Source organism: Saccopteryx leptura, chromosome 2, assembly GCF_036850995.1.
Source record: "Saccopteryx leptura isolate mSacLep1 chromosome 2, mSacLep1_pri_phased_curated, whole genome shotgun sequence".
Taxonomy (NCBI): domain Eukaryota; kingdom Metazoa; phylum Chordata; class Mammalia; order Chiroptera; family Emballonuridae; genus Saccopteryx; species Saccopteryx leptura.
In genome coordinates this window covers 115,639,772-115,783,950 of record NC_089504.1, presented here as the reverse complement: position 1 = coordinate 115,783,950, position 144,179 = coordinate 115,639,772, and the positions used below count along the sequence as shown (strand labels likewise).

Below are 144,179 nucleotides of genomic sequence, written 5' to 3'. Positions count from 1 at the left end.
AACAATCAACCAGTGAATGTATAAATAAGTGGAACAATGAATTGATGTTTCTCTCTCTCTCAAATCAATTAAAAAAATTAAAAGTTTCAAAATGTTATCTCTGGAATTTAAGATTTCTGATAATGTTATTATTTATTCCTGAAGTTTCCAAGGCTCTAGAATGAGTATATTTTTCTTTTGTAATCATGACAGAAATTAAGATTATTATACAACTGCAGTTGACTCTCGAATAATGCAGGGGTTACTGGTTCCAATTGCCAATGCAGCCAATAATCTGCATATAACTTAAATCGACACTCTGCATACATGGATCTCCAACCACCAGTTGTCCTCTGAATAACATGGTTTTGAAGGGCGCAAGTCAATTGGAAAAAATATTCTGTGTCTGAGTGGACCTGTGCAATTCAAACACTTGTTGCTCAAGAGCCAACTGCAGATTGGTCACTGAAAACTACAAAACATTATTGAAATAAATTGAAAAAGACACAATAAAATAGAAAAATATTCCATGTCTGTGAATTGGAAGAATCAACATAGTTAAATGTCCATATTACCCAAAAAATTTAATGCAATCCCCATCAAAATCCCAATGTCATTTTTCAAAGTAATAGAACAAAAAGTCACCAGATTTGTTTGGAAACATAAAAAACCCCTAATAGCCAAAGCAATCTTGAGGGGAAAAAAATGAAGCTGGTAGTCACACTATCTGATTTCAAATTATACTACAGAGCCACAATAATCAAAACAGCATGGTACTGGCAGAAAAAGAGACATACAGACCAATAGAATAGAATTGAGAGCCCAGAAATAAAACCACATATATATGGACAAATAATCTTAGACAAAGGAGCCAAACACACAATGGAAAAAAGAAAGCCTCTTCAATAAATGGTGCTGGGAAAATTGAAAAGCCACATGCAAAAGAATAAAACTTGACTACAGTTTGTCCTCTTGTACCAAAATTAATTCAAAATGGATCAAAGACCTAAATATAAGACCTGAAACAATAAATTACATAGAAGAAAACAAAGCTACTAAACTCATGGACCTTGACCATAAAGAACAATTTATAAATTTGACCCCGAAGGCAAGGGAAGTAAAGGCAAAAATAAATGAATGGGACTATATCAAATTAAAAAGCATCTTCAGGCCCTGGCCGGTTTGCTCAGTGGTAGAGCATCGGCCTGGCATGCAGGAGTCCCAGGTTCGATTCCCAGCCAGGGCACACAGGAGAAGCGCCCATCTGCTTCTCCACCCCTCCCCCTCTCCTTCCTCTCTGTCTCTCTCTTCCCCTCCCGCAGCCAAGGCTCCATTGGAGCAGAGTTGGTCTGGGCACTGAGGATGGCTCCATGGCCTCTGCCTCAGGCGCTAGAATGGCCCTGGTTGCAACAGAGCCACGCCCCAGATGGGCAGAGCATTGCCCCCTGGTGGGCATGCCAGGTGGATCCTGGTCGGGCGCATGCGGGAGTCTGTCTGACTGCTTCCCTGTTTCCAACTTCAGAAAAAATAAAATAAAAAGCATCTTCACAGCAAATAAAACTGACAACAAAACAAATAGCCAACTAAATGGAAGGTGAGATTTGCAAACAGCTCCAGTAAGAGGTAAATATCCAAAATATATAGAAGAACTCACAAAGCTCAGCAACAAACAAGCAAATAATCCAATTAGAAAATGGGGAGAGGACCCAAACAGATACTTCTCCCACAAGGACATAAAAATGGCCAACAGGCCCTGGCCGGTTGGCTCAGCAGTAGAGTGTCGGCCTGGCATGTGGAAGTCCCGGGTTCAATTCCAGGTCAGGGCACACAGGAGAAGTGCCCATCTGCTTCTCCACCCTCCCTCCTCTTCTCTCTCTCTATCTCTCTCTTCCCCTCACGCAGCCAAGGTTCCATTGGAGCTAAGTTGGCCCAGGTGCTGAGAATGGCTCCATGGCCTCCACCTCAGGCACTGAAGATGGCTCTGGTCACAGCGGAACAACGCCCCAGATGGGCAGAGCATCGCCTCCTCGTGGGCATGCCAAGTGGATCCCGGTCGGGCTCATGCGGGAGTCTGTCTGACTGCCTCTGTGCTTCTAACTTCAGAAAAATACTAAATAAATAAATAAATAAATAAATAAATAAATGCCAACAGATATATGAAAAGATGCTCATCTTCACTAGCTATTTGAGAAATGCAAATCAAGACTACAATGAGATACCACCTCATTCCTGTTAGATTGGCAATTATCAACAAGACAGGTAATAACAAATGTTGGAGAGGCTGTGGAGAAAAATTAATCCTCATTCACTGCTGATGGGAATGCAAATTCATACAACCATTATGGAAGAAAGTGTGCTGGTTCCTCAAAAAGTTAAGAATAGAACCACCATATGACCCAGCAATCCCTCTACTGGGTATTTACCCCCAAAACTCAAAAACATTGTTACATAAAGACACATGCACCCCTATGTTCACTGCAGCATTATTCAAAGTGGCCAAGACATGGAAACAACCAAAGTGTCCTTCAATAGAGGATTAAATAAAGAAGATGTTGTACATATATGCAATGGAATACTACTCAGCCATAAGAAATGATGACATACTGCAATTTACAACAACATGGATGGACCTTGATAACATTATACTGAGTGAAATAAGTAAATAAGAAAAAGCTAAGAACTGTATGATTTCATACATTGGGATATAAAACTGAGACTCATGAACATAGATAAAAGTGTAGTGGCTACCAGGGGGAGGGGGAGGGAGGATGGGGTAGGGGGCAGGGTATAAAGAGGGACAAATATAAAGTGACAGAAAATGATTACACTTTGAATGATAGGTATACAAGATAATCAACAGTTCAAATGCTATAGAAAATTTTACCTGAAACCTATGTACTCTTATTAATCAATGTCACCTTGTTAAATTCAATTTTCTACAAAAAATTTTAAAAAATGAAAGAACAACCCTGTAGATTGGTGCAGAAGGAGGAGAAAATGCAGCAAAACCAACCATCTCTGTTTATCAGGCAAGGGAGAGGGTAGGAGCCACCTGTGACTCATCAAATGGCACCCACTATAGGTTGCCTTGCTGATGACATCCAGTTTTGCTTGGGCTACCAATGTGTTCAGCTCCAGGCAAAAGACTCACTTGCTCAGCCTTTCTGTAGCCAGAGGTGGCCATGTGACATACGTCCAGCCAATGAGACATGAGAAGAATTCTACCCAGGGCTCTGGGAAGCTACATCATCTCTGTTTCTCTTATATTTCTGCCTTAAAAATGCATATGATGGCTGGAGCTAGAACAGCCATCTTTCAACCACCAAGTGAAGATCAAAGAATCACAATATGTAGTGTCAGTCCTGATGTTGAACCCCTGAACCATCACCAGCAAACACCTACCTATGATTTCTTATTATGTGAGAAAAATACCCCTGTTTTTGAGCCATTGTGATTGGGTTTTCTGTTAATTGTAGTCAAATGCATTCCTGATACATTACCATGGAAGAATGTCAAGAGGGTAAAGGGAGACCATGTATGTGAAACTGTTGTGTTTTAAAATACTATCTCATCTCATCTCAGAGATAATGACAACCATTAAAAACATCTAGTGAAAATATCCTAGGGCCCAAAAGGGCCAAGGGACACACCACTGTTCCAATAAGTATGTCCATCCAGTTTAGACAATGTAGCTTGATTTTATGTTTCAAATATTGTCATAAACATAAGACATCTTTATAGCAAGATATCATCTTGTATATAACTAAAATATTGTGCACTTATGGGTTTATTAAACAATGCTCCCATCGAAGACAAAAACTCTCCCTTGCTTTGCATTCTCCTTAGTATTCTGAGATAAACTGACATTTAAAAAAAAGAAAAGGTTTTCTAAATACTAACAAAGAAGGAGCTCAGGCTCCAGTTCAACCTGAACTCATGGGTTCCAGGCCTGAGGTCTCCTGGGCCTGGTCTTATTACACAGCCTCTCTGACCATCACACAGGAGCCTCAGCAGTCACCTTGTTGGGTCCCTTCCCTCCAGCTCCAGAGGGTCTCCATGGGAACGATGTCATCCTATGGCATACTCTTAGGAGATCCCAGCTAAACATCCTGCCATCTTTGTGACCAGGTTCAAGGATAACTGCAACAATTTATATTAATAAAATTAGTTTCCTGATTCTTGTTTCCACTTTATGTAAAAATGGCTAAAGAGGTTATTTTTTTTTTAAGCCAAACTTAAGAGGGATGTTTTAGGATGGCCTGACTTAAAAATATTGGACAAGAGACTTTTCCTGTTGTCCTTGAATTGTGACTAACGCACAAACTAAAACAGAGGCACCGAGAACCTTCACACTTGAAAGGAAGGGGCTCGTGAGTTGGGGCTAACTCCCCCAGCCCCCTCCACAAGGCAAGCAGAGCAGTCCTGGGCCAGCTGGGACCATCCCGCTGCCCCTTCTCCTGTCCCTGTGGTATGAAAGACACAGGGGAAGAAAAGAAGGGTACCCTGGCCGCCAGCCTTTGGGGGAAGGCAAGGCTCACAAAGAGGGGGCAGAGGAGGACCCTCAGCGCCTGAGGCTTCCTGGAAGGAGCTCATAGGTCAGTGAGGTGCAAGAAGCATGGGCAGCTGCTGGGTTGAGGGAAGGGACAGTTTTTCCCAGAGAGAATAACTGTTTGCTGGGTCAGAAAGAGACCTGAGTTTCCCTCAGAGGGTAAGTGCTCAGGGACGGGGTGAGGCTGACCGCCACTCCCAGAACCACACCGCTCCACGGAGACCAGCAAGTCACCAAGGCCCCTAGCGACAGAGCGAGCAAACTGGAGGCAGGTCAGGGACACCTGGCCACTGTCTACATGTGACAGGGCAAGGGGGCAGTGAGTGAGGAGCAGACCCACTGCCTCTCCAGTGCCAGCTCCTCAAGCTGAAGCCGACCTCGTGCTGGATTTTTCTACTCGTTTTCTACCAGCGCCGTGGGGGTTTCGTCTCCCTGCTGCCACCAAGCACCTCCTGTCGCAAACTAGCCAATCCAAGAAACTTCTCTTGGATCTCCCGAGGAGACTTCAGACAGGTGGACACTTCCCAAGGAAACTTTACCAAGTCTTTAGGGGAAACAGAAGAAATAATGACAGAAAAACTTTAATGATGAGTAGATGAAAGTGACTTTTCCGAAAGGAAAGTGTCTGGATCCATGAATCTCAGAGAAAGCAGTGAAGAGCTGGACCTGTTCTGACCTCATGGCCCTCTGGTGCCCGCGCCTGAGGGATCTGGCTCTACCTCACCACCATCCCGCTCTCAGGTCTTTAAAGAATTCCCGATTTGGTTCTCAGAACCTGTGACCATTTCCCTTTTCACACAGCCTGGACCTTGCAGAGGAAAAGCCTTCAGCTCCCAGTTTCACTTTACCACCTACCAGCAGATCCCAAGGCAGTGCAGATTGACACCACAGTAGCCAATGAGCAATGGAGCCCAGCTGCTTGGCCTGCCCACCCCTAAAGGGTTGGGTCTAGGGTCTATGGTGGAACGTTCTGCAAAGCCAGAATGGCCCTCCATAATCCCAAGGTACCATACTAAACATCAACCTGTACTCTCTTACCAAGTCCACCTTTGCCAGTTCTTCCAGAACAGTTTTTCAGAGGGTTGAATATCAGATGAAGTTCAGCTTGTGTTTAGGGATAATGGTATCTAAAAAGAATGCATTTTTAAATTTTTATTTATATATTCATTTAAAGAGGAAGAAAAGGAGAGAGAGAGGGAGGACAGCCAGTGAGAAGCATCAACTCATAATTGTTTCGCTTTAGTTGTTCATCAATTGTTTCTCCTAATTGATTGCTTCTCCTATGTACCTTAATGGGAGGGGCTGTGTGCTCCAGCTGAGCCAGTGACCCTTTGCTCAAGCCAGCAACCGTGGGCTACAAACCAGCAACCTTGGGCTTCAAGCCAGTGACCTTTGTACTTAAGCCAGCGACCTCAGGGTTTCAAACCAGAGACCTCAGCATTCCAGGTCGATGCTGTAGTCACTGCACCACCACCAGTCAGGCAAGAATGCATTTTTTAATACTGGAAGATGATCTAAGACTGATAAAGATCTCAGCAAAGTTTTATTTCTCTTTTAAAACTTTTTTTATTTACTGATTTAAGAGAGAACATCAATCAATTTGTTGTTCCACTTATTTATGCATTCATTGGTTGATCCTCATATATGCCCTGACTGGGGATCAAACCTGCAATCTTGTCATATTGTGAGGACACTAACCAACTGAGCTAGCCGGCTGGGGCACCAAACTTTTATTTCTTATCTCTTATCAACCCTGGAGCTCTCATCATGGTAGAGAACAGCAAATAATTCTGTTCTGCTAACTTGGGTGCTCTGTCACATCTAGGGCCTTGATGTCATAACCAAAGCATAAGCATAAAGAATTACAGAAGGGAACTCTCAAGAGAAAGATGCTAGATAAATTTAGGTTGTTAGTGATTATTTGCTTAATTATTCCAGGCCAGTGTTTTTCGACCTTTTTCATCTCATGTCACATGTAAACTAGCAACTAAAATTCTGCAGCACAAAAAAATAGGTATAATTTTGATTCACTTACATCAGATGGCTATTGTTGTGTTTGGCTGTTGTCTTTTTTTTTATGTGACAAATTAAGGGAAAAGAGGTTAGTGCCCCTGACTAAATAGTCAGATATTGTATGTTTTAAGAACTCTTGCAGCACACTGGTTGAAAAGTGCTGCTCCAGACATTTGCTAGATTGGTGGCAATCTAGCATTACCACCACCATTGGTGGCATTGCTGCATTGGTGACAGGATTGCCTAGGTTCTATTGCCAAGGTTATCACTCACCTGGTCATTGCTGTGAAAGTCTCTCCACACTGTAAAATTCAGACAGGCTTCTGTTTGAATTCTTGCATTTACCAGCTGTGTTTGACCTTGAGCTACCCAGCTTTCTCTCTGAGTCTCAGCTTTCTCATCTGGAACATGGATATCATGATTTAAATGATCAAATGAGCTAATAAGGTTAAGTATTAAAAACTCTTGCATTTTCTTAGTCTAAAATAGGAAACTGCTCCTTGACCCAACAACAACATAATGTTACTTCTCTTCTACTAGGACAATGTTTTCAAATTGTGATCCTGCATCAGAATTTCTTGGATGAGTCCTTAAAATACATATTTGTACTCACTTTTCCAGAGTTATACTCTGGTGGTAAAGATTGGAAATGTGTATTTTTAAGAAGTTCATCAGTTGGTTTTTTTATGCCCACTAAAGATTGAGAACAACTGTCCTTAAGGAAAATTCTCTAAATTCAGTTTTCTTCTCCATGGAATAGTTGTTGGTCCTTTTAACCTGTGAAGAGTAGTAGGTTTCTAAAACACAGGGTATGCCTTCACATAGAATGGCATGAAGTCAATCAAGATGCTCTTCTAGCCCATGCCCATCCTGATATATCATAGCAATCTGAAACAAATTTTGTTTCCACCAGTTTTGTTCATTAGAGACTTGTGCTAATTAGGTCAAGGTCACAGTTTTGACATCCTTGTGATAAAATTTTCTTTAGTTTTATTTCAATGCAATTGGCTATAATCTTAAATATGCCACCAAAGTTTCTTTCTCAATGCAAACCTATCTCCACTGCTGGATAAATGAAAATTCAACCTCTATGCAACAAGTTTCAAGAGCTTTAAGAATGATTCCAGCCTTAGAAATCAAATCTCTATTTCCAAAGAATTATGCACAAAGACACTCATCAAAGCTTTGTTTATAATCTAAAAAATGAAATATTGTGCAGCCATCAAAAAACTTAATTTTCATGAATATATATTAATTTAGAAGAAATGATCAAGATTTATCATTAAATGGTTTAAAAACAGAACACAAAACTATTTTATAGAATTGTTTTGGTTATTTATTTTTGTATTAGAAGCCAGCCTAAAACATAGTGATTTAAAACAAAAATCATTTATTTTGTCTCACCCAGTCTTGGAAAACAAGAATGTAAGTAGGGATTAGCAGGTGGTTCTTTTGTTCCCTGTGTCATCAGATGGGGTCATTTCCTTAATTGTGTTTAGCTGGTGACTGTGCTGAATTAGAAGGTCCAAGAAGGTTTCATTCGCATGTTTGGCACCATGGTGTTCCTCTGAAAAGCTCCTCCCTCTCTCTCTCTCTCTTCCTCTTGACATGTGGCTAGCTTAGACTTCCTTACAGCATTATGGTCTCATGGCATTCAGACTCCTTGCATAATAGCTGGCTTCCAAGAGAGAGCACTCTAAGCATGCAAAAGCAGGAGCTTCATGTCTGTTGAAGCTAAGCCTTGGATGTTATGCAATGTTACCCCAGCCATAAGCTACGGATCAGAACAAGTCACAGGGCCAACCCAGATTCAGTGGGAGAATGTATAGGTTTGTCTTTCAACAGAAGGAATGGCAAAGAATTTGAACCATATTAAACCCACCACAACAGTGTTATCCCAAATTTTAAAATATGCTATATGCATTTTAAAAAAAGACCAGAAGATAGAATAATCCCAGTACCAAATCTCAGAAGGGAAATGAGAGTCAAAATAATCTTACAAAAAACCTATGTAAGTTTTGCAGAGCTATTGTCAGCCTCATCTCCAAACCCAGAACAAACAGTAAGTCTAAATACAGTTGCTCGGGAATAAGCAAGATAAGAAATGGCATAAAAATTGTACAAACATACTACAGGATTGGAAAGGAAGGAAGGAAGGAAGGGAAGAAGGGAGGAAGGAAGGAAGGAAGGAAGGAAGGAAGGAAGGAAGGAAGGAAGGAAGGAAGGGAGGGAGGGAGGGAGAAAAGAAAATAAAAAAGCAAAGTAAAAGCAAAGAAAGAATCATAGCATGCAAAAGATAGACAAAACACCCAGTTTGGAAGAAAATATCACATCACTCCAGGAAAAGAAGGAAATTCTCTGCAAGTGTTTCATACGAAAAAAAACCCTAAAAAGAACATAAGGTCAAATCAAAATAAAAACCCAAAGATGAGATTATAAAGCAATAAAAAAATTTTAAAAAGAAGAGAAATATTGTAGAGCTAAAGAAACAAAGATGCAAAGCTAGATCGTTATAGAAGTAATAAATATGTAAGAGACAGACTAATATATTCTTTTTGGGAGTATTTGTTGGCAAAAAGGCCTGAACTAGTGCCAGTGTGTACAGAGGACCAAGATAAGAATTAAAAGCAATTAGAGAGAAAATAATAGATTTGAAGGAGGGTGAAAGACAACTTAACATAAGATTTTTGGTGTCCCTGAGGTAGAGAAGCCAAGAAATGGAGCTGGAAATATTAAAGACATAATACAAGAATTTTCCCTGAAATGCAAGAAGACTCAAATCTGCAGATTGAAAGACCACACTGGTTCCATGAAGGATTGACAGAGAAACTTTAACACCAAGATATATCTCAATTTATGGAAATTTAACCATTTTTCAGTAATTCCATTTTTCATTCAACCATTTTTCAGTAACCATTTTTCAAATTTTATAATGAAGACATTATAAAATTTGAAATGAATATAACTCAAGTATTAAAAATAGTTAAGCAGTGCTTGACACTTAGTCCTTCCAGATAAAAAATAATCTAGGTATAAAAAACAATTTATCTATAAGAAGAAAAAGTCTAGCTGAACTCAGACTTTCAAGAGCAATATTTAATGCCAGGTAGTAATGAAATAATATTTACAAAGTTCTGAGGAAAAGAAAATGACACCTAAAATTATAACCACCAAGAAGTCATTCAACATAAAGGCCAAAGAACAGAATTTTTCTTACCTAAAAGATCTTAAGAAGATAGTATCAGGATTCCTACTTGGGGTGAGGACAACTATTTGCATACAATCTTTTTTTTTTTTTTTTTTTTTGGATTTTTCTGAAGCTGGAAACGGAGAGAGACAGTCAGACTCCCGCATGCGCCCCACCAGGATCCACCCAGCACGCCCACCAGGGGCGGCGCTCTGCCCACCAGGGGGCGATGCTCTGCCCCTCCGGGGTGTTGCTCTGTTGTGACCAGAGCCACTCTAGCACCTGGGGCAGAGGCCATGGAGTCATCCCCAGCGCCTGGGCCATCTTTGCTCCAATGGAGCCTCGGCTGCGGGAGGGGAAGAGAGAGACAGAGGAAGGAGAGGGGGAGGGGTGGAGAAGCAGATGGGCGCGTCTCCTGTGTGCCCTGGCCGGGAATCGAACTCGGGACTTCTGCACGCCAGGTCAACGCTCTACCACTGAGCCAACTGGCCAGGGCCTGAATACAATTTTATATATTAAAGTATGAATCCAAATAAAAATCCAGGAAAGGAGAAACAGCTGAAAAAATACAGGTGGTAAGCACAGAAACCATTAGATACTGAATGAAAATTAGACAGTGGTAGAAATTATGTGTATAGAACAAAGTTTGCATTGTAAACTTTGACAAGTTTTTGATAAGTTTTGACAATGTAAAATTAATATAAATTAATAAAATTAGGGAGTTGTGAGGAGAGAGAGAAGACCTAACTTATTTTTTATAGCATTTTCCCAGTCTGAACTACCTAATTTAAATCAGTAATTAAAAAGTACATATATAGAAATGATTCTAACCTTTTAATGTTTTTCATATTATTTTCATAACCTATTTTCTTAAATATGGCAGGATTTTCTCAAAATAATACCTTGTTCATATATCACATTTTACTAAAATTCACTAATTATTTTACCAGTTTCATTTGTTTCTTTTTCTTCTGTTAAATCTGAGTAATAAATATCTAATTTAAACATTTTTGCTTAAAAAGTAGATTATATGGTATGATACCATTTCTATAAAAGTAACTCTGCTATTATTTCCACCTGTCCTTCTATTTATAAAAATAAACATAGATATGTTTAGAGTAATGTTTATTTAAGGGTGGATATTTATGAGTGGCGTTTTTTAACTTTTTTTTTAACTCACTTAAATTCTTTTATGCGTAACTTATTTTCACAAAACAAAAATATTATTCAAGAAAGAAAGTTCAGAAGAAAATGCACTAAGTTATTATCCAGTAATTATTTATGTTTGGAGAAACAAATGTTTTTGACCTTTACCTTTTTATAGTTTCCAGAGTTGCTCATGTTTCAGATCTCAATTTAGCCGTTGTCATCTCCTCGTGGTTATTCATTGACCGCTGTGCTTGGATGGGACCCATTGCTACATCTCATGGTCTGTGTTCTACCTCTACTGTAATATTTATTCATTTTAATGTTATATATATAATTGTCTTTCTTCCCTGCTAGACAGTATTTACTTTGAGAGTAAAGGCCATGTCTGTCACCTTTTACTGCTAAAGTATCACACAACAAATCTAGCCAGAAAGTATTTATTAGATAAATATGGGTGCTGAAGTTGGATCACAGAGCAAATGTGACAGCAGCACACAGCACTACTTAGTATTTTCTAAACTGAATCCTCTGGTTTTGCCAAACTTACCAACCATAAGGTACAGGGATATTTTAAAGAGGAAATAACTTTTTTCTTAAGATTTTATTATTATTTTTAAAGCAATCTTAGGTTCACAGAAAAATTGAGAGGATATTAACAAGATTTCTCATATATTTCTTTCCCCTACACATGCATAATCTCTCCTATTATCAATATTCTCTACTGGATTGACACATTGGTTACAATTGATAAACCTACATTGACATATCATAATCACCCAAAGGTATAGTTTACATTAGGATTCACTCTTGGTGTTTTACATTGTACGGGTTTGGACCAATGTATCAGATGACACGTATCCATCATTACAGTATCACACATCTAAATATATCCTGGGCCCCACCTAGTCATCCTTCTCCCCCCACTGCCACCCAATCCCTGGAAACCACAGATTTTTTTTTACATAGTTTTGCCTTTTTAGAATAAAAGAGTTGGAAACACCCAGTATTTAGCTCTTTTAGATTGGCATCTTTCACTTTAAGATTCCTTCATGTCTTTTGTGACTTGATAGCTCATTTATTTTTAACACTGAATAATATCCCATTGTCTAGATCAGTGATTTTCAACCTTTTTTGAGCCGTGGCACATTTTTTACATTTACAAAATCCTGGGGCACACCACCTACCAAAATGACACAAAATGACACTCTGTTAGAATTTATTTAAAGTTTAAATAAATTACATTTATTAAAAAAAAGTTAAATAAAAAAGGATAACCCCCTCATGTATACAGTCCCATGTAACATCCCTCATATATACAGTCCCATGTAACATCCCTCATATATACAGTCCCACGTAACATCCCCTCATATACAGTCCCACTTAACATCCCCTCATATACAGTCCCATGTAACCTCATATATACAGTCCCATGTAACCTCATATATACAGTCCCATGTATCCCCTCATATATACAGTCCTGCTAATAGATACTGGAGTTTTCATCAAGGTTGTGGGTTCAAATCAATTTGGCAAATACTCTCTCTATATAGAGATTGGACAAAATCAATTTTAGAAAATGTTGGGTACTTGTGTAACATCATAAGTCCTCAGAGCATCTCTACTGTCAGATTGAGAAGTTTGCTTTCTAGGTAAGGATTCTGATAAATACTAGAGTTCTCCCTGAGGTTGTGGGTTCAAATCCCATTGTCAGCTGGGTGCTGGGGCCTTGGTTCTGTCTGTTTTGATGGTGTATATAGAAATTTGAGCTCTTTAAGAAGATGACCCTTCAGGAGGCCATATATAATATAGATAACATTGTGATGCATTGTATATCACCCTCTGCAGGGGCCTCTTTTAAAAAGAAAAAGATCAAATATCTATATACTCTATCAGGATAGACATAACCAGCTGAGGCTGAGGCTTCATCTAGTGGTGGCAACATTTACCTCTAGTCCTGACCAGGATTAGAAATCAGGACCATGGGGAGGAGTAGCTGCTTCAACAACTCGCTGCGGCCACACAATGACAAGTGCGCGGCAGCCCGAGGGGGGACCTTCCTGGGTGTGGATGAGAGGCGGCCTACTATTGGTTCATTGCTAGTGGTCAGGATGAATCCTAGAAGGTGATTGGTCAGTGAGCGTTCCCTGTGCCTCCACTCTTCCTGTCGCTGATAGCTGGAGGGATTGTGAGGGGAATGTTTATGTTTGGATGGAGGCGGCTGGCGGAGGGCTGGATAAATAGCCTCGCGGGCCGTATCCGGCACGTGGGCCGTAGTTTGGGGACCCATGTTTAATTTCCCCACGGCACACCTGACCATGTCTCACGGCACACTAGTGTGCCGTGGCACACTGGTTGAAAAACACTGGTCTAGATATAACACAATTTATTTATCCATTCACCTACTGAAGGACATTTTGGTTAGTTCCAACTTTGGGCAATTATAAATAAAGCTGCCATGAACATCCATGTGCAAGTTTTTGTATGTACACAAGTCTTCCTTTGGATAAATATCAAGGAGCATGAATGCTAAATCGTATGGTAAGAATATGTTTAGTTTTCTAAGAAGCATTGTATGCATTGTATATCACCCTCTGTATATCTTTCAAAGTGGCTGTATGTACCATTTTGCATGCCCACCATCCAAGGATGAGAGCAGAGCTCCTGTTGCTCCACATCCTCACCCACCTTTGGTGCTGTCAGTGTTCTGGACGATGGCCATTCTAAGATAAACTCAGTGGTATCATCTTTTCATGTGCTTATTTGCCATCTGTGTACCACTTTTGGTCAAGTGTATGGTTATTTTTTATCAATGTGTTTGTTTCTTATTGATGAGTTTTAAGAGTCCTTTGTATATTTTAGACAACAGTCCTTTATCAGATATTTCATTCTCTTTTTTAAATTGACTTTAGAGAGAAAAAGAGAGAGCCAGAGAGAGAGAGAGAGAGGAAAGACAGAAACATTGATTTGCTATTCCACTTATTTATGCATTCCTTTTCTTATATGTGCCCCGACGGGAAATTGAACCAGCAACCTTAGTGTATCAGGACCACGCTCTAACCAACTGAGCTACCTGGCCAGGGTTAACAGATATTTCTTTTGAAATTTTTTTCTCCTAGTCTGTAACTTGTCCTCTCATTGTGTTGACTTTGTCTTTCTTAGAGCAGGAGTTTTTAATTTTAAGAAGTCCAGCTTCTCAATTATTTCTTTCATGGATCAGGCCTTTGGTATTATATATCTGAAAAGTCATCACCATGCTCAAGGTCATGTTATCCTTTAGGAGTTGTATAGTTTTCTAGAGCAAATAATTTTTTAAATTTAAAGTGCTGTTTCTGATTTCCAGTTTCCCTGATTGGAGAGGACAGTCACACATAAGCCCTATATGGCCTCCCAAAGCCAACATTTCTATAATTAGAACGAATGAAACAAAAGAAGATTGGCAGTAATGTTTATCTAAAAAAATATTTTTGTGTATTCTGAATAACATCAATTTTATATTGAGTTTCTTTCTTTCTATTTCTTTTTGAAAGTGAGAGGAGGGTATATAGTGAGGCAGACTTTTGCATGCACTCCAACCGAGATCTACCCCTCAACCCGTCTGAGGCTGATGTTTCCATTGAGCCACTGGCTGCGGGACAGAAAGAGGGAGAAAAGGGGGGAGGAGTTGCAGGAGAGAAGCAAATGCCTGCTTCTCTTGGTTGCTCTGACTAGGAATCAAACCCAGGATGCCCATAGGCTGGGCTGATGCTCTATCCACTGAGCCAACCAGCCAGAACCTCATTTTAAGTTTCTTAACTAATTAACTTGAAACATTACCCTATGTCTTTTCCTATTACTATCTCTCCATGCTTTAAAAGTGTTCACACTACTTTAATTTCCTCATTCTTTGTTCTGTCCTCAAACCACAGAATCTAGTCTCCAATTCTACTCTCTTGATATGGCTCTTTGCAAAATCATGAATGAAAAATGGCAAGTTCTGGTCTCATAGCTTATGTCTCCTCTCTGCAGCATGTGATATGGTTAATCACAATCTCTGTTTGGAAATCTTGCTTCCCTGACACCCCATGTTCTCATTTTTCTTTCTCCATTCTGAGCATTAAGGACACACTCTGATCCCTTCACACCACCCCTAGGAATGGAATCTCAAATCTGAGTCAAGAACAAAATGGGTTTCTTCTGAGGAGTACACACAGGGGTCCTGATACTGGGGGGCTGGAGCTATTCAGTAGGAGGACAAATAAACTACAGGTGGAGGCAACATGGCTAAGTCACACCGTGCGCTCTTCTCAGCCACTGAGAACCCTTTCATTTCTTCTCTCTCCACCTCCTTGGAAACCCAGAGGGCATCAGGGCAGGACTGGAGGGAGAAGAGATTAGGTCAGGACCCACTGTGCTGCAGCTTTTCAGAAAGGAGCCTTCAATTCTCCCCTTTAAATATCTTATTCGGCCCTGGCCGGTTGGCTCAGTGGTAGAGCGTCGGCCTGGTGTACGGAAGTCCCAGGTTCAATTCCCGGCCAGGGCACACAGGAGAAGCACCCATCTGCTTCTCCACCCCTCCCCTCTCCTTCCTCTCTGTCTCTCTCTTCCCCTCCCACAGACAAGGCTCCATTGGAGCAAAAGATGGCTCAGGCGCTGGGGATGACTCCATGGCCTCTGCCCAGGCGCTAGAGTGGCCATGGTTGCGACAGAGCGATGCCCCAATGGGCAGGGCATCGCCCCCTGGTGCCGGGTGGATCCCGGTCGGGTGCATGCGGGAGTCTGTCTGACTGCCTCCCCGTTTCCAGCTTCAGAAAAATCCAAAATAAATAAATAAATATCTTATTCATTTCCTCCTTTGGAAATCGGAGAAGTGAGACCCACAAGGATCAAGAGAAGGAGAGAAAAGAGGCCAAGAAGTTGCTTTTGTCTGTCTTTAGTCAAGATCTTAAAGTTAGTGAGGCCCTCAGGGGTCACTTACCGCCCAGCACAGCTCCTCAGAACAGAAAGTTCTGGCTCGTTAACAAATGGTAGAGCATCTGCCTATATCTTCTGTCCATCTTCTACCAGGAATCCACTGCAACCAAGGGTATTTAACCAGAAATTCTGTATGGAGGGGTTCCAGCAGAAGTTTGTGCACAATGTTTCTTGATATCTTTTCCTCCACTCTCTTCTGAAATGCCAATCTTTCCCTGATCTCCAGAGCCCTCCTTTGTTAGTCCATATGCTCTCCCTTGGTGATCCATCCTTAAGATCGCTTCAGCCATCACCTGTATGAAACCACATGTATGAACTACCTGAATGAACTACCTCATCTCTCTCCCAAAAGCCACATATACCCTAATATTCCCCAAACCCAGCAAAACCAAACTCATCATCTCTCCAACCAAACCTTTTTCTTTCTGCTGTTCCTTAGTCCCTGGAGGCACTCATCATGGGAATCCTCCCCTCTGATCCTCATGTACAATCAATCATTTATTCTTGTGAGTCCTTTCTAAAGATTTCTCATAACTCTGTCTTTTTCCGAGTCCCAGTTGGCCCTTGCCTTAGTTCAGCCTATTACCTTCTCTTATCTAGAATATTTTGAGATTTTGCTAACTGGTCTCTGTACATATCATCTTTGTTTTAGAGATTGGAGAGAGAAAAGAGGGGGTGGTGAGTAGTGGGAAACATTAACTCATAGCAGTTGCTTCTTTTATGTGCATTGACCCAGTAAACACAGGTTTCGAACTGGCAACCTCAGCATTCCAAGTCGATGCTTTATCCACTGCACCACCACAGGTCAGGCCAGACATATAGTCTTATTCCTCCTCATAGTTACTCACCACACTGCTACCAGAGTGATCATCCTGAAACATGAGTTTAACCATGCTTATTCTCTGCTCAGAATTTACAGGGTGTCCTCATAGGCTGAAGTTCTACCCTACATTCCTTAATAGGTCATACAAGTGCATCTGTAATCCAACGCTGGTTACCTTTTCCTTCTTTGCTTACCAATACTTCACACCTCCTTTGTAGAATATTTCTACTGAAATTCTTACACCTTCCCAAAGGCATCTTGTTCTTTCATGACTCTGTATCTCCACATGGTGATTGCCCCTTTGAAATAACCTCCCTGTGTCACAACTTGGTATGTGGCTAACCCATAATCCTTCAAAACTCTGCTCAGCTGTCAACCATTCTGTGAAGCCCACCTTGACTTCCCCTGGCCAGTCAGAGACTCTACCTACTGGCTACCAGCATCCCATAAGCACAGAGCCTTCATCGCACAAATGACACTCAGTGTCGTTTTCTTTCTAGCAGGTGCCTTTCCTTGTTACCTGTAAATTTCTGAAAGGCAAGAACAGGGTCCCCAAACTTTTTACACAGGGGGCCAGTTTACTGTCCCTCAGACCATTGGAGGGCCGGACTATAAAAAAAAACTATGAACAAATCCCTATGCACACTGAACATATCTTATTTTAAAGTAAAAAAACAAAACGGAAGTAATACTGTACATGAGTGACAGTATTACTGTGCTCCTCTCACTGACCACCAATGAAAGAGGTGCCCCTTCCGGAAGTGCGGCGGCCCGGATAAATGGCCTCAGGGGGCCGCATGTGGCCCGTGGGATGTAGTTTGGGAACCCCTGGGCAAGAACAATGTCTTTTCACCCATTTATCTCTGAATCTAGCACAATGTCTGGTATATATTAGGCACGTAACACACATTCATTGAATAATTGGATATTCGGTTTCTCTCACCTGGAGAAACCTTCATGGAAGTAGCAATGAAAATGTAATATGCACACACTTATTAGAGGCTGTCAGGTACTTTGAAGAAATATTTATATAAGAAATGGGAGGGAATGCTGGGCACCTATCATAGGTCAAGTGTTTGCATATGAGGCAGTTAGTATGATGTATCCCAATTTTACAGACATGTTAACTAAGCTCAGAGATTCCAAGTAATTTGATCAAGATGACAGCCAGTAAGAGGGTAAGTGAACAGAACAGTCTTATCTTCCTGGAGTAGAATGTCTGAAGTCACTGAAGACAGAGAGTAATCTGCCTAGAATGTCACAGCCCCTCACTGTTTCCAAAGCAGTGTCAGGCCCTTTGCCTGCTTGTCCCCACAACCTTGGCAAGAAGATTGGGCTGGAACCATGGTTCCTTCTTGACAGTGAGGAGATTGGAGGATGCTGAGAATGCGTGTCCTAGTCGGTCAGGCTACACCAGCCCTGGATGCAGCTGGGATTTGAACCCAGGTTTCTTGTTTATTTTTTGTTTCCATTACAAGTTCAGCTATTCCATCATATCAAAATAAGTGAAGAATTCATTCTTCCATTTAGCAAAAAGGTATTAAGCACCTAAAACATGCCAGGCATCCGAAATAACAATAACGTTGAAAGTCTCTGGTAAGGAATTCTGATTCTAGCTCCATGTTGGAACTACTTGAAGCTGTGGTAGGAGGTGGGAGTTTGGAAAAGAAACAATAACTACTATAAACACTTGCTGTATATGAAGCAGAGCTACGTGAGCACTGCGCAGGAGATGAAGTTTTATGCGTGGTTTTAGATCCTGTCAACAATCTAATGAGGAAGGTATGATTCTTTTCTCTTTTTTTACAGATAAGGAAACTCAGGTTCCACGAGGTGAGGTAAACTGACAAAATGGTGCCTGACTGGCACAGTGGATAGAGCATCAGCCTGGGACATTCAGGACCCAGGTTTGAAACCCCAAGGTTGCCAGCTTGAGCGTGGATCATTGACATGACCCCATGGTGACTAGCTTGAAGCCCAAGCTTGCTGGCTTGAGCGAGGGGTCACTAGCTTGGCTGGAGCCCCCACCACCATCCCTTCAAGGCACATATGAGAAGACAACTATGAGTTGATACTTTTCATCTCTCTCTGTGTGTCTCTCTCCCTTAAAAAACCACTAATTGACACAATGGCGTACCTGGTATTGGGCACAATTCGGCTTCTGACCCAGACTGTTGCACTCAGGGCCTTCATTCAACCACAGGACTGTGCATACTCTGAGCTATGCTAGAGAAACTTGACTCAGGCCAGGAAAGGGCTGCAGTAGGTCAGAGTACAGGGACCCGCTGGAGGTGTGAGGAGGCTGAGTTCTCACCTCTCCTTCTAGACACTCAGCTCCTCCCAATCAGGCGGCAGAAGCATCCTGTCTGCCCCCCCACCCCCACGTCTCAGCAACCATGACCTCCAGCAGGCTGGGGGGATGCCTGCCTCCGGAAGCCCCAACATCCTGCACTCTGTTGAACCCACAACGTGTCAGGCCGCCTGTTCCAGCTGCAGCACACAGACGGCTTGACCTGACAAGCTGAAACTGAATTACCGGCCCCTCAGCTAGAAATAGCCCTCCGAGAAGTGTGTGGTGGCTACGTGTCCACAGGGAGGGAAGGAGGCAGGGCAGGGGAGCCAAGGAGTCCCAGGATCCTGAGATAACATGGTCCGGATGTGCAGAGGCCCAAACTTGGTGGGCTGGCCTAGGTCACAGGCTCCAAGGAGGTGAGTGGGAACCAGGATGTCTGCTCCCCCGATGTGGGCTGCGTGACAAGCCCCAGGCATCCTGAGAGGGCGGGCTGGGTTCCCACGGGCAGCCTTGAGGCACCAATCAAATCAGGCAGACTGTGTGTGTGTGTGTGTGTTCAAAACGTCTATTGTTCCTTTTTCTTCCCTGGGCAGAATCCAGCTTTGGAAGCATCCCTGCCTTCCTTCTGGTTTTGGTCAAAGGCACAGAGTGAGAATATAGGGGAAGCAGCCTGGCCAAGCCCTGGAGGCAAAGTAACCAAGAGCACTGGACACTGCTCCTTCTTCTCCCACCTACAAAAGAGCAAATATCTTCTCATTGAATCTCTTTCCTCAACACAGAACAGAAACGAGACCCGTCCAAGGTGAAGGAGAGTTTGCCAGAGGCAGCTGCCGGGATCCTGCCTCTGGGTCTGCCCTTCCACTACATGATAGGAGTTCATAAGGGTAAGACCAGGCTGGAGACAAAATGATCGGGCAGCACCTTCACTGTAGTCACTAAGGAGAGTTAACATCCCTGAGGTGAACAATGGAACCATGGGAAGCCAGACCTCCCCATCCCTGGGCCAGTGCTTGTACTAGAGGATGCAAAGAAGAATGTGTTTGCAAAGGCTCATCCAAAGCCCAAATGCCATTTCCAAGTGGCACAGGTGAGGCCTGAGTTAACTGCACAAAGCAGATGAAAAATCGCCCAGCTAGTCTTTTTTTTTTTTTTTTTCTGAAGCTGGAAACGGGGAGAGACAGTCAGACAGACTCCCGCATGCGCCGGACCGGGATCCACCCGGCACGCCCACCAGGGGCAACACTCTGCCCCTCTGGGGCGTCGCTCTGCCACGACCAGAGCCACTCTAGCGCCTGGGGCAGAGGCCAAGGAGCCATCCCCAGCGCCCGGGCCATCTTTGCTCCAATGGAGCCTTGACTGCGGGAGGGGAAGAGAAAGACAGAGAGGAAGGGGGTGGGGTGGGGGTGGAGAAGCAAATGGGCGCTTCTCCTATGTGCCCTGGCCTGGAATCGAACCCGGGTCCCCCGCACGCCAGACCGACGCTCTACCACTGAGTCAACCGGCCAGGGCCCCAGCTAGTCTTGAGGGAAGCTTAGAATCCAGGTGGCCTGATTTCTTTACAATGCATTTAGTCCAGTGAATAAAGGTAGTTGTGATGTGGTGGGAGGGACTCTTGCTGGTGGTCAGAAGCCTGATTCTAATATTAATTTCTGCCACTAACAGAGTGGTGTGACCTTGGCTAAGTCACCTCCGGGCCTCAGTATTCCTTATTGTACAAACAGGCAATAATAAGAATCTCTAAGATTTCCAATATCCAATGGTGAGATTCTGTGTTTCCATGACCCACACAAAGAGGAAAGTGGGGGAGGAAGAGACTCTTTGATCATCCTGGTTGTGGGAAGTTAGTAGGGGAGGAAGGGAAAGAAAAAAATGGGGAAAAGAAATGGATTCAGAATTCACAAGTCTCCCAAGCTCAGAAAACTCTAGATGGGGCTCCGATTCAGCACAAAGAGGAGGTGGGATGGGAGGCAGGCACCAGGTGGGGAAAGCTGGGGCCATCAGCCAGCAAGGGCCATGAAGGGCCTAGGCCGTGAAGTCTGGCCAGCCGGAGAGATGCCTGATTTCATACCAACTTGTCAGAATAACAGTTTGAGAAATGTCCCTCTGCAAATAGACCATTTCTGTGAGGGACAAGTGAGATAACCATTATGAAAATATTTTGAAAAGTTATAATGCCTTGTTCATATAAAGTTAATTTTTTCCCCCTTGGGAGGCAAACAGTGTTGAAGAGAAAGAGAGTCAAAGAGTCCTCTGGAAGTGAGTACATGGGGTTTGGAGAAGGATTACAAGTTGACAAACTTTATACCTACAAATCCTTAATTCCAAAGCTGTGTCCCCCACACAGCCTCCACTCCAAGTGTGAGCTCACTCTCTGCCTCTGCTGCAAGTGAAGCAAACATACCCTGTTCTCATAACCCAAAGTGGACCTTCTGTGGAATTATTCACACGGCCTGGCTCCCCCAGCCTAGGACTTGCTTTGCCGCATCTCCCACAGACTGTAGAGGCGGAGGCCAGGAGGGGGTCCAGTAAGAAGGGTGCTAGCAGGAAACAGCAGGAGTAGAGACTTGGGAGGGAAGGAAAAGGGACTTGAGGCTGCAGCTACAGATCAATGTTTGGACTTCTCTCTGTCCCCTGATCTCAAGCTCTTCTGTAACCTTCAGTCCTTTTGGTTCCCCAGCAGAGACATCTGCAGGTTCTAACCCTTCATTGTCCTGCAGAACAAGTTTCTGGTTATGTCACTGGAAGCAAGATGGCAGGGGCGTATATGACAGAAGCTACTTTTATTTCATTTAGAATGCATAATGAGGGTTTTATTTATATATTGAGATATACTCTTGACAACATCTCTTTGGCTGAGAGTGGCATTATAGTGACCTGTACTAGTAATTATAAAACACATGCCATTATACAGATAATATTAAACACAAGATTAAAGGCATCTGCCTTACTCGAGTCTGTCACTAATCCGGTGTGGACATTACAAGTAGGCAGAGGGAGAAAAGCAAGCCAACCAGCAGAGAATTCGAACACTCCCAGCCACCATCCACAGGTGGGTAACTCCCTGGTGGAAGGTCAACGGTAACAGGTAACAAAGCAAACAGTAGGGGTGAGGGGAGGGACTAAAAGACAAGATAGTGTCCCACCCCCAAAGAAATGCCCAGACTGAAACAGCGGAAAGGAACTTCTGAGACGATTTCATTCAGACATCATACCTCCCTAGTGTACAGCTAGCTGGGGAGAGTTAGGTGCCTAGAGAGGAAGTGAGGTGCTAAGGCTGCGCATTCAGATTTAAAAAGAAATGAGTTGCAATTTTGACAGGGAAGCTAGTGCACAGGACAGGGGTCGGTGGAAGATTCACTTGCGTCTTATTTAAAGGAATGAAGGTGACTAGCTGCGTGCTGTGAAACGTGTCCTGTTTTAGCACATTTCATTTATCTACTCCTGCAGTGCATCGTTCTAGGGAGTGATTAAATTTTCACATCTGCATTGGCAGGGACCATCGCTGAGTTTTGTTCTCATTTTTTAAACAGATTTTTTTTTTAATTTTTAAATTGAATTTTATTGGGGTAACACTGGTTAATATAATTATACAGGTTTCAGGTGCCCAATTCTATGATGCCTCTCTGTACATCGTATTGTGTGTTCATCCCCCTCACCTCTAGTCAAGTCAGACTTTATTTTTTAGAGCAGTTGTAAATTAACAACAATAACAAAAAGAGCAGAAAACGCAGAGTTATCATGTGGCCCCCTCTCCCTACCCTGTACATTGGCCCTACTATCAACAGCTTGTGTGGGTGCGGCGTGCACCATTGGTAACTCAAGTCCATAGTTCACGTCAGGGCTCGGTCTCTGTGCTGTCCATTCTGCGAGTGTAGACAAATGCAGAATGGCATGTGCCCGCCATTACTGTGTCACACAGCAGTTTCCCTGTGCTCCACTGCTTTGCTTTGTGGGCCCACCAAGTGCTCCGCTTTCCTCACTGGGCAGCCCCTAGGCCAGTGGTTCTCAAAGAGTGTGCCAGGGTGCACTGGTGCGCCCTAGACGATTCCCAGGTGTGCCCTATGGTATTCCAGAGAAATATGTGCCTGTTGGGGACCAAAAAACCAGCAGGGTTTTTGGAGTTTAGATTTTGGGGGGACAGAGGTGTGGGGAAATCGCTGTAAGCTGACAGTCGGCCCAACCCCCCACCTCACTTGCCTGATTAGGTTGCAAAAGGCTGTTAAACTGTGGTGCTGGATTGTTTACACTACCCCCCATGTTCCCTGGAAAGACTGGAGGCAAGTTTCTTCCATCCTTTGTTTGGTGTAAAGTTAAGATGATACGTATGGTGGGGGTTTTCTGCACTCAACACAGTTAAAAGTAAAAAAGAGAGGAATTCTTCAATGTATTGATGAGGAAATGAGAGTTTGCCTTTCAAATAGATGCCCAAACATTGAAGAAATCGCTAGGACACATCAGGCTCATGTTTCTCATAGACACAAGAATGGAAAAACTTAACACATTCATGCCGGGACCTGCCGAATTTACTAAATCTTACTAAGAATATATATAAAAGATTTTTTTGTCATTTTTAAATTTTTTAACCCTTCTTTTTTACGAATTCTAAAAAGCATAACTCAAAAATGTAACATAAAAATGTTTTTTTAATGTCAGAATAAATTTAATTTTGTCGTATTTATTTCATTTAATTACCATAAAAGTATGCTTGGACTTTATTTTTTTCTTTAATATTTGACTTAATTATTATAACATATTTCTCAGAAATTTGTAGATAGTGCGCCTATAATTATTTGAAGAATTTTGAAGTGAGCCCAGACTTCAAAAAGTTTGAGAACCACTAGGCAGTGGACCAAGCGCCAGCCGCCACAATGAGGGCACACAGAGCATCGGTCCCACCGGCTCGGCTCCAGGCCCCGTGGTGGGCGGCCTCAGCCCTGGAGTGCGGCTCCGCTGTGGTGCGCCCACCTGTCTCATTCGCACAGGCTGTTTTTGATGAGTCCTGAGGCTTCCTCGCCTCTTTATCTTTCCAGCCGTTCTTCTCTCAGGGTTCTTGCAACAGTTTTGTTTCAGTCAAGGTCCATCAGATTTGCCTCCTAATGTTTTTCAGAATTCTTATACTCAGTATAGCTGTTTGATACTCTAGGGAAACTGTAAACCTTATAAGTAAATGAGCACTCAGTTATGCACAGTTTTACTTAAACACTTGCAAACATTTGCTGTTCTTATAAATAACTTGTATGCTCTGTATTAAGTTAAAAATAGGTGGTGAAGTTTAATGTTACACATTTGAAAACGGGAACTTATTTTCAAAAGGGTTAAGTAACTAGCACTCAGATGCCTGCCCTTCTTATCAACAGTCACTGGGACGTCCCCAGCTGACCCTTGGAGAAGCGCCTCCACACTGGGTGTGCATGGGAACTCCTTTCCGGCCCAGCGCGGGGCTCCCCTTTTCCAGGACATGGGAGAAAGGGCTGCCAGGAAGATGAGTCCTCCCAAAGTCCTTTATTTTGAAAAGGCTACCATGATTAAATAAATAAATAAGTAAATAGGCAGGCTGGACATTCTGTTTTGGGGAGAAGAAATGGGAACATCTCACCTGGAGGAAGGCCGGGAAGTGGAGGAGATGGACCTGCCCGCCTACCCTGCGGGGGCTCACAGGAGACGCGGGTGGGAAAGTACACTGGAGGTGCGCATGGCTGGACACACGTGCAGTATATTCCGCCCAGGAAGCTGTGAGCTCCTTGGAGGTCTGTACGTTTCCAGCATTAAGCTTCTCAAATGATTTTTGATGAAGTACTAGCCACAGAATAGGCATTCTGTGAATAGTTATGTGTTAATTGAGTGAATTCATTACAGCAAGAGAGAATATGGCTGAATATAAGGGAGCGTGTGTTAACTGTCAGGGGACAAGACACAGGGATTTTCAGGAAGGCGGTAGCCCCGCCCCAGACAACTTTACGAAAAGAGAGAACAACCATTTGTTCTGACTCAGACATCCATCAGCCTGAATCCAAGGACTGGGTGGGCTAGATAACGGGCAAAACCGTTACCGAGGCCAGGGAGCCAGCACCATGGAAACGTGGGAACAGGGAGCAGAGGCCACGAGGTCCCACCGGGTGTGGGTGGAACCTTCAGACAGAGTCTCAAAAGGGAAAGGAGAGTGAGCCACCTGGACCACCGCCCCCAGCTCCTGGTTTTTCCTCCTTGACTCCTCGGAACATTTTTCATCATAGCCTAATAGCAGTCAAGACAACGTGATTCTGAAAATTGTTGAGCCTGACCAGGCGGTGGCGCAGTGGATAGAGCATTGGACAGGAATGCGGAGGATCCAGGTTTGAGACCCCAAGGTCGCCAGCTTGAGCGGGGGCTCATCTGGTTTGAACAAAGCTTGAGCAAGGAGTTACTCGGTCTGCTGAAGGCCCACGGTCAAGGCACATATGAGAAAGCAATCAATAAACAACTAAGGTGTGTCGCAATGAAAAACTAATGATTGATGCTTCTCATGTCTCTCTGTTCCTGTCTGTCTGTCCCTATCTATCCCTCTCTCTGACTCTTTCTCTGTTTCTGTAAAAAAAAAAAAAAAAATTGTTGAAAAGTCTTCACAGTAAGAGAATATATGATCTGGGGAGATGGTCCTCCTTCTGAGAGAGCACCCTGAGAGGTCGGTGGCAAAGGGAAAGGACCCGCCTGTGGCAGGCGTGCTGACTCCTGTCGTACCCCATCGTGTTTGGAGCCTTGATTCTCTGAGTGTAAATGAAGAGACTGGACCAGAGGCTTCCACAGCTCCCAGGGCGAATTCCCCTGAGGTCAGAACAGGGACTTGCAGGGCCAGCTGGGGAAGAGCAGGTATGTCCACCTGCCACACCCCAGGCAGCCACTGGGGCACCAGGACAGCAATATCCGCAAACCTCAAACCACTGGCTGGCTCCCCGGGCTCCCTGCTCCCGTCCGGTGTCAGTGTTTCTCAGTTGGCTCCTAAGGTCACACCAGCTCCCAGATCCTCTAACCAGACCTAAGTCAGATTGAGTGCCATCTAGGTACAAAAAACTGGTACCAACTTCCTCTGGGCTCTCCCTTCCTGGCAAGGTTCTTGGAAGCTCCTGAGGAGGTGCCACACCCATCAGGCTCAAGGAAGAGGCAGGTCAGAGGCACAGTGTACTTAGCATTCACTACCAACATTCCCTAGAAAGCTCATTTACATTGATAGCTGCACAGTTAGGCTGGAAATCCCCACAGGGGATGGAAAATAGAGCCGGCCACCAGAAGGAGCCTTGGTCTCAGTACTAATTCTAGTGCGTGGTTGGAACTCAAAGTCTGTTTCTTGATAAGTACTTCAGTGTCATTGCTATCTAGTGGGGGGATTGGACTCTCCCAGGTAGCTCTGGGGGGAAATGCAAGTGGTTGGGCTCGCCCCTACAGATTCAGCCGCCTAAGATTAGTTGGGGGTAGTTATGGTGATTCTAATGGACAGACAGGTTTGGAACCGGCTCCTAGGGTCTTCAGCCAGGAGCTGGAAGTTCTGTTGTTGAGCAAATCCTCCCCATCCCTCACAGTTTTTTCATATCTCAGGTGGGAAGAATTAATCTGAGGTTCTTGTACCTTCTTTACCCTCACCATGTGGGGGATGCTTGTTCACCCCCCCCCCATTCCTCTCAGAAATAACCCTGCTCCCCCGGGCTGCCCTCTACCTTCAGTTCCAGCTGCTAGGCATTCAGGGCTTCGTCTGGAAGTGGAACGAGACAGCACATCAATTCTCTTTCCAAGTTAAAGTGGCAAGGGTGGGGGTCCCCCTCCAAAAACTCCAGGAATGGAACCGATGACCAGGAACTCTTCCCAAGACACCTGCCCTCCCTCCCTGTCGTGCCGTGGTAGGTGCTGGGAGGCGCCCTTCCGTGTCCGTCTGTCCACAAGGTTCCATCTCGTCTCTCATCCCTCCAAGCCCTCTTGGGCTTCAGAGTCCACCCGCTGTGATCTCTCTCTCTTCTGAACCCCCTTAGCATTTGTTATATGTCCTACTAATTTAGCTCTTCTCTCACAGTGCCTTGTATTGAACAAAGCTTGTCTCAGCTCAATTATATTATAATCCCTAGAGGATAAGTTTGTTCTTCTTTTTATTCCTATGACTTTCTCCTTCCTTCTCTCTTGCACTGCCCACTGATTGTGTCACAGGGGCTTCCAGATTCTTTATCATTCATAAGCAGAAGAGGAAATGTAGGGTTATCAACTGGAAAATGTTCCTGAATGGTTTGTATTTCCATTCTGAAAGCTAGCCGTTTCTTCAATTAGCTAAGCTGAGGTGCTATATTTGTGAACGTTGTTGAAAAAGGCCGTCTTATACATAAGCACTTACATGTCTTAAATTTTCTATCTAACCTGGGAAGACACATCCTGCCTCTTAGAGACACATCCTGGGTAAAGGCCTGGGCTTATTAGAGAAAACCTGAATAGTATGTACTAGGTCACATCGCTACTTGCACTTTCTTACCAACCTCCTAGCTCTTGTAGCATTTGCCCCAACATGTTGTGGGGTTTGTGCATCTAGGAAGTGCTTAGGAGGTCTGGAGTCAGACTGCCCAGAGTCCAATCTGACCTGTGTATTAGCTGTGCACCATTGGGCACGTTACTTCATCCGTGTGCATCGGTTTCCCATCTCTTCCTATAACAGTATCTCTTGAGAGGTTTATTATGAAGTTCAAATGAGTTACTACAACTAATGTATTTAGTAAGCTCTCAATAAGTGTTAATTGCTGCCATGATTATTATTGGAGAAGCAGTCTTGAGAATCAGAAGACTTTGCCCTTTCCCTCTCATTTATTTGCTTTGTGACTTTGTACGTATGAACCCCAAGATCTCCATTTCTTCCAGTGGAACATTAAGATGTTGAAAATGCCTAGTGTCTCTATATCACAGAGTTGCAGTGAGATTCGAATGAGCTAATACACATGAAAACGCTTTGTAAACGATAAAAAGTTGTACAAGTGTAGGAAAACAAATGGCCCCTCTTTTCTGCCTGCACTTATGACTGCGCATCCCATTATGCTTCGTGGAATGGTCACTTATCTTCCGCTGCCTCCTCTGCTAGCCCATGAGCTTCTTGAGGCAGGGATCACATTTTTCTCTCTTCTTCAACCACGGCATCTAGCCTGATGCCTGCACATGGGATCTACTCAGCAAATGAAAAATTGGAAAGTAACAGCCTCCTCATGTGTGTGTTTTCCAGTAAGCATTCCAGCAGTTTGCTCCCAGTTGAATTGCACGTGCTAGGACTATCCTCCCATAACACGTGTAGCTTCCCAGAGGGCACACCTGTGAGCAGCATCCAGTCCTAGGAGCCACGCATCCAATAGACACTATTGGATATCCAGGCCTGCCACTCTGCTCCTTGGACCTTCCTGGGCGCTCTGACCAATGCTCAGCCAGCAGTCTTCCAGTCTTCCTGAGGTCTCTCAGTTAGTCTCCATACTATTGGAGAGACCATAATACCAGTTTCGTTGCCCTAGACAGTCCAACCAGGGACACTGAAGAACCAAACTTCAGCATTTCGTGGAGCAGCAGAGACCTTGTTTTCTTTCTTCCCATTTGGAACTCTTCCCAAAATAGCAACCTTGGTTTTGGCATCTGCTCCCTGCTCCCATAGCTCCATGGGGAGGGGGGAGGGGCACCTCAGAGGATGCCATTTGCCTGACGGTGTTCAGCATTATTTCTGTAGCCTTCAAAACACCCACCTGGAGCTGTCCACAGAGAAAGCACTGGACACATTGTTGCCGATTGGAATGAAAAGGATGGAGAAAACCAAAATGAGTAGACTCATTGGGAGATTAATTGCACAGGAATCTGTTGACCGCATGACTGAAGCTGGATTTCTTCAGAACCACTGGCTGCCTTCACATTTCCTGGTGGAAGTGGAGCAGGTCAACAGAGTCATAGATAACTTTTGCCCACACATCATTCATTTTTTTGGAGCGTTGGCTTGAAATTGAGGGGTGTGTGTGTGTGTGTGTGTGTGTGTGTGTGTGTAACTGACACGCCTTCTGAGAGCCTCAGAGGTCTCTGCAAGCTCTTCAAACAAGCTGATTACAACACAGAGGATGTGGACAGTGGAGTCTTTCCTGGTTGATGTCACACGGCTACCCTTTAAAAGGCGAAGAGAAAAAGGAGGAGATGCAGCCTGGGATCCTCACAGCAGACCCCGGCCAGGAAGAAGAGAGGAAGGCCAGCGAAGCAGGCCCTGGAGGCAGGGCAGCAGAGTCAGGTTTCACACTCTGGGCCAGCCATTCAGAGAGCAGGGATGTCAGGGGCCCGCCTGGGGTTCCTGGTCTGCGTCCTGGGCTGTGTAGTCAGAGCCTATCCCAATGCCTCCCCACTGCTCAGCTCCAGCTGGGGCGGCCTGACCCACCTGTACACAGCCACAGCCCGGAACAGCTACCACCTGCAGATCCACAAAGATGGCCACGTGGATGGCACACCCCATCAGACCATCTACAGTAAGTAGGGGCTTCATTCAGGCTGGGCAGAAGGGGACCTCCAGGGACTTGGAGAGACCCTGCACTAGACCAGAGGATTAATCCAGTCTCCTAGCTTCTTGCCCAGGATCCACTTACTGTGTGTATGTGTGTGTGTGTGTGTGTGTGTGTGTGTGTGGGTGGGTGGGTGCGCGCGCACGTGCGCGCAGAGAAAACTTGGGAGAAGATTCTGCTACCTTTCTAAGGAGCGTTTACTAGTTTCTACCAGCATGAATAACTCCTATCTTAACTAAAATCCCTTTCCCCACAATAGCAGCCACTTTCTCTTTATCCCATACAAATCGGCAAAAATGTACAGAAAGAAAGGCAAGGTGGTTGAGAGGACAAAGCCAGATAGGTCAATAGACACTGAAGTTTAGCTCCTGAACTTTGGACTGGGTTAGCAATGGAGGTTGTGAAGAAGATTCCTGTATCCGACCAAGGTTTGGAATAGATGAACTTGGGCTCTTTCCAATTCTGGGCTTCTTGTATCCTGGCTTTATAAAAATTGTCAGGAAAAATGTATTAAAGACAGGTTATCCAGGTATGTTGTCTTGATGGGTCTGACCACGTGCACAAACCTCTCATGCATTCCTCTATCCATTCAAGTATCCATCCAACAGGTGTACTGAGGGCTTCGGAGCTGCCCAGCTTGGTACAGATTGCTGGTTCTTCTCTGTGAAGCTGAAAGGTCCGCTCAGTAACAAATGAGCTAGTTGGGAACTCTTTGGCAAGATGAGACAACTGGAACGTTTTTAAATATTAGGTTTGTGGAAAGTTGGATCACAGGCCACAATAGTCAATCAATTATCTATGACTCATGTACGGGCCCCTTGGTGTACACCTGTATGTGAGACAGTGAGGTGGGAGGAAGCAATTAAAGGAGTAAGAGAGCAATCACAGTTTCTGTTTAATTAAAAAAACCTGTAAGAATAATGACCTGCCCATATCATACTAAATTATTTAGTAATAGTGCTGTGACCTTGCTGTGGTAAAAATCAAAGGTCCTTACCCTGGTAGCAAGATATATATACACATGCAAAGTTCAAACTTCTTCCAGCGCTCAAATGATGGTGATAGGGGTGAAGAGGGAGGAGAAAAGTATTTCCAAATACCAGAAAGGTTTCAGAACTCAAAGGTATAGTAGGATTCAGAAATGAACATCTTGGAAGCCAAGTTTGAGTCTAATGGCAAAAATCTGAAATAAATCTGGATATACTGTACTTGATACAGCCAAAGTGCTCCTCCCTTATCCAATGCGTATTGAACAGAACCTACACTGTGTCTGACATCATGCAAAGCTCTGTGACTGCAAAGAAAGACACAGCCCTTCCAACACTTCCTCTTGTCTCCCAGCTCATTATCAGACTCTTAGGAAACACAATTGTTACAACTCCCATGGAGGGCTCCCCTTGCTTGCACTGCAAGATGATAGCCAATTGAAAATGCATGAGTGAATTATGCTATGTAATTTTGATTTCCATAGGTGGAAAGGGCTTCATAGAACTAGGGAATGCTGATAACATGTGCCTAGATTCATGTAATCCCTTCACTGAAGGGGGACCCCCAAATACATGTCCTTCTCAACACAACATCAAGTAGACCGGGGTGAGCCAACTGTGGTCAGGGAGTGTGCTGGGGTGTGGGCTCAGCCTACAGAGCAGGCAAGGCAACCTGTAGAACTCGTCCTCAACTATCCACTGGGGTCTGGGCCAGAGAAGGCACTGAGCACTATTTGGAATGAATTAAAACGACTAAGAAGCAGGATCGATTGAACTGATTTCAGATTTATTTTTGTTTGCTTTTACAGAAAAGCGATTTTGCTTTGTCAGATATAGACACTAGCTAAGCGTGGTTTCTCTGGGAATCAGCACAGACCTGGGGAAGGGAACTTGGGTCAGGGTGCTGGCAGGCAGATACTTTTCCTAGTTTATACAATCTTTTGTACTATTCAATTTGGTTATCATGTGCATTACCAAAAAAAAATGTATGCACTAAGATAAAAAGTTATCAAAAAGAAAAGAGGAAACATTGGTGCATGTAGATAGGTAGGACAGCTAATTAACAGAGGAGGTAGGTATAATTACCTTCTCAATGAGTAACACTCTTACACTGCTGGGAAGGTGGGGGGTGGTTTCTTCCCTCTTAATTAATTAGACTTCCAGGGAATCTGTCTCATTTGATCCGTGTGCTTTATTAAATTCTTTATTTTATTTTAAGTGAAAGGATGGGAGATAGATAGACAAACTCCTGCATCCACCCCTGACCGGGATCCACCCAGCAACCCCCATCTGGGGCCGATGCTCAAGTCAACTAAGCTATCCTTAGCGCCCGGGGCAAAGCTTGAACAAATCAAGCCACTGACTGCAGGAGGGGAATAAGGAGAGAAGGGGAAGAGGAAGGAGAAGAGAAGCAGATGGTCACATCTTATGTGTGCCCTGACTGGGGATCAAACCCAGGATGTCCACACACTAGGTCAATGCTCTATCCACTGAGCCAACTGGCCAGGGCCAGTAAATTCTTAATTAACAGCTGAGGGCCCAACCCACCTTTGGGTTGTTGGTCATTATGAAACTCTCTGTCTAAAAAATTCTATAACCTCCCTTCGGACTCACGGCACTGATGGCAGGGAGTCTCTCCAATGTCTAGCTGCTGTCCTACTATGAGCAAGGCCGCCTTCCCACTCTCTATTATCCCCACTTTGTGGGAAAGCAGAGGAAAAGATGCTTATTACCCCTAGTTAATGTCATTTCCTAGATTCAGACATTATTTCCTCCATCTTCCTCATTGACACTTTCTTTATTTAAAGCTGAATTATCCTCAGGTCCTTGCATACTTTAAAATCTTATATTTCTTTTGGTGAGCTTGAAGTACTTTACACGTATCATCTGACTTGTCACTTACTGGCAATGAGACTAGAGCAGAGCAGATAATTTTCTCCTTTAATAGCAGAGGTGAGAAGAAGGGGTAATGTAACAATTACCAGCATTTACAGAGTGCCTTTATAGTGGATAAAAATATTATCTCATTATATTCTCAAGACAACCAAATGAGGTAAGTGATTCTACTGCATATGAGATAATAAAGGTTAAAGAAATTCAGTAACTTCCTCAAGGACATGACACATAGGTAGTAAATGATCTAGAGAACACCATGATCCCAAACCTACACTTCTTCCAGGGTCACATGCCACCATCCACTGTCACTGAAAAAAATGTCCACTAAGTCAGCCTGGCTCCAACAGGTTGTGTGGGTCAAGCAACCAATGATTTGTTCCATCCTTCTGCTGAATTCTGCTCTCGAATCTGTACAGTTTGTATAAACATGCCTTCTGAAATTGCAAAGGGAAGAAAAATCTGTTCTGTTACATTTTCTGAATTTTTCCATTGGCTCATAGCAGCTGCTCACTGTTCCTGGGCAGGCTAGTTTCTCCTGAGACCAGCCCCAGAGACCAGTAGCAGGTGCACCCTACCCAGTGACACAGTGGCCCTCAGCATCAGGATGTCGTGATGGCAGGTCGGCAATACTGTACAAGGTCTCTCATCTGCTCAACACTTTCCAGCCATTTTCACAACCGTCATCCCGTTTGATTCTAATTGTAACCCCATAAAGCAGGCAGGGCAGCTGTTATCCTCTTTTCATAACGGAGGAAACTGAGTTTAGAGCAATGACTTGCCCAAGGTTACAGAGTTAGTAAGTGGCCTAACTGAAACCAGAATCCAAGTACCCTCATTCCCAGTTCACGGTTCCGTGTTCCTTTCCTGACCCACTAGCCGCACGGCCACTTGGGCTCCTCATGGGCTGCAGCATGGGGTTTGACACTCGACTTTGTCTTCTGATGCTTGTAATGCTTTCTGTTGGAGGCAAGCTACAGGGTGGTAGGAAGAGGATGCTAGATTCACTGACCTGAGTTTGAATCCTGCCTTTGTTTCTGTACCACTTAAATGGGGATGCTGCTACTATGAATATTCATAATGTTAGCAATACAACAGTTGTTTTGAGAATTTGAAATAGCTAAAGTTCTTAGGGTAGAATCACTCAAAAAAAGAGTTACTCAGTGAATTTTTTCCTAATTGGACTGAAAATTCATCAGGACAGAAACCATTCCTTTCACGTTTCCTATGTTTCTCTCGGGGCTAACCACAAAATTAACCATCTATTTGAGATGCTTAGGCAGACCCAAATATGGAGCAATTTAAATATTACCCTCTGCACCTCCCCTACTTTATCCCACCACCAGAAGCTTCCCTCGAGGCTAACGCTCAGCCAAACTTGGAAACAAATTAACTTTCCTCTGTGGCCTCTTCCTTTCTCTTCTGTCCAGGCTTGGTCCCCCCACTCATTCCCTCTGTCCCACGTCATAGGACTTCAGGTCAGGATCTATTCCCAACTCATGTCTGAGCATTGCTTGCGGCTCTCCTCAGAGGTCTCCTATTGAGCCTACATGGGGTAGGGGACGAGATGGGCTGTAAGTCAACCCACGAGACTCCACCACTTCCCGGGCACACCCTATTTCTAGAAGACAGATTTGAAACTTTACCTGGGTTCTTTCCCAGGGGCCGTGAGGCCAAATGAGGTGCAGGGGAAAATTCTGTGGTAGGCAAATGGAAGTGGCCCCAGAGACTTAAGGAAATAGTTAGGTAATTAAACAGCATTTGGGCATAAGTCTTGCTGAATTGCACTCTTGCCACCAAACAGAAAGCTTTAGCTTTTATTTAACTAGGCATTGGTACTTGTTAAAATTGTAAGCTTCCATGGGGGCAGGTGAGTGGTTCACACTTAAAGCTGCTATCAGTTATTTAAGGTGCAGGTAGTATGAACAGGTTTCAGGCCCTTGTTGGAGACTAGTTTTTGGGAGGGGCATTGAAAGACCATGAGGGACTGCACCTGGAGGAGACATCACCAAGTGAGAAAGACTAGTTTTTGGGAGGGGCATTGAAAGACCATGAGGGACTGCACCTGGAGGAGACATCACCAAAGACAAAGAACAGAATACTCAAGAAGAAATTCCATCCATGCCTGGTATCTATTCAACATGGAAAGATAAGCCCTCCTCCTCTAAGTAACTCCCTCTAGGGGACGCACTAGGCATGTAAACTTAGTTAAAGCAACGTGAATAAAATGTATACTATAACAGAGGTGTAAGCATTGTGCTGAGGGAGCTGAGATGAAAGAGAAATTAATGAAGAGGGAGATTAGGAGAGTTTTCACAGAAATAGTGATATCAGAGTCTGGCCTTGAAGGATGTGTAACTTCAATAAGCAGAGGAAAGGGGAAGATCATTCTAATACAGTTCTTGACACATGATGAATGTTGACTGATGTACCAGTGACATTTGCAGAGCTACTTAGGTGGAGAATCAGGCTCTGTATGCAAGCTGGATCCTTGTAAGACATCTTGGTATAGGTTTTAAAATCAGGGATTTGGCATGGTGTTGGGGCCAACTTGGACTTGGTGAACATGTTAAGGACACTACTCTTTTATGGATTCTTGCTGTATTGGCCAAGAGTTTGCTTAAAGGCTTTAATCACTGTAAAAAAAAAAAAGAAGACTGGATAAAGAAGATGTGGCACATATACACCATGGTATACTATTCAGCCATAAGAAATGATGACATCGGATCACTTAAAACAAAATGGTGGGATCTTGATAACATTATACGGAGTGAAATAAGTATATAAAAAAACAAACCAAGAACTGCAGGATTCCACACACTGGTGGGACATAAAAACGAGACTAAGAGACATGGACAAGAGTATGGTGGTTACGGAGGGTGGGGGGGAGGGAAGGAGGGAGAGGGGGAGGGGGAGGGGGAGAGGCACAAAGAAAACTAGATAGAAGGTGACGGAGGACAATCTGACTTTGGGTGATGGGTATGCAACATAATTGAATGACAAGATAACCTGGACATGTTTTCTTTGAATATATGTACCCTGATTTATTGATGTCACCCCATTAAAATTAATAAAAATTTATTTATTAAAAAAAATCACAAAGGCAGAAGCATTTAGAGACCGTGGCCACTACCACAAACATGAAGTGGCATTAGCCAAGCAAGGAGGAAATAAAGACAGTCCGGGCAGCGACAGAACATGTATGGGGAACAGTGGGAAAATGCCGGGAGTTCAGACTGCTCCATGCAGCAAGGTAACTGAGGGGAGCGAAGATGTAGGGGAATACAGGACTCAGAAGAAATGAGGCCGAACAAGTACAAGGGGAAGGTTATGTGAAATAGTCACCACAATGAAAATCAATGAAGGGAGGATTCACAAAGGTGGGTTTCCAACAGGCGCTCGTCGTGGGAATCGTATGCACAGCAAGGTCTGACCTGAATGATTTTCTCCACAGGTGCCCTGATGATCAGATCAGAGGACACTGGCTTCGTGGTGATTACAGGTGTGATGAGTAGGAGATACCTCTGCATGGACTTTAGAGGCAACATTTTTGGATCAGTGAGTTTCTTTTTGCAAATAATTATCTAATTTCTCTGACAAAACATAAATATTTATAGCTTGAAGATTCCATCTGCAGAATACCCTGATGATTTCTTTTCCCTGAGTGCTTTTTTCAGTCTAAGTAGTACACGTTCCGGTTTATATACCTGGGGTTTGAACACAGGCAGTCTGGTTCTGGAGCCCAGACTTTAGCCTGTAGTCTGAACTGCCTGTTAGTATCCAGTTTTGTGTCTAACACAGCATGTAGCCAGAGGTCTTTCAGTCGTGTAGATTCATGTTGTAGAGCGCATTAGTAAGGGTGAGAAACCACAGGTGTCTTCTTGACTCTGTTACTAGACCTCCTTTTGGGCAAGCCCTCTTCTTTAAATTTTGGTTTCCTCAAATGGAAAAAGTGGGATGGGCCATGTGCTCTGTGAGGCTCCCCCTAATTAAAGATCTCTAATCAATCACCTCTGCCCCAGTTGTGCTGGCTGGTCCTTCAGGTAGATAAGCAAAGGATTTCCCAAACTATAGGTTGCAGGCACACCCCAAAGGACTGTGAGATAGCACGACAGTGGGACTGCTCATCTCAGGAGACTCTCACCACCAGACAGGCCCACTGGAAATTCGTGAGAGCAGTGACTTTCTGTTTTGCTTATTGCTGTGTCCCAGCATCTGTCATGACATCTGACGCACAGCAGATAAATATCTTTTGAAGAAATATAGAAAATTAAATGAATAAATACGTAAGCAAATAGCTGTTGACCACATATAGGCACATACATAGTTTTCATCTGTAAAATATTACTTCATGGAATTTAAGGACTAAATTAAATACAGTAATATATAAAGGTCCTAGCAGGCAGTCAATAAAACCTGGTACTAGTTAGTGGTACAGTGAGGGCTTTGGCATGTGTTGCCAAAGTTCATGCCCCTAAATCCCAAACTACTTTCTCTGATGTGAGTCCCCTCACTTAGGTTTGACCCTACAAACTCCGTCCCACCTCCTTTCTCCAGGTATGGAGGCAGACCCAAAACACCTTTCAGCCAAAGGAGAGTTTAAAACCGTAGAGAGTAGGGAAGACAAGGTTGCATGTAAGTTACACCCCCCTCCAGGAGCCATAGCAGGAGTGCTACAGTTCTGCCCACCCTAGCCCCAGCCAGCCCACCTCCCCGCAGGGCTGCGGGCCTGCACTGGCCACTCCCTGGGCTTGGAAGCTATGTTGAGTGCTTAGAGGACTAGTCAGAATCACATTTCCCCAGCAGACGATAAACACACCCACCCAACAGAACTGTGGGGAGGGATGGTGTTCCTCCCATCACCGACCGGGCACAGGGCCCACACCCCACCCTCGCCTGGCCCCCGCCTGGCCCTCACCTGGCTGGCTTTGTCCTTTCCAGCCTCACTTCAGCCCGGAGAGCTGCAGGTTCCAGCAGCGGACTCTGGAGAACGGCTACGATGTGTACCACTCGCCCCAGCACCGTTTTCTCGTCAGCTTGGGCCGGGCCAAGCGGGCCTTCCTGCCGGGCATGAACCCGCCGCCCTACTCCCAGTTCCTGTCCCGGAGTAACGAGATCCCTCTCTTCCACTTCAACACGCCGCGGCCGCCGCGCCGGCACACGCGCAGCGCCGAGGACGACGAGCCCGAGCCCGACCCGCTGAACGTGCTGAAGCCGCGGCCCCGCATGACCCCCGCCCCGGCCTCCTGCTCGCTGGAGCTCCGGAGCGCTGAGGACAACAGCATGGCTGCCAGTGACCCGCTTGGGGTGCTCAGAGGCAACAGAGTGAACACTCACAATGGGGGACTGCGCGTGGAGAGGTGTCGCCCCTTCCCTAAGTTTACCTAAGAACACCAGGAGACAATCCTTTCCAACCACCTTTCAGAAAAGTCAGCTCCCTTTCAATGCCAAGGGAGGGAGGTGGGTGACGAGCTGCTTCTCCCTATTGCCTGCCCCAGAGAAGCCCGACGGTCTGCCTTGGAGGCCTGAGGAAAGGGAGTTCTACCACCTTCCTCACCCACCCAAACCCCCTTTCTGAATTAAGAAGCCCCGTAGGTAACTCAGAAATTTCCCCTTTACTGAGGAGAGAAGGGATTTTTTCCCTTTTCCTTAAATATGCCTCTCCTCTTAATCAGTTTAGCACCAAAACCCATGCCACGGCTTAGGGAGCTCCCGCTCTGAGGGGGAAGGGAAGAGCCAGCGCCAGCAGCTTCTCCATTGTCTCTTGCATTTATGTTATCTTGGCCCTGTTGGGCTTCGAGTTTGCAACCTTGACCCAGGGCGGTAACAGCTGACCTGGGCAAACTGATGGGAATCCTAATCTCAAGCCTCATCTCCCTGGAGACTAGGGAGAGGAGCTATCCAAGATTCGTGGTCGCTGGTCAGAGCTGATGCTCGGAGAATGGAGGCAGAAATCCAGCTAGAACGCTCAGGCTCCCCACAGCTGGACACCCCGGCCATGCTCTCAGGGCGGCCAGAGCCACAGGGCCCAGAATGACCCTGCTCTGCTCCAGGTGGCCTTGAGACAGTCCTGCCTCTAGCCGAGTCTTTGGCTCTCATGACTTGGGCCCAAGGAAGAGCCTTGGTATTGGCTCCGGAAAATCTAGTCTGCTAGGATTTGTTTTACAAAATGGAAATAAATTCAAACTCTCCTAAGAGGCATTTCATGAAGCCTCTTCTTCTGGGTGGAGTGCTCATCCATTCTGGATGGATTACAAAAATGCCCCAGAGGAGGGAGCCTTGAGACAGAGGCACTGGGCTGGGCTGGGTTCTCTGTAGTCTGGCAAGTTCTTCCCTATGAGTGAAGTGGCCTCAAGGGCTCGGGGAAAAGGAGTCCAATAACTAGGGCGCCACAGTGTGGGACTTCGGAGAAGACCACACCACTGGCTCTTCACTGTGGTCTCTTGACTGCCCTGCAGCGGTAGCTAGGGGGGCTAGGTAAGACACTTCCAGGCTGACAAGTCAGGGTCTTAATCCGCTTGGAAATTCCAGGGTCATTAAACGAAGACAGCTTTCAGGCCCAGGAGCCCCAGTACCACCCCGAGGAAAACCAAACCTCCGAACAGCTGAGGAGCGCCAGCCCCGTGGGACTGCTGCTCAGTCCTTACCCTAGTCTTCCCCGGTGACTTAGGGTCTGCTTGCCACGGGGTCCTTTTCCTACCTCTGCTTAAATGGCTACCCAAAAAGTAGAATATTAACAAGCAAAGTAAGTTTAAACAACAGCTTCTTCCCAGGCACCCCCCCCCCCATTATCACATACCCAATCTTAGAAACATCCATTCTTTTTACTTATAAGGATAATTGGATAACTGTTTTTGCCCAATGGATTCAAGCTGAACTTGAAAGACTAGTTCCTTTTATGAGGGACCAAAACTGTAATACTATATAGCAGCGCATGGAAAATAGTTTCTTCATATAGTTTTCATTTCTTGTTGGAGATACTATACTGTATAAAAGCTATTGGAAGCTCCCTAATACTGTAATTAGATGAAAACTTCCCAAAGGACTTCAGTAGAAAACTGGTTGCAATCTCACCAACCTAATACCATCCACCAGGGGTGTTTCTCTTTGGCAGAGCCAAGGTAGCCCCCACAATTTTCTATGTCTTTTAGCATGTGGCAATATTTATTTATTTATTTGGAAGACTATGCCTATCGCTCTATATTTATAGATATTTATAAAAATGTAACCCTACCTGTTTCCTTTCTTTTGTGTAAAAAAAAAATTATCTCAGCTTCTGTTAGCTTTTCCTCTCTGTGTTACTATATAAGAACATGTCAGAATATGTGAATAAAAGGGATTATGGAGGGAAACATTGGGGAAATCCAGAGAAAGAAAAGTTGTAAAGCAATATCAGCATTAAAAAATAATTTTTATTGAATTTACTGGAGTGATATTGGTTAATAAACTTACGTATGTAGGTTTCAGGTGTACAATCCTATACACCATCCCCTGTATATTGTATTGAGTGTTCACCACCCCAAAGTCAGGTTTCCTTCTCTCACCATTTATCCCCCTTTACCCTCTTCTCCTTCCCCCACTCCCTTTTTCCTCTGGTTTCACCATATTGTTGTCTGTGGCTATAGGTTTCTTGGTCTGTTTTGCTTTGTTTTGCTTAATCCTTTCACCTTTTTCACTGAGCTCCCACCTCTCCTTCCCACTAACAGCTGTCAGTTTTCTATATCTGTGAGTCTGTTTCTATTTTGTTTATTTTGTTCATTAGATTCCCCATATGAGTGAAATCATACAGTACTTGTCTTTCTCTGACTGGCTTATTTCACTTAGCACAATAATCTCCAGGCCCATCCATGCTGTCGCAAAAGATAAGATTTCCTTTTTTTATGTTTGAGTAGTATTCTATTGTGTAAATGTACCACAGCTTTTCTTTTTTTCTTTTTATTTTCTTTTGACAAAGACAGAAAGTCAGAGAGAGGGACAGACAGACAGGTGACCCCTTGCTCAAGCCAGTGACCTTGGGCTCAAGCCAGCAACCTTTGGGCTCAAACCAGCAACCATGGGTCATATCTATGATCCCATGCTTAAGCCAGTGACCCCGCACTCAAGGTAGTGAGCCTGTCCTCAAGCTGGATGAGCCCGCGCTCAAGCCAGTGACCTTGGGCTTTCAAACCTGGGTCTTTCACATTCCAGTCTGATGCTCTATCCACTGTGCCACCACCTGGTCAGGCAATCTAGCTCTTCTTAATGCCTAAGGCAGAGGCCATGGGGCCATCCTCAGCACCCAGGGCCAACTCATTCCAATCCAGCCATGGCTATAGGAGGGGAAGAGAGAGACAGAGAGAGAGAAGTGAGAGGGGTGAGGGGTGGAGAAGCAGATGGTTGCTTCTTCTGTGTGCCCTGACCAGGAATCAAATCCGGGATATCTACACTCCAGGCCAATGCTCTACCACTGAACCAACAGGCCAGGGCCCAAAAAAAAAAAAAAAAAAAAAAAAATGCTTTTTTAAGCTTTTAACACAACACAGTAGGATGAGGATGGGAGAAGGTGAGGTCTGTGTGTGTCTGTGTGTGCATGCACCATGTAATTTATTACATTTTATACATCTGGCTGCTACAAGCTTCACAGACCTAATCATAAGCAGGATTTCCAGTAATTAAGGCCCAATGTGATATCTTGTCTATAGAACTAAAATCCTTGCTGAATAAAGATATTATCTCAGCCATTACACATATTTGCATACTTAATGTTTATACAGAACTCTTGTGCACGTTAAGTAACATATAGCTTCCACTTCCAGCCCTGAAAGAGGAACTGTTACCAGACTTGATGTCCTGCCTAAACAACTATTAAAACAAAATATAAGAGGCAGTGGTTTTCAGGCATGGGGTTTCAAAGGACTAAGACGAGAAGGGAAACTTCCAAGGCTCCATCCCTGCTTTCTGACTTAGAAGCAGGACAGGAAATGGAACCCAGGCAGAGTGGCAATCTCCCTGAGTGGGGAAGGCAGCTGGACTCTGAGGGGCAGGGTAGCTGAGACGGGGGAGCTATGCTAACGACAGAGCATGCACTGCAGGCCTCTGGCAAAGGACTGGGCTGCACATGCAGAGAGAAAGATCCAGCCAGACCTAACAGAGACTGCCTGCTCCAGAACTGGGGTATGAACAGTGAGTGATTCCATAGGCCATCAGATGCTGGGAAACATCAGGAATCTAACTCAGCCAGGACAGAGATTCACTGTATGCATCAGCACTGGACTGAGACCACAGTAAGACTGCATCTTAGAAGGAAAGGCTAAGCCCCTAGAGAAAGAGACACACCCGAAAACTAAATTCAGAACTGAAGTCCTGCTCTCACAGAGAATTATAGGAAGCCTGCCACTAGCTGAGGTGTCTGCCAAAACCAAACTGAATCCCCTTTAAAGGAAGATGCCAGAATTAGGACTCAATACACGGTACCATTCACACTCATGGAAGAAATAAGGAAAATGGCCTGCAGTCAAGAGAAAATACAATCCCTAGACAACAACTGTAAAATAACCCAGATTTGGGAATTATCAGGCAAGAACTATAAAGCAGCTATTTGAACTAAATTTAAGGATTTTAAAGGTAAGTTTGATCATAATGAACAGATTAGGAATCTCAGGAGAGAAAGCAAATAATATAACCAAATAGAAATCTAATTTAAAAATACAATATCTGAGCCCTGGCCAGATAGCTTAGTTGGTTAGAGCATCGTCCTGAAGCACAGAGGTTGCCAGTTCAATCCTAGTCAGGGCACACAGAGGAACAGATCAATGTTCCTCTCTCTCTCTCTCTCTTTCTCTCTCCCTCTCTTCCTTTCTCACTGAAATCAGTAAATAAAAATTTTTAAAAATATAATATCTGAAATGAAAAATGTATTAAATAGGCTAAATAACAGGTTGGAGACAAAAGAAAAATATAGCCATTTAATATTTTAAAAGTTAAAATAAGTTATCTTGAGAGGAAAAAATAAGTTTAAAAAATAATGACCAGAATGTAAGTAAGTGGTCTGTGGAATAATACAAACTGTCCAAAATATGAGTAAGTGGAGTCCCAGAAAGACAGGAGCAGAAAAGCTTTAGGGATAAGAAATTTTGAAGATATAATAGCTGAAATGTTCCTCAAACTGGTGAAAAACTAATGTGCTATTACAAAAATCTGAACAAGGCAAAAGCAAAGTATACAGAAAGAAAACCACACTGAGGTATATCACAGCCAAACTGCTGAAAACCAAAGCTGTTTCAAAAAGACCTAAACCGATGTTTACATCTTGGATTCAGGATTCAGCACTCATGGTAAAGCTTGTGAACCCTTAACTCCTCCCCCACAACAACAGACATCAAGGACTGGGACCTGACCAGAACCTGAACACACCTGAAGAGTCTGTAATCCAGGAAGATCCAGTGCTGAGACCCCTTAAATATTGCCCTGAACCTTGGACCAGGGAGACAAATTTGAGCCTTGCCTGCTGTCTCCTTGCTGGTAGAGCAGCTTTCTTCTTCTCTCAAAAGCCAGTGCCATAGTTTCATCTGCTCAGCGCATCAGGCAGTGGGCCCTCGCTCGGTCACATCATCACAAACAGTGGAAGCCAGAAAACACCGGGATGGCACGTTGAAAAGTCTGAAAGGAAGTAAAACCTACCTACCCAGAATTATATATCCAGCAAAGAGGTGAATGAAAGGAAGATAGACAAAAATGAATGTGAAATAAAAACTGGGAGAACTTGTTGCCAGGCTGAAAGGAAGTTAACACTATATGGAAAAACAATAGGAAAGAAATAAGAGCATCCAAAATAGGAAAAATATGGGTAAATGGAAACAATTATTATACTTACTGTTATACATATAAAACATATATAAATATATATAAATAACACTTTCTTCCTTTGATTTCTTTAAGATTGTTTAAAGCAAAAAGTACAACATTGTACTGTGGGATTAATACTATGTGTAGGTGTCATATACATGGAAAAATTACCAACCAGGAGGGGAAGGGGAATGAAAACAATGTGGTGGTGAGATTATAGCCCCGTATGTGAACGTCACACAATATTAACTCTAGATGGTGACAAGTTAAGGGTATTGAATATTGTCAATCCTTAAGTAACCACCAAAATAATAATGACACAAAGATGTGTGGGCAAAAAGCTAAAAGAAGTATTGAGAATAAATGAAAAATATTCTATTATCTATTATCTCAAAAGAAGGCAGAAAAGGAAGAAAGTAGAATAAATATCAGATGGGACAAATAAAAAATAGGCTAAATCCAAATCATATCAATAATTACATTACATATAAGTAAAACACCACAAATAAAGGCAGGAATTGTCAGATGTGATTAAGTAAAAATGGGCAATTTCATGTTGTCTATAAAAGATGCCCTTGAAAGAAAAGAATAGGAAACTGCTGTATTAAGTTTGATCAGGCTGCAATAACAAAATACCACAGACTGGGCGGCTTAAACAACAAAAATTAATTTTCTCAGAGTTCTGGAAGCCAGAAGTCCAAAACTAAGATGTCAGCAGGTTTTGTTCCTTCTGAGGCCTTTTTCCTTGGCTTGCAGATGGCTGACTTCTCAGTGTCCTCAGTCTTCTTTCTGTGCATGTGTATCCCTGGTATCTCCAAATGTCTTCTTCTTGTAAGGACACCAGTGAGGCTGAATCAGGGGCCACCATATTGGCCTTATTTTAACTTAATTTCCTCTTCAAAGGCCCTATCTCCAAACACAGTCACATTCTGTGTTACTGGGGCCAGGGCTTCAGCTGGGTGCTAGTCCTTCGGTGAGCTTAGGGGAGGGACACAATTCAGTTTATAACAGATATGTACAGTGAGAACAGTAAGCAATTCAGGCTTACTATTTAATATCCTACAAAATATGCTTCAAATTCAGGAACACTGCCATTGGAAAGGGGAAAGTTTTACAATGATAAAAGGGCTGATTCATAAGGAAAACATAAAAATCATGTTTCTAAAAACAGAGCAACAAAACAAATGGAACAAAACTGAAGGGAGAAGCAGATTAAGTGCAAATCTTAGCTGGAAATGTGCACATCCCTCCCTCAGGTGACTGACTGAGCAAGTAGACAGCCAGTAAGGATGTATGAGACAGCTGAGCACCACTAGCTATGAGCTGCATATAATTTACATTTATAGAACACTAAACCCAACAACTACAGAATATACTCTTTTTCCAAGTACATAAAAAATGCCCATCAACATAGACCACATACTGGGCCAGCAAACAAATCTCAATTAACTCAAAAGTTCAAAATCTTACAGAGAAAAATAAAAAAATGAATAAATAAGAAGAGTCCAACTTCTCAGGCAGAAGAATTCCAAAGAATTTATACAGATCTCTGTTCTCAAGGAGGGCAGTACTAATCCTCACTGTACACAGTGACTTCCTTCTAAAGGGCACAGCATGGAAAAGGGGGAAGTATCTTTACAGGGAAAAAATCAGACAGACACTACCTTAGCCAGGTGATTAAGGTCAACATCAAAATCAACATGAATAAATCAAATGAAATAGCCATATTGGTAGTGTGTACACTTGGTGTGATGTGATAAAATACTATGCCTCAGCCCTGGCCCGACCACTGGGTTGGTTAGAGCATCATCCACAAAGCGCAGAGGTTGCCAGTTTGCTTACCCGTCAGGTCATATACAGGAACAGATCTATGTTCCTCTCTCTCTATCCCTTCCTCTCTCGCTAAAATCAATAAATAAACATTAAAAAAAAAATACTCTGCCTCTGTAGTCTTCTTCCCAAAAAACCATAACCCCACTCACTCTGACCATGAAAAAATAAACCCATTAAATTCCAATAGATTGGCATCCTAACCTCAAAACTGCCAGTCATCCATGAAAGAAAAACAGTCTGAGAAACTGTCGTAGCTAAGAAGAGCCTAAGGAGCTACGACAACTAAATGTAATATAGTATGGAATGGAATTGGGCATTGCAGAACAAAAGAAGAACATCAGGTAAAGACTAAGGAAAATTAATAAATTCTGGACTTAGTTAATAATAATGTGTGACTACTGATTCATGAATTGTAACAAGTATGCCATCCTAAGTAAGGTAAGGTGTCAATAATAGAGGAAACTGAGTGCAGGGAATATGGGAACTCTTGGTACTGTCTCCTCAATTTTTTGGTGAACCTAAAAACATTTCTGAAAAGTAAAGTCTGTTAAGAATATATAGAAATACAAGGGACCTGCAACAGCAAAAGAAAACCAAAATAAGGAATCCAAAAGAGACCCACACTTACATAATCAATTGATTTTTGACAAAGGAACCAAAGTAATTCTGGGGGAAAGAAAAGTCTCGTCAACCAATGCTTCTGGAACAACTGGATATCCATGTGAAAAATCACGAACCTCAACCACTTACCTCACACCGTATACAAAAATTAATTCCAGATAGATCAAAGACCTAAATATAAAAGGTAAAATTATAAAGCTTCTAAAAGAAAACATACTATCTTCATAACCAGGGGTCAGCAAAAATGGACTATAGAAAGTAATAACCATAAAACACAATAGTAAATTAGTCTTATGAAAACTAAAAACTTCTCATTAAAAAACTTAATAGAAAAATACTTTATAACAAATACTGTTTATTTGAAAAATGAACTTATGAATATATAAAATATACACAGTCACATATAGATGACAACGGACTTCTCTCTCCAAAATATATAAAGAACTCAAACTCAAAAATAGACAATCTTATAAGAGATTTTACAAAGGAAGCTATACAGCCAATATGTATGTGAAAATATGTATCACATCATAAGTCAACAAGGAAATAAAAAGTTAAAACCATTGTAAGATACTACTACAAACACAACAGAATGGCTAAAATTTAAGACTGATAACATCAAATGTTGGTAAGGATGTGGAGTACCCAGAACTCTCATAGTGTTGGTGAGTATAAACTAGAACAATCATCTTGGAGAAAGGTCTGACAAGTTTCTTGTATACTAAGCATATACCCACACCTACCCTATGACCCAGCAATGGCATTCCTAGATGGTGACCGACAAAAAATGAAAACATAGGTCTACAAAAAGACTTGTTAAAAAGAGAATTCATAGTAGCTTTTTCATAATAGCTCCAAATCAGAAATAGTGTTCATCAATAGAATGAACTATGTATGTTCACAGACTGGAATTCAATGCAGTCATTACAAGGAAGAGACCTAGATTATCAAGAGCACATCTGGCACCCCGACCTTGGTTTCTGAATGCCATTTCCACTAAAAGGTATTGGGGATCTTTGGAGAAAAAGTTGATCCCTGGGGCTGAAACTGGGAAAGAAAAAGACAAGTCTCAGAATCTTGTTATGTCAGAAAGTAAAAGAAGAGTACAGGTACTTAAAGAATAATGGCAATACATCAACGGAATACATGAAGCATCTTGAAAGTGTTCCCACAGGACAAATCTGAGACAACTGAGCATACATAATGATAGAACTGGTTTTAAATCACTGAAGAACCCCCAAGTTCATATGATATAAATAAACAAGCAGGGGAGAAGGGAAATTTTTTCCTTGCTGTGTAATGCCAACTACTGAATAAAGAAACAAAAATAGCTAAAAATAGCGACCAACAGTGGCTAAAAGAGGGGATGAAAACTTAATGAGGAACAAATATATAGTAATTTTAGGGTGAACAGACTTGATAATACATCATGTCCCTTTGGACGAGATGCACCAAGAACACATCCTTTCTGGAGTACTTCAGACAAAAATGCATCATCTGAATAATAAAAAGATAACGTGTGTGTGCGCGTGTGTGCGTGTGTGTGTTTTAAACAAGGTTAAGAAAGACAGAGAAAGGCTCAGGAATGGTTCCAGAAAAGAGAATGAAGAAACATGACAACTGAATGCAGCACATGGTCCTGGATTAGATGCCAGACTGGGGGTAGGGGTGGGGGGTGCAGCCATAAGAAACATCAATGAAATAGCTGACAAGTTTTAAATATTTAAACATTTAAAAATTTTGTCAGCCAGTATCAAGTGTTGACAAAGATCCTCTGGATTAGGTAGTAGTTTGTATCAATATAAAATTGCCTGGTGTTCATATTTATTGTGGCTATATTCAAGAACATCCTTGATCTTAGGAAATACACATTGAAACTGGGGGAGGGGGAGGGGCATGATGTCTCCAACTTATTCTGAAATGTCTCAAGAGGAAAACACATGTACAAGATACATACATACATACACACACACACACACACACACAAATAATAGAGCGAATGACAAAGCAAATGGGGTAAAATGTAAACACGTGGTGAATCAGGAAGAAGGTGTATAGGAGTTCCTTGTATTATTCTTGCAACTCTTCTGTAGGTTTGCTATATCAATACCAAAGGTGACCAAAACACACACACACACACACACACACACATAATTGTAATTATTCTCCACTTAATATGAGTAAACAACAGTTCAGGGATATTAAGAGAATATCTCAGCCATGAAACTACTATGAGACAGGCTTAGGACTTAAATGCAGGCCTCTGAAAATGAACCTTTCTGTGTCACTGCTCAGTTCCATCAGCCATTAATCAATCAATTACCCCCTCGGTTCTTAGCCTAGTGACCAGCACTTCCCCATCCCCTTAGCTCTCTGCCTTCCTCTGCTCCCAGATCCCTTTGTAGAAGTCAAACATGCAAAGCACACTGCCTCCCTCCTCAGAGACTCCGTATTCTTTTCCTGTCTGGCTGCACTTCTCCAGAGGTCAGCAGAGCTCGCTCATGACCTTCGGCACTGTCTCGGTTAACACTTTAGAAAGTGCTCTTGGGCTTGCCCTAACTGAAGCAGTATTTCTCCTTTAGTCCTCATGCCCTAAGCCTCCTTCACCTTTCTCAACAGCACTGACCACACTCTGATGTGTATAGACTTATCTGTCTTCCCTGACAGAACACAGCTTCCACAGAAATGGGGAGTTTAATTTTTGTTTGCTGCTATAGTGACTGTTCTTGTAACAGTGTGTGCCTTGCTCAAAAAATATTTGACAGACTAGATAAAATGAACAATGTACATGATTCCAATGAAATTTCTAACAAGTTTTCTGGGAATTGGCCTGATTTAAAAAAATGTATATGGAAGACTAAAGGTGCACAAATATACTGCTCACAAAAATTAGGGGATAAGTCATAAAATATCCTCTAATTTTTGTGAGCAATGTAGCTTATATGCTATGGAAATTAAAAGGAAGGTACTCACTCTACAAGATGTTGTAAGGTTTACAGTAACTATGATACTGTTATGGGAATACACAGGTCACTGAAACAGAACAAGGTCCACAAACTCCAGCAAATATGGGTGCAGGGTGGGGTGGGGAGTGGTCTGACAGGAGAATCACAAATTGACTGGGCAAGACTCCGAACAGTGGTGTGGGAGTACCTGCTTCACCACAAGGAAAAAAATTTAAAATTGACTTCTGAACTTATACCACACAAAAATAAGTTCTAGATAAAGGTTTAATATTCAAAAAATCCTCTAAAACTGTAAGAAAAAAGAGATCTCTATATGACCTCATGGTAGAGAAGGCTTCAAGACACCAAAACAAACCTAGCAATCCCTAGATGATATATTAGGTTTGACTTTCATCAAAAACAAATGAATAAAGACGAGGTCTATATATATAGTGGAATATTAGCCATGAATAAGAGGGAAATTTTACTATTTGCAACTTGGATGGATTAAGAGGGTATTATGTTAAGTGTGAAATAAGTCAGACAGAGAAAAGATAAATATATGATTTTGCTTATGTGTGACATCTAAAAAATAAAACAAACAAGACAAAATAAACTCCATACAGAGAATAAATTATTGGTCAGTAGATGGGAGAGGGTGAGGAAATGGGTGAAAAAGGTGAAAGGGATTAAGAAGTATAAACTACCAGTTATAAAAACAGTCACAGGATGTAAAGTTCAGCATAGGGGATATAGTCAATATTGTAATAACTATGTATGGTGCCAGGTGGGTACTAGACTTGTCAGGGTGATCACTTCATAAGTTATAGAAATGTCTAACCACTAGACTATACACTTGAAATTATTATATCAACTGTAATTGAAAAATAAATTTAAAAACATTAAAAAGTGCATGATAAATATATATAGAAGGTAAGTAAACTGGAAGGTATTTGCAATGTTACTCCAACAAGTCACTAAAAAAAAAAGCCAAATAGTCCAAGAGATTACCAGGCAAAGAATATATACTGATGCTTTACCAGTGAGGAAGTCCTAATTGTCAATACACAGATGAAAAAAAATGCTCAGAGCCATTAGCAATCACAGAAAAGCTCGTGAAAATAACCTAATATCCTTCCTTCACTCATCAGATTAACAAAATTTTGTCAAGACAGTATCAACTGGCCAGGTGGTGGTGTAGTGGATGGAGAGTCAGACTAGGATGCAGAGGACCCAGGTTCGAGACCCCGAGGTCGCTGGCTCGAGCAAGAGGTTACTCGGTTGGCTGAAGGCCCGCAGTCAAGGCACATATGAGAAAGCAGTGAATGAACAACTAAGGTGACAAAAAACTAATGATTGATGCTTCTCATATTTCTCCATTCCTGTCTGTCTGTCCCTATATATCCCTCTCTCTCTCTCTCTGTAAAACAAAACAAAACCAGTATCAAGTGTTGACAAAGATGTAAAAAATATTCTGGAATTCTACTGCTATATGGCTGAAAAACAGAACAGCCACTCTGAAAATGATTTAGCTCTTGAACTGGAGAGGCATGTGTATTATGACACGGCATGGGAGATGCAAACGACTGTTTCCTGCAGTGTTGCTGCTACAGAAAATGTTGCATATAACTAAATGTCCACTAACAGAGAATACACAAAACATGCCATATTTATTCAGTAAAATACAGTGGTTATAAGTGCATATATGTACACAAATCAATATAGAGCCCCAAGACATAATAAGTGAAAATAAAGGATACAGACAGCTTGAAGATATACATGTGCATTTTTAGAACACCCAAATGCTGTGTCCTTATGATACGAGGTGGAAATGTAAATGGATGAATGCATCCACAGGCTCTGCAGAGTCCAAGAGGGGACGAGAACTGCAAGAACTGGTTGAATAAGAAAGCTGACTTCACCACAATCTGTTATGTCTTTAAAAAGGGGGGATATCACTTCTGGACGATGGGAACGTAGGTATTCATTATTATTTGTCCTTTCCAGTTATCCTGTCAGATTTTGATTTGCAGCGCATCTTCCCTGGTGCTCAACTGCACACTCTCCTCCAATACTGGTAGGAAAACTACTGGTGGAGACACACAGAGATCAGCAAACTGCCAAACTTGACATGTGATTTCAATGATGCTCAAAGTGTAGTTGCTCCAATATAGTTCACTATACATGATTTAAGCCTTGACTAACAAACTTTGGTATTAATTCTTTCATACATTGAGACTCACAGCATCATCAACATGAGAACTGAAAAGCAAACTACATGTAAAAAAAACACTTCCTCCTGTAGATAAGCATTTCTGAGGGCCCACTTAGATGAACAGTATTGTTAACCAAAATCCCTTTCCTCCAGTGCCATCTGGTGGGAAAAAGAGGCAACCTCATCTGTACCTTCCACAAAAAAACCACATTTGCAGTGATCAGAGTATCTTTTTCTTTTTTCAACAAAGCGCCCATTTTATTCTGAGGTTACTGTGCAGTATGCTCGTGACACTTTACTATCTTTAGAAACTCTTTGGCCTAAGGATTAGGTAAGAAAGAATATTATCTATTCCTGCTCAGATCCCTTCCTTAATGTTTTTAAATCAAGTGATGCTTTAAATTCTTCCTCACCAGACCAGTCTGCAATCCTAATCTGCATTCATCCACATTTCAAATCCAACAGTAGATTTCCATATTAAAAATTAGCGTCATTTTGCTTTATATAAACTTACAATGGAAGCATTTTTCATTTAAAGAACTTTTAAAATATACTGGCACTATAAATATGCAGAGGAAATTATAAATACTTCCTTTTTTCAAGCACTGGGTGGAGATAGTACAAAACATACAGTATTTTTTTTTAGCAAGAGCCAATAAAATAAGTCAGATTTTTCAGACATTGAAAAAAAAATCAACATTAAAAAAAATGGAAAAGGAAAAAGAGTAACCAGGTTATTAATCTATTTGCAATATTATGTTCCTTTATCCACTTACAATCCAGAGATAAAACTAAGCAGGGTGGTAAAAATACTCTGGGATATGTGACTACTCAGACAGAAGTTAATTATAAATGGTTCTGGCCCTTGGTTAGAGCATCATTCCAATATGCCAAGGTTGTGGGTTCAATCCCCGGTCAGGGTATATACAAGAATCAACAAGAATCAACCAATGAATGCATAAATAGGTGGAACACGAATCGATTTCTCTTTCTCTCTGTAAAATCAATTTTTAAAAAATCTCTGAGGATGACTGAAACTGGCAGTCCATACAGTGTTTTTAAAAATCAGGAAATTTCTAAAAAAAATATTCTAAATAGTTTTTTATTAGTGTTTTATGTGGCTATGATTCCATTTGAGCTTTAAAACCTGTTGTAATAGACATCTTATTAACTGTTTCCAATTCAGCGAAAGCAGAGGATGAAAAAGTCAAAGGCACTCCTTCCCTCAGAGGCTCAAAACCGTTATAGATTTTGTAGATTTAAATTCAGCAAGTTTCAGTCACTCCATTTAGATGCTCCTCTAAGTTCATACAAACACACTGAACTGTCGCTTTAACTTCCCTTTCCTTCTCAGAGTTGATAATAAAGAGACTAATCCCTGTGTTAGGAATAACTGAGAGCAGTTCAGATTCGCTCAGAGTTGCCGGTAACGAACATTTAAGGTCAGTCAGAAAATAATTGAACAGGCTTCTCATGTAAGCACCATGACTCACAACTAAGACACTGGCCGCTAATTCGGGAGCGCCACTGTCTGAATTAAACTTGGAGCCACTGTTTTTTCCTAAGCGGAACATCTCTGCCAAAGAAGTTTCCAGACCGTTGCTTGGAGTTCCTGAGGAAAGCGCTACTTTCTGAGCTGCTTCCTTCAGGATCAGTTGACAAAGAAATTCAAAGAAGTCTATTCCACGCATCTTCACCTGTAAGAGAAGAAAAGGTGAAGTCATTACAATTCCAAAGCAGAACAAATACAAGGGTGGTGATGCTGTCACAGCTCCAGGGGAAGGGAAGGCCTGCGATTTCGGGGCTTGAATCATTTTTCCCTCCCGGGTGTCTGGCTGTCATTCTCCTTGACCTTCACCACTCGCCTCACTGATCACCACCACCACTGCTGAAGTCACCGCTTCATACCGAAAGAGTTCTCTTAACAGTAACATCTGATAACACATCCTTTAAATCCACTATCAGCTATGACTGCCAACCTAACAGTTAATGATAGAGCTAGGGTAACTTAAAATGGAAAAAAAAGTGTTATCATGCAGTTGTTTTATAAACCAAACAACTTTCAAACTGCTAGGCTAAAATTTAGGAACATTTCATTTACAAAAAAAAGTCATATTTCGGGTACTGGGACACTGGCAGGTTCGACAGTGCCCTCAGGGCTACATACCTGGTCTAAGGTCTCTCCTCCAGGCGGCGTGAACACAGGGCACTCCTGCCCGGCCGCTGTGGCCATCGCCCTCAACTCGCTGAGCGCCCTGCCTTCCGCAACCCCGTACTTCTGCAAGGGTCCACAAGACAAAAGTGCCCCCAGTGAGTTGCAATACAACACTTAAGTACAAGTTTATGACAAATTTAGAACAACCACTCCAGGAAGAAGTGTGGTTTCCTTCTGCTTACCTTATTACTTCTCCTTTGAACTGATAATCTCCACAATGATAATGGATTACTTACATAATAAAATATTGAAAGAGATAAATCATTCTTTATGGTCTGCATCATTGACTCCAGAAGATTCTAGCAACACCATTAGACAGAGTTCAATACTAAAATACTGTATTACTTTTTTATAAGAGTACAGGTGCTGTTACAATCCCCAAGTCCAACTGCCTACATCCTTGATTATATTTGCAGCAACCTCTACTATAAGGAAAAACATTAATTATCACTTGCTTTGTTTTTTCAAGAATGGAAACATCCACCATCCACTGGTTAAATATTCCAAAAACTCCCTCAGGTGATAAGGCCAGAGCCATTGGGGAGAGCAGGGTGACACATGGCTCCCCATACCTGCTGAGACTGCAGTGCGGTGGGGACACAAACTGAGGAATGGGAGTGGGAAGTGCTGTCATGGAGGGAAATAACAGACACAGCCCATGGAGCAGACACATCCAAACTGGACGTGAGGCTCAGAGGGCCAGAGCCTCAGGGCAAGGGGAAGTGGACCAGGTTTGGGGAGCCAGTGTTGTAGGCAGACTGCTGGCAGTTTCAGAAGTTCAGAGAGGAGAGAGCACAGGTTGTGCAGGCAACTCCAAGATCCTTGAGGCACATGACCAGTGGTCTAGAACATGGGCTCCAGAGCCAGATAGCCTAGATTTTCATCTGAACTCTGCCACAAACCAGCTCTGTGACCCTGAGCATGGACTTGATATTTGTGCCTTCACTTCTGTACCTGTAAAATGAGGGCTAAAAAATTAGGTTTTTAAATGTTCACAACTTCAGATTGTTGCAAAGATTAATAAACCTGCAGTGCTTGGAAAAGGGCCAGAATGTGGCAAACGCCACGTAAATGCCTCCTAATGTTCTTTCTAAACTGACCACCAAGCACGAAGAGAGAGGAAGGAGGCAGGTGGAAGCAACAGATCAGAGCCCATAGCACGCCGAGAGCCAACAGGTAAGGTGCCTGGACAACATTGCATCTGAAGATGAAAGAAAAGTAGCAAACTATATTTTATACAGGTGTGTAGCAACCAAATTTCCCAAAGATTACTGTGGCTGGAGTGACTGTTAGATCGGAAAGGGTGTGCAGCGAAAACAGGAATATCTAGGTTGGTGTTGTTCAACTCCCAGTCCATGGACCGACATTAGCCCGCCAAAAGTTTTGTGCTGCTCTGTGAAACAGTTAACCACCTGATGTTATCCGATGACAGGCCCAATGACCTTAGTCCAATTCGCTTATGCTCAGGCTGATGGCCACTTATCAGCCTGTATCATCGATGAAAGTACCATTGAGATTGCCTTAGATCTCTTTGAAACTTGTGGCCTCCCAACAACCTTTTGCACCATGCAGAGCATTTATAAATCATACACAATAGATCAAAAGCATGTGGACAAACTTATATTGTAGTAAATGCACTGTACATGTGGAGTTTGGAAATCAAGCACCAGGTTGTACCACGTTGCACTGCTTTGTGCTATAAGATAAAACTTGACTCGTTGTGTGTTACCGTTTCCTGCTGGTTAGGTCACTGGCCCTCAAGTGTAAAAATGTTGAAAACAACTGATCTAGGAGACAGTGATCTAGGTGACAGATGACAGCTGCAGTAGGATGGCAGTAGTGGGTTTGCTGAGAAATGATTCAGGAACTATTTAGAGGCAGAATGGACAAGATGATGGCAGATGTGCAGTGTGAGACGGTGAAAAGTCAAGAACGAATGGTTTGAACAACTGGGCAAAGCAGGGGCCGGGCAGAGAAAGGAGAGTGCAGCCCACTGAGCTGGAAGTAGCTGTGGGACACTCAAACAGAAATAAACAGTAGGCAGTCCAATACATATGTGTGTGCAGCGCAGGCTAGAGATCTAAGCTAAAAGTACCCATCTGGCAATCATCAGCTCATTAACTGAGGATGAAATTACTCAGGGAGAGTGCATAGAGAGAGAAGAGATGGCCCAGCCTGATGATAAAGAACACTTGCTACTACTACATGATAGGCCCTTTTCGGTGTTCACTCAGACGTTTTTGTTTAACATTTGAGCATTGGTTCTCGGGCACAGAATGAGCCTTTCCAAGCAGCATTTAGGCTGGAGCGTTGAACTACAACAGAAAACACATGCAAGTTATGAAAAGCAATTCTTTCAAGGTGCCCTAGCCATTCTGTTACATTCTGTCTAGATGTGGAAGAAATCACAGGACCAGCAGGGATATTAATGAGCTTAAAAGGTCATAGAGCATACTAAAAAGTCTTCTGGAGACTTGGGAGTCAAATCTCAGACGTGAAATTATTCTACGGCTTTAGCTAAAACTCAGTTTCAGAAGGATTTATTTCTGGTATATAAAATGGGTTATTTATGCTGAAAATCAAGGAGTAGAACTTAGAGGCTGAAGAAGAGAGCTTTTCTATTTCATTTTAAACTCTTCCTGTACTGTTAAATTCTTACAAGTATACCTGGCTTTTATAATTTAAGATGTACATTATATGATTTTAATAATTAAGATACTATCTATGAGAGCACATATATAACAGCAACTGTTACATCAGAGATTCTTAACAAATGTTAGCTGCTTCCATATCCCTAGCAGGAATGCATTTTTAGCCGTGTTACAACCTGAAGTAGTTATGGATAATTTATGGTGAAGTATAATATTAATACATAAGTTACCTACTCTTTCTCGAAGTCTTGAATCATAGATCACTGTCATATCTTGGCAAAATGTGTTCTTCTCCAAAATCCCATGCACAGTCTGGAAAAATCGAAAGAAAACTGTTTCTTTTCCCATAAAAATAATCATTCTAGCCAAAATGTCAAAATAATACATGCTTTCTCAGTGAATAAAAAAGAACTAGAAATAATTTTCCTTTGCAAAAGTTGCTTCTCTTTGTACTACTCATCTTTTGTCTCTTTGTGCCAGATTTCATATTTCTGTCTAACCTAACTTCTAGTTCAGAAGTCAGCAAACTACTGCCTACGGGCCAAATCCAGACCATCACTTGTTTTTGTAAATAAAGTTGAACTAGGAAACAGCCCCCTATGTATCACTTATGGCTGCTTCCACAGTGCAGCAGCAGAGCTGAACAGCTACAACAGAGACCACATGGCCCACAAATCCTAAAACAGTTACTACCTGGCTCTTTAAAGAAAAGGTTCTAGTTCATTAATTCTCTATTCAGGATGTCTAAATTGCTGTTAAATCCATCAAGTCTTAATTTTAGTTTTATTTTCAACTCTAGAATTTGCATTTTATTCTTGTTTATAGTTTCCAGTTCTCTGCTGAAATTCTCAATTTCTTTTACCTGTGCATTAAATTATTATTTTAAAGCCTACGTCTGATAACTCTCACTATCAGATAACACCCATGGCCATTTCTGCTTTTATTATTTTATTTTTTGTTCACATTTCCATTTCATTATATGCCTGGTTATTTTAACTGAAAAGAGAGACAAAACTGTAGGAATTTACAAAACTGTAGGAACTCAGTCAACAACCTGCTTAGTTTTTGAACACCCTCTCCACAAATTATAGACATTATCATTGTTACCATTTTATATTGCCAGTGCTTGTTTATACTGTACTTACCTAAAATTTTACCAATTTCTCTGCTCCTCATTCTTTTCTGAAACTCAGATTTTCCTTCTAGAATTATCTTCCTCCTTCAGTTATCCTTTGAAAGGTCTTTATAGCCTATTTTCTTGAAATGGCCTTATTCACCTATACTCTAAAAAATGTTTTGCTTTATATAAAACTCTAGGTTAACCCTATTGTCTCTCAGCACATTAAAAGAATTGATACTGACAAATTTCCTGTTGGCCTAATATTGGTCTTCAGTAGATGATACTTTTCCTTCTTATTTCTTGTGGAGTTTTTAAATTTTTGTTACGATAAGGATAGATGTGGGTTTTTCTTTATCCTGACTGGGATTTGTTATACCTTCTGGATCCAATAATTTGTTACCTTCCAACAATTCTGTAGAATTATCAGCTTTGTTCCAAGAAATATTTATAAATATTTTTCTTCTGTTTTCTTATAAAAATTTTATAAAGTTAGCTTTTAGATTAGCTTTGTGATTAATCACAAGTTAATTTTTGTGTTGTGTGAGGTGAGTCAAAGTTCACGTTTTCCCACATGGACAGCCCAATGTTTCAGCACCTTTTATAAAGGATTACCCTTTCAATTTCTGAATTACCTTGGCACTTTTGTCAAACCCCAACTGACCAAAAATGCTAAAAAACAAATGACCATATAAGTATGGTTCTATTTTAGGTCCCCTAATTTTTGCTTAAGAGAAAAAGTTATTTTGCTTAAGAGAAAATGTATTTCATCTAATTGTTCAAATAATTTTCACTGGGTACAAATTTGGAAATCTTTTTTACTATTTCTTCAAAAGATTTGTTTTTAATCCTCATGCTCACTTTAACTACCTGTAAATAAAATTGCTTCATACTGTACTATACACATCACCGAGACTCTTCATATTCCTCTTCCAGTTTTTTGTTCTTCTTATAATTTTAGGATATTTTTTATGTCTTCTTGTTCACTGACCTCTTCTACAATGCCTATTGCTATAAAATTTTCATTTTCAGAATACTGTATATTTCATCCCTATTTAAGATAAATTTGGTCCTCATTATAGCTTGAATTTCTCTCATTAGGTTCTTCTAAGGGTTCAGCCTTACTTACTTATTAAGCCCTATGACAACTCTAGTGTATGCTCTATGTATTCAATGAAAGCTCCCCACTGTAGCTAATGGGAACTCAACTTGATTCCCAAACCCTGTGAGCTCCAGGAATTATTCAGCTTTCAGCCCCCAGCTACTGCTCTCTCCTGAAGCTGGGTTGTGCCTGGCTTCAAGCAGTTTCACCCTACGTGTGTGCAGATGAACAGTCCACCAAAGCTTTAAGGGGATCCCTGTATGTATTTCTAGAGTTCTTACTCTGTGCAGCTCTTTGCCAGTGCTCTGCCTCACAAATTTTAGTTATTTAACTTTCCCAAATTATATCTTCTGAGTTCACTGAGACCATTGGGCTCTATCTGGCTTCTACTACCAGAGTCTGGCAACTGCATCAGCAGAAAATCTAGGAGAATCCTAGGGCTCACCCCATTTGTTTCACTTTATTTGGGAATCATAAACTCACACTGCCTGAAGTTCAATATCCGAAAAAAATGGTTCGCACATTCTGTCCTGTTTTAAGTTGTTCGTGGGGGGGGGGCTTAAGTTCCAGCCCTGGGATTATTCCCTCCTAGTTGTCACAAGTCTCCTTCCGTTCAGCTTTTAGAAGTCGCTTTGGTTCTTTTTTAAATTTCTGGAGTTGTTTTTATAGTAATCCATTCCCTAAAGATATTTAAAATATTTTTTTAAATGTCTTTTATTTCCTTATAATAACAGTTTGTTTTTTTAAACTGTATCTAGTAATTCCAACACCTGATGTCTCTGAGTTATATTCTCCTGTCTATTGCTTCTTCAGGCTCTCTCTCTCTCTTGTGACACCTTCTTTGTCTTTTTTAGACATCTCATTAGAATTCTTTCCCCAAGCTACTATAATTTAAAAATTACCAAAATAAAAATAAACATTCTGTTGGGGAGAGGGGAAAATGGGGTAATGTCTGTGTGTGACTTAATTCCTTACAGATTCTGGTAGCAGATTTTTCAAGGTTATAACTGGTGAGACATTCTTGACTCATCACCTTAAACTTTGCCTGTAAACATACCTGCTTTGTCCTAGTGAGATCACTGGAGAAAACATGAGTAAACTTCACATTACTAAGAAATATACCAGCAGCAGCTGCTTGTTTAATTCCAGTTTCTGAAAGAGGCTCATCTACTCCTTGTCCTGTGGTATTGAGAGAAGGAACAATGCCATTCAAAAAAGATATAGAAGGTATGCAAATTAAATCACATGTAAGAGACTATAGAAATATTTCCTTGAGTACTTTTACACGTAATTTTTTAGAGAACTGACAAGTAAAATTATGATAGAATTCTGAAAAAGGCTCAAGTATGCAAATTTTCCCAAAAGAATGTTTGCCTAATTGGAATTAGATGATAGAGAATTCACCTGTCTCAAACTTTCTACTCTTTCACATTTCCCATCCCTCTATTAGCTAGACTTCGTTAATGCTGGCTCTGATCTATGTTCTCAACTCAGGTGTTAATGTTTGGCTGGTTGGTCGGGCATGGCCTAAGAAAGTTATTCCTTCTATCTCCACTGCCCAAATGTTCCATATTGTATTACCCTTTCTCCCTTCTTCCTCCCTTCTCCTTTTTCATTTAAAAAATACTTTGGAACCTCTATTTCCAGATGAAAGGCTGATTATATACTCTGGAGGCTTATCCTACTACAAAAGAACAAAGTATGTGTGTGCGCGTGCGCACGCACTCGTGAGTTGCATTCCTGGGCTCACAGGATATAAGGAAAACCTCCAAGAGACAAAGCAAAGCAACCAAAAAACCCTGAGCTAAACCTGAATGTTAACATGAGAAAATGGGTTGCTGTGATATTAGCACAGCAGGGGGAGGGGTGCAGTGTGAGGCAGCAAGTGGAGAGACCTGGAGAAATGAACCAAATATTCCTAGAAGCCAGGGGTCCTGTAAGGAGGCAGTGTAGTTTCGGGTCAGTGGTAAAATCAAATGCAAATCCTCTTCAGAGGAAATCAGTCTAAATAAAGGTTAGCAGATTTTCGAATTAATAGCAAATAATAGTTTAGTCAAACTTAACACACAAGAAATTAATCCATCATGAATGAAAGTCACTAAAACAATAGATTTAGAACCAACATTAAAATCAGAAAACACAGACTATAAAAAAACATCAAGGCCCTGGCCGGTTGGCTCAGTGGTAGAGCGTCGGCCTGGCGTGCAGAAGTCCCGGGTCGATTCTCGGCCAGGGCACACAGGAGAAGCGCCCATCTGCTTCTCCACCCCTCCCCCTCTCCTTCCTCTCTGTCTCTCTCTTCCCCTCCTGCAGCGAGGCTCCATTGGAGCAAGGATGGCCGCCTCTGCCCCAGGCGCTGGAGTGGCTCTGGTTGCAACAGAGCAACGCCCCGGAGGGGCAAAGCATCGCCCCCTGGTGGGCATGCCGAGTGGATCCCGGTCGGGCGCATGCGGGAGTCTGTCTGACTGTCTCTCCCCGTTTCCAGCTTCAGAAAAATACAAAAAAATACAAAAACAAAACATCAAGATAGAATAAAAAAATAAGCAAATAACACAAACTCATCAAAAACTACCAGAGAGCTATCTAAAAGAACCAAACAGATCTTTTAATAATGAAAATAGAATTGCTGAAAGAGAAAATCATTACCTCAATGGATAGGGGGATCAGTTACAGCAAGGCTTAATAAACTCCAAGACTAGCCTGAAGTCATTACCCCAAATGCAGCGTGGATACAGATGGCACATATGTCTGCTGCACTAGAGACATTCGGGAAGAATGAGAATTCCTAACTTACATCTAATTGGAACTCCAGAAAGAAGAAAAAATGAAGGAGAGCAAATATGAAAAAATAATGGTTGAGAATTTTTCAGAAATTTACAGATAAAAAAAAACAATGTACATCCAGCAAGACAAATATTTTTTAATCCCTCATAGACATATTAAGATAAACTGTAGAATACCAAATCAAAGAGAAAAGTTTAAAAGCAGTTTCAGAGAACGACATATTAACTACAAAACACCACCACTTGGCCTAGAGAGGACTTCTTAAAAGTCAAAAAGCAACAGAATAATAATATCTCCTAAATGCTAAGAGAACTGTCAGTCTAAAAATTATCTAGACTAAAAGGGATTATATAGAATAAAAACAGATTGTCTAGAATTAGAAACAATCGAAACTATCTTTACCATCAACCAATTTGCACTAGAGGAACTTTCAAATAAGATACTTCAGCAATGAAGGTCTGGGATACAAAAGAAATAAGAGGAACTGGTAAATATATATGTAAATCTAAACAAACACTGTCTAAATAACAAATTAAATTTCATTTAATAATAATAATAGCTATGTCCTACAGTTTAAAAGGATAGGACTAAGATACCAAAGTAACAAGTTCTTTGTATTTTTTCAGGAGAGGGGACATTAATCTTATACTTTCTTAGGTATAAATGGTAAATATTTAAATAATACTTTTAACCATTAAAAGAATAGAAATAGTTTATCATTTCAAAGCCAGTAAGAAAGGTAAGGGATTGAATAAGAAAAACAAGGACTTAAGAAGAAAAAGCAAATAAAAAGGCAAACTAGAAAAAGAAGGTAGAACAGAAACACCAAAGGAAGAAGGCCAAGCAGATTAGTAACCAGAGTAAAAGGAAAAAGACTACTCTTGCCAATTAAAAGATAGATTGCATTTCTTTAAAAGAAAAGTCAAAATCAGCTACCTAGTATTTATGAGGTAATAACACTTAAGACATCAGTGCACAGAAAAATTGAAAGGGATGGAAAAATACCTATCAGGCAAGTTCCAACCCCAAAACAGCTGGAGCAGCTATATTACTTAGAAATGCAGGACTCGATGAGAGAAGTCTTAGTAAGGATTGTGAGGATCATAATAAGTAATCAGTGATCCAATTCACAAGGAGTAGATAACAATTTTTAAATTTGAATGTGCCTAATAAAGTAGCCTCTAGCTATATAAAAGCAGAACATACAAAGCACACATTACTCAATTTCAGGTATTAAAAGATAAACTGGCCATCACAGTCAGAAATTTAACATATCTCATTCATAAACTGGTATTTAGGCCATGCAGACAAATTAGTGAACTTATATAATTAGTAAAATCAAGGTTGATCATCTGATATATAACTCCAAACCCAACAATTAGAAAACATAGATTTTTCTCAAGCATACAATGGTAGATTTACAAAAACCAACCATGTTAACAAATTTCAAAGCAGTATTATCAAATATGCCGTGCTGTCAGAACACAAGCAATTCCACTGGATGTCAAGCATAAAAGATGAAAAACAGCAACAACAAAGCAGGCCCAGTCATTGGGAAATATAATAAACAGTTTAAATAAGTAATAGGCCAATGAAGAAATCAGAATAGAAATTTAATATACGTGGTGCTGAATACTTACGGAATGGCTATATCAGAACTGTAGGTATGCAACCAAATAGTACTTCAAAATATATATAAGCCTGGAATGCTTTTTTTTTTAAAGGAGGCTATAATTTTAAGAACTAAGCATCTAACTTACAAAAGAAACCTTTAAAAAAGCTGTGAACACAAAAACTTTTATTCATGTTGCATTGTCAACTTGTAATGAAATGAGACAAGTGAGCAGCACCAAAGGACAAGGTGGTCAGGGACATCAGTCCAAAGAATAACCTGGGGTGGGCACATGTCATTGGAAAACAAAGGTTCATTTATTATCAGATGACTAGTATCCAGTAGAGGGACTCAGGCACAGTGGGTATGAACATCAATTTCTGCCAACCCCAGATGTCCCTAACCAAAAAAATAAAACAATATGCTTTTATAACTACAGCACAGAAATAGTACGTCTAGCTGAGAGTTTCCCCAAAATATTCTTTAAAAGCTAGACTAGCCAGATCATAGGAAGATTAAAAATTCTGAGCCCAAATTAACACAAGGGAGACAGAATCTGTTCAGAATAAAGTAATTATCCCATGTGAGAACAGGAGTTCTCTTGTTTAATCCTTTGTTACTACTAAAATTAAAATATCACAGCTGAAAAACACCATCAACATCAGACAGTCAAAATTTATGGTTCCAAATTTAAAATCACCTTAAATCCCAGCAGTTATATTTTACGATAGTTTAATCAGCTGCCTGGGCCACTTTAAAGCTACCCATAAACAACGTGGAGTACCATTCCTTACATCCTGTTCACTTAAGAGTCCTGTTGGTCACCATCTGCTCTGATTCCGTAGTGACTATGATTTTTAGTTCTGTAATCCCAACTCACAATACAGGGCTGCCCCCAGTCTACCCTGCCCCACCAGATCTGATTAACTCACAGATCACATTAACACCAAAGGAGAGAGCAAAAATAATAATATACCAACCTTGAAGTATTTTCTCCTTGTTTAATCTTGTTTGTCCACTAAAGTAGAAAGGATGGGAAAAAACCTTTATTACCAAATTAAATTATTCTTAAGATAAAAAAATTTATCAATGAAAGGCAATGATATTCATAAAGATAGCACATGAACCTTATAACATACCTGTAGAATTTATTCTAAATTAATATTTGCAATCATTTAATGTACTTAATTGATTTTACACTGCCCAAATTAAAATGTATAGCTCATGAGTCAATCTTAAGTGACTTGCAGTGGGAAATTCTGTTACTTTTGTTAAATATTTTTGTTAAAATAAGTATGTCGACCAAAACGATTTTCACAGGCAGCAGCCCCCAAACGTGAACGTCCATCTGTCCACCGCTGAACAGAACGAGCAAGCGCAGGACTGAGTGGAGTGGGGAACAGGCCGCAGACCTTCAGAGCCCGCCTCCCCCTAGGCCCTAGGTCTTCTCAAGCTGTTCCATTCTGTAGCGCCAACAACTATCTTGCAGACCACGCTGAAGAACGGAGGTTTGGGTAATACATTTTTCAGAATGAAAAAACAAACCAATTTTGAAGCAACCAGAAAGGTGAAAAGACTGGTAACTTTGGAGGGGGAAGAAGGCAAGGTCACAAGGACAAGACTGAATGATAGGGTAGTACTACAGTTAAAGCCAGCATCAGGCACTGGCCGGTTGGCTCAGTGGTAGAGCGTCGGCCTGGTGTGCAGAAGTCCCGGGTTCGATTCCCGGCCAGGGCACACAGGAGAAGCGCCCATCTGCTTCTCCACCCCTCCCCCTCTCCTTCCTCTCTGTCTCTCTCTTCCCCTCCCGCAGCCAAGGCTCCATTGGAGCAAGGATGGCCCGGGCGCTGGGGATGGCTCCTTGGCCTCTGCCCCAGGTGCTAGAGTGGCTCTGGTTGCAACAAAGCGACGCCCTGGAGGGGCAGAGCATCGCTCCTTGGTGGGCAGAGCGTCGCCCCCTGGGGGGCGTGCCAGGTGGATCCCGGTCGGGCGCATGCGGGAGTCTGTCTGACTATCTCTCCCCATTTCCAGCTTCAGAAAAATACAAAAAAAAAAAAAAAAAAAGCTAGCATCAAATACATGAAAAGCTGTCAAGGAAAATTCAGCTGAAACTTTCTTGAGCTCTTTCCATGTGCCAAATACAGCACGAGGCACTGGAGACAGAGACGCTCAGAGACTGCCCTTGAGAAAGGAGGTGGCTTGTTCTGTGTGGACACTGGGAACAGGAGGTAAAAACAGTGAACAGGTTTCTTCAGAACAAGTTATTTTCTCATTTGGAATCCGATGTCTACAGCCCCTTCTATGTCAATGAAAAGTGAAAATTTAAAATATACTTCATTGCCATATATTAGGCTCAGAAACAAAACTGCCTTGACTCTGCAAGCTAAGTTTAGCTCAAGTGCTTCCTCTGTCAAAAGAGGATACCAACAGTCTCTATTTCACATGAGTCTTGTGATAATTGAGTGAATACAGTTAAAGTGTTTAGAATACTGCTTAACTTCTAGTAAGCACTCAATAGAAGCTTGGACAGAACTTTATAGAAATCAAAGATTTAACTAAATGTACTTCTTTAATCTTTTAAAAACTGTGAACTAGCCCTCACTGGGTGGTTTACTGAATAAAGCGTCACTCTGGCACACAGAGTTTGCAGGTTCGATCCCGTCAGGCCATGTAGGAGAAGCAATCAGTAAGCACACAACTAAATGGAACAACTAAGTGGAACAAAGAGTTGATGCTCCCCCCACCTTCCCTTCCACCTATCAACGGGAAAAAAATGTTTTTAATTGTGAAACAAACAATATAAACAAATACTGCCAACACCACCCAGGCTAACAGATCAGTGCCAGCTCCTTTTTCCAACCACAATGTCCTCCCACACCAAGGGGATCCATTACCTGGATGTCTGGATGCTCATTTACTTGTCTTTCTTTATAGCTTTCACACCCGTGTAGAGTACAGATTAGTTTAGCTGTTGTTGAACTTTAAAATAAATTGCTTTTTACTATATGTAGTCTTCTGCATGTTGCTTTTGTTCCACATTTTGTGAGATACATCAGTGTTCTGCAATCTGGCTGTACTCCCTACATTCTCATTACTGTGTAATACTCCACTGTAAGAATTTACCATAATCTATCTTTATGATCTATTGTTGATATTTAGAGTGTTTCCAGTTTGGGGCTATGCTGCTATGAATATGTCTGCACACAGGGCATCAGATTGTATAGAACAGTGGTTCTCAAAGTGTGGTCCCTGGACCAGCATCAGTGGCACTGCCTGGAAACCTGGGGAAAATGCAAGGTCTCAGGCCCCATCCAGACACACTGAATCAGAAACTCAGAGGTTGGGGCCCAGAAATCTGTGTTTTAATGAACCCGCCAAGTGATTCTGATGCAAGCTTATGCTGGAGAACCACTCAAGGACAAGCAAGCAGCTCTTTTTGTAAACAAAATTTTACTGGAATACAGTCATACCCACTTGTTTATACATTGTTATGGCTACTTTCACACAGTAACAGTGGAGTTGAGCAGTTCAGGCAGACTATATGGCCCACAAAGCCTAAACAATTTACTATCTGGCCCTTTAATCTGCTCACCCATGCCTAGTGATGATATATACCTGGCACTGGACTGGCTGGCCACGGAGTATTCAAATATTCAGCCTCATTAGATAATATCAAAGTGGTTTTACCAACTTATACCACTCTGCAGTGTTCCACATCAACACCACTTAGTAAGAGCTCTCAATTTGTGCCAATCTGACACCTCAACAGTTTGTTTCACCATGATTTTAATTTGTATTTCCCTGATTACTACGAAGGCTGATAACTCCTGCTTTGTTTTAAATGAAGCACTACTTAAAAAAGAGAAATCTCCCATGGGACTGAGCTCCTCAGATCTGGAAAGGAAGTCCATCAGGTCTTAAAGACAGAATCACAAACCCAGGTGTGCCTGGGATCTAGTCTGCTGTTGAGAAACAACAGGTGCCAACCTCTGCCAGTGGTTCTCAAAAGTGGAGTGTGTATCAGAACTCCTCACAGACTTATTACAGAGTGACTGCTGGGTCTGGCGGTTATGTGCGTGTTCTCCAAGACCCATCACAGGCAGCTAACTCTTTGGGTAGCCTTCCCTCCCTGCCCACTCCCGCTACCATGCCATTTTAATGCCCCAATTCCAAGCTGCCATTTTACCCTGGCACAGCTAATTTAAGTTGTCATCTGCATGCTAGGTAACTTTTTACTCATGTGTCTCCCTGGTCCAGTTCCATAAAAGCACAGCCAGAGGTTGTATCACCCTAATATGGAGAAAACCAGGGAAGTAATAGAAACAACCTCAGTGTAAGTATTCTGCTTCTAGAGTCATCTGGCCATATCTAACAAATGACAAAGCTGTTTACGCTTTCATCCAGTAACCATTTTAGTTGGATACTTGCATTCACCCACACTGTATTTAAACAGCAGTTCCTTTATTTTTGGTCTTAGCAAGATTATGAAGCTAAGATAGGAAGTGAATCCAATGTTTGAGAACCATTTTCTGCGTTAGAAATGACAGTTTACCTATCATTTCTCTGAATGCTTTATTCTTCTGAATGGTAGAGATTAATATCCTCTACCATTATAGAGTACTTGGTATAGTATTATTTCTAATACCAAAAGATGGTAACTAATTTACATTTTCATTAACAGAGACCTGGTTACATTAACCAGTGGTATATCTATATAATGGAATGCTATGTAACTGTGAACCCTAAAAAGAAAGCTTGTATGTAAAGAGATAAAAAGACCACCAATATATATATTATTAAGTAATAAAAGCAAGGTGCAGATTTTTAAAAACCGCCTTTTTAGAAAGGAGGGGTATAAGAATAAACATTTGGATATGTACAAGGAAACACTGGAGGATACACAAGGAACTAATAAATGCGGTCACCTATGAGGTAAGAGAAGAACAGGAAGACTAGGAAAAATTGCATTGTTTCTAAATATGTAGATTTATTATGTTTATTAAAAATGTATGGTAAGTAAATGAAATTACACAGAAGTATATAGAACTGATTTGTCATTATCATCACTGTTATTAATATAGTACTAATGGAAGATTTCTTATACTCCAAAATTCACTCAGGATCTTTTGAAATAGATGTGAAAGAGGATATTAAGCTCTACCATTCAGAAGAATAAAGCATTCAGAGAAATGATAGGTAAACTGTCATTTCTAGCGCAGAAAATGGTTCTCAAATATTGGATTCACTTCCTGTCTTAGCTTCATAATCTTGCTAAGACCAAAAATAAGAGAACTGCTGTTTAAATACAAGTTATATTCTCTTTAGACAGTGGCTTTGTAGCCAAATTCAATTTCCAACAAAATTCAAAGAAGCCTCCCATCCTATAATTACTTTTTTTTTTTTTTACAGCGACAGAGAGAGAGTCAGAGAGGGATAGATAGATTGGGACAGACAGACAGAAATGGAGAGAGATGAGAAGCATCAATCATCAGTTTTTCATTGCGACACCTTAGTTGTTCATTGATTGCTTTCTCATATGCGCCTTGACTGCGAGTCTTTAGCAGACCGAGTAACCCCTTGCTCGAGCCAGCGATCTTGGGTCCAAGCTGGTGAGCTTTGCTCAAATCAGATGAGCCCACGCTCAAGCTGGCGACCTCGGGGTCTCGTCTTCCACATCCCAGTCCGATGCTCTGTCCACTGCGACACCACCTGGTCAGGCACCATAATTACTTTTATACAGAAATATCGACAAGGTTTTGCTGACTTTATGTAGGTCACAAACTCTTATTATAAATTTTAAATCAAGGGTGAGGAGAAGTTTAAAAATATCACCAATCCAGGTCTCTCTACAAATCACACGAATTCAGCAGAGATGCTAACCTTTTATATGCTTGCTGAAAAGACAGCTCAAGATTTTAATCTAATCCCCATAGCTGATTTGATAAAAAATTACATTATCAAAATGTCATCCTATAAAAAAATACAATCCCAGGTACTTTGATAGTTTTGTAGTGGCACTGCCCCACCATCTAACCATTTTTAGCAAAAGGAGAAAAAATATAACTGATATAATGAAGGATTTCATTTAGCGGTAAGTCAAGAGACACTGCTGCAGACATTACTGCTTTCTTAACAACCACTCGCATCTTGTTGGTCCTTTCTGTCTTCAAATCACTCTATAAATATTACAGAGTAGGAATCTAGAATTATAATTTTTTCTAAAAATATTCATAAATATTTAGTTTTACACCTTTTATCAGCTTTATCGAGAGGTCTGTATAAGTCCTTAAAGCAATAGTTTAAAGTTAGTTTTTTGGGGGAGTGGGTTAAAAAAAGTAGGTGGCTAAACCAAGGTTTGGCTTGTGACAGTAGCAGAGAAGGTGAAGGAAGCTGAAAGGTCAGGGGAATATATTTTGAAGGAGTCAAGAATAACACCACTCATTTTCAAAATCTGCAGTGTGATCCATTTCCAAAACACAGCGCTCGACTCTGCAAGAATCCAAAAGCTTCTGCCAAGAAGTGAAGTCTTATGACCAGCCATTTATAGTCCCTACAAACAGGCATCATTTATTTTGCAGATTATCACACTGTTCGTCACTTAAAAACATATTTGACTGTGTTAGTTCTGGTTTATATTTATGGCATTTCTTCAGATAGAAAGCTTAATTTCCCAAGCATATCCTTTTAAAGAATTCAAGTTCAACAGACAAGTACTCAGTGTGCTACAAGAGACAGACAAATCATGGGAAGTCAGTATACATTTGGGGCAAGTTTCCAAAATAGAAACGCTTTACTGTACATGTTAATGTAAAGCCTCACCTAATATTTCACCAAGAATACAGCTTTATTTTTATTCCTCTACCAATTAATTAATTTGAAAATACAGAAGATTTCAAGAATTAGTAATATGGAGACTTTCAACAGATGTCTGAGGGAAAAAAAGAATGTCATACCCAATTCATGATATATTCTTGTTTATATATATTAATCCTAGGTGCAAAGGCTAGAATCAACTGCATTCCCAGGAAGCAAATTTCACAGTAACATAACAATCTTTAGAAAAGTTTACAGATGATTTCATATTTATTTTTGCTTGTTTTTTTTTTAAGACCAGAACAATGATTAGCATTCAACAAAAGTAAGTTAACTGATGCTAGAGGTAGAGTAAGAAAAACATCGGTTTTGCTATCAATAATCTTACTAATCCAGCAGCTTTAAGTCATTAAAGTAAATTAGATTAGTTCATAAAAAAGTTTTTAAGTTTTAAGAACTATTAAAATGAAAGTGAAATAGATGGTCTGCAGGCAAATGACTGCAAACACCTACAAATAACATTTCAAGGGAACTAGGGCCTGCAATGTATTGTGTAGGTCAGGGGTCCCCAACTACGGCCTGCGGGCCACATGCGGCCCCCTGAGGCCATTTATCCGCCCCCGCTGCACTTCCGGAAGGGGCACTTCTTTCATTGGTGGTCAGTGAGAGGAGCATAGTTCCCATTGAAATACTGGTCAGTTTGTTGATTTAAATTTACTTGTTCTTTATTTTAAATATTGTATTTGTTCCCATTTCGTTTTTTTACTTTAAAATAAGGTATGTGCAGTGTGCATAGGGATTTGTTCATAGTTGTTTTTATAGTCCGGCCCTCCAATGGTCTGAGGGACAGTGAACTGGCCCCCTGTGTAAAAAGTTTGGGGACCCCTGGTGTAGGTGATGGAAATGCCAACATCCACTAGTTTTCAACAATGCTGTGCCATAAAATCATGAGAAGTTAGTTTAACAAAATTAGTAGACTTGAAGTTTGAAATCTTGGGCATGCTATTCCAAAAATGATCCACAAGGTACTTCCAAGTATGATGAAGAAAGGTAAACACATTAATAGCACAAGACTCATAAAAGATTTGGTTGGACTTAAATAAATTGTTTTTTGAAAGAGATAAAAAAGAGAGAGTGAGGAGAGAGAAGCATTAACTCGTAGTTGCTTCACTTTAGTTGTTCATTGACTGCTTTTCATATCTGCCTTAACCAGGAGGGGTGGGGGGCCTCAAGGTGAATTAGTGACCCCTTGTTCAAGCCAGTGACTGTAGATCCTATCGATAATCAGAGGTGGGTTGAACAGCGGGCACACCGGGCATGCGCCCTGGGCCCTGACTTCTGAAGGGCCTGGCAAAACCCCAACTTTACACTTTTTTCTAATGTAAGGGGCCCAATATTTTCTTTTGCACCTGGGGCCTCAACCGACCTTAATCCGTTTCTGTTGATGATACTGCGCTCAAGCTGTTCACAGCAAAGTTGCAAATCGGAGACCTCAGTGTCTATGCACTGCGCCACCACTGGTCAGAGCAAGAAATTGCTTTCTTGTGTTATAGTCAGGCATCTGACGAGAGTTATACAGAATCAGGTAACAGAAAATTCAAGTGCTTATTCCCAATATTATGTTAAACAATCCAACCGTGAAGATTTCAATAACAGTCATTATATTTAACTATGGTGGTTATCAATCAAGTTTAAAATTACTTCTTTTCCTGAAACAATCATTAATTTTTAGCTTTGAGAATTCTGAAGGAGAAAAGAGGGATGGTCCAGACAGGGAAGCAGTTTACCATAATCTTGTCGATTATTTCAACACTTTCATTCCACTTCCCCACAAGCAAAATAGAAGAAAACTATTCTTATCGCTATTCACAATTATATTAAGAGAAATAAAAAGTAGCCTCTAAAGTGGCTGTGATGTTCAAACACTCTACAAATACTAGTCTTTAATGCAATAGAACAGGATGCAGAAGAGTATAGTGGCTAAGAGGATGGGCTGCAAAGATATGTGGCTTTGGTTCAAATCCCACCTCCTTAACCTGCCTCCTGACTTTAAGCAAGTTACATGCCCTCCAGTCTCAGTTCCTTATCTGCACATTGAGAAACAATCCTCACCTCACTAGACTGTTGTCAGAATTTAATTACGACAGCGCCTGGCATAACTTATTATGACATTTTTTAAATTGGTTTTTATAGAAATCCTGTGAGGAGTCAACTTTAAAAATCAAGACATTTTTAAGAACCAGGGAGGGAATGAAATCCACATTCACATAACTATTGTTTATTAAGAATCTAAATAGGGATCACCTGATTTTTCAAGAGGTGTTTTAACCCAAATTTCCTACAACTTCTGAGCTTCAATTATATTCCTGACGCTGTGCTGGCTGGGTCAAGGGAGCCAAAAGTGCTCTAACATTGGAAGGAAAGGCAATCAGGCCTCTAGTCTCTGTTCTGCTACTGATTAGTTTATGAGCTGAAATAGGTCATAAAATGGTCCTAAAGTATTCTATAAATGAAGAAGCTAGAGAACATAAGAGAGAGAGGAATTTGATTTGCAGTTCAGTCATTAAGAGCCTGTGAATCATAAAGGGACAATTTCAGATGATTCCCAAGATTATCTTCCTATAAAAGAGGAACTGGACAGAAAAGGTAGCAGCTAAAGGTGACTTGGCAACATTAAATCGTATCAGTGTTCCCTGTGAGCTCCATGAAATCAATGATGGTATCTTATTTCTCTCCATAACTCAGTCCAGTGGCACCCAGTACCTACTCAAACCGCTGCTCTCACAAGCTGTACATATTTTAGGATAAACTGCATTTTCACTGGAGCTGTCCTTATATGAAAGAGAAGCTATTTTGTTCTCATATACATTTCTTCCCCTCCATTGTGCTATACACTTTAACTTTCTCCCATTTAATTCTCACACTAACCCCACGAGGTAGGTACTATTATCACTATTATCATCCTCGTGTTATATACCAGGAAACTGAAGTCGGAAAGATTAAGTCAGTTAGCAGAAGGCCAGGCGACAAGGTTTCTAGCTGGAGCCCCCATTCTTACCTAGATCTACCTTGCTTGAAATACCTGAGCTCTCTTAACCACCCTGAATTTCGCTTCCCATGAACAACCGGCAAATAAGTATTGAGAAAGAAAAAGATAAGAGGCACAGAGACCTATCAGCATTTAGCTTCGTGTCATGTTATGATAAAAAAAAAAAAGATTTTTCTCGGGGTAATGTGGTCGGCTGAGACGAGAGTGGGGCCCCTTCCTCCTCTCCCAGTAATGTAACCTCAGAAGGGAAGAAATCAACCTCAGCTATACGTCTGTGGGGCTGACTGCCCTAGCCCACACGAGGAAAACGGGGGAGAACAGCAGAGACGGGGACTGGGGAGAGCGGGAGGTAGCCAGCATCAAAAATAGCTTCGGAAGAGCTATTCTGCTGTCGTCGCAATTTTCCCGGAACCAGAAACGGTGCATGCACAGAGAAGTCTGGAGACAAGGTTGTCTTTCTTCAGCGTTAGCTCTGCCACCAAGTGGCTGGGAACCTCGACTACTGACTCAGCCAGACCTCAGTCTCCTCATCAGCAACACTGGGCTGATGATGTGAATGCCGGCCTCCCTGGCTCAGCGTTGCTGGGAGACCGAGGGGTCGAAATGAAATAGCACGTAAGAAGACACCTAGAAAATCGCCCATCCAAGCCAGCGCTCCGGGGGGTGAGCAAGCAAGAAGGGTGACAGACTCCTTCACCCACTCCAAAATACACTCAGTGACGAGGTGGAGGGAGAGGCACCCGGTGACAGCAATACTCACTGCCGGACTACGATCAGAGCGAAGCGCGCCATGGCTACAGTCCACTCCGCCGTGCCGCTTCTCTGCACTGCAGGCTCACCTCGCCCACACCACTTCCGCCAAACCCCGCCGGCCGCCGGCTCCGCGGCCACAGGCCAAAGCCGCCGCTTACATCATCTCCAAAAGGCCAATCAGGGCGGCGGGAGGCCGGCAGGTCGCAGGAGACTGGTGAGCGCTGAGGCCCCGCCCAGGGCCGTGGCGCTTGCGCCCCTGCGCGCGGGCCTGTGATTGGTGCGCGGCAGGTGCGTGCGGGGCCCGCCCTCTAGCCCGCTGTGGAAGCCGGTCTTGCCCGGGCAAGCTTGTATCTTGGAGACGCAGAGTAGATAAGAGAACCAAGGCTCGGATTTGAGGTGGATTTGATTTGAGACTGGAATGCAGCCAGTAGTCTTGCTTTGTGCGTGTACAGCTCCCGACAGGTTGGGTTGTATGAGGTTTAGCTGTCGGCCCCTTACACGGGAGGTGTACGGTCAGCAGTCAGCAGGGTCTGTGGACCAAGACCACCGGGTTTCAGCCCCTCACTCCCTGGACAGGCGTGCTCCTGCAGCCAGCTTCAGCTGGCTCTCCTGAGCCCTCTTCTAGCCAAGGCCTGTCCTTGGGCTGCTGAGCTCAGTGTTCCCCAAGAATCCTGCGAAGCCAGCTTATTGAGAATCCCCTACACAGAGTAACTAACGCTCCTTTTCCACACTTGATTATTATTTTTTTTTAATTTGAAAAGTTAAATTTAATGGTGTAATGCGGGTGGCTGAGGCCAGGTAGGCTCACATTGGATTGGAGCAGACAGAAGAAAAACTGCGGAGCCAGAAAGGGTTGGGCCATTCCATTTAATAGTCTCAACCATGTTGTAAGGTACTGTTCCACCGGGTTTACGTAGAGACACCAAGGAAGGATACAGAAGTATTTTTAAGGAGGAGATTTATTGATTAAGCTGGCTGCATATGACTAACACGGGGTATAGCTGACCCAAATCGTGCCGGGTCCAATCTAGCTCTGAGGCTAGTTATATACACTTGATCACATACAGGGTGGGGGGAAAAGGAGGAGGAGGAGAGTATGACACAATAGTCAATCATTAACAAGCTTATAACATTCGTCTATAGGATCTCAAAAAACATTCCTACATATTAAAACTTACAAGGTAATACAATAGTGAAAAATGACGTTTTACATATCAAAAGACATCCCCAATCCTTTAGTGTCTATCTGCCATCTCTTTGTCTAGAGGTACATACATCAATCATAGGACTTCAGGATGGGAGGGGGCTTACATGATGTCAGAGGATGAGCGTTTGTAAATTGCCCATTAAGGAGAAAGGGGAGAGGAAAGGGCCACTCAAATCTTTCCTCCCTCTCCAGCACCTGGCTAGCTGTTCACCTTCTTCCTCACAGGTGTGGGGAAGGGAGGGGGTTTAAGTCTCCTTTCTCTTTTCATTCAAAACCCAGTACAAAACCCTCTCTATTTACAATATAATAGCCCTTCCTAAGCATATCTTGAGCTGGTGTAAATCACACACAAGTATAAAGATCATATTTACAAAATCTCTCTGAATGCTTGGCCTAAATTATAAAACGCCTTTTAAGCTTCTTAGTAAAAGGGGTTTTCTTATCTCAGTATACAGTATGTCCTTGTAAGCCAGGAAACTCCCACTTCCTTCTCCCTCCATTCTCTAAAGAAAGGACGGGGCAAGAAGCCTGACTTTTCCTCCTAAAATATTAATATTAATTATTGCAATTTTTTGGTACCTTACCACAACAATGGTGGGCAAGAATGCAGGCAGGGGAAACTGCCTCTCAGGCCAACAAACAGCAATAATGGCCCCTCACAGGCAATCCATGCATCCGCAATCTCCAATCTCTCTGGAGTGCAAGCATTCATAGCCTTCTATAGGCCACACACACATGGTGCGGCCACGCATTCATGTACCAATCAGACAAAGTGCTTGCAGCTGGTAACCCCACGAGCAAGCCTAACACAGCTGCCCCACAAATGGGATGACAATGATCAGTAAGAGTACATAGGTTTCAGGTAAACATTTCTACAGCATTTGAACAGTTGATTGTGTTGTATGCCTATCACCCAGAGTCAAATCATTTTCCCTCAGTTTATATTTATCCCTCTTTACTCTCCTCCCCAACCTCCTTCCCCACAATCCCCTCCCCCTGGTAATCACTTCACTGTTATCTATGTCCATGAGTCTCAGTTTTATAGCCCACCTGTGTGTGATATCATACAGTTCTCAGCTTTTTCTGATTTACTTATTTCACTCAGTATAATGTTCTCAAGTTCTATCCATGTTGTAAATGGCACTATGTCATCATTTCTTATGTCTGAGTAGTAGTATTCCACTGTATATATGTACCACATATTCTTTATCCAATCCTCTATCAACGGACACTTTGGTTATTTCCATGTCTTGACCCCTGTGAATTATGCTGCAATAAACATGGAGGTTGTTGGGCAGATAAAATGTATTATGCTCACTTTGTTAAAGTGGCGCTGCCCACGTGGAGGCCGTTGCCCAGGTGATATTAATGTGTGTCTCTGTAGGCAAGCAGAATCCTTGTAGCCTGGGGCTTGGTTTTGGGATTAAGCCTTTCCCACCCTTTTTGATGTGGGGCGGTACAATCCAATCATGCCTCAGAGAAGTGACTTTGTATTAGAGACTTCCCTGTTTTGTATATTGGATGAAAGGTTTTGAATCTACACTATAAAATGGGGGCAGAACGGGAGCTTGCTCTCTGGGTTCCTGAGATTATCATTAGAGGAGAGAGCAGAGCAGAGAGCAGAAGGAGGCCACGTGGAGGAGGCCAGGAGAAGCAGCCAAGATGGCGGAGTGTTGAGTGAGATGCCAGTTTGTGTAGAGTTTGTATCTGGGATAAGGAAGGAGATGGGGAACTAAGGAGAATAAGGCTGATGAGCTAGAAACCTTTGATTCTAGGAAACTCGGATAAGTCAGTAGCTTTGTGAGCACTGAATGTGAGTGGGTGTTGGAGCCCAGTGTGTATTTTTACTTGCCCGCCAGGTGCAAGCTAGGATTAAAGATGATAGCCCATCAGTTTTTGGCTCCGTTGTTTCTTTACTGACTGTCCGAATCCAATGCGAACTTGCATGGGCGGCTGCTGTGATGGTGGCCCTGGCCATGGCTGCTGGCTTTACAGAGGTGCATGTGTCTTTATGTAACAATATTCTTGAGTTTCTTGGGTAGATACCCAGTAGAGGGACTGCTGGGTCATACTTGATTTCTAACCAAGCTCCTCCTCCATTGACCCTTAATTTCTAACTGTATGGCCAGGGGCCAGGGCCAGCATCACAGCCACCTGGCCCATGCAGGTTCACATTGGATTCGGACAGTCGGTAAAGAAACAACGGAGCCAAAAACTGGTGGGCCATCATCTTTAATCCTAGCTTGCACCCGGCGGGCAAGTAAAAAACATACACCGGGCTCCAAAACCCACTCACATTCAGTGCTCACAAAGCTACTGACTTATCTGAGTTTCCTAGAATCAAAGGTTTCTAGTTCACCAGACTTATTCACCTCTGTTCCCCATCTTCTTCCTTCTCCCTGCACAAACTCTGCACAAACTGGCTTCTCACTCAACACTCCGCCATCTTGGCTACTCCTGGCCTCCTCCACATGGCCTTTCTCTGCTCTCCTCTCTGCTCTCTCCTCTAATGCTAATCTCAGGAACTAAGAGAGCAAGCTCCTGTTCTGCCCCCATTTTATAGTGTAGAAATCAAAACCTTTAATCCAATATACAAAATAGGGAAGTCTCTAATACAAAGTCACTTATCTGAGGCATGATGGGATTGTACCACCCCACATTAAAAAGGGTGGGAAAGGGCCCTGGCCGGTTGGCTCAGCGGTAGAGCGTCGGCCTAGCGTGCGGAGGACCCGGGTTCGATTCCCGGCCAGGGCACATAGGAGAAGCGCCCATTTGCTTCTCCACCCCTCCGCCGCGCTTTCCTCTCTGTCTCTCTCTTCCCCTCCCGCAGCTGAGGCTCCATTGGAGCAAAGATGGCCCGGGCGCTGGGGATGGCTCTGTGGCCTCTGCCTCAGGCGCTAGAGTGGCTCTGGTCGCAATATGGCGACGCCCAGGATGGGCAGAGCATCGCCCCCTGGTGGGCAGAGCGTCGCCCCTGGTGGGCGTGCCGGGTGGATCCCGGTCGGGTGCATGCGGGAGTCTGTCTGACTGTCTCTCCCTGTTTCCAGCTTCAGAAAAATGGAAAAAAAAAAAAAATTAAAAAAAAAAGGGTGGGTAAGGCTTAGTCCTAAAACCAAGCCCCAGGCTACAAGGATCCTGCCTGCCCACAGCCCGCCCCCAACACACATTAATATCACCTGGGCAACAGGCCTCCATGTGGGCAGCACCATCTTTAACAAAGTGAGCATAATATATTTTATCTGCCTAACACTAACCCAGTTATTCTTAGTAATCTTCTATTCTCTCTCTCACCCTGGCCCCTAGTTATAAATCTGCACTGGTCCCTGGTGTATTTGGAGTTGAATACAAACTCTTTCCCCTGTTGCAACAGTTGACCTCTACTACAGTCATCTGGATTGGAGTCTTCCCTGCTCCTGGTTTGTTTTGTTTTGTTTTGTTTTTAAGCATTGTAAAGCCAGGAGCCGCCATCATGGCCATTCACACACAGGTTCGCATTGGATTCGGACAGTCAGTAAAGAAACGGAGCCAAAAACTGGTGGGCTATCATCTTTAATCCTAGCTTGCTCCCGGTGGGCAAGTAAAAACACACAATGGGCTCCAAAACCCACTCATTCAGTGTTCACAAAGCTACTGACTTTTCCAAGTTTCCTAGAATCAAAGGTTTCTAGCTCACCAGACTTTTTCACCTCTGTTCCCCATCTCCTTCCTTCTCCCTGTACAAACTCTGCACTCCACCATCTTGGCTGCTTCTCCTGCTCTCCTCTCTAATGCTAATCTCAGGAACCGAGAGAGAGCAAGCTCCCATTCTGCCCCCATTTTATAGTGTAGAAATCCAAAGCTTTAATCCAATATACAAAATAGGGAAGTCTCTAATACAAAGTCACTTATCTGGGGCTTGATGGGATTGTACCACCCCACATCCAAAAGGGTGGGAAAGGCTTAGTCCTAAAACCAAGCCCCAGGCTACAAGGATCCTGCTTGCCCACAGCCCGCCCCCAACACACATTAATATCACCTGGGCGACGGCTTCCACGTGGGCAGTGCTATCTTTAACAAAGTGAGCATAATATATTTTATCTGCCCAACAAGCATCTAGTGAAGAAGTCCTCTTTAACAGCCTTCAGGGTCTTGAAAGAGTTATGTAACTTCTCAAACCCTCAATTGAGTGATAGGTAAAATGGGAAAACAGTGCCCATGATACAGATAAAGTTTGATAATGTTCGCTTTACATTGGCAAAGCTTTACGATGTGACCTTTACACTGTCTTTATGCGTTTTCTACCTAAATTCTCACATTTACGAATGCATTTGTTTCATTGAATTCCCAATGACATACGAGAAGATGGGATTTTGAGAACTTAAGTAGTGCATGGGACACTTTGACTGCTAGGCACACATTTCAAAACAAGTTCACATTTACAGTCCCATTTGGCCCTCATAACAACTCTGAGGCAGGCAAGTATGCTATATTATCTTCACTTAAAAGATGAAAAATCTAACCTAGAGAGAAATTGGGCAATTTGTCTGAGCTCACAGCTGGTCACTGGTGACACAGAACTAATTCAGAGATTCTCAAACCTACCTGCATGTTCAAACTGTCCAGGACCTTTCGAATTCCAGGCTACATCCCAGAAAAATTAAATGTGAACCTCTGTAGGAGGGACCCAGGCATCAGCAATTTTTAAAATCCCCAGCTGTTCCCAATGTGCAGTCAGTTTTAAGATCTAGAAGTTTAAAGCAGTGCTTCTCACCCTGGGACGCTGAGGACCCAGATTTTGAAGTTGCAGGCTTGAGCACAGGATCATGGACATGATCCCATGGTCTCTGGTTTAAGACCAAAGGTTGCTGGCTTAAGCAAGGGGGTCACTGGCTTGGCTGGAGCCCCCCAGTATGAAAAACAATCAATGAACAACTAAAGTAATGAAACTATAAATTGATGCTTCTCTTTCTCTCTCTCTCAAAAAAAGTAATACTTCCTAGACTTCAACATGCACACAAACCATCAGGGAATCTTGTTAAAATGTTGATTCTGATTTAATAGGTCTAGAGCAGGGGTCTCAAACTCGTGGCCCGCTGAACAATTTTGTGCGGCCCACAGACTAATCCACGAAGTTCAAAATATTTTGGATAAAATTAAGTAAGCCTAGGGGCCTACTTGTATTTTTCATTTCTCTAGCATCCTAGCTAGATATTAGCTTAGTTAACAGCAGTTGTGATGTGAACTACAGTTTCTGGTCGTTTTGTGACACTGAGTAAACTGCATGTACGATTGTGCTTGTTGTACTGATTTTTTTTTTGTTTTCAACTGCAGTGAGAAAAGTGTTGCGTAACAGTTGCCTTTTGTAGACCTAGTGCGGCCCACCGAATGGCTGTGATCTTGCTCTGCGGCCCACATGCTGAGTTGAGTTTGAGACCCCTGGTCTAGAGTGAGGGCCAAATTCAGCATCTCTAACAAGCACTCAGGGAAAGAACAGGCATTTTCTGGATAAAGGTGGAAGGATCATTCAGGGGACCCTACCAGTAGGACCCAGATAACCATGAGGGTAGAGTGCCTTTACAGAGTAGATACTCCATATATATGTAATGAATGAACTAATCAACAGATCCTTCTGGACCTAGATAGTTATGTGAGGACTAAAGCAGAACCACAAGATAGAGTAGAGCTATGAGGAAGCATATAGACTGAAGCAATGAAGAAATACAAACCACAAATAATATAAGCTTGAGAACATATTTGTAGAGGGTAAGAACCAGCAAAGGTAATGAAAGGCCTGTATTGACACAAAGACAGAAGCAGACACAGTGAGTAATGGAGAGATCTCCTGTTCTTGTTCCTTCAAGATGCCACAGTACTGGATCCCTAGTAGGTTCTAGTTATTACAGAAAAACCCCTTTCTGTTTAAAGTGCCCTGAGTGCATTTAAAAAAAAAAATTCAGTGAGAGGAGAGGAGGAAGAGAGACAGACTCCCTCATGCACCCTGACCAGAATCCACCCAGCAAGTCCACTAGTGGGCAATGCTCTGCTCATTTGGGGCATTGCTCTGTTACTCAGCAACCAAGCTCTTCCTAGCACTTGAGGCAGAGGCCATGGAGGCATCCTCAGCACCTGGGGCCAACTCGCTCCAATCCAGCCATGGCTGTAGGAGGGGAAGAATAGAGAGAAGTGAGAGGAGGAGGAGTGGAGAAGCAGATGGGTACTTCTCCTGTGTGCCCTGACCAGGAATTGAACCCAGGGCATCCACACGCCAGGCCAACGCTCTACCATTGAGCCAACTGGCCAGGGCCCTGAGTGCATTTCTAAAGCCTAACTAAATAGCCTTCTACTTTGTCTTGTTTAATATAGTGACTCTGCAAGTTCTCAGTTATTTCCACTTTACAGATACAGAAATTCATCTCTTGAGATCTGAGTTTGGCATCAGGTAAGTATCAAAAATATAACTATAACAGTAAGTACTCCCTCTATTTCATTATTTCCTGGCTTCTATCAAAATGTTTGAAACATAGTAAGGACTCAGTTAAATTTTCTTAAGTGAGTGAATGAAGAATATCTGTTACGGTCAATTTGTCAAATGAATTATATATCTAAAAGAGCAGGTAAAATGGGAGAGGTTTACTTAGAAGAAATTTAGGAAATTATTAAGCACCAATATTTATTTTAAAAATTATCCAAGAAATGTGTACAAAACATTGTCTTTATAAAATTTAAAAATTGGGGGGGAAGGGAATTGAGAAATGCAGATCTTTGAAAGAACTAACATTAGTATGCATTGTTCACAATGGTAAAAGGATTGTCCTTTAGCTTATAAAATTAGTTTGTTTAAACTTCATTTAGATAGAAGTTAGAAATAATCAGATATACTTTTATTGAAAGCTGTCCAATCATATATGTCCTTTCTTTCTTTTTTTTTTTTTTTCCAGTCAGAGAGAGGGATAGACAGAGACAGACAGACAGGAACGGAGAGATGAGAAGCATCAATCATTAGTTTTTTGTTACGCATTGCAATACCTTAGTTGTTCATTGATTGCCTTCTCATATGTGCCTTGACCGTGGGCCTTCAGCAGATCGAGTAACCCCTTGCTCGAGCCAGCGACCTTGGATCCAAGCTGGTGAGCTTTTTGCTCAAGCCAGATGAGCCCGCACTCAAGCTGGCAACCTCGGGGTCTCGAACCTGGGACCTTGGCATCCCAGTCTGATGCTCTATCCACTGCACCACCGCCTGGTCAAGCACATATGTCCTTTCTTGAAAAGTGAAAAAGGGGCTTTGCTGTGGTATCTCCTAAGATTGAATTCTTAATTAGTCAGGATAAACCAAGCTATGCTTATGTAACAAATTAACCCTGAAATTTCTGTTGTTTAACATAAAATTTTGTTTCTGTCTCATACTACATGTCTGACATAGATAAAAAAAAAAAAGGGCTCTGCTCTGTATAGTCACCCAGACACTAGGGTTGACAGATACATTGATGTCAACACGCAGATTGATAATTACTTGGCTAGGAGATAATAACAAGTGAGCGTCTTGAATCAGTTCTAAGGTGCTTCCTCTCTTCATTGCCCACAGCTCTGCATGTGGCCCATTCTAACCTCCAAGGTGATGAGCAGTGTGTGGGAACACACAAATATTCAGTGAGTAGATAGTACCGCACATGTTGGAATATGCCAAGATTTTTTTCTGTTGGCCCTCTTTTCTCCTCAATCACTCAGTCTCTTAGGTGATCTTATCCAGTGTACAGATCTTATTTATATCTCCAGCCTGCAACTTTCCTCCCAATCTCCTCATTCATTTATTCAGTTACCTACTCAATATCTTCAGTTGAATCTCTAGGAGGCATCTCACACTAACTTTGTCTACACAAAACCCTTTATTTTTACCTCCAAAGACTGCTTACTCCACTTCAAGTCTTTCTCATTTCAATAAATGGCAAAATCACCTACCTATTTACTCATGTAATCCTTGATTCTTTAACTTTATATTCTCCAAAAAATTCATTACAAATTTCTGTAGGCTCAATAATGCAGTGAGTGCTAGACTTTTACTCAATTAAATTAAGATTTAATTACAGTCTTCGCTGAAGATAAGCCACGTGTGAAAATATCATACTTGATCTATTTGGAATGCGGGATTGGGGAAGAAAGTGCGAGTTGGCATCACTTTCCCAGGCATTAAAATGCCTTTGACGATAGCATTTAGAGTGAAATTAATTACACTGTGATCAAATGCTGGCCTGTTGGTTAATCAGGTTTTCTTCTTACTCTGACAATAAGACTAAAATAAAATAGTTAAAGGCTTAAATCTCCAGGACTTCAAAGATCTGTTTTTTCTCCCCCAAAGATCTTTATAGGAAAAAAAAAAAAAAAAAGATCTTTATAGGTATACATCTATAAAATTTGTGGAGACTTCTTTTGTGAACTAGTCCACGGTCATTTTGTATAAATGCTTCATGTGTCCTTGGGAAGAGTGTGATTCACTCATTATTGGGTGCAGAAGTCTATATATGTCTGAATCAAGTTTTATTTATTGTGGTGTGCAAATATTCATAAATAAATACATACATAAATAAAAAAACTAGTAAAAAGTTTCTGTCTGTGAGCTCTATCACCAAATTATACGTTGAGTCCACCTCTCCTCCTGTGACCTCACTATCTATATCTTACGCTAAGTCTCCATCATCTGTCCCATTCTTCTGGAAGGCTGTGGTGGCCAGTTAACACAGCTCCATTGCCGTACTCTTGTAGCCTAAGCACCATCCCCTCCTCAGCTGTCAAAGTGATGTCTCTACAGTCATGTCACTTACTTGCTGGAAAATTCTCTAATGACTTCTCATTGTAACTACAATAATGTCCCAACTCCTTAGCCAACTCCTCCAAGGCCGAGGTGACTTGGCCCCTCTCTAGGTCTCCAGTCCCATCTCCTTCTTCATGTCCGTTCACAACCTCCAGCCATAGTTCTGTTCCTAGATATGTCATGAACATTCTTATCTCAGGACCTTTGAATGTTCTGTTCCTTTTGCTTACAGAGCTCTTTTCCAAGAAATTTGCATGGTTACCTAGTCCTGCCAGCCTTTAGCTCTTAACTCAAAAGTCACCTACCTCCCCAAGAGGTCTGCCACTCAGCAAAGTAGCCCACACAGTCACTATCATCCTGTTTCATAGCAATTAGATATCAAATTACACCATTTATTTACCGTTTTTACAGGTTCATTGCCTGTTTTCTCTTCTCTCTGCTAGAATGTAAATTCCTTAAGGGTAGGGATATCTTGTTCTTCTCTATAGGTATGTCTCCAGTGCCAAACATATTGGAAAAGCCCAATCAATATTTGTCATTATTAGAAATCATGTTCCTCTGACCTGTGGTGGTGCAGTGGATAAAGCGTCAACCTGGAAATGCTGAGGTCGCTGGTTTGAAACCCTGGGCTTGCCTGGTCAAGGCATATATGGGAGTTGATGCTTCCAGCTCCTCCCCACCTTCTCTCTCTCTGTCTCTTTCTCCTCTCTCTCTCCCTCTCTGTCTCTCTCTCTCCCTTTCTCTCTCCTCTCTAAAATGAATAAAAAAAAAGCAAAGAAATCATGTTCCTAAATAATTTAATGATATGATAACAATCCCCTGATATGTGATTAAATGGGGGGGGGGAAGGTAAGATAGAAAACTATTCACTATAAGCCTGATTTTATAAGAAAAAAAATATATTTTAAAGAAAAAGACAGGAAAAAACATGTCATTTGTGTTGAGGGTTTCTGTAGGTAATATTTATGTTAAACATGCCTGTGTTATTTTATTACCAAAATTTTTTCCAGCAATATATATATATATTTATATCAATATATATATCTATATATATATAATTAAGCAAGATGTCTTTCACAAAGAAAATTATCCAGAGTGGATAGTGGAGAACAATATATTATTCTATGTATGTGGCCACTCATACATACTAAGGCAAGCCAACTTATTATTATTTCTACTTAATAGAGTACAGCTTTGAATATTAAAAAAGTTTAGTTGATAGGAATATGTGTTCTTGGTATTCTGTTTACTTCTGATTATGTCAGTTTATGATTCTGATATAAAGTTCTTTAAAACTCACAAGAACAGAGACAAAAAAGTTTAAAATTTAAAATGGACAGACAAAACTGACAACATATACTAATATAAACTGAGAGTCTTTGGGACCAACTGAGAATTGTGGTTTTTCAATTACCCAATTTATTTCTAACACCATTACTTTGCTTTCTTTCCTTCTATTTCTTTTAAGTTGGAAATTGTAATGGTTTATGTAAATTTAATAACAGAGAAAGTCTTGAACTTTTACTGGCAGGGATTTTCTCGCACCGCCCACTGTCATAATTGATTACATGCTGTGTATCCTGATGGAAGAACAGAATTTCTCGGCCAACAGAAAATCATAAATACATGGCAAACCATCTGCTTTGTCCAGCAAGTGAAAAATAATAATGTGACCAATGATCCAAGGGAGAAGAGGCTGCCAGTCCAACTGTGCCCAGTCTTCCAACAGCTTGATGTCTGAAGGTGGAGGGAGATTTGTTTTGGCAGCTGCCCTGCCTACATCTGACATCTGTCACCCGTAGTTCCCCATTATTGCTGGTTCCAAAAAATTATACCTGCCAGTCAAACAGCTTTTCTGCTGATGGACAGTCGAAGGATGCTTTTTAGACCTGTCGTGCTTCTGGGGAACTCCCCTTTTTTGAATACATGCATCCACTAATCCCTTTTCATGCCTTGCCTTTTAGACTGTCACTTACTGAGAAAAGATTTCTCCCCAAGTCCAAGTTCATTGCTCTTTGGAAGAATGGCCGAAGCACTAAGGGATTACTAGGAAAGTTGTAAATGCTTATGGTTTTACTACTGTAGGATCATCAGCAGTAGTCTCCTCCTTCAAGACCTACAGAAAAACAATACCTCCCCCCGCCATTTTGGGAAGTTAACATTTGTATCTATAATTCCTTTAAAAAAATAATTAACATGGTACTTGATGTGTTTGCATATATTCTTGTTGACGCTTCCTATGCACTAGACATTTTACTAGACTACCTCATTTAATGCTCTTAATAATCCAGTGAGGTTCCATATTTTATAACAGAACAAGCACAGGCTCAGAGCTCTTATAGCTAGTAAGTGGCGGCTCTGGGATTCAGACCAAGACCTTCGTGCTTAAGTGAAATTCCCTTTCCACCACAGCATTCTGATCCCTTCTGTCACAATACTATGACAATTTGTATGCAGTATATAAATATATGATAAAGTCAGCAATACTCTGGGCAGATAGCGTGTACTGGGGGGTATTATTTGAGAAGGCCAAGGCTCTTGTTTTTGCCACAGCTCTGACAGAATACTGAAGAAAAGAGAAGACCTTTATGGCCCTAAAATCCTGATCCCCTGGCCCTAATTCCTGCAGAGATGTGGGGAATAAAACAAATAAGGTAGTAGAAAGTGCCACATCAAAGCAAATCTTCCATAGTCCCTTCATTTTGATTTCACAGAGACACATGAAAAATATAAGTGAATGATTGATTTTATACAGCTTTTTATTCATTTTAGAGAGGGGTGGGAAGGGGAGAGAGAGAGAGAGAAAGGGGGGAGGAGCAGGAAGCACTAACTCCCATATGTGCTTTGACCAGGAAGCCCGGGGTTTAGAACCAGTGACTTCAGTGTACCAGGTTGATGCTTTATCCACTGCATCACCACAGGTCAGGCAAATGATTGCTTTTAAAACATCTGTGGCATCAAGACTTTCTGGGGAAGTGTTAACCAGGATGTCCAGAGGCTCACTGAACTGAGCCATGAATGGAAACCTGTGAGAGCTGAGACTTCTCGTACCACTTTATCAATGTTTCCATGGCTGGGTGATCCTAAACCAGGAATGGGTACGAGTGCTTGCAGGACGTCAGGGTATTGGATCCACCATCGAAGGATGTATTTTGAAATAGTAAGCTGTATTTTTCCTCCAGTGTTTTTCCCCTGCATTTTTTGACCTTTTAATCCTCTGTCCCCTTTTTCAGGGAAGGGAAGATGGCGAAAGAGCCAAGAAAAGGAATCTCTTTCGCTGGAAGATAATGGAAAGAATCTTGATGTAAGCAAAGGCTTGAGAGACTGTGATGAGGAGAGTGAGGCTTCCCTGACTGCTGGACCAGAAAGATGCTCTGGGCCGAGTGGGACAGGGGTGTTAAGGGGACACTAGATACGAGCGTAGACATTGGTGGATCCCTGAGCAGTAGGGACAAATGACATATGTTGGGGTTTGAGAGGAAGTCAGAGCCAGACCTCTTTCCCACATGCGTTCCTGGACTGGTGAGATCCCGGAGCAGTGGCTGTGATGCATCCTAAACAGGGCCGTGGGTAACCTTTTGGCTCTAAGCCCCAGCATGGTGTGGGAGCAGCACAACGTGTGTTTTACATCCGGGAGTTAAAAAAAAAAAGTCAGGAAAGCTAAAGTTACAATGTCTGTGATTTTCTTTAAACTATTTCAGAATATACAGCCTGTGTGGGTGCCTTAGGTGAGCTGTACCCCAGATGCTACAAGCGTTGTCTTAGTCAGCGGAGGCTGCTATAACAAAATCCCACAGGTTGGGGGGGGGGGTAAACAACAGACACTTATTTCTCCCAGGTCTGGAGGCTGCCAATTGAGATCAGGCTGCCAGCACAGTCGAGTTCTGGTGAGAGCCCTCTTCCGGGCTGCAGAAAGAGCAAGCCAGCTCCCTGGGTTTTAATAAGGGCACCAATCCCATTTATGAGGGCTTTATTCTCAGGACCTCCCAAAGGCTCTACCTCCAAATACCATCTCATTGGGATTAGGTTTCTGTTGAGTTTTTGGTTTTGTTTTGTTTTTAGATTTTATTGATTGATTTTAGAGAGAGGAGTGGGAGGAGCAGGAAGCATCAACTCGTCGTAGTTGCTTTTTGTTTGTGCCCTAACCAGGCAAGCCTGGGGTTTCGAACAAGAGACCTCAATATTTCAGGTTGACATCCCATCCACTGTGCTACCACAGGTGGGGTAGGATTAGGTTTAAACATATGAATTGGGGAGGGAGAGGTGCACAAACAATAACCTATTCTAATCAGAATGTACAATCTAAGGATGGTCCACTGGTGTCCTAATCGGAAGACCCCATAGTCTACAAAAACTGTATCTTGCTTGATAATGCATGCTTTACTAATTAGTATCCTGAGTTTCAGAAATGTGATATTATTGGTGAAAACAGCAACCTGCCTACTATCACTATGCAAGTTAGAAATGGGCCTCGCTGAAATCGAGACAGGTGTACTGGCTTACTTAGACCTTGTGAAGGTACTCCTCAGGGTGAGGAGTCTAGGGACATTGGTGGCAGCCTCGGCCTTGCTGAGACGGTCTGTTCAACAGCCCTCCCTTCAGCCACAGGATCAGGAGGCCTTCTGCTTGTTTGTTTCTGACTCCAAAAATAAGAATATCCTACCTTTAAAATATTTGCCTGGAGCAGTGACTCTTTCATGCAAGGTTGTAGTTGAGACAGAGCCCTGGGGTGTGTCACAACACTAGGGGACAGAAGGGCTGCTAGAATTTGGATGTTCTGCAAAATTTAGTCTCAATTTTGCTTTTATTATATTGTAAATTGATAGCAAAATTTTGAGGGCATGTCCAACACTCACCCACTTTAAATTTTTAGTGACTTCAAATATCAATCAAAAGAATTTGAGAACGGACTTACATCAGTATGCAAAAAGTTGTTGATCCTGACCAGGCTCTGCAGGCTTGAACTGAATGCCCATCCCAGCCTTCCATCCCACCCAAGTGTAGTAGCTAGGTGACCCCAAACTAGAAAGCAAACCTGGGGAGGAGGGAGAACCAACTATGAATGGCCCGAGAGTCAGAGTCTTCCTGTCCAAAGGAGCTTGAGCGGAAGACAGTTTCATTCTTGTACATGTGAGTTCTGGGCTGAGAAGCATAGTGGCCACACAGGTCCTGGGAGAAACCTCAACAGAATACTCTGAATAACCAGGAAGCGATGCAAAAACGCCTGGAAGGAAACTGCTACTTGAGAAAGAAAAAAAGGGGGGGGGGAGGGGAAGAAAAAGAAAACACCATTTCCGGACTATAAATAAGACTCCCTGACAAATTTCTCCTGCAATTATAAGGCCTTTTTCTTTTTTCTTGGACTTGTCCTCATTGAAGGTGACAGTCCATCTTCTGATGATTTCAACAGTAATATCATCATCCAATTCATCCCACCTTTGCTGAACAGCTCAGTAAGCAAAATGGAAATAAATCGAGCAGCGCTGTGTGGTGTAGGGTGTGTAGTATTTGCAGTCAGCCACATCCAGGTTCCAGTCCCATCCTGACTCTTCACTGTGAGCTGTCTGACCCTCAATTTACTCAGCACAGAACAAGGTATCACATTCCGTGAGGGGTCGTGAGGCCGGCATGACATGCTTGTGGACAGCTCTTTTAACACTACAAAATGGAACTTGGCTGCTAATTATCTAGTCTCCCCCATCTTCTGTGCCTAAATTGGAAATACTGAGTAGCTAAAAGATTGATACTTGTCTGTAAAATTAACTCTTAAAAAGCCTGAATTAGGTGCCCCTCTGGCAGTCTTCGTTAGCTTTGAGGACAGGTAATATTTCTTAAGCTCTGGCTATGTGCTAGGCACTGTGGAAGCGCTACAATGAATGAACCCAGGAGGTACTGTTCTTCTGTCACCCTGTTTCACAGATGAAGGAAATGAATTACCGAGGGGCTCAGTAATGTGCCTAGCATCCCCGGGCAGGCAGTCCGCCGGAGCCCTTGTGTTCTTTACCAAGTTAAGTAGCAGCCGTCTGTGACTTGTCTGTTTCTGCCATTACCCACTGAGATCAAGGAGAGCCTGGAAACCCAGGCGCCGAAGGACCGTTTGTTGAATGAGGTGTTTGGTGCAGAGTGCCTGGCAGACAACCAGCCCTCCTCTGTTGAATGAAGAACAGAGGCCAGGAGCCCCACGTGGGAAAGGGGACGATGAAAAGTCATTGTTATTGATGGATGGGATAATTGAAGTGTAGCCATGGCATGTGTACTTCTTCAACAGATTCAAGAGTCTCGCAGCTTTGTCTTCTCATGGGCTCATTATGGTGTCATGAGAACTGGAAATAAATGACTGCAAAAACAAACAGCAGAGGGAAAAAAAAACATCTTTAATCCAGCCCACCTGGTGACCTCAGTGTGGGCTAACAACTCACACAGGTCCCAAAGGAATTTCAAAAATCTGGCCCTGCCTGACCTGGGAATAGAGCGTTGACCTGGAATGGTGAGGTCACTGGTTTGAAGCCTGGGTTTGCCAGGTCAAGGCACATACGAGAAGCAACAAGTTGATGCTTCCCACTCTTCTCCTTCCCCTTTCTCTTTCTCTCTTTCCTCTCTATAAAATCAATAGATAAAATCTTAAAAAATATATATGGTCCAGCCCTGGCCGGTTGGCTCAGCGGTAGAGCGTCGGCCTAGCGTGCAGAGGACCCGGGTTCGATTCCTGGTCAGGGCACACAGGAGAAGCGCCCATTTGCTTCTCCACCCCTCTGCTGTGCCTTCCTCTCTGTCTCTCTCTTCCCCTCCCGCAGCCAAGGCTCCATTGGAGCAAAAATGGCCCGGGCACTGGGGATGGCTCTGTAGCCTCTGCCTCAGGCGCTAGAGTGGCTCTGGTCGCAACACGGCAACGCCTAGGATGGGCAGAGCATCGCCCCCTGGTGGGCAGAGCGTCGCCCCATGGTGGGTGTGCCGGGTGGATCCCGGTCGGGCGCATGTGGGAGTCTGTCTGACTGTCTCTCCCTGTTTCCAGCTTCAGAAAAATGCAAAAGAAAATGAAAAAAAAAAAATATATATATATATATATATATTTTTTTATATATATATATAAAAAATATATATATGGTCCAGCCTTGACTAAAATTCCTTAAGAAGGTAAAGGTGATTGCAAACCTAATAGGAAGTGCAGCTCTTTTTTATTTTGGGTAGAAAAGTGGAGGGAGAGTCTCAGGCCTTTTTGCTGCACCTGAGGCTTACAGGAATCCTATTGCATAGCCAGAGAGGTGTGACGGACACAGTTTAGGCTGCAGAACTGCAAGTTCATTTGGGGACAGGCAGGTGATGTCCATGGTGGGTTCTGGGGGGTGGCGGGGAGCAGAGTCCTCAGCTGCAGCCCCTACTGCCCCTCAGGCCTGTCTGCCAGAACATACATCTCCCGAGTAGTTAAAACCCTGACTCGATGTGAGAGCTCTCATCTGATATTAGCAAGAAAGTCCAAGGCAATTTAAATCACGGTGGGAGTCAAACTAAATACAACTGCAGGCCAGAGTTGGTCTGCAGGCTGCCAGGATGCCCTCTCTGTATTAGACACTGCAAAGAATCGAAAACAGTCATGAATTGCACCAGCCACTCCCAAGTGTAGTCAGATGGTGGTCGTGCTGAGAGAAGCAGGGGAGGGAACTGCTGGTCCTGCTGGTCTGCTGCAAAGAGGCTTTCGGTTCTGGGCATCCTACACCTGGCTGCACCGGTCCTTGTTCCCCCTGTCTGTGGCATTGGTGACACCTAGTGGACTTTCCAGGAAGCACTCTATATTTAGACCTTCAAGTTGGGTCCTGTAGAGGCCACAGGGTGGTGAGGGACTAGGGTGACAAGTAAAATCCAGAGCCAAAGTAAACACAAATGAAATGGAAGTGTGTTTTGGGTAAGCATCAGCTCAAAGCTGCAGTGGAATACCAAGGTAGGGTCAGAGGGAAATCAGCGGGGCTCCGTCTTGCTGTTTTCTTAGGCCGCACAGTCCTGTTTGACGAAGCCCGAGGTCAGAGCTGACACAGTCTGCCGCTCCTTTTCAGGGAAAGCCCCCAGAGCCCAGAGACAAGAACAGGAAATATGGAAGTCATGACTGAAGTCATCATCTTGAAACGGTCAGCTTTATTTCTGTAAGCCTCAGAAGAAATTAGGCTGGTGGGAATCCCAAATCAATGTCTGTGGCTACGTTTATCCTGCTTCACGAGGATAACATCTGTTTATAGTGTTGAACTCCTTTATTGTGTGTGCTCATGAAGCTGCTGGAGTCTTTTACTTATTTTTTTTCAATTCTAAGATCACTTCTCTCATCCCTTTATTTTTGGAAAAAAGTCAAACTTTATTTCTACTGTTTACAAACTGTATTGCATCTTATCAAAAGCGTCTTCCTTCAACTCATTTGCTTGAGAAGACCCGTCCCAGTTCCTCAGAAAGCACCCCTCCACGTCGGGACCTCAGTGACTGCAGGAATTAGCACTTGCTGTTATGCCTCCCTGCAGTCTTACAGGCCTGCGTGTTTTGTCTCCCCATGGAAAGTTCCTTAAACCACGGGGCCTGGGGTTTCGTTTTGTTTTCCCTGAAGACCCGCTGTAGGCCCTGCACACAGGCTCTGCCTCAGGATGCTCAGCTTTCCTTTTCTTGACACTCTGAGCCTTCCTGCCTAGTCACCAGCATTGTTGCTACCATTGCTCTTGCTGTTTAGGAGCAGGGGAGCAATCCTCTGGTACAATCCTCAGCTTTGAATACCTACTTCAGGACAGTACGTGGGGACTATTACTAAACGTTTACTTTGATCTCATCTCTGTGTACTGAACCCAAGTTCCGGATCTCAGGAAAACCGCTGGAAATGCAGGCAACACACTCACCAGAGCACAAACAAAAGACCTTGGGTGCCTAGGTCTTCGGTCTATTACTCATTTCCACTTTCAGAAGAGACATTTTTGCCTCAAATTTGAGATTTTCCAATTGTAACTTGAAATGGGTCTGATAGACACGCAAAGGGGCCGTTCGATGCGTCTAGAGCCCCCTGGGAGGCGTGCAGCGCTCCCTTCGTCTGCCCTCCCACCCTTAAACATCCACAGTTCTGAGTAGGAGATAGCCCTGGTGTTGAGGAATGGCATTTGGAAGGAGTGGAGTTGTAGCATTGTTAACTGATACAGCCCCAATACTGCAGGGCAAGCCATGGGGGGGGGGGAGGAGAGGAGCCACAGAGAGGGAATTCCAAGAATGGGTAAGAGTGTACCCTGGGAAACACCCTGGAGGAGGCCCAGCAGACTCCACCAGGCAGAAACCCAAGAAAAAAAGTTATCCCTGCTTATCTGCAAGAACAGTGGTGCCAGTGGAGGAACAGAGACAAAGGGGAATTCCTAGAGTCGTTGTAGGATTAAAAATCCTATTCGGGGGCCCTAGCTGGTTGGCTCAGCAGTGGAGTGTTGGCCCAGTGTATGGAAGTCAGCCCAGTGTGTGGAAGTCCCGGGTCTGATTCCCAGTAAGGGCAATAGGAGAAGCACCCATCTGCTTCTCCATCCTTCCCCTTCTTCTTTCTCTCTCTTCCCCTCCTGCAGCCAAGACTCCATTGGAGCAAAGTTGGCCTGAGCGCTGAGGAGGCTCCATGGCCTCCGCCTCAGGCACTAGAATGGCTCTGGAGCAATGCCCCAGATGGGCAGAGCATCACCCCCTAGTGGGTATGCCGGGTGGATCCTGGTCGGGCACGTGAGGGAGTCTGTCTCTCTGCCCCACCACTTCTCACTTCAGAAAAAAAAAATACTATTGGGTGTTGTTACTCAAGATGAACAGGGACTGTCTTAATCTGGATGTTCCCAGTGAGCAGCATTAATCTTACTGCTGACAAGTCAGATCATTATCAAACTAGAAAACAGCCATCAGTGACCAAGTGAAGACTAGAGAGAAAAGTTGTCAATAGTCACATCAAAATGGCTATTACGCCACTGCCTTTCCACCCTTGGAAAGGAAGCTGGTCTGAGGAGCTGAGGTCCAGGACAGCTGGAAACAGGGCCTAGCAATTCCCAGAAGTGTTGATCCCCGACCTCTTTCCCAGGCGCTGCCTCACTGCCTCTCCACCAAGGACAGTTGTGGCCCTGTTCTGCCGGGAGGGACATAGAGGTCAGGGTCAGATGGAAGCCAGCAATGCTACAGGAGTCGAAGCCTCAGACACCCCCTTCCCCAGAATGTGGAGATGGCACGGAGGCCCGCTGGCACCTACCAACCCAGGAGATGCTCACCCCCAGCCAAGAGTGAGCAAACTGCAATAATTGGAGCCAGCATCTGAGGCCTTGTCATGATAGCAGTGACTTACCCATCTCATGAGGATGGGCTGAGGATTCTAGTTTATAAGACAGTAGCTGGGTGTCCCGAAAGGGAAAAAATTGTCATCAAGTACTGCATCGCAGTTAACACAGATGCACATGTAGATCACCTTCCAGGTTAGGACTTGTATTTCACATCACTACCAATTGTTCATGTAATAAAGATGTGTTCCATTCTGGAGACTTCCAGTCTACAAATAATTCAAAATGGCCAGAGAATTTAGGTCAAGGTGAGTTTATTCTCCAAATAGCATTACCTAATTTCATCCAAAACCATTTCCAAATCCATCTTCAAGCTAGTCAGAATAACAGGTTATTTCTTAAAACCGCTTAACACTGATCAGATAGGACCTCTTAAAAGGCAGCTGACTATATACCATGTCACCATCATAGCTAATAAAACACTTTTCCAACCTTCCTAAAAACCTTTTTATTTATACCGATCATGCTACTTTAGCACTTGCTAGCATCCCGACCAAACAAACACCCACACCTCTTATAAAGTACATTGTGAGAGAATTACATTGACTTGATATGGAATCACACTCGTTTAAAGCAAAAAAATATATATAATAATAAAAGAAGTCCAAGACGAGAAACTGTAACTGAGAAAGAGAGAGAAAGATCTGAGGTACATGGTACAAGGGTAATAAACATAATGGAAAAAATTCAATGGCCTGGTGGTCTGCTGGGGAATTAAGAGTTGGCCAGCAATCAGAACTAAAACCCCATTAAAAATAGTACGTTTTCTTCTTCTTCTTCTTCTTTTTTTTTTTTCTAAAGGACAGGCACCTGTAAAAATACATTGGATACTGTAATGGCTACAGTCAGTAAGGCACTTTTTTCCCAAAGTAGGCTGCAGGCAGAGGAGTGAACGGTGCAGCCACAGCATGCATGGATACACTGGCCAATGGCTTCTTGAAACCTGAGCCAAGAATCGGGTTTGATAGCCCAGCAAAGTCTAAAGCGGACACACACAAACGTGAAGAGGATAGTTCTGAGAAATGTAGGCTAAATGATGTTTTGGGTTTAGAATCTAGAATCATGAAAAGCCACATGACGTGAGGAAGTCATAGACGTCCTCTGGAGTCTTCCTGCCCTATTTTGTACAAACGGACATGGCATGAGCAGCTCTTGAAAACTGCTCCCAGCCCACACTGGTAGAAGCCCACACTCATTCTATAGCTAGAGTTTTGTTGGCTTAAGGGGACTTTACTGTCTCAGCATTAATTTCCCTTTTAAAGCTCTTGTCGGGGCTGGACTATTTCAAAGATAAACAAAGAGGAATCCTTTTGGCTTAGAAGCCAACTGGCTTACTCAGACTTCCTCCCCATCCCTAACCTCCCGTTCCCACACTACCATCTTCTTGAACTAGAAAAATTATTATTTACATGATATAAGGTGCAAGTCTATTTCGTCTCCCAGCCCTGCCCCTTTGGCCTGTGGAGAGAAAATTCTCCTGCCCTCTTTGAGAAAAGTCATCCAATCCTGCCTAATTTTCCTAACCTGTTCAGTCCCAGAGCTCCCAGGGCAGTGTGGAAAGGCCCAACGGGGGCCAGGCTACAGGAAAGCAACAGCTGCCTCTGCAGGGGAGCCCACCCTGCTGGTGAGGGGATGCCGGGTGGTGCCACCAGGCCTGCTTCCTCCGCCAGCCTTGCCACTTAAGCCCCTGTGGGTATCCGAGCCATGCGTGTCCCTAACCAGGATGCTAAGAGGCAGAACAGAGCCTCTCATACAAAGCACGCAGACCGAGGAGGGCCTGGCTGTGGGACAGGATGAGCTCTTGGGCAGGGTGCGGCGGCAGTCCCAGCACAAAGGCTCCTCCAAGAGCAGCCCGTGCTCTGAGGAGCTGTCTTCTCAGCACATGGGACGTGTTCTGCTGTGGGATCTGTCCCCGGCTTCCACCTACAGGCTTCTTGGCTGTTATGAACCCGCATGGAATTAAATTATGCTTAGCATATATTTTTGGCATACTAGAATGTCCCCCACTAGGATTTGGCCAAAATAGGGGAAGGAACAAAGTTTGGCAGGCTAGGGGGAACAACTTAGCCCCCACTGATGGAGAAAGCAAAAACACAGAGAAGAGGAAGTCAAGATGAAAAAAAATTTTAAAGGTTGAAAAAGACTATAACAGGATTAGAACCCCTTTACTAGGAGGTGAACATGAAAAGAGAAAAAAACCAAACAAACAAACCCAAAACGGAGAACTGAGCTCCTCTGGGCAAAATCTCCTACCAAGGAAAACGAGATCCAAGGAGAGGGTATCAGCCACTGGAAAATCAGAGGTCCTTCTTTTGTTCAAAGGAGGGAACAGGCAGGAAAAGCCAGACAACCTACCTCTGCCCCCATCAGCAACCCCATACCTCTTAGCACACTAAGCCCAAGACAGGAAGCAGAAAAAGCTAGAAGGCCCGAGTAGCATCAAGGGCTTTGGAAAAGTGGAAAGTTACAGACTGCAGGGAGAGCCTGTTGGCCTGTTTCCTTCTTTGTCAGGTTATCTCCTCCTTGCTCCTTCCATTTGAGCTTAACGGCTGGTCACTATGGAATCAGTTTGTACCTCATTTTGTCTTTAGGCTCCAAGACGCCCAAGAACTCGAAGGACCACGCCTTCTTCCATTCTGTGGAACTCCTCAGGGCTCAGGAGAGTGTCCTGTGTAAGGGGACTCTTGATAAAAGACTGTCTATTCAGCTTTCCTCTCCCAAAACTTCAGAATTCACCACCCACTACTCCACCAGAAACTCCCTAGAATTTAGGGTTATGCTAACTCACCAAGTCCTGAACCCTTCTAAACACCCTACAAGAAAGCCTCCTTCACCTGGACTTGCATCTCTGTAGAGAAGCAGTCTCACCACTTCCCTTCAACTACAATTCAGTAATCATCTGACCTATTTTTTCCAATCATGCCAATTCGATGCCATTTAAACCAAGAAAACATTTAGCACCACTTAGTAGAGGACCTGGTCTTACCTAGTGCTGGCTGCCCCCGTCCGGAGACAGATGGAGGGACCCCCGCAACACTGCACACTGCAGATGCAGACCTAGAAAAACCTCTGTGATCACTGCAAACTGGGGATGCCCATGTCAGGGAAAGGGGAGAGAGGGAAAGGTCTTCGCAAGATGAAAGGACCCTAGAGACGAAAGCCCTGCTTTAGAAAGGGCCCTAAGACAAGGGTCTCCAAGTAGCCTGCTGGAATTCTTTAGCCTGCCTCTTGATACCTGACAGCTAAGTGCAAAATTATGACTTCTTCATCCATTGCATAAAATGTGCTGAATGTCTGCTGTGGGGGGGCAGGGGGGGAGGTAGGAGGGGAGGGGAAATCCCTTGGTTCAATTGTATTTTTTCCATCATGAGGAGGATACCAGAGTTAAAATAGAATCCTGATGATCTTCACTACTGAAAAGGTCCCTGGGTGTGAGACCCGGGGCCAAACCAACCCTGCCTTCCACCTGAGAGGGCAGGCAGCCTGCGTCCTGCCTTCCTCCCCCCACGCACGGGCTCCCAAGCAGAAACTGTACGGCTGTGAGGTATTATGAAAACAAAACTGTGAATTGTCTTCTTTTGTAGCTATTGATTGTGTCCAGTAAACCTGAGGTAAAGAATACTCTGTCTTTGAAGAATGTGATCAGAAAGGAAAAAAACCAAAAACCAAAAAAACCCAAAAAAGAAAAAAACAACAACCTTGAATACGCTACCAGAAGAAAAACTATGGAAAGGCTTTTCCAGTACAAAGAACTCATTTCTCAACCATCTACTTCGAGACTTGGAATTTAAGCAGTAAAATAATATATTATAAACATGTTTATAAAATAGCAGCACACTGTGAAAAACATTACAGCTACGTACTGTTAATGTGAATAAGGATGAATGATCTTAGCTTCTTAGCAGCGCAAAAAAAAAATAATAAAAAACTGAACACAATAAAATGAAAAGTAAGAGACCCTTAGATTTTTCTCCATCTTTAACCCTCATACTACGAAACAAGGCAGAATCGGTGTATAAAATAATTCTTCTAAGTAGCCTTGTTCTGATTTTTTTTTTTTACTTAAAAAAGGCAAATATTTCAACAAATAGCTTCATCACCTGTCAATTATAATTGTGCAAAAAAAAAAAAAAGTGAACTGGATGTGTTTAAGAAATGGAGAGGAAAATTCAAGTACACTGAATACAACCTTGCAATAAAATGAAAAAAAAAATGGAAAAGGGAACAAGACGCCACACCGATGTTCAGCTGTCTGTCTTTGCACCAGCGTTAACTTTCCTTTCTATGTCCAAAGGAGAAGTATATAGGTGGGAATTAAGATCCTTCCATGCTGTCGAACTGGTAACAGATCTTTGTTTTTAGGCTTTTCTGAGGAATGTTGTGATGGGAATGTCAGCGGAAAGGGTCGTCTCTTCAGTCCTACTAAGGGCCACCAGAACTGTATACCAGACAATGTCAGATACCAGAAGCGAATAGTACTGAGACTGGGGGTGGGAGGGGGAGAGGCATTGGAGAAGGGAGGAGTCTATTCAGCATAATTTGCATAAACCATCCCATCTATCCCTCAGGAACAATTTTTCAAAGTGCTTTTCGAATGGAATGGTTTATAACAACGCTAAACTGTGGACCAGACATGCCAATCAGCACCAAAAATTAGTTTTCTCCTAATAAGGGATGCCAAGGTCACACTACTCTCTTGAATACATTAAAAGATTCCATTTCAGGTCTCACCCTTGGTCTCCATCTGCCTCCATTTCATATGAGTTTTGGTTATGTCCCAGAGCTACACTGCCCCTTTAGAAAAAAAATACGGTGGTGTGTACAATGAACCATGTTTGGAAGAAGAAGCAAGATGTCAAAGAACATAAAACCCAGGATATAATCACCTGTGACCAACTGGAAAATAAAATATCTTTTTAGGTAGCAGCTACTGTAGACAGCAAGGGTTCCTAACTAGAGATCCAGCAATGCTCTTGACTTAGTAATAGGTGGTTGAGACCATAGGTGCTTCTGCGTCCAAACTGGTTCAGTCACGCCGAGAGATCGCTTTGTCCTCCCTCCCCACTGTGTCCCTCCTTATTTCTAATTCCTTCTAGAGTTCATGGCTTTGCAATCTAACCATGCCATCAAGGGCATACACAGTTCCTTGAAGTTACACTAAACGGGGTATATGTACTAGTTGATAACATGAAGAAAAAGTCTCCTCTAATTCATTTCCATATTGCAGGCGTACATTTTCTCTAGCTACTCTGCAGTTTTCCTGTAAGCATTTTACTATTACATTTAACATAATCAAAATAATAACTGTTCGCATACACAAGGGATTCCCTTCTGTTGTACTTCAAATAGGCACCACATGCTTTTAATTATTCTGTTTTTATAGGACCTTTTTCTCTCACTTATAAAAGACCTTTCAATATGATCTAGGTGGGGGCAGAATTTTTTTTTTTTTAAGTTTCATCCTAAAACATAAAGAACCAAACAACCAGAGAGAAGGAGAGAGCAGATCTGAACACATCTCTCCCATGTGGCCCAACTGACATCCTCACAGGTCAATATCCCGCACATCTGTAGGGGTGCTGGCTTGGTCCAGTTCGTCCTCCGACTTGGATCCATCCCCCTGCTCCTGACGGAACTGCTGCAGGTTGCTGAGCAGCACCACCTCAATCTGCTCCTGGCAGGCTTTGAGGCAATCCTGGAAGGAGAAGGGTCCAGAGAGCCGTTAGCAACATCAATGGGGGCACAGAGCGCCTGGTGAAGAAGACATACACAGTTCAAGCCTCCCCTAGTTACAGGCTAGTTATCCAGTAGAAATAAATGTGAAAGAAAGGAGATGCATTCTTGAAGAGCCAAGGAACCACATTCCTTCAAGTCTATCGGTGGCACCTGGGAGCTTGTTAGAAATCTGGAGTCTCAGGGCACTCGTGTGTCCAGCAGAATCTGAGAAGCCTGTTCTAGATGAGGAGCCGTGGATGGGCACGCAGTGCCTGTAATCTGAGCACCACAGGATGTTTTCTGCTTGGGGAGGTGGGAGGTGACAGAGACAAGGGGAAGGCCAGCACGCTGCAGACAGTGCTATCAAACTAGGCAAACATAGCACCTGAGGGATAAGAAGAGAAGGGGCTGAGCTGTACTGACCCTCATATACACTGTGCAAGTGCTTAGAACAAAAATTCTGTTTTCCTGCTTATTTATTTACCTTTCCCTTAACTCTCTTAAGAGTAAAACGCACAATGTTTACAAAATTCCGGACACTTGCGCTAATTTGGGTATAAGCAAGGATGTGCAGGATCGCTCTGATATTACTCTATATTTGGTAGGGAAAACTCCAAGTGTGTGTGCCCCGGGCAGAAGCTTCTGTTAGCTGGCTGACAGGGAACGCAGCGGCAAGTCGTCAGTGTCACCAGCGAGAGGCTGTGGCTCCTACTAGCAAGCAGGGTGTGAGCTGAAGAACTTGCCTGGTGGCTATTTCCAAATTCTCAACCTCTGTCCTCTGCAAGGCTGCTGTCTGCACTCTTTTCATCAACAGTTTCTACACATGGAAAATAGAGTCCACTGAATCTGCCCGGCTCTGTCCACAGCTTCGTGGATGCTTCCAATTGGTCGGTATCACTGTGGAATTTTCACTAACAGAGGTGACTGTTTGCCAAGCACAGAAAGATTTATCTTTATATTCCAAAGATCAAAAATGAAGTTGGGATGAACTACTCAGAAACAAAGTTTCCATACCCCACCCTCCACAACTTTCTTTCCTATTGCTCCTCCACTCCACATTTCTAACTACAGCTTTTTATGAAAATTCAGATTAGGAACTGCAGCAGGTGGGTGCTATGAGCAGTGATGAAATATCACCCAGAATGTAAGAACGGAAAGAGGAAGGGCGGGTACCTGCTGTCTTCCCGCCATACTGTGGTCAGCAGCTAAGTTACCTAAATTCTCTGCTCTCTGTTTCCTTGCTTATAAAATCAGGATAGTGAAACGCTCACAGAGTGAAGAGCAAGTGATATTATGTGGGAAGTGCTAAGTGGCAGTTCAATAAGTGGTAATTATTAATTATGAGTAGCAACAGATAATCAGTCCATGAGTCTGAGGAATTCTTTAGACTCCTTGAAAATGAGGTTTGCATTAGCATTTGCTCAAGACTGGCGAAGGGGGCACTGAGACTGGCACGGGGGACTGAAGGTCCAATAGGACAGACATAACCCAGTTGCAGAGGTCCTTGTGCCATGCTGAACAAGCTGAGGAGTGAGGGACTGACAATCAGGAGACCTACTGACATTTCTCAGCTTCCCTGTGGCATCTCCTGGTGACGCCTTCCACCTGTCCTCCCTCCCTCACTGGTGATGAGCAAGCTGTCGGGCCTCCCCTGCCTCCTTGCTCAGATCTGCCCTGTGCCCTTCCCCCAACAAAGACACACAGCAGTGCTGGGGCTCCTAAGTCGCTCGTCACTTGTCAAAAGGTCTAGGTGGTGAAGGCACAAAAGGCATCATGTTTCTAAGGGCACTGGCATTTTAGTAGGAGACATCTGAAAACCTTAGGGCCTTACAATCTTAAAAAAAAAAATCTGGCCCCTGGAAAGTTGGCTCCATGGTAGAGCATCAGCCCGGCATGTGAATGTCCTGGGTTTGATTCCCAGTCAGGGCACACAGGAGAAGTGACCATCTACTCCCCCCATCTCTCCCCTTCTCACAGCCATGGTTCGATTGGTTCAAGTATATTGGCTCTGGGCACTGAGGATAGCTCAGTGGAGCCTCTGCTTCAGGTGCTAAAAATAGCTGGGTTGCAAGCATGGCCCCAGATAGGCACAGCTTCAGCCCCAGATGAAGGATGCTGGGTGGATCCCAGTCCAGGCACAGGTGGGAGCCTGTCTATCTCCTCTCCTCTCACTTGGAAAAGAAAAAAAATCTAAAAGTTGAAGTTAATGTGGAGGTTAACATACACTGCTCACAAAAATTTGGAGATCAGGGAATATGCAGATACTCCTGTACTTTTTAGCCTTTTGTATAGTGCATTTTCACCAATGAAATAAAAGTTGGTTTTGGTTTTGCATCTCATTTGCATAATTGAATAACTTTCTTTGACTTGTCATTGGCTTTTCTGATGTTCTTGTTTAATAAAACGAAAAGCAAATGCTTCTTTTTTTATCGCTTCATATTCATTTTGAGATATCCTCTAATTTTTGTGAGTAGTTATATAAACCAAAATATGACATGATGAGACAAAACTAGTCTTGACTTCCTTTGGAAGGTCCTGCAGAGATGGCTAATGAAGCCAACTCTATTGGTTTTCCTTCTCAAGCTGGGACGGACAGCATGTGCACAGTTTTTTCTGAATGAAATAAGTTGGGATTTCATACAAGACACACACTCTCTGCTTCTTTTAGCCCATTTTTAGTCTCAATCAAAATCATTACTGACTCTGGCCAGCTCTCAGTCTTTGACCCCCTTACCTGAAGAGAAAACGATGACTAAAGCAGTTACCCAGAAATGAGGCACCCTGAAATGCCACTCCCTTGTCTCGTCTAGATTCATCCATGACAGAGCAGGAAGCTAACATTCCTGGGGCCAGTCATGTCCCCCTTCCTGGAAAGACGTTAGGGGTCTCTGCCTCACCCTCTCATAGGCTCCACTTCTTCACAACTTGGACGTTATCGGCTTGAGTTTCAACTGCATGAATCTCACTCTTAGCTAGATGGAAAGCTAAAGGGCAAAAGCCTATCTTGTAAAAACGATGTCAAACGTCCTACCCTCTGATGGTGGAAGACAGAGGTCAGCACCCCCAGCTTGAGACAGAGCTTGCTCCCTGCCTACTGACACCCTGGTGTATTTCAATCCCGCTGCAGACTGCCAGGGAGCATGCGAATTTTCTGGGAACCGCTGGAAAGTGAAGAAAGAGGCATGGTGGTGCTATTACCTGCAACCAGTGTGCCAACTGCCCAGTCCCCTTCCTGCCCGAGGAGCTCGCAGCTCCTCGGCCACAGCGCAGGATGGTGCCTAGGACTGGAGTGGGGCAGGCAGGGACCTGGGAGAGAGAGGAGCCCTACCTGCCACCTGGCACAGCTGTTTGCGCTAGGAGGTCAAGCTGAGAGAAAGAAATAGAAGCGGAGGCCAGCGGACGAGTCCAACGGAGAAAGAAAGCAAAGCTCAGAAGCGTGGGATCAAGTATTCCCAAAGGGCAGAATTATAAGAGGACATGCACAGATAATTACAGAACCTGAGACTTTGGGGGCCCAAAGGGGCTTTTTAAGATTAAACAGCCACATGCCCCCATTTTACAGCTAGAAACTGAAGCCAGCTTGTTCTCCCAGTTACTAGTTAAAAACTAAGACTGGCCTTATAAAGGCCAGCCTCCAGCTTCAGAATTCCTTTTCGTGTGCCTCTTTTTCTTCTCGGCCCCAAGTAAAGACACGAAGGCCCGAGACTCTCCAAGAAAAGGAGACCTAGCCCGTGTCTGGAGAGAACTGACAGCACCCCCGATGGAAAGATGCTACATGCATGTAAAGTGTAACAGCTCTAAGACCCTGCTTTCCGTCAGCCTTCAAAAGCACCAGCCATTGTGTTAAGATGCCCCAAATTAAGCTGATTAAAAGGAGAGCCATAATGCTCATCTGTCAGCTTGGACAGGTGGCACTCCACAGCGCTGGAGGTCGGGCAAGCCTCCAGCTCCGATGATGATAGGCCCCCTCACTGCCCATGCCCCCAGCCCCGGAGCCCTGACAGCCCGTGTTTGTGATCTCCAGCTCCTTCCACAGGCCTCCGACTTCCTCCGCTTGCTGGCTCGGGCTCTGCGCCCTGCACCCTCCTCTGCCTCCATGAATGGGCCAACGAAACTCCTACCATTAGCCCTCAGTGTAACTGCATCACTCCATTGTCACCACACACGCACTGCACTCAACAGGGGGACAAAGGGCTGAATGAGCCCCAGACCCGCAGCCAACTCAGGCAGAGACAACTTAGGAAACTATCTCATTCTTCCTTTCTTCACAGGCTGTTTGGCTTATTTCCTTGCATACCAAATGAGGCCCATAGAAAAAATAAGGCAAGAGAGGGAAGCATCAGACTCCAATTCTATTGCCCCCTCACCTCCCACCCCCAGCTTCCTGTCCAGCAACTCTTTGCAAGGTTCTTGACCACAGGCCCTGTAAAGTCCACAACAGACAGTCGCAGCAAGACTGGCCTTTAGGATAAGGTGCACTGCGAGGTGTTGGTGCTTTTAGCTAAGGAGGATGTGCTAGGGACCCTAGGAACACATGTCAAAATAGACCCCCTTAGACCCCTTTCACTTCACTGCTGACTCTTTTAATAGCTCACTAACAATCAGGATTATAACGTACCAGGATGACCCTAAGGAAGGGACATCTCAGAGCTTTCTCTGGGCGATATTTTAGAATGTGACAGTTTTGATGTAAACTAGGTGGAGAAAGATAAATACAATGACCAGATGACTGAAACCTGTGCTTGTGATGTTAAATAGCTTTCAATAACTACACAGCATCTGCGTGGCCCACCAGTCTCAAGTCTACGTTCTCATTAGTGATTTACAAAAACTGTCATATGAAAATGAAGTGATTTGCTCTAAGATAAAGTCAGGTAAGACCTTCTGAGGACCCTGACATATAATTAACGGTAAGAACTATATAGCTGCCCTGGCTGGACAGCTCGGTTACTTAGTTAGAGCATCATTCTGATATGCAGAGGTTGCTGGTTCAATCCCCGGTCAGGGCACATACAGGAATAGATTGATTTTTCTGTCTCTCTCTCTCTCTCTCTCTCAAATCAAAAAATAAATTGTTTAAAGAGAAAATGAAATATATAGCCGTTGAAAAGACCCAGAGAGACCAAAGGTTTAGAAACACACTCGACCCCTATGTGCCCACCCTTTGTCCTCTGTTCATTCCTTCCTTCCTCCTTCCTCCTGTCTCCAGCATCATTCCCCAGCGACTGCCAGGGGCTCTGGAGAAAGAGCCGAGTAAAAGCTGGGTCTTGTTCAAGAGGTTCTATAGACAAGTGAACAGTGAGATAAACGCTGGCACAAGGCACGAGCAGAGTGCCCGGGGGACGGAAGAGGAACCCCGACTCTGCCTGGGGAAGCGGGGAAAGGTTCACGGGGAACCAGGACAGCCGATCCCTCCCCTCAAACTTACCCTTGGCAACGGAAGCCCCGTAGAGGTTCCCCCAAAAGCCAGAACTGCCTCTCTGGCTGGTGTCTGTTTTTAGCAACACTTGTGAGTGGAAGGAAAAAGTACTTAAAATATACCACCCTCTGAGACTTTTATTCCCTGTAAAACTGTCAGGCTTCTCACTCAGCTCTCTGTTTGGAATGAAGCGTTCCGGTTTATTTTGGCAACCAGAGGGAGCAACAAAGACCAACTTTCTCAGAGCCGCATGGGTCCCTCCTATCAAAGCTTTTTGCCGCGGGCCAGGGAGCCAGAGCTTGTCCGGCTGTCTCAAACCAATCAAGGGGACCCCCTTTTCAACAGTTTGATCCCTGACAATCCCTGCATAGCGAACACTGGAAGCCTAAAGAGACCACAAATAACAAGGTGCACGGGGCAGGCACAGAGCTGCAGGGACTCCAGGGCTAGACGCTGGCTCCTCCAGTTCCCATTCAGTGCCTGGTGGTGGTGGGGGGGGGGAGTACACGATGCTGTCCTGTGTACATGACATCCCTGTGGGAGAGCTCAGTACAAACCTATGGGCATTTTAGAGTGGCCCGAGGACACTGTACACATGTGTATGTGTGCATGTATGTTTTATGTGACGATATGGGTATCATAAAATTTACCATCTCTGTCAGTTTTTTAGCGCACAGTGGTATGAAGTACATTCAGTCGAGCCACTGTCACCAGTGTCCGTCTCTGGAACGTTTCCGTCAGCTCAGAATGAAACACCGTACCCATGACACAGTACCTCTCCGTTCCTTCCGCTCCCTGGGCCCTGGTAACCTCTCTTCCACCTTGCATTAAGTGGAACGATAACCTATTTGTCTTTTTGTGTCTGGCTTACTTCACTCAGCATGTTTTCCATGTTTTCAAGACTCATTGATGGTGTAGCATTGTGTCAGAACTTCATTTCTCTCTACGGTTGACTAATATTCCATTGTATGGACAGAGCACATTTGGTTCTCCACTCCTAGGACAATCTCCATCAAGCATATTCTGCTGGGAGGCCTGCATTTTGCATGAGGCCTGGTGAGCACCTTCCTGTGAGTTGATTTCCTTCTGTGTTTTTTAGTTCCTGACCGTTCATTTGCTTGTGATCTGCATTTGCAAGGGGATTTTATAAACTTTAGTCTTGATTCTCCATACTGTTCTAAGTTCCTTGAAGGCAGGAGCCTTATCTTTTATTTTTCATGCCCTACCCAACCCCTCAACATCTACCATGGTGCCTTGGGTCCATGCCTCACTCATGCAATGGGTCTGCCACAAGTGGGTCTTCACTAACTAATTTCAGAAGTGAATGGGGGGTAAGGCCATGAAGGAAATGCACCACTTTAACTCACAAAGCGGTAAACAGAGCTCAGGGAGTAGAACTCACCTCCCTCCAAAATCTAATGCATTCTAGTCCTTACATTTTCCTTTACTCTGAGCATCAGCTCTTCAGAAAACACAGGCCGGTGGGTGGGAGGAGACTTAGCACTTGAAAATCAGGCACACACAGGTAGCCTGGCCCGGTGCTGCTCAATTGGTTATATAGGAAAATGGTATAAATTTTAGATTTAACTATGTTCATGCTTGGTTTCTAATATGGAAATGTTTCACCTCAGGCCCACTAGTGAGAAGGAGGCATGTCCAGGTATCTCCCCTTCAATAGCTGGGATTTATAGAACTCTGAGGGGGTCTGCATCCATTGAACCTAATCTGACAACTGATTTGAATGGACTGGCTACATTGTATCTGAAAAGGGCAAGTTTCTCCATTATGAAAGGAGAGACTGGTTTGTGGTGTTGAAGAGCGAGGCCCAAGAGCCTCTGTGGTCCGTGAGGAGAGGTCTCTGTTCATCTGAAACCAATCAAGGGCGACAAAGAGACAGGAGAAGGCTGGAGGCCCACCAGGTGGGGTAATCAGTCAATTGGAGAATGTAAGTATCTGCCAGGGGTTATAATGCCTCGGGGTTCAAATTCGTCACTGACGTTTTGTCTCTGGGAGTGGAGGAAGGGCTTGTCTTATGCTGGCTGGGAGTCTTTGTTGCAAGGCAGCCTAAATAGGAGATACTCAGAAAAGGGAGGAAGCAAATCATTTCTAGAAATGCTAAATTCTCTCCAAGATTTGTCTCTGAGAGTTCAAAAAACCTTCACCTGAAGCTGCAACAGAGGGGTTATTTCCATCTATATTTTGGGAATCATGTTTCAGAAGCCTACATTTTGGAGCCGGCATCTTAAAAGCTTCTCTAAGAACTGTTTCAGAGGACCCTGTCGGTTCTCTCATCCCCTTCAACGCCTCCCCGCGTCACTTCCTGGAGATGGTCATAATGACAAGGCAACTAGAGCTGGGTAGGTGAGAGCGCCGGCCAGCGGCAGCCTGAGTCTCGCTCAGGTTTCCCCTTCTGCTCAGCTACCCTGCTGGAGGCACGGGCCACAGGCCTGTCAACCGCCATTACCTCTTAACTCAATACATTCCCACGCATGACATTCAGAGCCCCCCTGGAACACCCAGAGGGGCCATCATCAAGTTCCCCTGCATTCCTGAGCCTCTCCGTGGTGACTCACAAGGGCCTCAGAGCTGACACCCGGCTCTTGAGTTGCCTTTAAACCAAAGGCCTGCTTCAAACAAAAAGATCCCCGAACTGCAGCCAGGGTGGAGTACAAAAGTCCCCAGACCCACGTCAGAGCTCCCAGGTCCTTGTCCCAGATATGCCACCGCCACCTCTCCACTCCCGGGGGGCCACCTCAGCCCTCTGCACCTCCCTGACCTCTCAGAACTCCGGGGTGGACCTTCTAAGGACTGTAATTTCCTACCAGCTGAATAAGAGCCTCGCTTGACCCTGGTCTGTCCCAAAACCTTTCTTCTTGTAAGGAGCTTCCAATGCTGACAACCAGAATTACAGCCTCCGGGCCTTCCACAGGGCACTCAGCATGGAAAAATCTATATCTAATAATAGTTCCTTCAATGTGTAGGGCACTTTATTTTTTTCAAAGTGCTTTTAAATACATGACCACATTGAACATTAGGGAAGTGACAGGCAGGCAGGATGGAGAGGTTTGCCTAGGCCAACACCATTCTCATGGTGGGGGCCTCTTGTATGTCCATTCCCTCCAGGACAGCGGGTCCTTGCTCCGGGTGTCCCTTCCCTCTGTGCCTGCAGGCCCTACAGTGAGCAGACACTGTAGAAGAGAGATGGTCTAACGTGTACATAAATGGAAATGAAGCGACGATTCAGCCCGTTGGGAAGCCCGGGCCACAAAGGAAAATCAGTAACCAGCCTCCTCGCCCTGCTGCATCTGTCTGCTAAGTTCTTTTCTCTAGTTTATGGCCCAGGGGCTTTTGAACCCTTCAGAGGAGGTCTCATCTCTGGATTTTTACTTCCTTGGATGTAGATCTTAGAAAACAGAAACCAATGACAACAAAAATAACCTCTGACACATCATCATCCAACCAACTCTCTTGGCCCTGGCTGGTTGGCTCAGTAGATAGAGCATTGGCCTGGCGTGTGGATGTCCTGGGTTCAAGCCACGGTCAGGGCACAGAGGAGAAGAGCCCGTCTGCTTCTCTTCCCCTCCCCCTTCTCTCCCTCTCTTCCCCTCCCGTAGCCAGCGGTTCAGCTGACTGAGCATCAGCCCCACACAGGGGTTGGTGGGTGGATCTCAGTCTGTGCACATGCGGGAGTCTGTCTATCTCCCCTCTTCTCACTTAAAAAAAAAAAAAAGAAAAAAGAAAACAACTGTCTCCTTCCCTGAGCTAGGAAAAGAGACATCTGGCCTCGACCAGGAAGGTGGCCGGCACCTACCACGTCAGTGTTGGTGATCTTGGCCAGCAGCTCCACCAGGGCATCGCCAGTGAGCGAGCTCACGTCCTCATCCTGCTGCAGCCCACAGATGGCGGCTCCCACACTGCCGGTCGCAATCATCGATGGTGGGTACATGGCGAACTTAAAGTCTGCAAAACGAGAGGCAGAAGATCAGGGCACAGGAAGACCCGGGCCCCAGCAGCTCCCCAACCAGAAGATACTCAGAAGTAAAACGGGGGTGGGTCAGCTGCACCGGGGACCCCGACCCTACAGACGCACTCTCTCCTGACACAGTCTCCTCTGGGGGTGATGGCATGAGCACAGCAAGGAAGTCTGAGACCAGTGCAGATAAGATAACCCATGTGCCACCCAAGTGAAACAAAGAAAGAGCCTTAGATGGAAGAAGAGACAAGTACAAGCAGGTCAAATACAGTGAAGAGTAACAACATCCTGGCATGAGCTTGCCATATTCTCTGGACAGGCGTCAGGAACTAATATGACCCAAAAGACAAAGACAATTTTATTTTAAAAAAGGAAATGAAGTAAGAGAAGCAGCAGTGGAGGGGGTGGTGTGATGGCGGCCAGTTTCACACAATCCCTGACTTCAAAGACCCTCAGGACTTTAGGAGTGCATAGGAATTTATCCAAGCATCTGTTATCAACCACTGCACCCTAATCACAGGGATGAATTGGTTTAGTTTTTACGGCCTGAAGATCCTAACACCTTGCCAGAAAAAAACAAAAAATGCTTGCCAGAGAAGTATGAAACGGGAGTGGATCTGCAGGGCCCAGCCCCCTCCCCTTGCACCTCCAGAAGCACATGTAGGAGAGGGTCCGCTGCGGGGCCTGGAAACCCTGGTTTCCTCCGAGCCCTCCTCCAAAGAGGCTGGGCGGCCAAGATCACTCACCACGGCTCTGTCCATCATGGGAGAGAGACCATATATCAGCCACAGAAGGTACAACAGTTATTACCCTAGTGTCGTAGGGGAGAAAACCGAGACTTCTGAGCATCTAAACTGCGCCATCCCTGTCCTGTGTTGGTAAGTTAAAGAGGTTCGTTTCCTCACTCATCCTAGGAACAGTCCCTGGAGTGCGGCAAATCTTCCCCAGTGTCCTATCTCTGGGGTCAGCATCACTCCAGTGAACCTGCTGTGTGTAGAAGTGGGAGGTGGCGCGTGTGGCGGAAGACATGGGTTGCATTTCAACTTGCAACGTAAAACATTAGGTTGAACCTTCAGAAACAGTTTGACCTAGTATTTCCCCTTCCTCCTACACAATGCCCGATTAGAACCTTGTCTGGGGAAGCATTTCCAGCAGTAACCTACCGGCCAGCACCAAGTCAGTGCTGCTCTTGGAAACGCTGCTGGACCACCGAACCACGCACATACTTCCCTCCCGCCTCAGCCGAATCCCTCGAACGCGGCAGGCCAGCGGCGTTTCTTTCTCCTTGGCTTTCTTTCCTTAGCCCACTCACCACTCCTCCCTTTTGAGGGACATATATTATGTTGTTCTGCCCAAAGCCTGCTGGCCACCAGCTCCTCCAGTGCCCTCTTCATCCCCATGGACGCTCACACAGCCAGCCTCCCTGCCTGCTGCTCTGCTGTAGGTCTCGTCCACATGGGGTCACAGGAGTGTTTCTCTGCCCAGTTACCTCATTAGCTTCCCCCTGGGACATTCACAATGCAAAGAAGAGCCAGTCCATGGCCCTGGGCCCACAGAGGGCTGGCCGGGAGCATCTGCCAGGGAAGGGCAGGGGGATAGCCCTGCCTCCTCTTCCCCAACTCAGGCTGCAGATCGAGAAGCTCACCTCATACATGTCTAATTTTGTTTGTCCCTCTGCATGTAAAACCAACTTTTATTTTTAGCAAATTAACTAACTTCTGGAAGCCAGGAGTTATATCTAGGTGGTCCTGGGTGCATCAGGCACTAGAGTTCCCCAGGACTGTATTTCCTTCTTGTTTTGCTAGGAAAACACTGTGGGGAGTCCTGGGGACACTGTCCCCTGCCCCCCGGAATCGGGAGTACTATGTGCACAAGCATGGATGCCTCCTGACAGCTCAGACTGGGTAGAGGACTCCCACAGCGAGGAGCTGCTGGTCAGGCTGGCCACTGCCCACCGCCACCCTCTACAGCAGCAGACCAGTGTCCTCTACAGGCTGGAGGGAGCAGCTGGCCAGCTCCTCCTAGTCAGACAGGAGGCAATGTTAGCACTAAAATGTCAGGTTCAGAGTATGGGACCTTAATAAGTCACTTCCTCCCTCTATCCCTGGAATCTCATTTGTCTAGTACGGGATGGGGGGAGGGTGTGAAATTAAGATCAGCATTTTTCTATCTTCCAGTTGCAACTCATTAATGGGTCATGAAATTCATTAGTGGGGCATTACCAGCACATTTGGTTGCTGTTTAATGGAACATAAGAGGACAAAGTATCAGGAAGTAGTGCATGTGGGAAGAGTAAACACCATTTTGATAAACTTTTGTATCAGTTTGATGTACGTCTGTCTCCTGAGCCCTGTTATAAAATGTATTTCTTCCTTCAAGGTTTAAAAGTTTTAAGACCTCAGGCTAGCTTTTACTCAAATATCTGGAATACAAACAACTCCCAAGGAAAAAAGCAAGGAAGAGACAACAGACTGTAGCCTGGCTTTCATCCACCTGCAGTCACAAGGCAGCTCCCTCTGCTAGGCACCAGGGGCTGCCCACCACCACCACAGGGACGCCCCCTGCTGGGAGGGGGAACAGCACAGAGAGAGACAGGAGAAGGAAACATCTGCAGGGTCGTGTCCTTGGACTAGCTCTAAGGATCCATGCTCACCCATGTAAAGTTCTACCCCTTCAGCCATTTCTGAAGAAATGCTCACAATATCCTCTTGGGTAGGGGGGGCATAGAAAAACATTCTGGGTACTAATATTACAACACACACACACACACACACACATATACATAGTATATATATGCATAAGGATGAACTAGGAGCATACATAGAAAGTGTATATAAATTGTCACTAGCATTAGGTGGAAGGAAGAAAATTTTGTAAATTCTTTTAGTATTATTTAAATAAAAACCAAGTAAAAATTTCTCAGAAATCTTTTAAGTCTCTTGGCCAAGAATTCCAGAAAGTTGTACCTTGGTGCAGAAGGCACACTCAGGGTGACGTTCTTCTATCTCTACCCTCAGTGCCCACCTGGGGAGGAGCGATGTTTGTGACTTCCTGAGACCCCCTACTTCATCTGTAGCAGAATGAGAAGCAATTACCTGGCCAGTGGTCCATTCAGACTGAGTTATTACAATGTGCTCCTTCCCATTCCAGTCATCGGGGATGGTTCCCCAAAATGCTGAAGAGTACATGGTACAACATGGTGCATCCCAAATGACTAGGTGTACACATGGGAACCTTCTAAAGAAACTTCTCAAGAAAAGGAGGTATATAAGGGGACAGAAGCATTGGAGACACTTAGGAGGACTTTCCAAGAAGATGGGTAGGATTTGGACAATAGAGTCAAGAAACTCTAAGACTTGGATGGTGGAATGCATGGAGGCTGATGTCCTACCACCTACAGTTGTGCCAAGAGGGGCAAGTCACCTGACCTCTCTGAGCCTCTTTTCTCACCTGAAAATAAGGGTAACAGTTTTATACCCACCTCATAGAGTTGTTCTGAAGACTAACTAAAATAATGCACATAAAAGCGTGGAGCCTGGTTCATGATGAGCAATGTGTCAGCCGTCACCACCACCCCCATCACTGTCATCACCACCACTGTCCTTACCGCTGCAACCTCCTGTGGATATGACAGGCAGTTCTGACTGCCGGAGGCCTTTAGCAGGAGTGAAGGAAAGGTTCCCGCATCCCTGGACCCGACTGCAAGCAGACGCGGAGTGAGAGCAGGCCGAGCATGCCAACGCTGGGGAGAACGAGGGCTCCGGGCTACCTGGGGAATCCTTTACTATCACCTGTGCATGTATTCCAGAAATGACCTCATCAAGTCCCTAACACCTCCTGCTGGTCTGTCAGGAGTGGGAGGAACTGAGGCCGCACAGGGGAACTGAGAGGGGTCCCACACATACAATAAATGAAAGATGGAAGGTGGCCCCTCCCCTCTCAGTGTGGTGCGTATCCATTCCTCTGTGCTCCACCCAGAGCCAAGGATAATGCTCACACACTAGAAGCCTCTGGCACAACCTCCCCCTCCTGGCAAGGGGCACACCCGAGGGGACTCCAGCTCCACAGGTGAACCGACAGCTCTGATGCCATCTGCCTGCTCGGCCGTGTGGTAGGGGGTGGGGAAGTATTAACGACAATGTAAAACTCAACTACCTCAAAACATTTCCTTGTACTGGTGACTCAATGAAACCTTGAGAGGTTAAGTGACTTGTCTAACGTCTAATGTCTAATGCTGGGCCTGGGTTTAAGATCAAGACTATGGAGTCTGGATCTTATAACTGATACCAGAAGGTGAATACTCCTCAAGTTCATCTCCCACACCTCACTAAGGAATACATAAGTAGAAGAAAAGCCCAGAAGAGTGAGCCCTGGTTCAAGGGTCAAAGAGATGGGTACTAGTCCTAGCCGTGGCACCAGTGAGTGGTATGACTGGCACAAGCTGCCTAACCACCCAAGGACACCCCAGACCTGCTGGAGCCTCACTGGAATCCTTCACCTCGCAAGGGCAGTGAGATGTGCTCTTATTTGTCAGGTTGGTATTCGTACTTCTTGATAAGATTTCACTGAAGAAAGAGTTATGAGCTAAATATACTGCCCACAAAAATTAGGGGATCAGAGACCGTGCAGATAGTCCAGTACTTTCAGCCTTTTGTATCGTGCATTTTCACCAATGAAATAAAAGTTGGTTTTGCATCTCATTTGCATAATCAATTTTCTTTGACTTATAGTTTGCTTTTCTGATGTTCTTGTTTAATAAAAAAAAATCAAATGCTTTCTTTTTTTTTTAACATTTCATATTCATTTGGAAATATCCCCTAATTTTTGTGAGTTGATTTAAAACCACAGATTCCGTGGCCTTGCAGGTAAATTTATTAGCAGGATGGTTTTGGCTCCAGTGGCCAAAGCCTTGAAGTACAAGAGTGACTGCTTTGCTTCTGATCACCACTAGGGGGCGAGAGCCACTTGTTCGGTAGCTGAAGAGAAACAGTGGACCCCATCAGGCATTTTCTTGTCTCTTTCCCCTACCCCCTCCTTCAGCCCACAGTCAGAGGAAAGTTGAAAAGGCCAAAACCCAAGGTGCTCACACCTCACCTAACACCCACCCTCAGAATCGGTTCGGCACACCCCATCCCTGTGGGGCAGGGCTGCCATGACATGCTAATGCCCGTTTAACTCCCCAGGCCTAGGTGGGCAGCAGGAGGGTGTGAGCGGCTGGACAATGTCAAGCAGCCTGCTCCTCATTCATCTGACAGCCAGATAGGAAGTGAGATGGCCCAAGTCACCCTGCCTGTCCCCACAGGTCGCACTTACAGAACCAAGATTCTGGGTTCTTCTTACGGGTTCCACTCACCACTTCCCCTCAGCCCCATGACCTTTCAGCTGTAGAGGCAGCTAGGCTCACGGCTGGAAAGGTGGTTTCCATTCTTCCTTCCTGGCAACCAGGAAGGCAAACCTCCCTTTCTGGATTGGGGGCCAAGCCATCGACCATCTCTGGGCCTCCACTGCCTTCCTATCATTGGACCTGGAGATGGACAGTCCTTTCGGTCAAGTTAGGAGGACTGCGAGAGCACATGGTTATCGTCATCACGGGCTCAGTCCTTGGGAACAGGACCCAGAGAGGGGCTCTCCTGTGCTTCACAGAGAGCTCAGCGGAGCACCTTGACATCGGGCTCCCCGGCAAAAACAGCTGGCAGATGTGGGGTGTCATGGGTGGAGGCTAAGCACCCCGCCCCCAACTACATCAGCTTCAAACTCAAATTCCATTGGCTCTTCTAGACTAACTGGAGCCATCTGTTGAGCATGATTTCATGCATCAAGAATCTCCCAACAAGGAGTGCAATCCCCATCTCAAATGGTCTCCTTGCTTGGTGTGCAGACCTGGGGGACTCCACCGTTAGAGCCATAACTGGGGGTGGGGGTGAGGCTCAGTTCTGCTTCCACAAGCTCAGAGCTCTAGGGAAGGAATACTGGGCCCTAGTAGGCAGGAAGGCCTTTCCCTCACCCCCATGACCCGTCTGACCAGGACAACTCAGAGAAATTAGTGAGAGGCTCTCTCTCCCAGGGCCATTTTGGGCTGAGCAGGGAAGAGAAGGGCACCTCTCTGTCTTGCACCCACCTTCGCCTTCAGTGCCAACAAGGAAGGAAGGCCTCTTTCCGCTCCGCCCTCGCGGCCCGCTGCCCCCCCCCCCTTCCCCTTTCACACACACACTCTCCGCAGCAGCACAGCCCTGCCAGCTCTTTCACAACCAGCTCCCCATGAACGAGCCACACGGCCTGAGTGCTGGTGACCGAGATCTCCTCCAGACCCCCGTGGGCCTCCAGACCCTGGCCACTGGTGCTTCCTCAGCTCCGCGGCAGAAGACCCAGCCCTGGGGGGGAAGGAGGGGTGATGCATCAGCAGCCCATTCTCTCCATGTCACCTACCTGTGGTTCTCAGTTACCATGCGCCTGCTCCTTACCAGGCAGTCCGAGGCACTCACCCATCTGTCACACCCTGGCTCCAGATTGTTGAATCCCATTTAACTAGATGGCATTTCCTCCAAGAAAAGCAGCCCTTGGCTTTTATATTGTCCTTCTGACAACATAAACCTCCACACAGTGGGGATTCTGTTATGACTCAGTCATTCATATCACCTCAAGGGCAGATCAGGGAAAGAGATAGGAACACCCTTCCCAGACCCAGAACACTTCTGAGAACCTCCCTCTACTCTGACCACTCCATACCTGAGCCTTATTATTTGGTGAGAAGTGTTTTCTCCTGTCGTCCCTATCCCTTGCCAAAGCCAGCTCAAGGCTCCCAAAAGGCAATTGTCATGACTTCCTCTGCCTCCCCCAGACCTCTGTCCTCACTCCCTGAATCCCAGGCTCCCTACTCTGGCCCCAATGTTGGCAGCCACCCCAAGGATCTGGGTAAGAAGGCCAAGAGTGGGGGATGGGGACCCCAATTTTAGAAAACGGTCTTTACAGAATCTGGGGCTCTGCCCAGGCCCGGGTAATTCCACCCACCAGCCTACCCCAATCAGAGATCAGACAGGGGAAATGAGTGAACAGATCCCCCAAAGATCTGTCAGTCAAGGGACAAGGTCAAAGTAGAACTCTGGCTATCAACAGCTGGGCAACAAGGGAGCTTCAAGTCGGGGTCAGCCCTCCTAATGCCAAAGGAGAAAAGACTGGTTGACACCCCCCCTTGCCCCCAGTGAATCCTGACAAGGGAGAAGAAAGAAACGGCTAGGCCTGGGAGACACAATGACAAGTCAGTAAGACCTGACCTCTAGAGCCCCAGCCAGACAGCAGAAGGGAAAAAGCAAAAGAACAGCTACTGTCTAACAGCAGCAACACTCCACGGGAGCTCTGATGAGCGGCCCCATGGCTCTGCAGGAAGGGCTGCAAACTACCTCACAAGGGGGCAGAGAGCACACATGCACACCATGAGGACTGGCTGGGACCTGGAAGGGAAGGACCAAAGAAAAGCCGAGAAAGGAATCCTGAGCCCTGGACTCAAATGTGGGTGGCACAGACTCTAGTCAAGCCAGCGAAGGCTGGCCCAGCAGTCCCACTGGAACGGATGAGGGCAGCTGGAAAAGCAATCATACCCCTTAGTTGGAACAGTAAACATTGGAGATGGTGGCATTTTCACAATTAGTATCATGGTGCATTGTCTTACACATTCCAGTACTGGTTGACCAGTACTTCCTTGCATATCCTCCTTCTGGCTATCATTTTACTAATCACCCCAAAAAGGCAGTGAAACATGCCTTGCACATGAAGAAGCTGAGTCTGAGAGGTTTCGTCACCTGTCCAAGGCAGCAGAAGGTGAGTATCAAAGCCTGACAGTTTGACTGTGAACACTGATCATATACACTATTGCATATTATAGGATAGTCTGTACATGTAACAAGTTATTGAAAAAGTTAACCTCTTGGAGTCCCACCTAAGTAATTCATACTTGAGCTGAACTCCACTCTTGGCAAAAGACCTGTCAGATCTTTACCTAACATTTCTGTGAAAATATGAATTCCTGACATCTCATTCCTGCACGATTAAGGGTCAGGTTCTCTCCCATGGATATTGCCAAGAAAAAAGAAAAAAAAGAGTTGAACCTGGCCAAGGTTCAATTTAATGAGACAGTATCAAACCACACTGCCTTTAGTTGATTAGGAAAATGCAAAGCAAATGGGCCAGTAAGAACTATGTATCAACTGTGGAATTAACATGGTGGGTAAAAGGTTTCAACATGAAAAAGCCAGTTGCCATTGCTTTACTGAAGCAGGGATGGAAGTCCAAACAGCAGCGCAGGCACGGAGGAGGGTGTCAGAATCCGGTGCTCAGAAAGTGAGTCCTTGCTGAAAGAGGACCAGGTTCACTCCCGCACCTGGCACAGGGAACAGCCAGGAGGCAACAAGTGCCCCCCAGTAGAAAGAATTCCTCTGGACGCCCTTACCACTTACCAGGACCGGCAGTGTGTTTATCTTGACAGCATTCCTTTCACCTGCCTTTGCCCCCACCCCTAAATTTCCTCTTGGGCTTATCTCCAAGCCATCCTTTTCCTCAAAAGATTAGAGATTTAAACACAACCAGAGAATAGTATATATAATCTTCAAAGAGCACTTTAGACATCATAAAGAATATTTTAATAGGCACTATATTTTCTCCTTACCACACCTGTCCTCATAAACCATTTATGAGTTTAATAGAGAAAGAGAGACTATGCCAGCTCACATAAAGAAAAAACAGCCCAGGAGTGAAACCTTGGACTCTAGATTACTCCGGACCACCCCTCCTCCCCTCAGCCCCAAGCCCAGTCTGCCCCCCCCCCCTCCACCCTGCCTGCTCCTACCGGTGGCACACAGAGCAATGAAGGTCTGCGCGTGCTTGCGGATCAGAGGCACCTTCTCGCTGGGCTGGGGCAGCCTGCGCAGGATGGGCTCGATGAAGTCATGAGGAGTGACGGCAGCCAGGTTCCACTTCAATTTCCCCAGCACCACCAGCTCCCACTCCTGGTGGGGAAGGCGGGAGGGAAGAGTATAAAACCCACAGGCTGACCTGGTATTGCGGGGATTGGGGGGGTTGGGATCCAGACAGTTTTAATGATGCTCATTAGGACGCTGCTGGATTGTAAGGCTGCCCATTTGTCAAAGTGTCCCTAAAGCTTTGAAGTGGCTGACGGCTCTTCTTATGCTTCAAATGTCAGGCTACGCTGAAAATAATGAGAGCCCACGTAGCAGTTGCCAAGATTCCACTTTCCTATTTCTTTTCCTCTCCAGTTCTCCCACCCCCACCCCCACCCAGCCCTGACTTCCGTGCAATGCTGCTGCCCACCCGCTCAGAAAGTTGAGTCTACAGTAAGATGCTGCCAAGGTCATTGTGGTCCTTTGGAAGTAATTTATTGTGTATGTCTCCATCACTGGGGTAAGTCTTTTTAATCCTCACGGAAAAATGATGCACACAGATAAAGCTCAAAATAAGGTTCTTTGGCGCAAATCCTTGGCAACCAATTAGCTTGCATGCAGTTGGTGCCAAAAAGTGCCATTTTTCTCTCTGCCGTTAAAACTCTCCCCATGACACAAATGCAGACATCTCGGGGCAGTGACACCCAGCCGCTGAGCGCCATGTTTCACCCAAATGTTTCACAGGCCTTTGCCATCATGACTGAAGGACTAGGATGGTCATGAGCAATCTCACTGTGCACCTGGAGGTGGTTCAGGGTGAGGGGAAAGTGCCTGTCCAGGGTCACGGAATCTCTTGGTACAAATGCTGAAGAGGGAGATAACGCAACCCTCTCTCTTTTGGGCCTTTCACCAGTAGCCCACCGAGTAAAAAGAACTTGCTTTTTCCCCTTATTGAGAGACTTTTGGGGAATTGTGTTCAAAGGGAAAAAAGCCAAAAAAGAACACCTTAAAAACGTGTCATTGGAGGGCATATGGGCCTCTGTATTGGTCATGGTCAGAAGCACGGGAGGCGGAACCCAGCTCGTGATGTCCCCTGCCCTCCTGTTCCCTAGGAATGCCGCCTCCCTGGCATCTGGTAGGCCGGCAGCCAGAGCCCACGCTGCTCCTGCTCCCGCAGGGCTGACTGGCCGCAGGCCTGGGCTGGTTCCTTTCCGGGGGCTCAGCTTCCTCAGTTGCAAAATACAAGGACTCCTCAAGACCCCAACTTTTATGATCAAGAGAAGAGGAGTGGAAAAGGCATGTTTGGAGAAATGTAATTTTAGCCTGGCTGGTCCTAAAAAAAAAATGTGGTGTCAAAGAATGCTTTAGTCCACCATCACGTTGAAGCAAATGGACCACATGAAAGATGCGTTTTCCTGGTCTCCCGTGAGAAAAACAGACTGGTTGCTAATTCTAACAATTTTTTTCTTTACAAACTCTAAAGTCGGCCTTGGCTTTTTACAGAGTGTTGGGATAAAACAAAATCCCTGGTAGATTTCTAACAAGCCATGTCTTCCACAATGACTTGAAATTCCAGCCCTTCCTTCTCACAGGGGAATCTGAGTATAAACCACTCATCTTGTACCATTATTAAAGGAAGCAGATCTCCCAAAAGAAAGCACCTTTCTGGGCCTCTCAGACCAAACCAGCAGCAGCTGAAATCTGGCAGCAATTCAAAGGTGAAGTCATTCAGGCCCCTCTACATTCTCGGCAATTCCTCCCCCACCCTTGCACATGTCTGCCACTAGATGGCAGCACAGCCCCAGAAAGGAAAGCCTCCTCTCACAAAGAGCTCAGTTCTAGCAGCCAGCCAGCCCTGTGGACTTTGTGAAGGCCTTGCCAGTAAGGAGGGGGAACCGGTGGGAGGAGGGGGCCTTTTTCTAAACAGTAGAGAAAGGTGGGCAGACTGCTGAAGGTGGGCCACTCTACCATTCCACTGCTGCAAAGTGGACGTTTTAAGTGTGAAGCTGCAGGGAAAAAGAGTTAGATTGGGTGGGGGAAAGGTTTGCTGGCAGAAAACCAGTAAAGGCAGGACCCCTGTGTTTGTAGAGGTCACAGTCCCATTGGAGGCAGGAACCCATGTCTCAGATTCCTTCAGTGAGGACCACATTTTGACTTTGTTCAAAAGTCAGTGAGCTAATATTTAGTGAACAGCTATTATGTGCAGATATCTTGAGACTTTATAGCTATAAAAGGTACTACCTTTGAACTCCCAAGTTCTTAGGGGACACACCACAGCACAGTCCTATCATGTGAACACAGTCCTATCATGTGGGCAGTAAGACTATTTTCTCAGAATTCAGTGATTGAGAATTTGGGATTTTATTAAAGTGTTATGATATTCCCTGCGCTCACGCGCTCACACACACACACACACACACACACACACACACACACTCGCACACTCAGCTGCTAATGAACCTCACCAATGCAAATCTTCCTGAGGATCTTATTCGTGGATGTTGCCTTAGTACTTAGCACAGTGTCCTGCACACAATGGGAACACACACATAAAAATGTCTTATTAAAATAAAAATCTCTCATAAGTGTGAACATTCACATTCCAGTGGTGGGTAATTCTGCATCCTAAGAATTTGTTCGGAGAACCATGAGTAGAAGCTAAGAGGCCAGGAGAGGGTGAGGACACAGCTCCAAGGGGACCTGGTAAAAGGGAGGGAGAAAGGGGACAGTCATTACCAGCAGTTCCTGAGGCTTGATGGAGTTGTCGGTGTAAATGCACAACTTTTCGGCAGTCAGAGGAATGGTCTCTTTGAGCTTGGAGGCCAGGAACATGCAGACAGCACCCAGAAGCTGAAGGTGGGTCTTAGGAGTTGGGACTCCAGCCAAGAAACGGTCCAGGTAATTCATGGCCAACGGGAAGACCTCCTCCTCACACTTCTGTTCCTCACAGACCTACAACGTGGGAAGGAGTCGGCGGGAGGGGCAGAAAATATTATCAGGAAAAGAGAGAAAAATGAAAAAAAGATGGGTACCTATGGAAATTACAAAAAAAATTAATTTTTTGTGGATGGGGGAGGGGAGTAGAGTATAGGAATAAAGATGAGGAAATTGGGCTAAGTCTAAATAGCCCGTCCGTGCTGGGGTATTCCCGAGAAGCCTGAAAAGAAACAAACAAACAAACAAACAAACAAAAAGAGGTGAATTAAAGACCCAAACGGGGAGGCAAAGAACTGCGCAGCGACCGCCCGCAGCTCCACGCCGCTCCCTTTGGCCACTCACTTCTTCGCTCACTCTAACTCACTCACTCTCTTTTTTGGATTTCGTCATCTTTTCAAAAAATCAATAAAAATATTCTGGAAGCTCCAAGGGTCTTCTTTTTGGTCCCATCCGGACCCCCAGACCCTTCTCTATCATTCCCGACAATTGGAAAAAATGTCCCGGGGGGTCCCCGCGGTCCAGACGCCGCTATTGGGGGGGTGGGTGGGGAGCGGTGGGGACGGGTGGGGGAGGGCGGAGAGGAGGAAGAGCGCCGCAGCCGCGGCGGCTGGAGCCGGAGCCAGGGGGGACGGTTTCAAAAAATAATTAAAAATCGAGGAAATATTCTAGAAAAGCCCTTTTGGCGTGAAAACCCCAAAGAGGATCCAGGCTTCCCGAAACGGAGGTTTCGGGTGCTGGAAAGGTCTGTTCTTAGACCCCTGGGGCTTTAGATCCCGAGGGGAAATTTGGAGGGGTGAGAGCCGCGGCGGGAGTGTCCGCCTGCGGCCCACAAGGGCAGAAACCGGGGGGCACGGTGACGAGCAGGGACAGTCGAGGACCCGGGAGCCGCTGGAGAGCGGCACGGGGACTCTGATCTCTCCTTTAGGGGTGCCCCAATATCCCCCCTATACACACCTCCTCCCCCTCCTACCCCACCCAATCTCCGCACCGAGGACACGGGAAAGCCAAACTGTAAGTAACCACCGCGAAGTGGGGGCTGGGGGCGAGGGCACTGTGAGAAGCGGCGTGGCCGCGATAACGGGGTGCGAGGGGGAACGGGCGATGTTTTTCAGCTTTCCCAACCCGAGTTTTGCAAAGCAACATGGCGAAACCACGGCAGGTCCAGGGCTGTGCATACGTGGGCACACGGCTTGCTCTCGGTAAAGATTTTGGAGCAAGGGTAAAGCAGTGGTTCTTTTGGGCACCCCTAAAACACACGTTTCTGCTATGTGACTTCCGGGGCTACTAAATTCCCCATTCCTCCCCTCCCTCCTTCCTCCCCCCTCCTCCCCCCTTAAGTGCCAACGCGGAGTCGTGACCACATGCGGGGACCTGAGGTTAGGAGGAATTTGCTCTGGCCTTTTGGGGGGCTGCTTTTTTTTTTTACTTCTGGGTCCCGATTTCACAGTCCTACAACATTCTTAACTGCACCGAAAGCAGGCGCGGCTTCGCAAAGGACAGGTCAGAATGGGGGTGGGAAGAAGAAGCTGCCACATGCAGGCACACGCGCGCGGGATGCTCCCCCACCCCCACCCCGGGACTGCCTCGCTTCGCCCACATTTTCCTCCTCTTTCCCCTCCCCCTCCCCCAGTCACTCTTGTATCCATCAAGGAATAGAAATAAGGCCACGCGTCTCGCCAAAGGGCGCGGGGTAACCTCACTCACAGGAGCAGGGAGGCGGACGCAGAGGCTATCTTCTCCCAGTTTGGGGGTCCCTACGTGGGGAGAGGGCGACAGTGCAGGTGGGGACAGACAGAGCGTCTGTCTGCAGACTTACCTCCAGCATCCAGGTGGCCACCATCCTGCGCATGTAGGGCTGGATGTCCTTCTGCACGCACTTGAAGTAGGAGCACTGGGGAAGGTAGCGCTCCTCGATGGTGAGCAAGTTCTGCAAGACGCGGTCGTCGTGCAGCAGGTTGCCGTCGGGAACGGCCCTGCGCACACGGTCCCTCTCGCAGCACAGCAGCTCCATGGCCAGCCGGGTGCCCGCTCGCTCCCCTGCTTTCTCCGGACTGGAAAAGTTTTTTGGAGGGGGGAGGGGAAAGAGTTTCCCCGTGCCTCCTTCCTTTGGCTAATTGGGGTTTTCGGAGAAAAGTTAGGGCAGAGAAGGGAGCAAAAGAAGAGAGAAAGGGGATGGGAGATGGGAAGAGGAGAGCCGCGGGTCTGCTGACTCTGCCTGCCCTCCCCTCCAAATTGTCTCGCTCTCCCCAGCTCGCTCTCTTCTTCTGCTCTGCGAGGCAGTGACGCAAACTGGCTGGGCAGTTCTCCTCCCTCTCGCTGCGCTCCCCTCTCTGGTTCCTCCTCCCCTTCCCTCCCCTCGTGTCCCTCCCCTCCTCCTTTCAATCTCTCCCTCCCTCTCTCCTTTCCCCTCTTGTTATTAAGGAGAACAGCAGCTGGCCCGGCCTAACATCAAACGCGGTCCCCCGCTCCCCCCTCCACCCCTCCTCAGCTCTCCGAGGCCCTCTCCCTCCATCCAGTCCCGCATGCCAGGGGCCCCGGATAGGGGAACCCACAAAAAACACCGATTCCTATTTATTCCCTTGAATTTCGCACACTCTGTAGATGCATCATACCAAAAAAGGACCCTCCAACTCTGGCTTCTTCAGAACTCATTCTATCATTTCTGCCCATGCATGTATTAAAGATCCAGAAATTATGGGGAGATAACTTGAAGATGGGGTGGGCTCCAAAAATGTAGAAATAGATCCCTTAAGTGGAAAATAAGGAGTGCGATTTTAGAAAATTGCGACCTCGCAGACCCAGAGATAAAGATTTTGTCACTGGAATTTATGTTCCTGATCATTTCAAAGCTGTTTCAAAAGCCTAGTTAAAGGGACCTATATAACGTTCTTCCTGCACCCCCGACCCAGCAGACACACACAGACAATGTGTGGCGAGGAAAGGGGGGGGGGTGATAGAAGGGAGGAGGCGGCTTCTCCGACGTGGTAGAATGTGACCCTGAGCAAAAACCATCTTGTTCTTGGGGGCGCTACAGGCGCCATTGGGAGACACGGCGAGGCGCCCGGGGCTGCAGCAGGCCGGAGGCAGGGCTGCCAGCGGTTCCTCCGCGGCCACTGGCCACGCAGGAAAAAGCCACTTTCTCGGCCCTGCATCTGCTGACAAGCCGCCCGAGGTGTCTGCGCGGAGCGTGGTCACACTGATACAGCTTTCTAGGAAATAGCCCGGGAGGGGGAGGGGTGCGGAGGGTGGGGGCGAAGGAGGGAGTAGGTTTGGCTTCCCCCTTTCTCCCCTTTGCGAACACCATCCCTTCCTCTCCTGGGAGGCCCCCCCGACTTCCACTCCCGGGGCTTCGTCTGCATCCTCGCAGACCCCTCGGGTTCACGCATCGCTTGCCAACCAGGCTTTCTACCCGGGAGCCGGACTGCGCTGGAGGCGCTGCCCGCGCAGCCGGCTCTGACACGTGCTCACAGGCATCCTCGGGTAAAGGCTGCTTTCACAAGGGATATGGTGGCGTTTCCTCACCTCCTTCCTCTCACCACCCCCACCTTGACTTTCAGGGTTATTTCGCTTTAGGAGGAAGGGGAGTGTGCCCAGCATCCCAGTGTGTTGGCCGGGCTGGCACGTGCAATGAGCATGGCGTGGGTCGGGGACCTGGCCACACAGAGTCCGGCGTTGCCTCCTTTACCGAGAACTGGGGCCCGAACCGGGGTGTAGAGAGCAAGTGTGGACGGGGGGGGGGGGGGGGGGGGGGGGGCTGAGCGCTGCTCACATGGTTCCCTGAACGGAGGGGGTGGTGGCGCAGAGAAGGCGGGGAGTGAATAAACCTGAGGTGCTAGCGATTAACTCAGGCCGGGGGCCAGCCCCTAAGTGAGGGTGGGGCGGAAGGGGTGGGGGGAGGGGATATCACTTTAAAAGGGTGTGTAAGAGTTTGGGGCGCCCTCTCCCCTCCCTCTATTTGCATAGCCAATAGCTCTGAGGCTCCTGCTACTGCGCGCTGATTGTTACCGGGCAGATTACTTTTTTTTCTTTTCTTTTTTTTTCTTTCTTTCTTTTTTTTTTTTTTTTCTTTTTTCTTTTTTTTTTTCTTAGTAGGACGAGTTCCCTGCTACATCAAAAGGAAGCCAAGGCGGGGCGGAGGGAGAGCGGGGACAGGCGGGCGAGGCTGGGGAGAGACTGGGGCTCCTCCAACCTTATCAATAGCGAGGGAATTAGTGTCCAATCTACTGTACAGAAAGAAAGGGGAGGGAAGGGGCGGGCGAGGAAAATGTCTAATTGCTGTAGAAGCCATTAGGTTTCGGGGAAAAAAAAAAGCTCCCTGAAAAACCCAAGTTGCAAACTCAAAATGAAAGGCTCGGCAGTGACAAACTCGAAGTGATGACACTCGGGCTGAGTACAGTGTTCCTCGGAATAGAGTCGGTCCCTCACAATCACCTATTGATTTTACTCAACTTGGACTTCCTGACTCAACCCTTTGAGTCACTCCGGGTAAATACATTAACTTACATTTTAAGACCCCCATAAAGGAAATACTCAAACTTAACCTCTGCCACCTTTGAACAGATCAAAGAAAGCTGGGGAGGGGGGCGTGCAAGAGGTATTTTTAAAACATAAATCTACACCCCGACAGGCAAGGGCTGAAACTGGCAAGCGCTTGCAGCCTCTTGACATCACTTGATAACTAACCCAGCGCGGTTCTCTCTCTTCCTCCAGGCAGGGAAAGCATCCCCAGCCCTGGGTTTCTGGAGGGGTGGGGAAGAGGAGGGTGGTCGTCCTCCCCGCCTCGCCCACCCTGGGGAGAAAGCCTGGGTGGCGAACCCTCAAGTCTCCGGCCCTCTGGCTCCTTCCCGTCGCCCCAGCCCCTACCCCTACCCCAGCTGCAATCTGGCTTTTGCAGAGAAATTCCGGCGGGGGGCGGCGCGGGGCCGAGGAGCTGCTGAGGGGAGGGGCGCGGGCGGATCCCCCTTCTCAACTCCCCGAGACCCGCGGGCTCGGGCGCTTCCCGCGTGGCAGACTCGCCTTTGCCAATTCCCTCATTCACTTCCCCTTCCTATGACGGACTGCTCCTGAACATCAGCTTCGCGACGAGTCTGTCCCCCAGTTCTGTTTCAGTCTCCAGCACGTGGGGTTGGGCGCCAGAGGGTGCGGAGGCCGGCAGGGTGTCTCTGGGAGGCTCGGGCTGGAAACCCAGTGTTCCCTTCGGGTCGCCACTCCAGCCATGTGTTAAAAACCTTGATTTTGCTTTGGTAAAAAGCTCTCCACCTAGCACGCGGGGGGAGTGCACGTTGCCTCCTGGGCAAAAGTGCGCGTTTTCTTTGAGTGTAGATTTACCTTTAGAGAAAAACCAAGTGTCTGTGCTGTGGCTCTGAAGTAAAAACGGGGGGGGGGGGGGGGGGGAGAATGTTGGTTCTTTTTATCCCCTTTTCACTACTCAAAGGGGGGGAAAATCCTACCCTTGGTAGGACCGATGATGCGAAGGCAAGTTTTATTGGATTTTATTCCCTCCCTGGTTGGCTCTCCACTCCCGACTCTTCGCGTTTTGGAGTTTCGGTTGGAAAGTGTACAAAACCCTGTAGGTACAGGGTGCAGCCGGGTGTTGGGTGTTTATAGGCACATTTCTGCAGGAACTTGTCACACTAAGCACACATACATACTCCCAAGCTCACCTGGCGGGTGCCGGCCAGCCAGGTGATGCTGCGGTCGCCTTCTGGCTTCGGAGTCGCGGGAGTTCAAGCCCCACGACCTCCGCGTGGAGCCTGTCAGGCGGGTTGGGGGAGGGGAGTAACTCAGGCTCAGGAATGGGGGCCGACGCCCTTCCCTACCTCCCCCGAAGAGTAGAACTGGGAATTTATTTCTCCTTTAAGGGATGGGTGGTCAAACCACCAAAACCGAAAACCCGACGGTTATTTAAAAGTAGATGGCGTTGTGTCCCAGTCCCGGCTCTGGGCCCCGGGAATCCCGGGACGGACCAGGAGGAAGTGCAGAAAGAGGGCTTGGGGGGCAATAAGAAGGGAATAAGAGCAAACTAGAAAAAAAATGTGTGAAAGGAAAAGAGGGAAAGGTCGGCGACAAGAAAACAGGGGAAAGTTGGTGGGTGGGAATGAGCTGACGGGAGGCTTCTCGAAGCCTGGCCAGTGCGATTCCAGGTGTGAATAAGTTTCCGGGGCCCTTCTCGCCGCCGACCCCCGCCCGTCACGTCCCCGGGGCGCGCGGCCCCGGTGGGGGCGCAGGCCGGGCGGGCGCGCGGCAGTCAGACGGGGCTGCGCGCCGGCGCGGCAGCTGGGGGAGCGCGGGTCGGAGGCAGTGCGCCTGCCGTCTGTTCGCCCACCGAGCATCTCTCTCCTCCCCTGGAAAAAAAGTAAAAAGACCGAACTTCCCCCTCTTCCTGTCTGATTCAGCGTGTAGGACACGCCTTACACCGCCGAGAATGGGTCTGGAAATGCACTAACTTTATAAAAATGAATTTCCCAGTGAGATTTGGGGCGGGGGGGCGCCTGGCCGGCTCCGTCGGCGGGGCCCTGCCTCCCCGGAGGCGAAGCCGCGGGCCTTCCCGGCCCCTCGGCCGCCCTCGGGAGCCTCGGGAGGGGGCCGCTGGGCGGCGGAGTCGCGCCTCCGCTCGGGGAGCCACCACGCGGCTTTTTCGCGGAATTTTGACGTCACCCACACGTGGGGGAAGGGGCTGGGAGAGCGAGAGGAAGCGGCGGGGGCGGGGGCCGGCGGGCGGGGAGCGGCGCGGGCGGCGGCGGCGTGTCCGGCTTCGCGCGGTGGGCGCACGAGCGCGGCCCCTCGGCGTTGCCGGCCCCACCGCCTCGGGGGCTGGGAGGGCAGTGCCTGGGTGCCCGCCCGCCGCGGGCCACCCTCCCTCAGGCCGTCCCGCCCCCCGCCATCTTCTACCCCCAAAGGGTTTTGTTTGTTTATTTTTATTTTTATTTTACTTTGAAATCGGGAGTAACTCTTGACTCTGGAAAAGGCTCACTTTGCGTCGTGGGCCAGTTCCACTCCATTGCGGCATCGGCCTGAATATCGCGATTGCTGGTCGCGACTCCATGTCTCTTGGCATTCTACCTTCTCTCCAGGGAGGGAGACCTTGCATGTATTTTTCTGTCCCTCGGGTCATGATTTCTGCATTTGCTTTTACACCAAAGAGTGTTTCACGCGCGACCTATTCCTCCCTGCTCCCTGCCCCATTCACTATTTAAATACCAGTTGAGTTGGTTGATAATTACGGATAAGATCTATCTTAGAAAGATGGTGTGAGCAAAATTGTACCAATATTGCTGTGTTAGGAGCAAATTCGCCTAGAAACATGCTTATTAAGAGTTCCACAACTAGATAGGCAAAAATGCAGGGGGGCTTTCCTTCGACTTGCTGGTTGGATACCCGTGTGGTAGCCTATTCTTGGAGAACCTTCTAGAATGCAAGGGCTGAAAACTGCAAGGGCAGAGTGAGCCCACACACCTTCATTTCCCCTAAACATGGGCAAAATCTTTTTAATCTCTCAGTCTAGGGGGTGATATTTGAAATATGCCATTTCTAAAACAACTGACTATTCTGAGATTATGCTAAAATGTACAAGGGGCTTCAGTGAGAATGGGAGGAAAATCGTAAATGTGAACTGACTTTTACCTCAATGAGGTAAAGGAATAGTGGCAGAAAGCAGATACAGAAAGCTAGGGGCTTCCTTGAAAATGTAGATTTAAGCTGGAATTATTTGTTTCAAATGTGAAGGAGAAGCTTTCTGTTAGAATCAGATTTCAAGTGTGGAAAAATTTCTTTTTTGAGATGACTAGAGTTTGGTTATGAGTAGTCCTTTCTTCCTTCCTTTTAACACAATCCTCCTATTTTTAACCTATTATTTATTTCTTTTTCGTTTAATGATTGCTGATCTGACCCAGGTGACTTTGTTTTGTTTTGTTTTGTTTCCAGGAAAAATTAAAATTAATAAAAATGTTAATACTTGCTGTGGTTGCTGAGCACAAGTAAACTGTAGTTCAGTGCTCACTTTTTGGTGTCTGATTTGGTGAACACTTGGTTTGTGTGTACAAAGGTAGAAAAATAGGGTAAATTCTTGAAGGAAAAAAACGGGAAGAATCCAAAGGAAGTATTTAAAAAACCAAAAAGACAACCATCCTTTAAATTTTGCTCCTGCTTCATTTCAGATATTTAAGTTGTAGGAGGTCAAGTCAAGCACTCTGTAGATCTAAGACGTTAGTAAAATATCAAGACAACCCCTACCATAATATTTTGAGCAATAGTTATTTTTATTTGTTTTCTAAACAAACACTTTAATTTTGTTAAAGTTCAAACATTTATTTTACTTAAAAAATGTCCATTCTCTCAGTATGATTAAATATTTTTTCGATTTCATGGTTTTATTCAGCTTTATATCAGTTACAACCAAATTGAAGGAATATAAAATATTTCTAATAAATATTCCTATTTCCTTTTTATTTTTCAATATCTAAACACAAGGATTGCCAGCATCTGTTAGTATAGTTCGTAACATAATTCAACAACATGCTGAATTCATATTCTCCAAACTTTTAAAAAACTAATTAACAAAAACCGGAGAAACAATTTTCTTGTTAAGTCTTTTTTTTTTTAACCCTGGTGGCAAATATCAGGAAGCAGTTTGAAAATTTTCTAAAATTATTTTCTTGGTGGTCTTTTGTTGGCATTAAAAGGAATGACTTTTGAAATGTGAAACAGATTGTTTTTAAAGTTTTATAATCTTCAAAATATGCACCTCTGGATAAATATGTTCCTTCTTTTTGGGGATCAACCTGAAAGCAGGCAGTTTGTATAAGTATGCTAGACAATCAGCTAGGTTGGGTTTAGGCTCTTAAGAGGAATGCATTTCCTCTTTGCTCAGCCTAAAGTAAGGGCATCTCATCTGCTCTTCCATGAACTTGAAACAAAGTGTGTGCCTATGCATTATGTAAACAACTTAGAAAAGCACAAATCCAGAGCCGAGGGGTTTATGTGAAAGGTGAAATAGAGCAAAAGAATCTAATTTATTTCTGCTGTTAGCCATTTCAATCACACTTTCCTTGTGATCCCATCAGCTAGAAACCAAATAATTCTTTTTTTATGATGTATAGATGTAAGTTCCTTCAAACCCCACCTGATGATGATGATGATGGTGATAATTCCTCTATCTTCTTTTTTCAGTGAGTCTGTGTCCGAGATTTCACTTTAATTTTCTTTAAAAATTGTCATCAACTTGTCAAGAAATTACGGATACTAAAGTTAGGTTTCTGTCCTGGGAAATAATACTAAAAGCACTCAATTTTGCATTTTTGAAAACAAGTCACCAAAATTTAATATACCCATTGCTTAGGTGAAGAAAAAACACACAGGATTAAAAAAGAACAAAAGAATTTCTTTGCCTAACTTCCAAATTCTTGCCTTCATCATGCCCACATATGTTTCCGTTTTTGAGAGAAGCTAGTCCTTCAAGCAAATGTAAACCCAAGACCAAAACTCTCTCCTGGTGTCAAGGAAAATGTCTGAAACAAATGGTTTGGATTAGTTTACATAAGGTTTCAGGTGAAATGCCTTACATCTGGCATCCCATGGACACCAATTCTTTCAGGATTGTGAAACATTATTTTTGAAAAATATTTTGGGAGAGGGGAGTCTAGATCATAGGTTAGATGTGTGCAGGCCATTTGGTTTGGGGGTCTTCCTGAAATCATTTAAACTCAGAAAAGTTAGTTGTGTAAGGAGCAGCACATGAGATCTCTATTGTGTGATACCAATTAACTGGTAAATAGCAAGTTTTTCTACTCCCTACTTCTAAAGATATATTCTTCTAATTTTTATTTTTTAAATAAAATCGTATATCTAATATAAAATTTCCCTAACAAAATATTAAATAAAGCTTAAATTTACTTGCCTTTGTACAAGAAAAGTTCATAAAATTACTCTTTCTAGTGTAATTACCAGCAATTTTATGTCATCTAGCAAATTATTTAAGTCAGTTGGTAATGGAACTCCAGTGAAATTTGCTACACTTAGGGTGAAAACCATATGTACCTTAAGAAATCAAAGTTTGACCTTTCATTTAGATATGTAAGATTTTACTTAGGCTACCTATAAGTTTTGCTGAGTAAAAATCTTTCAGATTTAGGAAAGCCTTGTTTTCTGCCATAAAGTAAGTAGGTGCGGTCATGTTTGGAAACAGGGGAATAGACTGTAGAACTCCATGACATTTTGGCCAGTCATAGAAATGCCTTCTGTGTCCTGGAGTCTGAGATTGAAATTCTGTATGATATTCACCAAGGTTATTCATGCTGAGCGATTACATACATGCTAAACTGATAACAATATCACAGGTCTGTACACAGGTCCATCAGACCATGCTGGGGGCAGACTTCAGATTTGTAAGATACAATTTAAATGGTTTTGACAGAGGAGTCAGATACACTGAGATTTCTGTGCTTTGAAAATGCCTTTGGTTTTGTGCTTTATTCATTTATTTGATCAAAACTAAATCCTTAACATATGCCAAACAATGTGCTAAGCATTGGGGATGCAGTAGGCACGTAGTTCGATACTTAATGAATGCTTTAAAAGGCAGGCAGGAAGGAAAGAGAATGAAATAGTACATTCCCTGTCCCTGAGAAGTACATTGTTTAGTGATTTAATATGGGAAAGAATTAATATGCCATAAGCAAAGGCTTAAAAACAAACAAAAAAAGAACAAAGGGCATAGAATGAGATGCTATGTTTTATCTATGTTACACCATCAACCTTCAACCAGGGACATGGAAATTTTTCTTCTCTTTAAAACTAGTCTAATCAAGTAATTATTACTTGGATTACTTAGTATTTTTATTATGTTCTTAAATTATGTCCTTGATTTGTTTATAATCTGTTGGAACTACCAGGTGGTTGGATGTCTGGGTCACATGTTTGGGGTTTGTTATTAGATTTTTTAAAGTAGCCTAAGATAGAGCAGCTTTCTCTATCCACCATCGCGAGAGCATTCCTTTCTTTGAGGAGCTGTATTTCCAGAGCATCTGTTTCTTGTCTGAACGAACCCACCCTGAATCTGACAGGTATTGATTAGTGTTTCACTCCTTTGGTTAAGGAAGCTAATGTCAGAGTAGCTCATTTACTTGTCCTGGGTCACCCAGACATTGGCAGAGCAGAGTATAGACCACTGATTATCTGCCTGGATGTCTCCTAAAACTGATGCAGAAAATACTGTCCTTGTCATTGACACCACACTGGTGAATCGGCACTAAGCTAGAAGTCAGAATCTTTGCTTTCTGGTTCCTACTCTGCCACCAACCAGCACTGTGACCTGGAGAGAGCTTAAATGCTTTCATTTCTGTAGTTCTCCATCTACAAAATATAACTAGCTGTAGAAAAAGACATTAACTTCCCTTTCAGCTCTAGATTTCTAAAGTTCCAAATGGCTTTATCGATCATCGTAAAAATAGGAATCACATCTTACAGCATCTCCATATATTTTACGTTTTACATAATGATTCTTAAATTGTGGATTTAGATACACTCTCACTCCCTAGGAATCTGGGAAATACTAACTCATCATAGGTTGGAACCTTTTAAATTCAGTTCCTTCCATAGGTAGACACAGTGCATGTTGTCTGGTGAAAGAGAATGCTGTTTCCCTTATCTTAAGTCAGTAGAATAGGATGGCAGTTTTCAAAGTTACATGAAACATAAGACTAGATGGAATATATCACTGTTCCAGGGTACTTAAGGCAATCCCAGCACATACGTTAAAACTAACCTACTGCTGTTCCTACAACTCAAATTCAGCCCCAATAGAGCACATTTGACATTCAGTTTTGCATGGACCCTAATTTGCAGATCCTCCTCTAGGTGACTAAGTGACAGCTCAGAGCCATTGTGAGAGACTTGTTAAATGAGGCTCATCCTGAGCTACATGGAACTCATGGAGCATCAGATGGCTCCTTTGTTGAAAATGGAGTAAAGGCAAATTTCCCAGAGTCCCAACTTTAGGCAATATCCCTGCTTACTTTCTGGCATGTTCTAGGGACTAGGGACAGGCAAGTAAAGCTTTCTGCCGTGCCCCACTTTTCTTCCCCACTTTTCATTACTTGAATGTGTGAGAAACTTCATGAATTGGGGTCCTTTGTATTCCAGTAAAACTCACTTAGATATCAATTATTGTCCTCTCATTTGTACAATGGTCAAGATATTTGGAAAGTACTTTGGGGTCTTTATGCCTGGCCCCCACAGTTTCTCTCTCTGCTGTTCTGCCTTTTAGGTGTGTTTTATTTTGGGGAAAGCCAAAAGGGAATACTAAACACTAAGAACAAAGGCTTCTATCAAGTATAATGATTGAGAACACAGTCAGCTAGGAGAGTGGGGGATAGGGCTGGTGAGAAGGAAGAAGAAAAGAGACCAAGACATTTTACATGTAGTTTGACCTGGAAAGAATTAGCTAGACTGGCGGCTTCAATGTTTTTGCACTTGTACTACATGAGAGAATGTTGAAAGACTCTTTTTGAGTCGACATTTTAAATTTTTATCATAAATTTAAATAGTTGAAGAGTATGTACTAGATGACGTGCTGAATATCATATCCATGATTAAAATATATTTTTAGCAAAAAAGATATAAATTATGTACTATACAAATGAATGTGTTTATAGACATGCTTCCTTCTTAAAGCGTGGCTAATAGAAAAAGAAAATTGTAAAAGCTAATAAAAAATTACATTTGGGATAGGTTCCAGATATTGTTCTATACATTTTTTTTTAACTGTATGGCATATGGTGTCATGGAGGGAAGCACTGGACTCAGGATAGGGCATGTGGGTTCTAGTCCCTGTTATGCCACAAGCTGTGTAACTTGGGGCAAAATTTGTTTGAGAATACTCCAGTTTAGGGTTGTAAAAGAATCCTATGGGTCTCCTAGTCCACACCTCTGTCCATCACAGAGGAACCCCTTTAGAATGTCGCTAACGATGATGTCTTTGCTCAAATATTTCTGGTAGAGAACTCCTATCTTATGAGTTGACCCCATCGTCGTCTATCAAATCTAAGTTTGTATGTTGCTTTCTTAGTTTGAACAGGATGATTAACCAGCATCTAAACTTAGCAACACCTTGAGCTAGGTCCTTGGCCTTAGAGGAGCTTCCCAAGAACCACGTGCCATTAAGATTCTAGATGACAGGAAGGTTAAATAATTTACTGAAGGTCACTCAGCTAGTTAGTTAGGGACCCCAAACTTCCTTCTTCCTGGCAATTTCTGCCCAGAAATGCTGTGTCTGGCCACTGAAACAAGGCAGAATTAGCCATTTCCCTTATTTATGCTGACAGTTGCTCAGGTATTTGAAGATGCCATCCCCTCACCCATTCTCCTCCAGGCTAGACTACCCTTTCTCTTCAGCTATTCAGTTGGTCACTAGCCCCTTGCTAGCAGGCCACCCTCTTCTAGATCCCAAATAGTTCACTGATACTCATATTAAAGTGTGGTATCCTTCTTAATGTGAGGCTAATGAGAAAGCAACTTAGAGTAACTTCAGAAACCTTCTGGCAGTCACCATGGTTACAGCAGAACACATGAGGCCTGTGGTCCCTCCCTCACCCCATTTTTCCAGAGCAAGCATCCTCCAGTACCACGAAGGACTTACCTACCTGGACAAGAAATATACGTTTATTTCATCTTCTGGAGGCTGCTTTTATTAATAAAACCCCCACATTGTGCTCCATTTTTTTATCTATACATTGAGTAAATTAAACTGTGGATGATCATACTTTATCTGTGTTCTGTGACTCCAGGGAACAAAACCAATGTCTCTGATAAGACAGTAAGAGGAAGGCCTGACCAGGCAGTGGCACAGTGGATAGAGCATCGGCCTGGGACACAGAGGAGCCAGGTTTGAAACCCCACGGTCGCCAGCTTGAGCACAGGGTCACTGACTTGAGCATGGGATCATAGACACAACCCCATGGTGACTGGTTTGAGCAAGGAGTCACTGGCTTGGCTATAGCCCCCCAATCAAAGCATATATGAGAAAGCAATCAGTGAACAACTAAGGTGGCCATGCAACAAAGAATTGATGCTTCTCATCTCTCTCCCTAACAGCCTGTCTGTCCCTATCTGTCCCTCTCTCTCTTGCTTAAAAACAAAACAAAAACGGAAGGAAGCAGAGTTCTGCTCATACAATGAGCTTTTTCTGCAGTCCATCCCAACATGGCAAGAGTTACCTTAAGTAACCAAATTAAGTACCAGGTAACTCACCAGGAGTATTGTGAGGGGATTGATGAGTCAGTTTTTTTTTTTTCTCTGAGTCTTGGTTTCCTCATATGTAAGATGGGACTGTCTACCTAGCAGAGTGGTTTTAAGGAGTACAGTAAATGTTTGTAGGGTGCTTAGCACAGTGCCCTAGCATACAGTAAGCACTGAAAGAAAGCTAAGTGGGATTTAGTATTATTGTTAAACTCTATTTGTTGTATTCTCTCAGCTCTAGGAGTTCATGGAATTATTAAGGTATTTCATATGCTTCTTGAAAGTGTTGACATTTCTGTACCCGACCTAAGCTCTGGGGTGTCTCTACCCACTGTTTACCAGCCTCGTGGGTCAGTTACTCAGTGGCTGCTGCCAACATGGTTTAATCTCAAACAAGTTCATTCTAAACTCTAGATTACCTTGTCCTCAGAGAGACATGTACTAAGAGGTAATCTAAGTAGGAAGGACCGGGGAAAACCCATTCACGCAATCCCAGAAATGGAAGAAACCTTACCCATTATTTACCAAAGTTAGTACATGGAGGACTATTTTACATTTTAATAGTTTGAAGTTTATTTTAATGAGCATTAGAAAAAATGTAACATAGCAAACTTATAATTTTACAAATATGATATTTAAATTTGAAAAAGACATCAATTTTTAAAAATTGAATTGAAGAAGTGCTAGATAGAAATAGCATTGATGCCTGATGAGGTAGTGGTTCAGTGGATAAAGCATCGACCTGGGATGCTGAAGAGCCAGGTTCAGGTCCCCAAGGTCGCCGACTGGAGCACAGGCTCACTCAGCTTATTGAGTGTGTGGCCACCGGCTTGAGTGTGGTATCATTGACATGACTTCATGGTTGCTGGCCTGAACCCAAGGTCGCTGGCTCCAGCAAGGGCTCACTGGCTCAGCTGGAGCCCCCACGGTCAAGGTACCTATGAGAAAGCAATCAATGAACAACTAAAATGCTGCAACTACGAGTTAATGCTTCTTGTCTCTCCCTCTCTCTCTCCCTCTCTCTCTTTCTCTCTCTCTCTCTCATGCTTGTGCACTAAAAAAAAAAAAAACAAAAAAAACAAAAAAACAAACCAGAAATAGTTTTTAAAAATCAGAAAGATTGTAAGCAAATAATTAAAATTTGGGAAATAAAATCCAATTTTTTTTAAAAAACCAAGGGCCAGCAGCTTCCCTACACCCACACTCACGCAGCCTGGCAGCACAGTGTGAGAATGGAAACAGCGCCCTGCAGTCCTGAAACTAAAGACGCTAGGTCCCGTCTCGGAGTGAGTTCTTTTCATTTAAAGTACATCATTACAGTTCCTCCATTTTCCTGTTTTTCTGTCAGTATTATATTCTATTTCACAAATGCATTCTGTTCTCCTTGTAGCTTTAGATACTTTTACAACTCATTCCTATTTTAAGATTTTCCCTATTTTGCACTTGTAGACTGGGTGCCTTGCTTTTTACCAGACTACTATTGCCTGTGACTTGCCTTTCCATGTAAGTTTTCCCTTTGTTCCTTCACCTTCCCAAAGTTTCATGCCTTTTTAAAGGCAGAGCAATGTCCTTATTTGATGCTAACAGTTCTCTGGAAAAGCTTCATTCTCAGGGCTTGTCATTATTTGATCTGACTCAGAGCTTGCTCTCTAAGAACAGCCATGTTTGTCCAAAATATCAGTGGCAGTTTTTTAACATTTCAACTACCTGAGGTGGTGATACACACTGAGGTTAACAAGAGACTATCTAAAAACTTAAAATGAAACACTGGGAAATGTGCTATCCCATAAGGGCTGTGAAAAACTCAGACATGTTCTTTGAAAATTTAGAAGGCCACATGCATATGCTCAGGAAAGACCCGAGAAAGCCCTAAATACTCACCACCAGCTGACCTTGAGCCTCTGCAGTACAGAAGGAGACTTGTAAACTGCCTGCCACATTTCTGAAGGCACACACAGACACACATTCAGTCCTTTGGAAAAGTCTAGGACAGGGGTCGGGAACCTTTTTGGCTGAGAGAGCCATGAACGCCACATATTTTAAAATGTAGTTCCGTGAGAGCCATACAATATTTTTAACACTAAATACAAGTAAATGTGTGCATTTTATGTAAGACCAACACTTTTAAAGTACAATATGTCTCTGAATTCTTTTTCATAACATTGTTATACTGTTGCTAACCAATGATGAATGAAGTACTTCTTACTATTAATGCAACTTCTGGTGCTGCATGGTTTTGCTGATGGCTTTGTAGTCTGGTAGATACGTGGTGAGGTTAAGCTTCATGTAGGCGTTGAGACTTCCATCAATTAAACGTGATCGTAAGTTGGACTTAATGTTCTGTAGATGTGAGAAAGACAGCTCGCATGCATACGTAGAGCCAAACATTGTCAGTACAGCAATACTCACACGCTGCAGTGTGTGGTACGTGATGGGGAGCACGTTCCAAGTTTTGACCATCAGCTGGTCCGTGGGTTGAAGTTTTTTTCATTTCTCCTCACTTGTGTTTGCTCGCCAACTCTGCTTGCTGTCGTGCAAGTCTTTCCAAATCTTCATTCAGTGACTTGAACTTATTCACCCACATGTCTGAGGCATTCAGGTCAGCAGCTTGTAGCTCAAAATCTCTGACGGAGACACCAGGGATGTAACTCAGGTCAGTGCTGTCCACTGCACCCTCGTGTGGATGGGTGATGAACTTAAAAAGACAAGTGCGCTCACGAAATTCTCCAAAGCGCACTTTGAATGAGTGCAGGAGTTTAGATGTGAAGCCCTCTAGCTGTTGGAGATCAAGATATTGAGCAAGGCCACTTGCTGTGCATGCATCTTTAAACTCTCCCAGTTTTTCAAAGTGTAGTAAACGACCTGTTTCAATGTCTGCAATGAAGAGTTCCAGCTTGTTTTCAAATGCAAACACTGCTTTTTGAAGGGGTAAGACTGTATTTTAACACTGCATTTTCACATTGAGCTAGTTCAGATTTTAGTCATGTCCACAAGATAGTAGAGCTTCAGGAGCCACTCAGTGTTAGCTAACTCAGGATGCTCGACGTTTTTCATTTCAAGAAAAGTCTGGATTTTGCTCAGACAAGCCATGAGACAGCTGAGCACCTTCCCTCTTGACAACCAACGCACATTGCTGTGCAGAAGCAGACCAGGATAATTATTCCCAACTTCATCCAGCAGTGTTTTAAACTGGCGATCATTTAAAGCTCAGGCAACAATAAAGTTGACCACCCGAATGACCAGCGACATCACCTCACCAAGCTGCTCGCCACACATCTGAGCACAAAGTGCCTCCTGATGTAGGATGCAGTGAAAACTTAGGATGGGTCTCTTTTCATGTTCATGAAGAAGCGCTACGAATACTCTATTTTTCCCCACCATGCACAGAGCACCATCAGTACACACCAAAATAAGTTTATCCATTGGTAGATTTTTTTCTTTAGCAAACTCAGTGAAAGATTTGAATAAATCCTCCCCGCTTGTTGTCTCTTTCATAGGCAAAACAGCAAGACTTTCCTCAAGTAGTGTGTCACCAACAGCATACCTTGCAATTACGCTGAATTGGGATAAATGGCTTACGTCTGTTGACTCATCCAAAGCGAGAGAAAAGAGCGGTGCTGTATTTATGTCCTTCACTTGTATTGCCTCAATTTGATTTGCTATCATGATGGTATGATTGTGAAAAGTTGCCGACAGAGGCATGTCTTTTATTCATTTGATTATCTTATCTTTATCCGAAAAGTCATCAAAAAGTTCATTGGCAACATCAAGCATGAATGTTTTGGCATACTCCCCATCTGTGAATGGCTTTCCATTTCTCGCAATTGCTAAAGCACCAGCAAAGCTGACCAAATTCCAGTCACCTTGTTGGGTTCAAACATGGAGTTGCTGCTGACTAGATTGCCCTCTGCACAGTAGCTCTTGACATGCTCTCTTCCTGCTGTCCCCTGCTGGATATTTTGATGCAAATATAGTATGGTGTGTGCAAAGTGCTGCTTTATATTTGACCGTTTCATTGATGCAATTTTATCATTGCATGTTAGACACACTGCAGAACCTGCTCTCTCCACAAAGGTGAATTCCTCTGTCCATTCCTGCTGAAAAGTATGATACTCCTCATCTTTTTTTCTTTAGCCATCTTCTTCGTCAAAAGGGTTTTTGCAATTAGCTAGTTGACTACTTGATTAAAAGGAGGGAAGTTTACTTCTTGACCTCACAATGACCCGTGTACATTATGATTATCCAATAAAAATTTGGTGTCCCAGAGGACAGCTTTGATTGGCTCCAGCCCCTGTAACCATGAACATGAGTGGTAGGAAATGAATGGATTGTAATACATGAGAATGTTTTATATTTTTAATGTTATTAAATTTTTTATTAAAGATTTGTCTGCGAGTCAGATGCAGCCATCAAAAGAGCCACACCTGGCTTTCAAGCCATAGGTTCCTTACCCCTGGTCTAGGAGAAGTATTGGTTGGAGGCATTTAAGGAAATCTCTGTCTAATCATTAGCTGACTATGAAGCAAACTTCACAGAGACTTTAGTGGTTTCACATGACCAAGAATACAGAGTTTATGGATTTAGTCCAGTAAAGTCACTAAATAAACAAGCAGCATTAACAGCAACTACAAGAATAATAAACGCAGCATTGTGTGGAGGATCTGATTTGAAGAGTTAGTATCTTATATAATTTAAAATGTCTAGTTTTCAACAAAACATTATGAGACACACAGAGAAATAGGAAAGTATGATCTGTATACATACTTTTTGTATAAGGGAAAAAAGCAATCAATAGAAATCATTCCTAAGGTAGCCCAGATATTGCACTTAGTAGACAAAGGCTTTAAATAAATTATTTCAAATATAAAGATTTACAAAGAACTAAAGGAAAACATATCTAAAGAATTAAAGTATAAGAAATAGAAAATGTCAACTGAGAAGCAAATTATGTCAAAGAACCAAATATAAATTCTGGAGTAAAAATAGTTTAATAAGTAAAATAAAAAATTCACTAGAGGGTGTCAATAGAAGATTTGAACTAGCAAAAAAAAAGAATCAGCTTACTTGAAGATAAATCAATTGAGATTATTCAGTCTGAGGAACAAAAAGAAAAATGAATGGAGAAAAATGAACAGTCTGAGACCTGTGTTATGCCATCAAGCATACCAACAAACACGTAATGGGAGTTGCAGAGGGAGAAGAGAGAAAGCAAGAAGCAGAAAGAATATTTGAAGAAACAATGGCTGAAAACTTCCCAAATTTATTTTAGAACCTTACTCTAACACCCAAAAAACTCAACAAACTTTAGGTAAAATTCAAGGACAGTCAAAAATACACACATCATAGTCAAACTTTCAAAAGACAAAGAGAGAATCTTAAAATCATCAAGAAAAACAAAAGCAACTCATCATATACAAGGGATCCTGACTAAATTTAATAGCTGACTTCTCATCAGAAACTATGGAGGACAGAAGGCAATGGAATGACACCTTCAAAGTACTGAAAGAAAAACGGTTGTCAACCAAGAATTCTATATCTGCCAAAATTATCCTTCAAAAATGAAGGTGCAGTTAGGACGTTTTCAGATAAACAAAAACTGACAGTTGTTGCCAGAACACCTTCTCTATAAGAAATACTAAAGGAAGTTCTTGTGGTTTAAATGAAAGGACACTGAACAGTAACTCAAATCCACACAAATAAATAAAAGGCACTGATAAATATGCCTGCACAGGTAAATATAGAAGACAATATAGGTGTAGTTTTGGTCTTTTTTGCTTTTTTTTTTGTAACAATCTACCCATTTTAAAAGCTAATTACATAAATTAGTAATTATAAAACTATTTTGATAGGCTTATAATGTATAATGTAATTTGTATGATAATACTAGCACAAAGAGTGAGGAGAGCCCTGGCCAGGTAGCCTAGTTGATTGGAGCCAAAGTTGTGGGTTTGATCCCCAGTCAGGGTACATACAGGAATCTACCAATGAATGCATAGATAAGTGGAACAATAGGTCTGTGTTTCTCTTTCTCTTCCCCCTTTCCTCTCTCTATTAAAAAAATCAGCAAATAAAAGAAGTAAAGAGGACAGTGCTGTACTGGAGTAAAATTTTTGTATATTATTAAAATTAAAGTGATATTAATCCAAAGTAAGATGTTAATCATAATACCCATGACACCCACTAAGAAAATAATTTTTTAAAAAAGAAACGAAACAAGAAAATGTAAATGACACACTAGATGACACTGTTTAACACAGAAGCAGACATTAATGGAAAAAAAGAACAAAAAAGACAATACATATTAAAAAAATAGCAAAATGGCAGATATAAATTTTACCTTATCAGTAATTACATTAAATATGAATGGACTAAACATTTCAATCAAAGGGAAGTAATTAACAAAATAGATTTTAAAAAACACGATTCAACTATGTCTGTCCTCAAGATACAAACTTTAGATTCAAAGATACATATAAGTTTAAAGTAGAAAGATGAAAAAGTATACATCATGCCAACAGTAAATAAAAGAGAGCTGAAGTAGCTATATTAATAACAGACAAAATAGACTTGGGAAAGGTCACTCTGCTTATATGTAAGTGGCAGACTTGGCAGGTGTCTGATCCTGCTGCATTGATTATTTCTGCTATAATGTGATTCTTGTGTCTGATAGTTTACTTGATCTAATTTTCCCATACTTACTTCAGACCTACCACAAGCCCTGCCTTCTCATCACCTCAGCCTGGCCATATTCTCTTCCCTCTCAATTTAGCCAGCAAGTGTCATCTGCAGTGCACGTCAGGTACTCCCTTGGGACTGATGTCTTGGTTGATTCTAAATGTGGGTTCTGAAGTCAGGAGGCCAAAGTATGAATCTGGATGTAATACTTACTGACTGTGCAACTTTGGAAAAATTACTAACCTTTCTGGGCCTCAGTTTCCTCAACTACAAACTAGAGATGGTAATAGCACTTACCTCATAAGGTTGTTATGAGGATATTTGCATAAAGCCAAGTAGCTTAGTACTTGATATATGACAGAAGCATTTAATAAATTGACTTCATCACCAGCTCTAGGGGTAAGCCCCAACTAGCCCAACCTGACCAACATAATTCCATTCATCTTGCCAGAGTGATTGAGTCAGAAATAGGCGCATGAATCTGACTAGTCCAGAGTGACTTTCAGGACTACAGTTTGATGATGTGGTCTCAGACGTGAAGCCTGGAAGTGCTAGAGCCATTTCTTTTACTAGCAGGAAGCCAGTCTGAGAACAAAGCTGACACATATATAAGGCAAGGCTGAGAAAGCAAAGACAACTAGAACCAGAGGGCCGATCAAGTATCTTTCTGAAGTCCCTCCAACCTCTTGAATTTTCCATGGCTTGAGCCAATTAAAAAGTTTAATATTTAAGCTAATTTTAAAATTTTTTCTACTGAAAATATAATTGATACTCTGTTATTATTATTATTATTATTATTACCTTCCCATGTATATTCATCCTTTTGTTATTAGATTGTCATGTCCTTTGGAACAGAAACTAACTTAATGAGCTCTATGCTGCTATGCGACCTAATCCAGTTCTACGACAGAACAGATTCTTATTCACCTACCCTTCAGGCCACAACACTCATTTCTCCTTGCCCTTTATGAACTTTGAGCATCCTGGAGGCAGAAAGAGAAAGTGGCCAGAGTGCCATGTAAGGTGATCCTCTTCTTACTATGGTATAATAATAAGTAATAACTCTGCCTAGATTAGCTAAGCCTTATTGAGCACTAAGCATTTTTCATTGCACACACAGAATCATCCTTTTTCCTCTCAATTACCTGTGATTACTATTATTGTGCCGTGTGTTACAGATGAGAAACTGATGCTTAGAAAGGTTCTTTAAGTTGCGTAGGTCTCCTGACCAGGCAGTGGCACAGTGGATAGAGTGTCGGACTAGGACGCAGAGGACCCAGGTTCGAAACCCTGAGGTCACCAGCTTGAGCATGGGCTCATCTGGTTTGAGCAAGGCTCACCAGCTTGAGCCCAAGGTCACTGGCTTGAGCAAGGGGTCACTCGTTCTGCTATAGCCCCCCAGTCAAGGCACATATGAGAAAGCAATCAACAAACAACTACGGTGCCACAACGAAGAATTGATGCTCTCATCTCTCTCTCTCTCTCTTTCTGTCTGTCTGTCTGTCCCTATCTGTACCTGTCTCTGTCTCTCTCTGTCTCTGTCATACACACACACACACACACACACACACACACACACACACACACACACACAAAGTGTGTAGGTCACACAACTTCTACATATCATTAATTTAGAATCCTGAACTCAATTGACTGCATCCCCATCTTTAAGAAATTGGTAAATAAATGTATGTTAAAATCAAAGAAATGCTTAAGGTATAGGTGATTTTTAAAAAAGATTTCTCACTTTCCCAACATTTTCAGATAACCCATCACCTTCCTAATCACATCAAAGAAATCTTTACTTTTTTTTTTTTAATGAGTTTACAAACCTAAACAGAATCATGCCAAACATACTGTTCTGTAACTTGATTTTTTCTTTTCCGTTAACAATAATTTCTTGGAGTTTTTCTATGCCGGTATATATAGCTCTATTCATTTATTGTAAGTGCAGAACGTTTTTCAATAGTAAGAAAGTATTATAATTTAACTACTTCCTATAATTAATAGTCATTTGGGTATCCTTTCTCCTCAATTTTTTGCTTTTATAAATATATTCTATCAAACATCATTGTATTTTGCTTCTTTGTGCATTCGAGTACCCATAGGAAGAGAAAAATATTGAGGCCTTGAGTTCATAAATTAAGTGGGCCAAGGTAGAAAATGATGTCTGTGGCCCACATCCTCAATAACCTTCCAGTGTGTAGGGGAACAGACACATACACATGTAGCTTTCACTTTCCTGTAAGAGAGGGGCAGATAGGGGTCACCCTAATGTTACGAGAGTGCGGGAAGAGAGTGCTTCAGCTGAGTGGGTTACTGAGCAGACTGCATGGAGAAGGTGGTACTTGAGTTCGAGCTTGGAGGACAGGATGACTCTAATGCTTTGTCCACTCACCTTTCTATCATTGCCTGGCAATGTGCCAATTATTTGATTGGCCTCTGTTAGCCCATCGGTTGGAGGAATAGTAGCAGAGATGGAAAGGAAGGATGCTGTGGGCAATAGAGACAGAGCTCAGGAACAAAAGTGGCAAGTTCACAGTAGGCTCAGAGGCCCAGGAACTGGCTAGTGTGGCTGGAGTATCTGTAGTATCGGTTACCTCAGAGAAGTGGGGCAGGGGAGGGGAGGTGGGGGAGAGGGGAGAGATATCAGGGGCACAGACTAATAAAGTGCCCAGGAAGATTCAAATTTGCCTGGAAAATAACTTTTCTTCAGGGTAGAGAATTTAAGGACAGAGCAGACAGCTCTCTGATAGGGATGATAAGAGCCAGACAGATGGATCCATGTTCTGTATAGGTGGGCCTGGTCGCCCTAGCTTTCACTGAACCTGTTACTGGGCAGTCTCTAGGCTTCACTTCTGGCGACTGTTTCTGCTCTGAGCTCCAGAGAAATGGCCATGTAGAAGAAATGCTATGAAGTTTTAGGAGGAAGAAAACCCAACCTACGTGTAGCTGCCACTGTGTCTATACCCATAAAAATTCTTCTATGCCCCATGAAATTCAACATGCAGTTTATCTCGTTTGTTCCATAAAAGATCAGATGCGACTTTAATGGCCTAACCCCAAAAAGATAACTTGACAGACATCAAACATTCAGCAGCATTCCAAATAACCTTTCTCTGGAGCCTGCCTTCTATGGGGCCATGTGAATGTCAGCCACAC

The 144,179-nt window shown here is 43.9% G+C and overlaps 3 protein-coding genes across 3 annotated transcripts; 1 reads left to right on the top strand and 2 right to left on the bottom strand.

Moving 5' to 3' along the window:
* Positions 1–29,134: 29,134 nt before the first annotated feature.
* On the top strand, positions 29,135–39,693 carry FGF23 (fibroblast growth factor 23). The gene is made up of 3 exons (XM_066365743.1): positions 29,135–29,427; positions 35,794–35,897; positions 37,281–39,693. Exons 1-3 carry the CDS (start codon positions 29,232–29,234, stop codon positions 37,725–37,727), a joined length of 747 nt encoding a protein of 248 aa, XP_066221840.1. The 5' UTR covers positions 29,135–29,231; the 3' UTR covers positions 37,728–39,693.
* A 10,520-nt stretch (positions 39,694–50,213) lies between these two features.
* Positions 50,214–72,993, bottom strand: TIGAR (TP53 induced glycolysis regulatory phosphatase). The gene is made up of 6 exons (XM_066368610.1): positions 72,881–72,993; positions 63,239–63,276; positions 58,920–59,041; positions 55,878–55,955; positions 52,945–53,055; positions 50,214–52,474 (listed from the first exon to the last, which is right to left on the bottom strand). Exons 1-6 carry the CDS (start codon positions 72,910–72,912, stop codon positions 52,043–52,045), a joined length of 813 nt encoding a protein of 270 aa, XP_066224707.1. The 5' UTR covers positions 72,913–72,993; the 3' UTR covers positions 50,214–52,042.
* Positions 72,994–93,412: 20,419 nt separating this feature from the next.
* Positions 93,413–122,402, bottom strand: CCND2 (cyclin D2). The gene is made up of 5 exons (XM_066368609.1): positions 121,927–122,402; positions 119,910–120,125; positions 117,122–117,281; positions 108,121–108,269; positions 93,413–98,870 (listed from the first exon to the last, which is right to left on the bottom strand). Exons 1-5 carry the CDS (start codon positions 122,119–122,121, stop codon positions 98,721–98,723), a joined length of 870 nt encoding a protein of 289 aa, XP_066224706.1. The 5' UTR covers positions 122,122–122,402; the 3' UTR covers positions 93,413–98,720.
* Between the last annotated feature and the right edge of the window lie 21,777 nt (positions 122,403–144,179).

What these genes read in the sequence shown, in the direction of transcription:
- CCND2 (XM_066368609.1), bottom strand. Translation starts at nt 122,121, where the DNA reads ATGGAGCTGCTGTGCTGCGAGAGGGACCGTGTGCGCAGGGCCGTTCCC. An exon ending in TGGCCACCTGGATGCTGGAG is followed by an intron (nt 120,126 to 121,926) that starts GTAAGTCTGCAG and finishes CCCACGTTGTAG; the next exon opens with GTCTGTGAGGAACAGAAGTG. An exon ending in CATTGCTCTGTGTGCCACCG is followed by an intron (nt 108,270 to 117,121) that starts GTAGGAGCAGGC and finishes CTCGTTTTGCAG; the next exon opens with ACTTTAAGTTCGCCATGTAC.
- TIGAR (XM_066368610.1), bottom strand. Translation starts at nt 72,912, where the DNA reads ATGGCGCGCTTCGCTCTGATCGTAGTCCGGCA. An exon ending in ATTCAAGACTTCGAGAAAGA is followed by an intron (nt 53,056 to 55,877) that starts GTAGGTAACTTA and finishes GGACCCTTGCAG; the next exon opens with AAGTACGGGGTTGCGGAAGG. An exon ending in GAGGAGAGACCTTAGACCAG is followed by an intron (nt 52,475 to 52,944) that starts GTATGTAGCCCT and finishes CTTCTCTTACAG; the next exon opens with GTGAAGATGCGTGGAATAGA.
- FGF23 (XM_066365743.1), top strand. Translation starts at nt 29,232, where the DNA reads ATGTCAGGGGCCCGCCTGGGGTTCCTGGTCTGCGTCCTGGGCTGTGTA. An exon ending in ACCCCATCAGACCATCTACA is followed by an intron (nt 29,428 to 35,793) that starts GTAAGTAGGGGC and finishes TTTTCTCCACAG; the next exon opens with GTGCCCTGATGATCAGATCA. An exon ending in GAGGCAACATTTTTGGATCA is followed by an intron (nt 35,898 to 37,280) that starts GTGAGTTTCTTT and finishes TGTCCTTTCCAG; the next exon opens with CCTCACTTCAGCCCGGAGAG.